Genomic DNA, 121896 nt, shown 5'->3' on the forward strand with positions numbered 1-121896 from the left:
GCTAGGCTGTTACTTTGACAGTGCGACTGGGTAGAGGAGTCTCATGTGCTTCTCTCTAGCCAACCTGAGTCTTAGCAGAAGGGAAGGCACGAAGGCAGAGGGGCAGGAAGTGGTGCTCATATCAGTGCTGCGCTAGCTTGCCTAGCAGGCGGAGTGCAGCTCTTCACTGCCAGCCCTCCAGGGAGCCAGGAGGGTAGTGTGGGACTCGGAGCACCTGGGAAGCGCAGGAAGCAGCAGAGGAGCTTCCTTCCCCCACCTTATGCAGTCATGATCAAGGTATGTGGCTTGTTTTTTGTTTCTTCCTGGGTCCTGAGGATGGATGTTAACCTTTGGGGGTTCTCTTTGGCTCGTTATTTTCTCCTTCCCCAAGGAAGACAAAAAGAGAAAAGTTAACATGTAAACTGCCTCTCAGCTTCTAGGTGATGGACTGGTTCTCTGCTGCTGTCTTGAACTTGTCTTTTCAACTGAACAGGCTGAGGGTGAGATCTGGAGCGCAGGGGGCTGTGGGGGGCACTTAGGAGAAGGCAGGAAGGAAGATGAAGAATAGAGGACGGGAGGAAAAAGCCCTGAACAAAGAGCTGGCTGTGAACTTGGAGCTGTGAAGTTCATCTAGTTGTAAAAGGGCAGCTAATGTGAGAGGCACAGAGTGTAGAGGACTTGGAGGTTTACCGATGAATGTTATCCTGACAGCTAGTGCAACAGGATGGCAGGTATCCAATGAGGAAAGCTAGACACTGCCTTTCCTTTCTGATGTACTCCGAGGTGAGCTGAGGCGGCCCACCTCCTGACACCAAAGATGCCTGCTCAGGCCAGTTTATCTGTCCTCCTCCCCTCCAACTTTTTTTCCCCTTCTTTTTCCTGGCACAGAGAAACTTATTCCCACTTTTCAGATATCTCTCTTGCCTTGGGCTACTACAACAGGTCTGTAAGGTAGCATGCTTCTGTGAACTGGTTCTCTGGCTGTTTTGCATCTGCCCACATCTATTCCAGCTCAAGGGAGACTGAGGTGTTCGCTCATTCAACACAAGAATATAAAGCTGGGGCAGCCTTGGGGCTGCAGGAAGTGTGTGCAGAGCTCAGGGTCTGAGCCGGCCCTGCCCTAAGAAGGACTATGGGCACCAGCTATCAGATCCTGATGCAGAGCCCAAGGGAGGCAGCTGAGCGATGTCACTAAAAATCTGATAGTTTCGTCATGTCACCAGTCCGTTTTAATCAGTGAAGGTGCACAGGATTAGAGTTCAGTCCAACTTGATTATGTCAAGATGATAGTGGAGTCCCTCCCTTTCCAGGTCACAGCTGGGAATGAAGAAGCCCAGTCATATTATGATGAGCAGGAGCTGGGCAGCCTAACGCTACTCGTCTTAGTTGGTTTCTGGGTCCTCGTCATTGTTGTCCCTGCTCAAGGACTTAATCCTAGGGTGCCAAATACAGTCTCCGCTTCTCAGCTCTGCCTCAAAATCTTTATGGGACCGAATGCCACTCAGCACCTGACATGCTTCAATATTTGCTTTTGTTCTGTTTTGTTTTGTTCTGTGGCTCCAAAGCACATGATTTAAGGTGTTCCTGGAAGTGATCTGCTCCTCTGTGGTGTTCCACAGGATTATGAGCTGATGAGGTCTCTATCTGGCTCTCATTTGAAATAGTTCAAGGGGGGCAACTTGTCTATAATATATGTTGCAAGGCCAACCTCTGCTTTTTCCTGTGCTTACCTTACTCTGTAAAAATGGTTGCATGTGTGGACCAAAGTATCAGCTCCTTCTTCGTGGAAGTTCTGGAAGCGCCACTTCACTATGTGCGATTCTGCCTATGGGGCTGTCTTGTCTTGTTATGTTTTTGCCATATGTTCAGCTTTCTTCTCTGGCCAAAACAAAGAGCGCTTGACCCTGATTGGTACTGAGCAATTGCGCTAACAAAAACCTGCTCTGCACCTCTCAGCACGTGTCAGGTCTGCTCTAGGGAGCATCCTCAGCAAGGCACATCATCAACCTGATGTAAACTTTGCTCCAGCAAAGGAACAGGAGAAGCTTCATACCTTTCCCTAAAATAGGCAAGAAATTCAGCTGAGCAGTGTCCCAAGTCACTTCCTGCAAAAACAGTCTGGATGTGAAAATATTCTCATCACAGCTTGTCTTTCTGACCTGCCCTTCTGCTCCAGGATGCTCATCCAGCCTTTGCAGCCCTGCCCTGGCGCAGCGCAGAGCTCCCGGTGCGGGAGCCCTGTGGCTGTAGCACTGCAGCCCCGCAACCTGTGACCCCTTGCAGCAGCCTGACGAGCACGAGGCGTGTGCAGGGGAAGGCCTGGGCAGAGCAGTTGGGCTCTTCCATTTGGTTTTGGAGCATTCCCTCGTTCCTGTGAGTCAGCTGGCATGCAGCCTGGTGCCTCGGGTACATGCGCTGCTTTCTGTCTGGAGGCTGGAGCTTCTCTGCAGAACGTACCCGTCAGCCCCTCCGAGCTCTTCTGCACGAAAAAGTTTAAAAAAAAAAAAAAAGTCAGGCAGGCTTGCAGAATTGATCATGCTAAAGCAGAAATAGCTTCGCAGTGGAGCCAAGGTCCTTTCAAGGCAGGAATCATTCATTTGGGAGATTTCAGCAGTGTTGGGCGTGTTAGAAACCTCAGCTATTTGTGAATTCACTGGGAGTCTAGCCCCAAACACTCAGTTCTCAAAAAATTATAAATGATCCCTTTGGAGTACACTTTATTTGCTTTCTAGCTTTCAGATATCTAAAAGCTGTGCTGCCAATGTTTATATATCCAACCACAGGAGGCAGAAAACGGGCCAAATTGCAACAGCACAGAGCTGGCCAGAATAGGAGCGCGCTACTCATGTCAGGGGGAACTGGATGATACGCTAGGTTTTCTGCCTGATTAGTTTTGCGGACTCCTCCCAGGAATTTTTCCTGGCTTCTCCGTCTTTTTCCCCTACTCCCCGCCAACCTGTGCTTCAGCTTAAAATCCGGGATGAGACCCTGCATGAATAGGGCACCGTTGCTGTGCCCTCTTGTGTTGGCACAGGAGCTCGTCCAAGAAATCACGTTGTCACAACTTTATTGCTTAGGCTGTCGTTTATTTTTTTTTTTTGCTGGCTCTTGTTTACATTAAAAGCTGGAGCAACGCTTTGGGTGTGAGTGGAGGTATTGGAATCGGACTCTTAGAACTGGTTTGCCTGGTGACGTGGATTGGTTTTGTGGTGGGGGAGGGACGAGGCTCTGTACAACGTGATTTTTTTTTTTTCCTTCCCTCAGACGAATGCGGAAAACAACATAGCCTAGGCTGAAGGGAAAAGCAGCCTGTGTGTAATAATATATGGCATGGCCTTTCCTTGTAGAAAAGGAGATAGATCTGTTTTACCTGTATGAAAAATTGGCACTGTTTTTTTTCCTGCATAGGGGTTGGGACTGCTGCCATCCTATGCACCAGTCCCACTTATTTGGCAGTAAGCTGCAGAGCCTTGCCTGGTACTGGGTATGAATCCACAGCAGAGGAGAGTTCTCCCACACACCGCCAGAGAACAGATTTATTGCCACATATCCGCACAAGGTGCTGAATTCATCTAGGTATTTTTTTAATGTCATATTTTAATTGCTCTTCTCAGGCAGCTAATAATAAATCACTCTTAAATTTGCAGTGGGGATTTGGGGGATAGGGACTGAAAGAGGGTTTATTCCTGTTATTGGAAACGGTCTTTATTTCTTTTTTTTTAATGAACTCTATCCTTTGGGTTGTATTAGATCTTTCAAAACCAGCGTGCCAGGAACCCTGTCTGCACGCTGAGCAGTCCCTGTGCAGGCTGCTACATCCCTAGCCAGCGCAATGCTGTGCGCTGGCTGGAGCCCTCGCCTAGTCCTGCCTGCACTAGAAATCGGGATGCAGTGGAGAATGAGAGATTTCCAGCAGCCTTTGCTGCAAAACCTCATACAGAGCTGAAGTGTAACGTGGCCACAGTAAGTGCGTAGGGGACTGGAGCTGAAGGGTAACAGGAAAGCTGGGTGTGAGGCAATTCGTTCTCCCTTTCAGTGCTGGAGCATTAACCTGGCCACAATCTGAATCTTAATGGAGTTCCAGTTCAGTTATGGAGTTTTATACATTTTGTGGTGTGTGTGTGTGGTTTTGTTTTGTTTTTTTTTTTTAGACTCCATAGAAAGCCTATATATTCTTTTTCCTGTTCTATAGGACTTACTAGAGGGGTATTACTGGGGTGCTGTTGGGAAGAGGGGAGGGGATCATAATTTCAATCCGATATAACATTATCGCCATAAATATTTGGGCATTACCATTATGCTAAAGCGAGAGTCAGCCGAGTTTGTCTTGTGCTGTATGCAGATGCAGTGACTGAGCTGCTCCCTGCCCCAAGGAGTTGTTGTCAGTCTCATCTGTTTCAGACTGCAAGGTGGCAGAAAAAAGCCACTTCTGGTCCATGGTTTTCAGCTTTCAGTGGACTTTCTCTGTATGCTGAGAACTGCACAGCTATGCAAGGTAATGGTTATTATTTTTAATCCAAGAGATCTGGAAGGTATTTAAACTGATATGCTTCAAGTCATAATTCAACCTCTCTCTGAGGAAAAAATTGCTTCCTGATCTTGATTTCTCTTTTTTCTGGAGATAGTCTCATAACCCCCTAATTGGGGAGATGATGCAGGTGGGAAGATAAAGCAATTTGCCTTGTTTCCTCATTATAGCTCCTACCAGGTATATTCAGCTGGACTGCCAGCAGTGTGGTACAGCATTGCTCTTCCTTTGAGTATAGTCCATTGCTCTTACAGAAAACCTGTATACATTGCCACATAAATAACTCTACAGTGAGAGTGGCCCTGAAAGCCTCCTTCTGAGGTGTTGGCACAGGACTTCTGGTCTAAGCAAGCTGTCCGCAATTTTTCAATGAGATTCCAGGACATGCACAAAGCTGTTGTTAGGCAGGTGTGGACTACAGGTTTTAATTCAGTAGCCACAGCAATTATTTCATCTTTAATTTGTAAGTGTATTGAGCTAGTTTCTCTGCTTGTTCTGTCTCCTTTTGGTGCAGTGAAATGTGGGGGTTCTTAGGGAGACCCCAAGATATTAGGCAGCGTAGAGCAAGGCAGAAAACAAGTGTGGCATAGAAGCTGAGGTAGTAAATGAAGTTTTGGGTGGAGAGAGTTGGTGACTGTCAAGTCATATGTTTGTGACAGTGTCCTCTAGTTTCTCCCAGCATGAAGCTGGGTATGTACCTCAAGGATTATTTTTGCACAGGGAGATACTTAAGGGGGGCAAAGGGAAACCTGGTTGTGCAGCAATACATTCAACTTTGCCTGCTTAACTCTCATCAGGAGTCAAGCAAAAAAAAAGTGTCAGGATGTTGTGGAGCTATCTTCAGATCTAAGAAAAGTGCCAAGAATGCGTATGTGCAGGAAAAGACTGAACGGGAAAAAGCACTAAGATGTTAATCCCAATAGATGGAGGCATAAATAAGCTATAACAAACATGGCTGTTACTTTTGCTTGGTGGTACAGTGGCATGCTAAACTGGTAAATTCTTTTCTTTGGACTCTGGAGGAAGGTAGTAACTCATGCATTTTTTTTTTGCCATCAGGACTAGCTACTTATTTCAAGTGGCACCTTGGATTCACGTGAAATAAATTTCTGAGACCTTGAGATTCCTGTGAGAGCCACAGGAGCTGCCAGTGCAGTCCTAGCAGACAACATAGTGACATGAGCCTGTCCAGCGTGGACAGCGTTTGCAGTATAACACTTGAGTAGAGGAGAGTCGTAGGATTGTGGCCTCACCTGAGTGTGAGGCTGGAGGCGGGTATTTGTGATGAGTTGTTATATCTGCTCCTCTACAGTAAGACACAGCATGGCTAGAAGGCAGAAAATTGTGTTTCCTGGTATCTGTGAGTACTATTGTTGTCTTGCCACATACAAGGTGCTTTGCACAGTGTTTTATAGGGACTATAGCACATTTCCTATGGTGCTTCAGTCAGAAGTGTGAGAGAGATCAGTGATGGATACAAGACTAGAGACTCTGCCTGGTGGCCGCTTCCTAGGTTTCAGGTGTTGTGGCTTGATCTTCCATGAGTCAAAAGCAGCTAGGACTAGTGGAGACTGAAAGCATCCTGAGGTTTGCTGCAGGAAGCATGCTGTCTTCTGGACAAGATTCAAGGGTGGTCTGGTTCACTAGTGAGAAACGGTACCAACAATGGTAAATAGGATGGAAATATTAGGTGGAAATTAATTAAATGATGTCATAGCTTGCCCAAATATTCTCTCTTCACTTCCAAGGCATAATTTGTCTGAAGGAAGAAGACCTAATGCATTATGTTCTCCCTTGGACATGTGATTCAAGACTGGTTTGTTAAAATGAATTGAGAGAAGGAATTCATGTTAGTGGAAACTGTTTTGTAGCAGAGTGACCAAACCAGCATCAAAACTCTGGTCAGAAGAAAAATGGGACTCTGTGTACAAAGTATTATGAGAAAGCTGTGGTCCTGCTGCCCTTTGCTTCTGAATAGCAAGACAGAAAGTGATTTTTCAGAAGCCTGGTGGGGGGGGGGAATATAAAGGGGTACTAAGATCAAGCAAAACAAAATCATCTATCTTGACACTTTCATCCAGGGAGTCTTGAAATATCACAAGAATCTGAAATCCACTGGGGGAAATGAGACTCTGAAATGACAGTGGTGTGCAGAAGCTGTTCTGAGTACTGGAGGAAGAGAGACAGTGAGAGCTAAAAATAAAACAAAAAACAAAGCAAGGGAAGATGCTACAGTAACTTAGCCCACTCTCCCTACTGTTTTTGTATAGGTGTGGGGGAGATGGCAGGCAGCAGCTGGCTGCTTCAGAAAGCCTATTTTTAAGTCTTGCAAATATTCAGAAGAAAGAAGACAACAAATTTAAAGTTAAACCAATAAATATTAGTGAAAAACCTCTAAAATATTTTCTTCTGATGAAGCTTTTCCCTCTCCCCTCTTTCTCTTCCCTTGCCTTCACTGCTCTGCTCCTACCAGAAAAGACCCAAATGACTCTTCCTACAGTGTTATTTTTCTGGATTTCTTGTTGGTTCTCAGTGTAGACAACAAATTGCTGAGTGTCCCCTTCCCCTGGGAGAAACCAATTAAGAGATCTGACCCTGAATGCATTCTTAATTGCAGGTTTCAGTCTAGGATGAAAGAGACCATGTTGTTATTTATTTAGCCAGTTAGGCAAAAGCACCAATACAGGCACCAGCTTGTAGTGTCAGTTCTGTGCAATGGTGACAGTTAGCTTTCTGAGAAAGAGTGGGCAGTGCAGAGCCCTTAAAGAAGAGGCAGCTGACACTCCTAGCTGCAAGCCTACCCCAGCTGTAGGAGGGTGATGCAAATGGAGGAAGATGCTTCATGCTTTTCATGTACCCACAATAGAGTTTCTCTTGCACCTGTTTCTCTTGCAACCTCTTTTCAGGCAGTTTGCTATTGTTTGCATACGTTCATCTCTGACGTACTCACAGTAGCTAATGAGATCTGTTCCCTGTGGTTCAGTAGAGCAGACTGTGAAGACTACTTCACCTGCAGAGTCCTCAGAAGCAACATGCTTTGGGCAAGCCTATTGTTGCTTGAAGAGGAAACATAACACATGGATCCTTTAATCCTTGAAAAGATGTTCTGAAGCGCACACAGTGTTGATGAGAGTTGGTAGACTTTCAGCCTAGGATAAAGAAGCCAAGAGAGGGGTTCTCCACCTCCCTAGGGAGTGATGTGTTGTTGGCTCCTGCATAACCATCTTCTGCCAGCATGTCTCATTCTTATTCTTCCCTCTCCATAAAATGAGGAGAGCTCATTTATGTCCATTTAGTATTTGGCCTTTCCCCATAGTCTGCCAATGAGGATTGTTAGGGCTAACATAGTGTAAATGCTTTTCCTCTGAGATATTTCTGCTGGTTTCCTATCAGCCAATAAATGGACATTGCTGACCTTGAACATATTTAAGTATTGCTGCAGAGATGAAAGATCCCAGTCCCATCACTGACTTCCTTCAAGAGCTGCTTCCTCTACAGAACACCCCTATTAACTATATATAATATGAGTGTCCTATTGAACAAGAAGAATAAAGATACTGGGATAGTTCCTCTGGATTAAAAAGCCCTCTACTGACAGTGGTGGAGATGGGTTATATTGTGTAACTCAACCACACTGAAGGATCTTCCCTCTCTTTCTTGTAGCTATCATCAGCAGTAAAGTACCATCATGGCATACAAATGGTACTTCCTGGCAATTGAGATATGGAAGAAGATACAGCTGATTTAAAAAAAAAAAAAAAAAGTCATGAAAGAGGGAGCCCCCTGGGAGAAGGGACTTGGTTTGGCTCTGGGCCTCTGTGTCAGAAGCAATGCTGGAAGCCCTTGTGCTGTGTAGGGTACCGGGACTGAGTGCTTGCTTATATTCAGGTTAGCTGAACTGTCACAGTCTACTTTTGTTGAGCTAGATCCTGTCTTATAGACCAGGTCATCTGGTAGACCAAAACCAGGTTTTGCCACCAGCATAGTGACAGTGTCATGGCTCCGCATCCATCCCTTCCAGGCAGGACAGGATTAATGAAGCTGGAGCTAGTTAGGGACTGGCACACCCAGAGCATTGGGGCATGGCAGGCCTACGAGGCTGAGCTTTCTAACCAGACGGGGGGTGGGTCTGAACTTCACGTTGGCCGAATCTGTTTTCAGGTCCGGCTCGGTAGAGGATGTCAAAGTTTATATACATATGCAAAGGTAACTGCTATCTTCTCTTCTGAAGTTATCCAAATCTGGGGGGGAGGAGGGGAAGGAAGGGTCAATCTCTCTCTTATAGAGAAAAGAGTGCCAAAGGCTACTCTGATATCAAATTCCTTAGGTAGGCTAACAGGATGTGATGCTAACAGCAACCCCATTGTACTCCAAGTTTGGTTAAAGGGTGAAACTCATAGGCAAAAGGCTCATGTCAGAGTCATACCCTGGAAGTCCTCAGTAGGGATGAGCAGTGCCTGTTACACTACTCGCCCAGGCACACGTGACCAGCGAATCGTGAACACTAGGTGAAAACACCAGGCCACAAGTGTGCTTTTCTAAGACTGTCTTTCTCTTTTGCCTTTTCAATAGCTGTATTTACCAGAGGGAGGGGGACAGGCATATAATATTTTTTCTTTCCTTCTTTTGTACCCTTGCTCATCTCTTTCCGTGTGTTGGAGCAGCTGTCTTGCAGGGTGGTGAGAAAGCATGCAGGTTAATATTGATCTTTTTTTTTTTTTTTTTTGGTAGTAATACAGCAAAGAGACATTTCTCTTCTTTTCACCTGAATTGCATCCCTTCCATCAAATAAACCAGTCACTGAGGAGCATCCTTAGGAGAGAAATCTTTACATTTGTAAATGAAAGCAGCCTTCCAAATAGGTATAGAATTTCTGATAAGGGATCCATGGAGACTCATAATCATTTTGCTATCTTTATTAGCACCTAAACAATGTGGGATTATGTGGGGAAGGAAGGGGGTGGGAAGCAGCTGATGAAATAAGCAATGTGCCCTACTTACAAAATAAACTTGTCCCAGTCGATACATTGAGGACCCATATGCTTTCTTTTGATTACCTTCTTCTGATCAGCCATGTTAATAAGGAAGCAAAACACTTAGAGCTGCAGCGAGCTGAGCCACATGGCAAATAGCAGGTAACAAATCACAGCAGAGCTGGTGCTGCAGTGAGCTGGTAACCCACACAGCACAGAGCTCAACAAATTGTTGCCCTGGGGCAACATCTATTGATTGCAAAACTGGCTTGGCACGCACGACAGTGTTCGTCTGCTCTCTCACACTGCCTTTCCTTTGCTCCAGTGCAGTGTTCTGCAGTAGGCACTTGACTCATTTTTCTAGCACTGAGCAAAATAAGAGTGCAGCTGGAGGAGGAGGGATAGAGGGTGGGAGGAAGAGCTTGTCTGAGGTACCATATGTGAGCAGAGGGGTGGCACTTCTGGGAGAAGCCCAGAAGGATCATTTACCTGGCCCCACGGCTTTTCTTATTCTTCCCAAAGTAAAAAGCCTTCTCAGGAAGGAGCTGTTCCTGCCAGATGTCTCCTGTTCCGTCCTGGCTGGCACAGTGGGCCATGCTGTGGCCTGCGGGGTATGAACAAGTGGGAGCAGGAGGGGGGCTGTGCTGCAGCCTGGAGCCCCCCAGAGTAGTCACTGGGCAGCTGCTGCCATTGTTCATGGCGTTCAGATATGGCCTTGAGGGCTTGTCTTTACTGTGCCAGGCTCCCAGTTGTGGACTGAAAAGGCTCAGTAGCTGGTGGCCCCTGGGGAAAAGGCCAGAAAATGTGATAGCGTTGCTCAAACATGGCAGGGATGTCTCGTCTAACCTGATTGCCTCATGCCCAACTAGAACAAGCATTGCACAACTTGCAAGGAAGTACTGCAGCAGAATTTTAGCTGGGGCCTTAGAAAGGTTCTGAAAGCACAGCCTGGCCCTGGGAGAAGGCTTCCTCACAGCAGAGGTGAACAGGTAGCCAAACGGTTAGTTCTACCGGTCTGGGACTTGGGAGCTTTACTACCAGCTTTGTGCTGGGCTGCTGAGTACCGTAGGTGAGCACTGTGGATGCCTTGAAGGCAAATATGTAATGTAAGAGTGACAGTACAGAAGACTTCCCCTTTGGAAAGGGGGCTGCGGAGCTTTAGAGAAAGGCTTGGCAGTGCTGTCAGCTATCACCCGAAAACCCTCCATATGGTAATCTGAGCTTCTTGTGGTCTCTATGCCTCAGGCAGAAGTCAGTTAGCCTGCTGCAGCCTTAGCTGATGGTGCTCTGTGCTTGCTCAGGTGGAGGGGGTGTTGGACATTGAACCGTGAATCTCTACTGCTTGAGCAATAGATAGGACCTAGGTCTGTCAGCTGGCTGTAATAGGACGATAATACTCTACTGCAAAACAACTGTGCAAGTCCCTCAGGCCGGCAGTGCTGCTTATTCCTTCCCCAGGGTCCTAGGGAGCAGGTGCAATAGCTACAGAAAGGACTCTGAGGACTGAGTAGTATGAAAACAGCTTGTGCAATGGTCAGCAGGCTTTGCTTTTGGTTGGCAACTTCTGCCTAGACCTGCATCAAATGCCAGCGTAGGGGAGGTGATTATTGCAAACGAGGAAGGGCTGGAAGAAGCATGCCTGACTTATCATTGGAAACGGACATGAGGAGAGAACCAGGCTGCACGCACATCAACCAAAATGGGAAACAGCTTTAACCCAGGTCTCTGTTGGCTACTTCCCATGGCACAGATCATTCCTTACCAGAACCTCTCTACCAACTGGTTCTCCACTGCAACTGGGTCTGCAGGAAGAAGAAATCCTCTCTGGCTGTACCTGTGATGGAAGCTGCAGTGCCCTCTGCTCTCCAGGGACAGTGTATCCTACAGTGGAGTATTGGCTTGCCTACTTAAAGCATGAGCCTCCCCTGCTCCTTATTTTTCTTTCCTTGGACATCTGTTCCTGGAGGGAAAACTGGCCCTTTGTTCCCAAACCTCTGTGAGGGCAGGCACAGAGTCTTTCTCAAATTATCTGCCAAATGTGGATTGCAGACAGTGACTGTTGCTCACAGAAGTGGATGTTTTATATATCTTTCAAGACCAGAAATGCTCCCTTCCACAAACTCCAGCAGAACATAGGCTATATGTTAACGTAATCGGCATCCTCTGTGTTCTCCACTGAGACCAAGTAGTTTGCTCATTCTCACCCAACTATGGCAAAAAAAATCCCACAACGCTATGAAGAAAACAAAAATATGAAATATTTAGTGAACTCTAGAAATGAATAATATAAACAGTGTAGTCTCCTTGTTAGAATACATTAAATGGTTCTTAAGTTTGTTGTGCTGTAGAGTACTATACTGAGATGCGAGCGAGATTGGCTGCCTGGGTAACGTGGAGAACTGAATGAACAGATCCCAAGACGAATGGAAGAGCTAATTGTTTCTTGGAGCTGTCATTTTAGATCTTTGCATATCCAAGAAGATAGCTTAGCAGTGTTCTTTAATATTAGTTTTTAAACGTAGAAGCTGAAAGATGGGGTTGAATTCCAGTTGCTTTGAGTTGGTGTAATGCCATTGGCTTCAACAGAAAATTTACAACAGCCACATATCAGCCCCATGGGCAGTTTGTTGTAAACGCAATGAGAAATGGAAGCCGGAGCAAGGTTTTCCAGCAAGATTCTAATTTTGTAGAAGATCTAATGGTGACAGAAAAGTAGAATATATGACTTATATTATGTGATTTGTTAAGTTTCTTGTGTGTTAAATGCATTAAGTGCCTTTGCCATGATGTCTGAGTTTAGGATCTACTTAAAAATCAAAAAAGTTGTCTGGGACCTTCACACCTTTGAAATAGGCAAGCTAGTCTCCCAAAAAGTCATGCAGTATTTGTTTCCAGACCTGAAATATTCCTATGAATTGGTCTTTAACTACTTTCCATATGTCAAAAGGGTTTTAGGATTGCTATTTATCTTAGTGTCTCCCTTGGAGCGCTGAGTGGATAGATTCATGATAGTGAAAGCACTGGACTTTATGGATAGATGTTGCAAGAAATGTTTCCTTTTTAGAGTATCTTTAAAATAATTTTCTTCAAATTAGAGAATGCGGAAGACTGTAAAAACCTTGAATATGTGTGTTGTAAATGTGTGTGTGAACATGAAAATAGATGTATATTAAAAAAATCGATTTAAAAATGAACAGTCTAGGAAACGTAAACTTTCAAATTCCTTTATCAAAGGTGCAATATTTTCAAGTTATCAACAAGGAGAAAATGAGCAAGCAGGCAGCTGCTCAGCCTTATCAAGGGGACTATTTTTTCGTCAAGGCATCTTTCTGTTCAGTCGCTTGCTGGACTTTTCAGGGGAATGAAGTGAAGGTGGGGATGAGTGGGGGAAGTCAGGGAGCTTCGGTGAGGACCAGAGAGTGCTGCCTGTTTTAGTTTATATAACTCTTTCCGCCTTACCCTTGCGACTGATTCCCTGCTAGGTGATAGCGATGTCTCTGGAGCTTTGAAAGCCAGTTTCCCATCAGAAGACATTCCTTACCGAGGCTGTTTTCCATTTCCACTCGATTAGACAGTATGGAAGTAATCACCTCTTTCACGGCGACCAGCCAGGCTTCCTGGGAGCCGGATGTTAGCGGCAAGTGAGTTTATCGAAAGTAAGTCCTCCTCTGAAGCACGCGTAATGGGAAGAAATATTGACTTTCACTTGCTTTCACAACTGACAGCCTGTAACAAACCAGTAAGTTTTCTTTGGTATAACACATGGTTGTTATTGGCATCTGCATGAGAAAAAGAAATCTGGCCAATAACCGCCTGTTCACCTCAAGTTAAATGATTTGCATCTAGTTTCAAGGTAAGTCTGTCCGTTTGTCTCATATCACTTTTGGTTTGCTTTATAATGCTTTTTCCCCAGCCTTAAAATCAAGAGTTAAACTCGTATGTGTATTGTTATGTGTAAAGAAAGAGGAATCTAATTTTTAAAATCCTTCAGACATCTAATTCCTACTTGAAGTTGCTGGGAGCCAGGTCCCTAAATATCTTTCAAAATCTGGAGCTGTGAACCAGATGGAGAATCAGCATTTGCAGAGTAATTTTACAAAGGAAGTGGAGCATCTTAGCAAAATGATTTCCTTTAGCAAATAGTTGCACAGTATGAAAGAAAGCAAAGCCAGCCTCTTGCATGTGGAAATTGTGCTTGCTCTTTCTCCTCGTGTCTCTTTTCTAGACCATTTGTTGCTGTAGACCCATCCAGTCAGCACCGTGGCATTACGCACAGAGCGTACCAGACCTGGTATCTGTTGGTCTCTCACCAGCACCATGGGGCAGGTCAGAGCGAATGCTTCCCTGTATCTCAGGAGGGGCTGAACCTTCTTTATCCTAAAGCAAGTGATTTTAATGCAGACGTGAACGTCATAAAAATGTTGAACAAGAACTATTAGTCTAAAAAAATTTGGCCCAAGATAATGTCAGAGGCTCTTACAAGCAGGCTGTTAACATGATATGCCAGGCTCATGTAATCAGCTGTTGTCCCACATAATCTAGCTGCCTGTCTGAGGTTATATGCAAATGCAGTGGCTGCAATTGTGGTCAATACCCCAGGAAAGGAGCAAGATAACCGCTCCGCTGCTGAAGTTTGAGTATCAAAGATCAGCGATATTTCTAGGGGGGAAAAATCAATCCTAGATCATCTTTTATGATAACAGTGCCACTGTAGATTCTAGCTGATTTATCAGGAATTAGTGACTATCTAGAACAAATCTCAAAAGCTTCCTTATCCAGGAACTTGGGAATATGTGCAATACGCAAATACGTCTGCAGTGTATAGGAATGAAAGGACACTTTCTGGGCAGGTGGAGCTAATCAGTTTAAAAAAGAAAACAAAACCAAACCTAGCTTCTCCTTAAAGATCAAACGACTGCTATATGGTGCTATTTCTCCTACAGCACCAACATCTTCAGCTCTACCATAGGAAGTCAGGGGAACTGATTCTCAGTGGCCATGCAGGAGATGGCTAAAGCTGGAGTGAAATGTTAACAAAGCACAGCAGAGCTTTTGTGTTCACTTTGCACAGTTACAAATAATTAGATGAAGTGCAATGAGACAATATCCCATTGTAGACAATCAGTAAAATAGGCACCTTCTTCCATTTGGCAGGCTTGAAGCTTCACCAGTGCCTAGTTTTTTTGGCTTTGGAGGAAGGAAGCTGAGCAGCAAGCGCTGGAGGGAGCGGTACCTTGCTAGGCAAAGCAGAATGAAGGGACCAGGACGGGGACCGGCTGAGTGCTGGTGGCCAGGGGACACAACTGCCCTACAGCCAGCCTCAGCAGGAAGTGAGTTTCTCTGATGTTCTTCCAATCTCTGTACATGTGTTGCTGGAGAAGGAGGCATTTTTTTTCCTTGATTTAATTGAAGCTGAAACGGGGGAAGGGAAGGAGTTACCAGAGAATTTGGCTTGAGCTGTAATTTATGAAACCCTGACAGCTGCGAAGATAAATATGTAAAAGTCGCTTATTTTTTGTGTAACTCTTTTTATATAAGTCTACACCACCACTACTGAATTAACATTGTTTCAGCTAAAAAAAAAAATAAATTGCATCTTATTGCTCTGATTCTCAGCTATATAAGGCCAGATCTCATTAGGAGCTGCAATTACAGCATGTCTAGCTAAGAGCAAAATTTGGCTCAGAAGCCTTTCACTTCTGCAACGCTCATTTTTCATTTGAGTATTCAAACAGAAAGTTGCTGCAAAACGTATTTTTGAAAATTAACTATAAACTACACACTATAGTAATTTTTCCAGTGGCAAGTGTTACACAGTGCATCTGCACTGTAATAGACTTTTTGCAATACCTAGATTTGTCATGTTATTGTCTATCAAGTCTTGTTAATGCTAATCTTGTTCCAGTGCTGACTCAGTTGATGAGTACAAATTTGTGATGTAGGCAGCCCTAATTCATGATCTTCTGGATTATACAGAGCATCCAGAACCTTCCTCAAAAGCCACTGTGCAATTCACTAAGACAGACGTGAAAGATCTTTTGGATTTAAGGTTGCAAGTTGTATAAATGCAAACTAGCGTTTATTATTTGGGCATTCAGTCTCAATTTTGGCTTTATCTAATACTTCTTCAATGAGCAGTGACCCACGCAGGAACTATTTTTTAACCTGTGCTCCTAAACAGCCTATTGTATCACATTAGGAAACCAAAAAAAGCAAAGCATATAGTATTAAGGACAATCTGAAAAATATTTTTCATTGTTTCTCTTCCCCTTTTCAGGCTTTCTGCTCCAGTAGTTCATACTCTATTCGTGCTATACTTCAGGTGACTTGAAAGCCTACCTGCGTTCTTCCATAATACTGCATCCCAGACGCTGTAAGCAAATAAACTGTTTTTGTGTAGCAATCTGTAAGCTACCCTGCAAGGAATGCTTCCTCATTTGCTGATAGACTTTCAGGGAGGCTCAGCAATGATTGAGCCAAGAGGCCAGGTAGCGGCAGAATAAGAAAATTTTTCTCATCTTACTTCATGCCTTGAGTAATAAAATCAAAGCAACCTAAGGAGCAGTCTATTGGCAATAGATTTTCCTTTCTGGCCATCAGCATTTTAAGACTGACTGATTCGGATGCTCTCTTGAGCCACCGTTGTCCTTGGTCCGTGTTTGTTTTATTTGGGAAGAAGAGTGAGCCATAAAGAAGCCAACTGTTGTAACCAGAGGGGAACGGCGATAGGTGCGGGGAAGGCAAGGGTCTGGGCAGGCAGGTGGGTAGCACGGGCAGATGCATGTCAACACAGCAGTCCTGGGATGGGACAGGGACATGCACAGAACAGGGTGGAGGACACTGGCTACCAGCTTCACGCTGAGCCCAGCCTTCTGCTGATTTGAAGCTGGCTAATATATATGTAGCAGCTTTTGACAAGTTTCCTGGGGCTTTTTCTTTCTCAAACTGGCAGAACTGGAGGATGTAGCAACCCTCACTGACCCAGTGATAACAGTGCACTGACCTGAGAGCTGTCAGCAATAGACCTGTCCTTCTGGAGCAGTTGGCACTGGGACTGGCTGCACGGGGGATGTCAGATGCCCGTTACGCCAAGGCGTAGCCAAGGGGAGGGAGAGCGTTTTATGTGGCCGGATTGTTTTGTCCTCTTGTTTAGTGACTGCTTTGTGGGTGAAGGCGTTGGGGATCCTTGGGTTTGTATGGCATCTCCCGGAGATGTCAGGCAAAAGTAGGTCCTCCTCCTCTATGAAGTGGTGCTACTCCTTCTAAAGTTACAGGTGAAGCCGCAGCTCCGGCCTCCGGGTCTGCATCACCAACCTAGAGTGGCTGCAGGCTGGCTTCCCCATGGGGTCTTAGGAGGCTGGATCTGTCCCTCCTGGGCAAAATCTTCTTTCCTAAAGAACAGCCAGCTCTCCTGACCTAAAGCAAAAGCTGGAGCCCAGGATATTTGCTTTTTCCTTTGCTTTTGTTTTCCAGCCATTTCCAGTGATTCTCTTGGGATTTAAAGGGTTTGCAGAGGTCTGATGTTCTTTCCCTTCCCCTCCAGTGTTTTGCAGGAACCTTCGTCTCTTTTCCTTTCTTCTGGTAAACAGCAATGCGCTCCCCCTGTGCTACTGGAGCTGCGTTTGCCGAGCTCCCTTTGTACGACGCGCTTGCTGTGACTCAGCGATCGGATCAGCCCTTTTGAAAACCGTCCCGTGCACACTGCTTTCAAGGTTCAAGGCCCCCCTGCTTTGCAGCAAGCCAGAATTTGCACCAGCTTACTTCTGCGTCGGTGGCTGCTTCCCTCCTGCCTCGTGCTCTTTGTGAATGAGCTGTTGGCAAGCGATCCTGACGGCTGCTGCTAAAGCCTTAATCTCTCTCTTTATGGAGCTGCAGAGGCTGCCTCTAGCGAGCGCTGCCTCAGGACCGTTGCTACGCCGTCGAAAGCTTGGTTCGTCGCAGGAGTGGAGCAAAGCCTGCAGAGGCAAGTTGACAAAACCAAATTTCACTGGGGCCGCTACCTGCAGAGCGACGCGTGGGCCACCCGCGGCAGTCTGGTGGCCCATGTGTAAGCACACCCCAGTCAGTGCCAGTCAGCATGCGAGTGCCGTTGGACTGATATCCAGGATAAGCTTATCCTGCACTCTGGCAGCCCCAGCGTGACACTTTTGATTAGGAAAAGCCAAGCCGTTTAGTCTGAAATCTTTGTCACACCTGTGTTACGCTGCAGATCGCAGGTTCCTGAGGTTGGCGCAAACTGCAGCCTGAAGCCTGGTGGAGGCTAGGAAGGAGCCTAGCGGTGCAGAAGAGCTGCTCTCTGCCCGTGTGCTCTGACCTGGGGAGGAGTTAGCCTCTGTTTGTTCAGTGCGGAGAAAAAAATTCAAAGCAGGCCAGGTCTGACCTACGTTTGATCCTTGCAACGCGCAAGTTCTTTGCTTCCTGCACTTTTTCTTGTGGTGACTTTTTGTTCTGAGGAACTAGGTAAAAACTGCTTTGAGGCATCGCTGTATGGTTTTTAGAGCAAAATTTTCCTTTCCGCAGGAAAGAAAAATTTGATGTTCGTTATTTAAGTTGCAGGAAATCCCAAAGCTGAATATAAAAAAAGAAAATGTGTTCTTGTGAAGTCTTCAAATATCGTAGGATTAAATCTCTCTTTAGGCTTTGACATTATAGATGGGATGATTGCCATTGCTACCTCATATGTGCCATGTGCTTCAGAAGAGGATGTTTCGCCAAAGTGTCTCTTGCCACCAATCGAAGCTCAGCGAGTGGGAAAGAAATGTGGTTTGCTTCAAAATTGACAAGGTGAGGGAAGGCCAAGGCACTGGTTTCTGAAATGTCAGGTGTTACGGCTGAGAAAAATGTGGATAATTTTCCTCCAGTATGTTGATCTCCACGCATGAGGGAGCTGAGAAGAGAAATTGGTTATTCAGAGGGCGAGGAGGGAGATCTGCAGAGCAACGTACAGTAGTCCAGTGCAGAGCTGTGCGACTGCTTCCCCACCTTGCTGTTTTCTCGATGAAGGAAGGCGTGGGTGAGAGGCAGGAGGACCTGGAAAAGCCCTTGCAGGGGTGAATAGGCAACCTGACCTGAAAAAAATGTTTACGTTTAACTAATGGGCAACTGAGGTTTGGAGACTGAGAGAGCTGCTCATGAGACATGAGTGACAACTAGCTCCCTTACACCTTTCCACCCCTGCTCCTAGCTGCCGCTTAGCCCCCAAGCTGCTTTAAGTCCTTAGCTGATAGAAATAAGGGTTTTAAGAGACCTAAAAAAAAAAAGCATAATCATGCACTAGAGCATACCAAGAGAGGAGTATGCAGCAGTGGTGCGAAGCTGTGACGCAGAGGGGAGCACGGGTGACTGCCCAAGGCCATGGGCCTCCTCCCGTATCGCTGTGACACTGCTGTTGCTGCATTTGATTTACTCCAACAGATTCACAGCACCTCTTACATGGCTCATAGCAGGGTAGTCACTGGCATGGCTTGCAGACAATATTGGGACTCTTCATGGGGGACTGTACCCAAGGGAATGAGCAGGCCTCTTGGCGCCCATTTTCCCCGATTCCCCCTGTGGGAAAGACACTCTGCGGTTGCTCTGTAATTATGTGGCTGAAGATATCTTTTATTTGCCTTTTCAATAAAAAAGGGAGAGGAGGAGGTGCAAGCGAAGATGGGGAGAAGTAGCTCTTCTGCCGTGGGCAGGCTGATAAGAAGCAGCTACCTCCGTGGGGGCAACAGCGGGTGTGCCTTCAGCTGGTGTGCTGCAATGCTTACCAATGTTTTTTGTTACAGCTGGCACAGCCCAGAGGGAAAGAAAAATAGCATGCACATAAACCAAGGCGGCTGTAAGCAGCGTCTTCAGAAGGCTCCTCAGTAGCAGGAGTTGGCCATAAAACCGAGCATAACCTATTTTACCTTGCTGGCTCCTGACACAGGCAAAATGTTATCAAGTCACAAATCATTTTCACTAGGGCACTTATGTGTTTTGACTGCTTTTTGTCAGCCTGCCCTGCTTGTCTTCCATTACTCGATTTAGCCAGCTAAACTCGTCGTCCGAGCAGCCATAAATACCTGGGGGCAGAAAGCAGCTTGACCTTATCAGTGAACCTGCCCCTCTCGTTTGAAAGATGCTGAGGTTACCAAGTCACATGTAGGAGACAACAAGCAAAGTCTGCTGAAGTAAAATATCATCTCCTGCCATGTTGCTCCTCCTACATGGTGAAATGAGGCAGGGAGGCAGTAGAAGTACAAGTGTGCAATCGTACAGTTCAAGATTGAGTTATAATGCAGAGAAGGCTGAATGAAGGTTACCCATGCAGCTTTGCTTCTGCCTTATGCTGACTTCTGAGAGCTTGCCTGCTACAGTTTTCATGTCCTTTCTGTGCATATATCTTTTCCTATGTTTTAAGAGAATCAAAACAAAACGAGGTGGGGGGAAAAGGGGGAAGGAACTGGAAATCGATAAACTTTCTTGTATGGCATCACATTTAACACCCACAGGAGGGTTGAGACCTTTTGATTAATTTTACTTGCTTTTATGGACTAGCAGAGCAGTAAACTATTGAGTACCGGGCACCGGAGGGCAGAGAGCCTTGGCTGGAGGGTTTTGGGGTGATTCTTAGGAATCTCTGCTTCTACTCCAGGTTCTAACTTGCTCTAGCAGGTCAGAGGGTCTTTCGCCTTAGATCCCTTTGAGGCTACCTGTGTCCCATGTCTGGTCCCAGGCAGCTCCTTTCCTTTCACCTCTTACTGCTTGTCCCATCCCAGGCTTTCTGTGCTTCTGGTTGCATGGACGGGACCCCCGAACGGTTCCTCTCACTTACACGTTGGTCTTGTTTAGTTTTCTTTTCCCTTGTAATATTTCATGCTTCTGAGCATCTGGGCTTGAATCTTACAAAGTGCCCTTCCTGTGTCCTGCTAAAGCATGAAGAGTCAGCACAATTTATTTGCTATTGAATAAAACTTGTCAGCAGCTTTTTCTCCTTTAACATGAAATGGCTGAATCTAACACAGGCGGTACTGCTGCTAAACTTTGTGCTATAAACTCTCCCAAGCCGTGATTTGTACTTGCAAAGTACCTCTCTCAGTCCCTCTCTAGCAGCTAGTACATGAACAAAGATTTATGAGCCTCCATCACCAAGACAGTTTGTAGAGTAGATGGTCTTACGACTAGATGTTGAAATTAACCCCTAGCAGTAATCATCCAACTAGAAACATCGCGTTATGGTTGCAAAGGAATAGCAAGTCAGAGTTTGAGCTGGTATCAGTCTCTGTAATCCCGCTGAAGGCAATAGGACCACACCGTTTCACACCACCCATGTATTTAGCCTTTATCTGGCATCTTGGGAACATATGCTTTGCTAAATTAGGAGAGAATATTTTTATTCTTTAATAGAAGCATGCTAACAATTCTGATTTATTTTAAGGATGTGTCTTAAAAGCATTAGAAGGGGCATGAAATAATAATGTATGTAGTATACCACTATGGAGACTGTCAGATGTTGTCATGCTACTGGCTTCATATTTAATACACGGGCTGCCAAGAGGCATCACTAATAGAATTTGCATTAATATACAAAGCCTCTTTAAAAATTAATTGGGCAAAGTAGAGCATCATGCGCGGAGACTCTCAAGCAGCAAAGGAACATTGAAGCAGTAGTGAAATAGCTGTCTCGAAGCTGCTTGGAAGACGGAGGGCAATAAAGACTGGAAATATTGCCCCAGCCGTCTCCCTCGTGCCCAGATGTTTGCAGCACGACTGGGATGTAGACAGAAACTGACAGCGCGAAGCATTGCCATGGAAAATTTCGAAGGAGATCGCGGATTTGGACTGGGCCCAGAGGCTGTTGTGCTACTGCCAAGGGCTGTTGTGTTGCAGCTGTAAGCTGGAAAAGCTGCAAAGAAATACAAGGAACCTGTTAAGTCACTAAAAGGAAAATGTGATCTTTTGTAATATTTTATTTCTACCTTTTAGAAATGCCATGCTGGGAGGTACCGGCATGCTTCAACTTATGCAGCGTGCCTAAGCGTGAGTCACACTGAAGGAAAATATGTTGCAGAAGATTTGCCTAGGTCAAAACGTACAACAGCGGCAGTGAGGCGTTACAGAGAGTTTAGCAAAAAAAGGTATGACAACCTCCACCCCCAGGCCAGTCCCCCTGTTTTTATATTCTTTCAGCAGCCTGCAAACACAAAGGCAGGATACCTACTCGGGATGCTACTTACTTGATTGATTTAATAAATGAGAAGCCAACATGCATCATCAGTGCACAAGTCCTGCGGTTTCTTTATGCAACGGAAATGGTTATGGATGCATTTCCCTATTCCGTATGGAGGAGAAAAAGCTAGCTTTTACTGCTTACCTTTTGCTGGAAGGTGAACAAAGCTCTCCAAGCTACCAGGGCGTTTCTGCGAATACTTGGGCAGGTCATGGCCTGCTGTCCTTTCCCCCTCTGGCTTTTTTGGGTCCTACGTCGGAGCTACAGTGTGGCCACCGAAAGGGGTCCAACCCCATTGCTTGCTGATGTCTGCGTTAGCGGAGTCGCAGAAAGCAGCTCCAGAAGGGTCTGGCAGCCCCTGGGCTGGCCAGGCACTGCTCAGATTTGTAAGAAGCTTTGTGATGGCTATAGGTAGTTTCTTTGTGAGGCTCGATCACGTCTTCAGTACAATAATTGCTTCTGCACTGTGAATATTTTGTTTGTAGGCTCTCATTGGTTTCTCTTATTGCTAGCTGTCCTCAGCTACCGCTTTACCACCAAGAACTGCCCCCTGGCTATAGATTTTTTTCCTCCCTTACTACCTTTCAGTGAATACTCGCTATCTTGTTGTTAAAATTATGAATAGTTCCCTGCCTTCTTATCTACTGTCACATTGAAGATATTTATAAGCTATGATCCATGTTCCTTTTGAGTCAAGGCAGTGCCATCGTTTCTATTGCAGTCACATATTTCTCAGTGTCTAATTTCAGGGTTCGTAACTCAGCAGGAGAAGCTCTGTCTGGGCTGGAATTTGGAAAGTGAAGTTTCAAACTGGGAGCAATTAAAAAATCAAATATATCTGTTAGCTGTTAAAATTACAGAAGAGCAAGGGAGATTAACTTTTTTTAGCCAAGATCTGGCTGCTTTTGGCAAGTCATTTTTTGTAAGTCAAATGAGTTTGAAGGAATGAGTCCTTTCTGCCTTTGGTGGAGCTGGTATCCCCTCAATATCTCTGTCTGCACAATGCCAACATGCAGCCAGGAAAAGAGAGCCTATCTTCAGCCGTGACAGTGCTCGTGGTGGGCAGCCAGTTCTGGAGTAAAATGCTGTAGGCCCAAATGTGGCAGAGGACTGTAAAAGCTGTCCCGTCTAGGACGAGTTTATCCAAATAAAGCCCTGGTCAGAAAGTGCAGGTACTTGTGCTTTGCATGGCTGGGGGCAGGGGAACACAAGGTACAGACCGCTAGGAATGCGTAGGAGGTTTCTTTCTTTCGTTTTGTTTTGTTTTGCTGTAGGAGGTTGTTAGTGTGAGACCTGATGTGTTTAATGAGTGCACTTTTCTGATTCGTCATTACAGATCTGCATTTATTCATATGATGGTCCGGGTTATCCTTTTCTCTCCGCTCCCCAAGATATTATATTATTAGAGACAGATGCTCAGACTGCTGGTAGCATCTGAGGCTTCACCACACTAATCAAACTCAGGGGACATGAGAGGGGGTGTGAGGCAGTGAGAAAACACCTACGCTTGTTTCTGGGGCACAATGAGGTATGTAAATTGAATGTTTTCTCATCAAGTGGGGGAACTCAAAGGGTTCCTTTGCTGTCCACATGTGTCAAGTGGCAGAAGAGAAAGGGAGGGTGGGAGGAGTCTGCCAAGGGATGCTAACTTCCATCCTATGAACTGGTGAATGGGACTTAATTAGAAGATATGAAGAAATTAAGGATATTGAGAGCTGGACTTCACCCTCTGTGAAACAATGAGGAAGAGAGTTGATCTCAACCCACCGCCAAAGACAGTCTCAAGCTTCAAGTGTTGGAGTACATCTGAGGAGTAAAGCAGGTCAAGAAGCTCTAACACCAAAGAAGATGTTGCTTTTATATTGGAATGGAAATACTGGTATTTTTTCCTTCCTTTTCTGCCTGCAGTGGTGTGCAGGGTAGGAATCCTGCTCTGGGCCCTACCTGGCCATGCTGCTGCCAGCTGGCCGGTGGGGTGCGGGGAGCCTGGCTGCCCTGGCCCGTGGCCCTGCCAGCAGCAGGCTAGGAACCTGCCAGGGCTTCCTGAGCATCGAAGAGCTTCTGGCAAAGCGGGAACAGTCGGGTTGCAGAGCGCTCAGGCTCCCCGAAGTCCCTGCTCTCAGTAACGTTGTGCTGCCTCTCAGGGTTGGAGCAGCCCTCTTCTCCGCAGCATCTCCCCCAGCTTGCTGGGGCTGGGTAGCCCTGACCCCCTGGATCATCGTTGTTAGCAGATGCTAGCGGGCTTTCCAGTGGCAAAGGAAAGTCATGTGTGAGCTGAAACCCATGTAATTCTTCCCTTTGAGTCAGTGTCTCTGTGGGAGCGTTCTCCAATATAACTCTGGTACTGTAAATACTAGAGATATTTACTTTCTGTTGCAGGGGAGTGAGATCCTTGGTACTGCAGCGTGATATTTATTTCCTTAGCTTGCCTTAGCCTTTATTGGCTCTAGGTTGTTGGCAGGGGTGGATAATAGTGGATTTCTGCTTATTTTCTCTAAGGTGCACTAGGTATCACCTGCACAAGCAGATGGCTTTGGAGGAGACTGTCTCCAAGGAGCACTGCTGACATTGGATGTGGCTGAAGTCACAGTGCAGAAATATTAGCAGCAAAATCACATTGCAGATGTTATCTTCAGCTCACCATCACTTTCCTCCCCCCAGAAATGCCTCTCTGATTAACGCTGGTAACATAAGAAATAGAGACTATAATACACAGATCTCATAAACGCAGCATTTGTCAAGTATAAACACTGCACTTGATGCATGTGTTGGTCCAAATGCTTTTGCAGTTATTTGCAAAGTGAAGGTCTGTAGTTCTTGTGGGCCAGCAAGGAGGTAGAGCGGGTTAAAGACAGCCAGGGAATTGTCATGGCTGAGGCTGTAAATTTCTCATTGCCTTTATTTATTTATTTATTTTTACACAAAAAATGCTCATCAAAATTTTTGCGTTTTCTATAACCATACATTTTCAGAGCTCGCTAAAAAATGTATAGATTCTTCAGAACCAAACTTATATTTTTTATCAAAACACAGATATTTCTATCGTCTTTCCCTCCCTTTCTGGTTTCCCATTAGAAACAAAGAATGCTTTAAGCATAAAATAAAAATGCTGCTAGGCTTTTCATTTTGGATGAAAAGGCCTTTCATTTCTTTTAAAGGATCAGCTTTAATTCTTATATGGAAGTGTAAGCCCAAAGTTTAGGCTGGCAGCCTGTTTTCGGACCTGTCGTCCTCATCCTGGTCTCCCTCCCGAGCTTTGTGGAGCGTTAACAGGATGCAAGGTAGTTGCAAAACAATGTCAAAGGTGTTAAAATGTTTATCATAAAAATACATCACTTTTCCACAGTAATGCCTTTAAATACCACAGAACTTTGGGAAACTAGAAGGTTAGCCCCCAAAGCCTGAGCGTGTTTTACTGGGACTCGAAGAAAAGGATCCTGCTGAAACGGTAGGATTTTCTTTCTTTTCAAAACTACTATTTTAGGAGAGGGAGTTAGGCAAAAAGCAATTCAATTGTCCACGTGATTAGATCGAAATCTAGTTTCTAAATCCCTCTAACGTGATTAAGGCCTTAAATGTTTCAAGTATTGTTGAAAAATATTATTGTTTCTATATAAGTATCTGAGCGTAATGTCCCCAGTGTAGTGCATTGAATAGATGCTCAAGTCTTATATGGGGGCATCCAAATAACTCAGCCTGTAGGGATCATTCAACCCTAGCAAAGACTTACGCGTGTATATGGGTGTGCGTATCTAAGCTTGGCAATTAAGTCAGGTGGCAGTTTGCGGCCAATCTTAGGAAGTGGTGTTTTCTTTTTACCTTTGTACAACGGATATTAGGCAAACACAGACTCTGATCTAACTCGGGTGCTTTGAGAGATGCTTGTTATCTTGGTTGCCCTTCGGACCAAACCTCTGCTCCAGGGAGGTGGAGCTCTGGCATGTAGATTATTACAGATATACAGCTCCATCTGTGATAAAGTTTTCATTATATCATGCGCTAGAAAGCGTGTTAACATGGAAGAACGTAGAGACGCGGGGGCGGACAAACGCGTGCGGCGTGCGTTTCCCTTTGGAAGGCAGCGCTGCAATTTCTAGCTGAAGTCGCTGCATTTCTGCGACTGGCCAAGTGCGGTTCCCACGCTCTGCCCTCTCGGCATCGCGCCCGAGCGCCGCCAACGCCTCTCCTCGGCTCGGCGCCCGCCGCGGCGCTGCTCTGCAGGGCTGCCCCTCCTCTTCTAGCCGGCCCCTATTACCGCTCCGCCTTTGGGGAGCAAGCTTAAAATCGGTGACTCCCCAAAAGCGAAAGACCCCGGGGCGCAGACCCGCACGGGCACCTGAGGTGTCTCCTGGGCCTTGCTCTCCTGTGGGTTGTCCCTGCCAAGCCTGCCCTCACTGCGCGTGCGTCCTCTGCGGGGTCAGCGAGCCCAGGCAGCGCTTGCAAGCGCCAGCAGGAGCCAATTCGGCGGGCAGAGGAAGAGCAGCAGCCGCCTGGTTACACACGGCCGGCCCCTTTTGCCCTCTTTCCGTCTGTTTTCCCACGCTTGTTTCTCCCCAAATCGCCTTGATCCCTTCCTTTCTCCACCTTTGGTACCTCCCTTAAGCACCCCATAATAAGTCTTGTGCAGTCCCATAAAGTGTCCTATACTCCTCGGCCTTAACTCCCCTCGGTCTGTACGGGGCTCTAGGGACCCCCATCGGCCAACTCGCCGCAAGGTGCCCCAGCCCCAGGGCTGGCGGTCCCCTGGCAGGGGCTGGTTCGGGTGCTTGTGCCTCTGCTGGGGTTGCTGGGGCTCCCCTGCCTGCTGCTGTGCCTCTGCACTCCTTCATGCTGGATAACCCAGCAGAGGGTTTTTCCTAGACTTTTACAACAAGCTGATAGCAGAGGCAGGGACAGAAGATGGAGCTCCTGATTCTTCCTTGAGAAGTGGAAAAAGCAATCACTAGGTGGGACAATAAAGCGGTATCTTTTGTTTGCAGACTCTGAAGGCCAGTGGGTCTGAATTCCCGTAAGCGTCACTGTGAGAGGTGGTATGCCCTCTGGGCATGGAGACAGGAAGAAGAATGAGGAAAGCAGTGATGAAACGTTACAGATATGTTGTGAAATTATCCCTTGTGGTCAAGGCAATGCAGTCTACTAGGCAACCCTCATTTCCAAGGATGCTAGCACTGTTGGAAGAGCTGGTGATGCATTTCCGTGATGAAGCTTAATATCGAGGTATTGTGTCACCTCTCAATGAGTTAACCGGGAGAAAAGGAGAAATTTTTCCACGTGCTGTCCAGCGTGGTCATATTCTAAGTTGATGAAGGTAAGAGAAGAGACGTTTGTTGAGTTCAGAGGGTGTTGGGTCAAGGCCAGTGGGAACCAGGTCATACAGAGCATCTGTAGATGGTACCTTCACATAAGGCTTTGTGTTGGTTTGTGTTGTTACATCCTGCTGACCTGATCTGGAGAAATGAACCCAACAGACTCCCACTATGATAACTTATGGAGTGGCCGACATCAGTCAATCATGCGTCTGACTTATTTAAGATTTGGAGTTACTGATATGTTTTCTGCTGGCCCATGCTTATATTTGTGTTTTGGCAGCGCAAGCACAAGTTATAAACCTGTCAGAGAGCCAAATCTTTGCATGAGTCCTGAAGCATTGAAAGGAACAGTTTTCTTTGAGACATTCCCGGTTGCATCTGCACGATAACAAGCCATCACAAGAGTCTGGCTAATTTATCTTTTCCCATGGAAAAATATGAGGATATATGATCTCGGTGTGTGATGATAGCAATGGAGGAGATATAGACAGAAATAGAGAATGCTCTTGAGGATAATTCCTAGCTGGCAGCTAAAAACTTGTCTGCTGAGCTCTCCTTTGGGTAACCAGAGAAGATAGGCTGTTAGCAAGAGGAAGTCAGAAACACACCACAGCACTGTGCCTGGTACGTCTTCCAGTGTGGGAACACCAACTGGCTGCCTGTTTTAGTGAAAGGGACAGCAAAAGAAGACGACGAACACAGGGGAGGAAGAGGCTGATGCAAAAGGAGAAACATGCGGAGCTGGAAGTGAGATAGCAGAAACGTCAAGAAGAGGGAAGAGTCTGTGAGTGCAGCTGTGCCTGAAACGGAGAAGAAAACCAGCGGGGTATCTGTCCCAGAAAGCGAAGGGAAACGGGAAGCTTGTGAGAGATGCAGCTTAGGAGGGGGAGAAAGATGGACCTGTGGATTTCAGCTGCTCTGAGGAGGCAGCAGTGGACAAAGGAGAAAGAAGAGCCAGAGGGAAGATAAAAACAGGTAGCAGCAATGGAAGAAGTGTGGTCTAGAGCAAAAATTACAGCAAAAATAGGTGACAGATACTATACTTTTTGCCATCCAGCCACGCTAGGAAATTCAGAAGCTTCATGGATGGTGTTTTACAGCCTTTAACTTGATCTGAGCCATCCAGATTATTCACAAGCCACTTGCAATGCTGGGACTGTGGGGGTTAGTTTTGGTAAGACTCTCTCACTTCTTATACTGCTTTCACATCTGTGATATTTATGGGTAGAAATAATTCAGTACCAATACAGTTGTGTCTGTCTTTAAGAAATCAAAGTTGTTGTGATGCCTGGGGCTGTGACAGAGCGAGCACTAGAGAAGTGCAGGCAGAAAGCTGCCGCTTCAGGGAGGCAAAGAAATCAGGTGTTAAATAAAGACTCCTGCTCTAGCACCACCCTTGCACCCAGCCCCTGGCTGCCACGCTCGCACTGAATCAGCACGCCCACCCGGCAGCCCCTCAGCTGTATTAATTAGCACTGCACCTGAACAATAAACACGGAGCGTCGTGTTGCGATAGCGATAAGCCAAGCCTGCCTGTTCGTCTCACGGCCGGCTGCCTAGCACCGAGCTTTCAGACACTGCCACAGTAACGGCTGGAAGTGGACTGCGAAAAACAGGAAAGCTCAAATCTCTCCGTGGAGAGACGGGAGGCCGTAAAGGCTCTCGCTGCATGCCGGCAAAGCAGAGCGAGCCGCAACGCAGAGCCGTCCCCCACCGGAGCAGAAGCAGCGAGCTCTCTGGAGGATTCCCGCGCCAACCTACTGCCTTTTAATGCTAGTCAATAAACATTAGATGAAATGGATGTTTCTTTGTCAATACATTTATCTGAACTTCAGTTACATTGGACACTAGCCGGGAACCATAAAATGCTTTGTGCTGGTTTATTAAAGAGATCCTTTAATTACCTTATTAAGAATTGACCACTCTTTCCCAGTACTTGAAAACCAGAAGAAAAAGAGATCATTTCTTCAGTCTGCCAGTGCAGTTCAATAATTTCTTGTGTCCTAGGAAGGAGTTGGCTTGGCATCACTAATGAGACACTCCAGCGTCAGGACACCTGGACACTCATCTAACTCTGACGGCATCTTTCCATCGCCCGTCTCCAGTCTGCAGACGCTGCCTAACCAGTATTGCTTTGTGAATGGGCTTTCGAGTAAAACAGATACGTGCTCGAAGGAAAGCCCATGCCTTGGCTCTGGAAGCGGACCTCTGAGCTGCTGTTTGGGGTGAGGCGAACCCATAGGGACCACGGCACACGCGGGGGGCGGCTTGCAAACCGGGGAATACTGCGGTGCTGCCTCCCAGCCCAACCAGCTCCGTTCAGATGGGCAGGCCTCTGCCAAAATTTTCGGGAGCTGTGGGCACGTCTTCACGCTGCTGCCTCCTGCCTTGGCTGGGGAGGAGACCTGTGGCAGCATCCCTAAATTAGCAGACTAGCTGCGAAATCCAGCTACAGGGAGCCAGATTTGCAAAGGTATTTAGATGCAGATTGTCGCCGAGGCGGATCTTTCAGAAGCAACAGTGAGCCTAACACCTATTGAAATCAGACTACTTCCACCCTCTTCCTTGCCCACCCACAGAAAGGCAGGCACAATCTGCTCTCCAGGCGGCGGCAGGATGGGATATTTTTCTCCTCCGTATGGCGAGGCTGCACCTGCAGGATTTTGTGGCTGCTGCTGAGGCTGAGGGCTGCCCCCAGGCCGTGGGAAGGTGGCAGACTTCTCGCCGGGAGCACCAGGGGTCTGCAGGCCCTTGAGGCAGGACTGGCATCTGGAGAGGTGAAGCACAAACCACCCCAACCCTGAGCCTGTGCTGCTTCATGCCAGGCTATGAAAGTGAACGGGGCCGTTCAGCTCTTTGAGAGGAGACGTAGTTTTCTTACTATGGTCAAATAGCAACTTTGTGAACGAAGCAGAAGCTGCAGAGAGGTTTGATGCTTTGCTTGGGCTTCACGAGACCTTTCTCTAGTGACTCAGACTCTTGTCCTTCACAAACTCAAACACACACACACGCAGACAGGATGTTCAGGCAATCTGCTCGTCATAAATCTGCCTTTTTGTTATTTGTTATTAATCCCACTAAGCCAAATGGTATAGATTTTACTGAGGGGAAAGCTGCTAATTGGTATCCAAGTAATGCAAACCAAGGGAGTCAGCGGGTGTGCTTGCTGGCTATGACCACCACCCTGCGACTGGAGACCATGTACCGTAGCCTGAACGAGACAACCCTTTTTACCCTGTTGTTTTGCAGCCCAGATGATTAAATCAACTCCTTTTTAATGGTCAAAACTTACATCAGCTCAGAGAACCCCCAGTGCATAACCCGCAAGCCCTGCCGTGGAGGCCATTGTCCACAACAGCGTGAAGGAGCAGGAGGAGCAGCAAGGAAGGGCTCTGCAGGGCATATTCAACAAGCTAGAGATGCTGCAAGACGCAGGAATGATTAGGAATGGCCTGGTTTAGGGGCTGCTGTCACCTGTTATTTTTCATGGAGTTCATCCACAAGAAGTATATTTTGTCATCTTAAGTATTACATGAGTTAAATACTGCCTTGGTGATTATCTTTTTCACTTCTTGCAAGCACCAGTCCAAGGAGATAGCACAGAAGGAAAGAAACGGGCTCATATCCACAAGCTGATTTAGACTGCACAGCCGCTGGTGACAGCAACTGATGCTTTTGCTCTCTGTGCAGCTCCGAGCACACCGGGGTTCTCCTCTAAAAAAAGAGGAGCCAGAAGCTACTGAAAGACCAGCGTTAGTTAACCGGCAGTAGCAGCAGGAGCCACCGAAGCAAAATCAGTGGAGCAGGATCTAAAAGCTGTACTAAATAACTCCTCAATAATAATAGATCTTGTTATCAACAGCTCTCAAGCTGCTTTGCAATGGAAACGTTGCCCTCATTTTACAGATGAGGAAATGCAAGCATTGAGAAAGGAAGTGATCGTTCATAGAGATGCATAGCAACCTCCGGAGGGGAAAAGAGTTGGATATCCAGGTCAGTGTGTTACCTGCAAGGCTACGTAGCCACCCTCCGAGCAAGTCTATATGGGAATAGGCCATGGGCTTTTGCGTGTGAAGGGCAAGCGTTTCTCGTGGGACCTTGCAGACCAGCGCTGGCTGCGGAGCCGGGCCAGGGGACATCGGGCGGCGCTGGGCCCTGCGGACGCGTGCTCGACACCGCACACGAGGGCTGGCTCTGCAGACAGGAGCCTGCCTAATGGGTTTTGTCTCCTCTAAACTGGTTCCTGCGTATACAGGAAAAGCTAAGCATGTTTTAAAGATCTGTTTTGCAGCAGGCCAATCTGTACAGCAGCGCTCAGGAAAAAAATGATGCCCATTATACGCATGTAGCAGCCTGACTCCATCCCTCCTTACTTGTCGTGGCATTTATCTCATTTAAAAAGCCAGCTTTTGTTCTAACTGACTTAGAGAGCGCGTCACACAGGGATTAGCATCACGGAGAAGACTCTCCTTGGTTTTTCTTCCAGAGCATGGCATGGGGTCCTGGCCAGCACCTGGCAAAAGTAAGCTTTTCCCTGTCTTACAGATGGGAAACAGAGGGTTTGCAAGCAGCAATAGATGGATCAGGCCTGTGTTTCCCATAATGACTACTTGGGTGCATGAAAAAAATCAAGTTGAAAATCCTGAATGTAGGGACCGAGTCTCAAGCCGGAGCCTTTAACCCTCATCTTACCCTTTTTATTTTTCCTGTTGAAGTCTGTAAATTGATTACAGCGGCGTTTACCTCATGCAGGGTAATGAGGGCTAATGAACTCCTCGTAAAGCACTGTGGCGTGATAAAACAAGAAACGCCGCGTCTGAGCCACGTGCCTTAGGGTTTCGGGGTTTAGGTCGGGGGACGAAGGAGAGGAAGCCAAAAGCTGTGACTACACAGGGGTTTTGACGAGTAGCAGGCGCGAGCTTTTGCAGCCCAAACCCTCCAGCGGCCCGCGCGTGGGTTCGTCGCGTGGCAGGGAGGTCGCGCGAGCAAAGTGCCGACGAGCGCCCCCCGGGGCGACGGCAGCGTGCCGGCCCCCGGCTGCGTGCGGGGCCCCTCCGGCCCCCTCAGACACAGCTGCTCTGAGTGAAACCTCTGACATTTTTTCAGCTCCCGAAGCAGCAAAATTTCCGCTGGCGCAGGAGTCCTCTCCCTCCCTTCGGTCCTTGGTACAATAAGCTTTTCAGCAGCAGAGGGCGGCAGAGATTGGAAGAAAAAACCGCTAGCGAAATCCTGCAGCAGCGGCAGAAGAAAAACTCCTCCTGTTCGCACGGGAAACCTGGCTGCTGGGGTGGGTTGGGTTGAGTTGGGCTGGGCTGGGTTGGGTTGGGTTGAATTGGGCTGGGTGGGTTGGGTTGGACTGGGTTGGGTTGGGTGGGTTGGGTGGGAGGGTGGGCGCGTGTCCCCACCAGACCCGCTGTGTCCCCGACTGCCGCTCGGCGGCAGGGACAGCCCAGAAACCACAGAAACGGGCCAGGGAAGGACTCACCTTGCACAGTGCGGATTCGCTTTGGCAGAGCGCGAGCTGGGAGCTATTGGGAGAAAGAGAAAGCGCAAATGTATTTCTGTCCTTTCGGCTAATGCTTTTGCATGAGGCGTTCGCTCCTGTTAGTTGGCTGGTAGGAGGAAAAACATAGTGGTTAAATATTTGCGAGGAGTAGGAAAAGCAATTCAAAATGACATATGAGCCCCCAGGTCCTACTTTGGGATGTGAGAAAAATAGAGCATGCAAAATGCAGCGCTCTTCCCGCACGGCCGGGGGACGAGCCTGGTGGAGGAGGCTTCGCTTGACTGCCCGACCCCAATTCGGGTGAGTGGTGTGTCGGCAAAGGCCCCTTCCCCTCCCTCGGCGCAGCCGCTGGCGAGGTGATGCACCTGCAGTCCCCGCGGGGAGACCTTCGCTGCCCTGACGCCAGAGGAAGCATCCTTCTACCCTCAGATGTTACCTGCTGGTTTCTCTCTTCATTCCTTGCTCTCCTCTTGCCTGTTCCACAACGAGTAAAGCACCTGGGCTGTAAAACCAGCCAAGGGAGAACATGAGCCTCATCCCTTCTCAGGGGTCTGCCTGGATAAATCCTGGCTGTGCTTTCCTGGCTGCTCAGAGATCAATGTCCAGTAGCAAAAACCCAGCCGAGGTGGTGCCAGGAAGCTCAGTGATGCCTCCTGAGATGGGACGCTGATCTTGGGCAGATTGGGAGCTGGGGGCCAAATCCTCGCAGCGCTATAAACTACGCAGCACCAGAGGACACCACTGAATCCCACTTCTCCTGCCGCTGCCGCGCATTGCTTTCTGGGGGCGTCTACTGCTAAACAGTCCAATTTTACTAAAGCCAACAGAAAGCAAAGTGAGGGCCCTGGGCAGAAATTACCCCCCATCTCCACTCCACGAGCTGCTTGTCACCTAACACATGAGGGTGTTTCCTCATAAAGAAAATCACCTTTACAGGTGGGGAAAGCTTCTTGTTGGAATGTAATGTCTCCCAAGCACAGGATTATTCGGGCTGCCATCATTCCTACCTGATTACAATTATTATTATTAATTATAATCATTATGAATTGTTATTATTAGAAGCTCCAGTGGAGGGAAGGCACCAACCATTGCTTTTCTTTGGAGTTAACTCCTTGCTGAAGCAAAGCTGTCTGCTGAGGAATTGCAGGTATATATTTGGCCTACATTTGAAGGATTAAACAGTCTAAAATATCCACTGGATTGCTGACGCCTTTGGCACGGTCTCTTGCCTGTTCAGATGTGACTTTGAATTGTGCCTTTCACTTGTGATTTTTTTTTTTTTTTGGCTTAGTTTATTGCTTCTAGGCAAATTTCTGACTGTTGTCAGTACCCCAGGCAGAAAATCTAGTGAAAAAGTACTGATGTCTCAGCTGCTGCAGCAGAAGCCTTTTTAAATTATGAAATACATTTTTCACGACAAAAGGAAGGGGTGCAGCATGTCTCGCCTCGCTGCCTTGTGAAGGTGATGTATACTTTGCTTCCTAGCGCCTCTGTCATGCAAGATTCACAAGTTATCCCTAGAGATGGGCCATTACACAAGAAGTGAGCTCAGTATCATCTTTACCACAGTTTCTTACTGCAACTGAGATTCTGACCGAAAATGCTGGTGATTGCTATGTTTATGCTGGAGACAGCAGTGTTGGAGATTTTCTTAGATGTAGTCTGCATCTGCTACTAAACTGGGCCCCTTAGGTGCCGAGTGTGAGATAAGTGATCAGCTCTGCTAGCTGGGGAGGCTGTAGCACGTGGGGTTGGACAATGCCTAAAGGCATCTTAGAAATTTCTTAGAAGATGTAGGCTAGGTTTTTGGCTTTAGGAAGCAAGGAAGGATCTTGCTTTAGACCTCTTGCAGCACGTGTAGGCAATATAACCCTACACCAAGACTCCTGAAGTACCAAACTGGGCCAGAAACAGTGCAGCCCATCAAGGCAGCGTTACGCGCAAACCCCTTCTTCTGCCAAGAGCTCATTTGTACCTTGGAATGAGCCGAGGCTTTCCTGCATGCCGGAGACCGTCACAAACACTCACTACAAACAGTCAGTATGTAACATGCAGCCTTGCAGTTGAGACGGTTAATGGGGATGGGTCAGAGAAGTCATGAGCAATTGTTTTTCTTCCCTGACTGCATAAGCATGCAAATATAGTCCGGTAAACAGAACTGACCAAAACTCTCAGGATTATATTTTCTTGATGAAAACTATTCCTGGAAATTCTGAAAAGTCGATTGGAACTGGGACAATCGAGATGAATTTTTTTTGCTTTTTTTTCCTTTAGGGCTTGAAGAAAGATGGGCAGTTTTGAAGTTTTGACTACAAACTTTGTCAAAATCATATTTAAGAGGGAAAAGTTTCAACATGTTTCCAATGTTTCCCCAACAGGTGTAGCTGTGAATGCTCAAGGCTCATTTTAAAACTGGTTTCTGTAAACAAAGCAGCATATTTCTCTGAAATTCATTTTCATTGAATATTTTTTGTATTCAGGAAAAATTCTCTCTCAAAATTGTTCACAGAAAGCAAACTACACAGGGTTAGGAATCTGGCCTTGGTGAATTCATTAAAAAGAATGCAAATCAGTGTTTTGAAAGTGGTGCCTTTAAATACAAAGAAAGAGGCTTGATTGTCAGAAGGTGGATATTCCCTGTTTACTGAGAATCTGAAATCTATTCTACCAGGTAGGCTTTAAGAGTCAGTGAGTGATTAAAAGAAACCCTTAAACTAACAGGCAGGTAAGGGAAAAACCCAGTGGTCTGCATTTAACAGTGATTTCAAAGGCAGCTGGGAGAGGGAAGGCTGTGCACCTTTATAAGTGAGATCCCCTCAGTAGTGGTGGGTGTGGTGGAGGAGGGTGGCTCTGCAGAGACAAGACCTTGTCTCAGGAGAAATAAGGTATTGTGGAGTGGGACTAAAAGGAAGAGAGGGGATAAAAGTAGTGATGAAATTTTTTTTTCAGCTATTAAGTAATGGTTGTATTTTTTTTTTCTTCTATAATAGAGGCTAGGTCATTCTGGACTGTTGACAGATGTACTTGGAATTAATAGGCAATTTGGAGTTACTTTTGACTCATGTGAGTGTTTCTGGTTCTCTTTCTGTAATGATTATGCAGCTCAGGAGCAACTCCCTGTAGCAGGCCAGGCTTCCTTTGTCCACTTCAGTCACCAGATAGAGTTGTATTATGCAAAACAAGTAGGTTCCTACTTCTATTGTCTGTTTTTCATCTTTCTACAACTCTCTCATCTCTTAATTTTGAAGCACCTGAACTCTGTTTTTATTGTAAGTGGCTTGGTATAGGCTGCAGTAGGTGGACAGACACACCTACTAAACTGTTTAAGTTCTGTGTAGACGTGCTACAGGGCAATAGCTGTCTGGTAGTGCAAGCCCTCATGGTAGTTAGAGAGGCTGTTGTCATTCTGTGCTTTCAGTAAGATCAGATTCAGCAGTACTCTCTGGTATCTTACTTTACTGCTCAGTGGCTCTGACTTTCTTTTTTTTTCCGGAGGGTCTGCAAAGCTTAGAAGGAGAAAGCAGCATGGCTTAGCCTTGCCTTAATCAAAATCATTGGGGAAGGGAGGAAGAAGGGACATGACTCCTTACTTGAAGGTGAGGAAACGCTCCTTTCTTTCGCCCTTTAAAGCCAATTCAATTCCTGTTGCTGGAAGTCTTTCTATCTGTTTTTGTGAATAAGATGGCCCTTGGAGTTATGGAAACGGAGTTGTAGCAATAGTGGGGCTAAATTAAGTTCCCTGGTGGCTTAATCTCAAACACGTTGTAAGCTGGCCTGTTTAGCAGCTGTTCAAAGGTCCTAGGCCATAAATATGTTTACCTCTACTGTGTTTACACAAACTCGGGAATTCAACTTTGTCTCCTGCTTTGCCTTAGTATAAGGGAATAGAGTGCTGTGACTAGAACAATACTGGTGTTGCAAACAGGTTCTAAAAAATAAACCTGTTGTGAATGATGTCTGTATTATGAATGGGAAGCAGTGAGAAAACACATGCTTGCATCTTGGTTCTGAAGCATGTATGTCATGAGATGATAGGGTAGATTAGAAATATGAAAAATGCCTGTCCTGTATGTAGGAAGCTTGTCCTCTCATATCTGTCCACAGATTATTTAACATATTGTCAAATGTATCTTATACCTGGTTATTATTGAAGCTGTATTAATGTCATCATCCCAAAGCTGTTTTCTTTACCATATACATGATTTAGAAGAAAAATATGATGATGTAAATATCTCCACAGTGATAGTGGAGGTAAGCCCTAACTAATTTCATGTGTTCTGGAATTGATCTTGGAATAGTGCAAAATGTCTTATTGGAAATTGGGGGATGAGGACTATAATTACCCATATATGGGTACTATAATCCCATAACTATGTTATGGGATGGAGTGACAAGTGAATGACTTCATTTGGGTGTCAGACAAATACTAGTACCTCAAGTTAGCTGCTATTGAAAGAATCCTTGAAAGCTTCAGAGGTAACTGAGTTTTAAAGGCAAATAGCAAAATTAAAGCTGGATTACAGCCTGGCTGTGAGGCAGAAGTGTTACACAACTCATCTGGCCTTAGCCTATCCGGATATGTAAAGTCTGTTTTTCCTTTTCTTCTTGGTGTTCTTGTCCTCTGTCCACTTAGCTTCTCTGCATTGGTTTTCCAATTTGAATATTTATATATTTTACTTGTGCTACCCCTGTTTCAGGAGACTGAAAATAACAGCTGCCATCTGTTTGAACTCCCACCTGAGAGTTTTCCTTATTCTTGGTATGTTTTCTGAGTATCTTGATATTCTTTAACATAGCCCATCAAATCATAGTTCAGCTTTTCTAGTCCGTTAGCAGGGATTTCCCCTCCCATGCGCATATTGCTCCCAGCTCTTTGCCATCAGCAGAAGGAAGGCTACTGAGTAATTTTGAGCCCTGAAACTTTACCCCCGGCTCTCTTCGTGACGCTTGCTTTCTCATCCCTGAAAACTTTCTGTTGCATCACCATTTCATGCAGCAGACTCTCCTAGCCTCCTTGTGGTGTACAATGAGGGAGCCTCTGAACCATACTCCTCTATGTACTTGAGGATGACAGCATTGAAAGGTACTTCTCTACTCCAACCAAACCCCTCAGCTTGTTCTTCTAGTATCTGCCTGTCACAATGACCTCAAGCTCCCTGAAATGGAAAAGCGTTCTTAATGTCTTTCCCAGATTCTTTATCCATCTGAGCAGCTTCCTCATCCTACCTATTACTTAGCCTTGTAAACTAGGAGTCATTGATTTGGATTTCTCTTGGTCAATGTCCAGGTTTCCTGAGGTCTACTAATAATGGCATTGTCCGCTGGGGAAGTGCAAGTAACTCTCAAGTGACTACTGAAGCAGTAGTGCATGTTGTTAGGGTCCTTGCAAGGGAAAGGCAAGATAAATAATTGAGAAGATCACTCCCAGGCAGGAAAACTGAAGGTGTGCTCAGTTTATTGAATGTGGACACTGTAGGCTGACCAGCAAGTTGAGGAGAAGATATGAGAAAGGCAAATATTGGGCCCTCACAACTTTAAGGAGTAAGTAGTCTTTTAAAGCTGTCGTAAGGCAAGCATGCTTCTAAATATAGGCCATTTCCTATGTTGATAGATGCTGGCTTTCCTGCCACTTTTTTAATCATGTGGCAGTCCTGGTTCTTGCTTGATCTCGGGGACCATCCTAGCAGAAGAATAAGTTGTCTTGCAGAGACTATGAAACACAAGCAACCGCTTTCCTTTGAAAAGCAGGTCTGGGAGGAGAAATAATCACTTCATAGTGAATAATGTTAGGCAGATGCATGAGTGAATCTAATTATGTTGCAGGCAAAAGGAGACCTAAAGCCAAATGTCACCTTTTGAAGGCAAAATAAAAACTGACGATTTACAATGGGTGTAGGGGGGAAAATGTTCATTGCTATGCTCATACATGTTAGCTGAGCTTGCCATTTTGGAAAGAAAATGTTGAAATGGTGTGCATGTGCCCATGTATTGAGACTTATAATAGGAATAATATTTATTTTTCCCTTTTTTGCAGATCCTATCTTGAATTTACTGTTCTTTATTGTGTCCAAATTATGGTGTCCCTTCCCATATAGGCTTTCTAAGAGGGATTTTTGGGCACTGTCAGGCTTTACCGTTCAACTTGAGCGGTTACATGCAGCTCCTGAGTTTGACAACTAGAGATATTTCATCAGCACTGAATGAACCCCACTCTGAGTAGTGGTTAAACAGACCCTAGAAGCTTATGGCTGTGCTGAGTTGTACTGTCCCAAGTCTCTCAAGTCCATGTAGATTTAAGACTAGACTGAATCAAAACTCTTCTGATATCACTATCCTTGGCTAGACCTGGTTACTGAGGACAGTAGGGCTAAAGCACAGTACTTATGTTTAAACAATTTCAAAATAAATGCTCTTGCTGAACTTATTGTTTTCCTGCCCTTCTTGTCACGGCAGGCTGGCAGAAATGTTGCCTGTATTTTAAGTATGTGCCTCTGTGGGGAGGGGATTCATGTTTTGTTTTCTTTCTTCTCTCAGCACCTTCCCAAAAGTCATTTTGTTGGATATGCAGACCAATTGCATCTGTGACAAAGCTTTCAGTGAGATTATCTATACTTCTAGCAAAGCAAGGAAGATCCAAAACATGGTCGTCCTTTTCAGTAGGGTGATAGAGAATAGTCAGTTTTGAGCAAAGTCTTTAAGCTCACTTGTTCTATCAGCAATACAGTTATTCCACCTTTCCATTTGATCGTGCTCTGTAAGAGGATGGCTTCATAATTTAGATGGCAACTGTTAATCACTGTATGTCTTTCATAGTACCCACATACTAAGTGCAGAGTTCTGTTAGTCATACAGCTCAGTAGACAGCTACAATAATCCAGTTATCTGATCTCTTAACTGCTATTGCCAGACAATTTTTGGACCTGAAGTAAAGGCTGCAGGGATCCCCATGCACCTCTTGCAAAGCAAGGCAAATGTTTCAGTGCTTCAGAATGAAGGGCCCTGTCAACTTCAATTCTTAGTCAGTCCATAGGAAATCCTGCTGGCAGGAGGAATTAAGGGGCATTATGTTGTGATCTGCAATTTAGTGGTAGGGTTCTTACACAGCATTTATTTGATGCGAAGTACTTTGCACACAGTGTTCTTTTTGGTGATGACTATTATTCACCCTGATAAATCAACAAATTGCCTGGTGTAAGCAGAAGTCACTTTGGAAAAGAAACTGGCTACTCAACACTCATTCATCTTCCCTACCTTATTTCTAAAATTCTCCATTGGAGCTACTTTAGGCTACCATGTAACTGAACCACCTCCAAAGCAGGTGGCATGAGCAAAATGCAGCTGAAGTTGTATTGGCCTTGGGACTCCCTGCTTTCGCAGAGACTTGGAAATTTGGGAGACTGCTTGAACAAGGACAGAATTTCTGTAGCCTTGAAATCTTATGAACCATCATGCATCGGTCTTGTTCATATCCTCAGCAGTTAGAAGTGAGGTCACTCAGTTGGTAAGATCCTAATGCTGAGACAGACTTTGAAAGCCCTGAATAGTAATATAACCCTTCAACATATGCAAAAAGCATTAAACTAGCCTAAAAAGTTTCATGGGCTTAGAACTTCATGAGTCAGGGAGTCCTCTATAATATATATATTTTTTTTTGGGGGGGGGGGGGGGAACTGCTGAAGAAAGAATTTTGCACAACTCTTGCTAAATGAGGAATCAAGCAGCAGCTCCCCTTCAAGAGGGACAGTAGACAGCTCTAGCCCTGCCAGGCTCAATTGTTGTGAAGTGACATAAGGCAAGCAGTGCCTTAGACAGAAAAGCCCTATGTTATTGAGGGCCTAAAATAGTTGTAAATAACTGAAGTACAGTTGCTGAATAAAGCATATGTTTTTTTTCTCTTGCACAATACCAGCTGTCTTCACAACAGCACATGACTGAGCTGCTAACCTCGTGTCACATGCAGTGATACTTCATCTCACCTCTTCTGTCACTTGGCATTGCTGCAGAAAGCCAGCCGTATGCTGAGGGTGCTGAGATTAGCACTAAGAACCCCCCGAGGAAGTCATACTGTTATTCTGCTTTAACTGGGATGCTTCTTTCTAGTAATAAACACTTTATTGATTTCTTCATAAATGAACATATAGCTTTACCTGTGTACATCTTCTGCCCTTTCTCACATACGAATTTAAGAAGCTAGAACCCTAAAGGGTTTAACACCACCGACTAATACTGAAGGCAAAACAAGCACACTATTTCTTACTGTATGCCACACTGACATAACATGCCACACTGACATAACATGCCACACTGACATAACATGCCACACTGACATAACATGCCACACTGACATAACATGCCACACTGACATAACATGCCACACTGACATAACATATGTGCCTTGCTTTAAGTGTATAAAGGCCATGTGATGTTTTCTTTCGGTTCTTTAAGGCTTGCATGAATTCCTAAGTGCTTAGCTTATAATTGGTCTTTAAGCATGTAAGTAGCTCATGTCAGTTGTCAAAGTTGGCACCTAATGACACTATTCCATGCTGCAGCTTGTGAGGTGTAAATTGGCACACCAAGGTCCACCAGAATGTCTGGGTTTATCACTTTGATGTTTGGGAAGCTGGATAACTTCAAGCATAGCTGCTCCCCTCCTGGGGAAGGCACTATAAAAACCAACTTCAAAGTTCATTCTACTTCTCTAGTGCTGGTGAGCACGAATTCTCCATGAAGATATGTGGGGATGACAGTGGCCATGTGAAGAGGTTTTTTTGTTTGTTTGTTTGTTTTATGAAGACACTTCCCATCACTGCCTAAATCTGGTGGCTTGAGGACTGAATCAGGCTCATGACTGCACTTGTGATATCTTCCCTGGCACACTGTTCACCTGAGTGTGATTCAGCTACCATCTTAGGGCTGTGTTCCTCTGTATACAGAGGAATATTCCAGTGTAAATTTGGCTTTGCTTTTTGTTTGGTTGGGTTTTTTTGCCTTGCAGGGCCTTTTTTCCTCCTAACAATTCCAGTACCATTCCATTTTGATGATGGAATTGATCATAATTTATCAAAAATATCTGACATATCACATACCTGACATAACACTGTAATGTGCCTGAGAAAAATGGAAGAGATGGACACTGACTCTCTCACTCTTCCTCAAATAGCAGTCTGTCTTGGGCTGGTTTTTTTTTTTTTGTTTGTTTGTTTTCTGGACCTCACTACCTTCTGAATGGCACACTGAAGATGTAGGCCTTTAGGCATCTCTAAATTCACATGTGTGGGCTGTTCTTGATATAGGACCTAACACAACAAGGAGAGCCCCCCAAATTGCTTCCCAAACCTGGAACCATCTTATCTGCTTTGGTTCCATCCCCATAGATGTTGTTCAAAGATGGGGTAGTAGCCCATGGGACAACTCCGCCTTGGGCAGCCTGCTATGTAGAAGGATAACGCAGGTCCAGGGAGCACTCTTTTTCACTCCCTGCTCTCCTCTATTCAGCTGTTTGGACACAACTGAGGGACAACTTTTTTCTCCTCCCCCTTTCTTTGTGGGACATATGAAGGCTATGTGGGAGTTTGTGACTTGCTCTGGCCAAGATGAAAAGGCACAAAGATGATGTTCATAAGCATTTCCCAGGGGAACAGAAAATAGTTTTCCCCACGCTCTCCTTTCCCAATACCCTTTTCAAAGGCAACTTGCCAACAAGATTAATCCTACTCCTACTGATCCAAGCTGATGTGAGGCAGGCCCTTCTGCTGGCAGGATTAGCTTGTTCCTTTTGCATTCAACTTCTTTTCCTTACAGATACCATGAGGAACATGGTCAGCAGGAAATGGTCCTTCCTTTAACACAACACTACTTACCCACGTGTGGAGCACTTACTCAGTACTTGCACAGGGGAGAACTGAGCAGCTGGCTCTCACGGTAGAGAATTCTCCTGGTTAATCTCCACAACATGGCTCTGCCTGAAACAGTTTTGCTTACAAAATGAGTCAAGACTCTCTGACTGTGCAGCTTGACTTCTTTTAATGGCTGTTGTTTAGCAAATTGACCCCATGTCTCCTACTTTCAAAGACAGTGTTAAAGCTAGTCATAGAAGAGGAGCAGAATGTATATGAGAAAGAAACAGTTGTAAATAAAACTTTTTGTTATTTACAATCATCTGCAGCCAAGCAGAAGTATGACACTAACAGGTGAAGATACTACACGGATGTTAATACTAAGACAGCTAATATATTGAAATGGTATCCTATTTGCCTTTAAAGTCTGTCTTTATACTGGAACATTAAAATGTTAAAAATACAACAAGGTGTTTACTTTGAGAAAAACATCCTAATAAAGATACACAACCACGGTCTTCCAAATAGTATGTTCAGTAATGGTAGTTGGAAATACAAATAGTATCTTACTGGACATATCCACTCCACTCCACGTTTGTATAGATGCAGTATTTAGCAGGTATTCTTCTACGTGCAGCTTGACTTAAAGTCATTGGGCCTTTAAAGTTGCTTGCAGTGTCATGCAGACACCTTCTTTAAGAAGGTGAAGGGGGCAGTCTTTCCCCAAGACACCTCCATCAAGAGCACTTCTGCTCTTATGCCTAGGAAAATCCAGAAATGGAAATGCTGTGTCGCACATCAACGATGGCAACACTTGGCCTGCACAATCCTTACTATGAGTGGTGATAAACCAGAGGGGAAAAAAAATTCAGCTTGAAGTTCAGATTATGCAGACTTTGACTTTCAATTAAAAAAAAAAAAGATAATAACTTGAAAACAAATTTTCAGAGGTAGTTGTACTCGTGAACCAGACAGTTGTTAATCTTATAGCATAAAATAAATTTAAAGAGCATGTATTATCATATAGGACACTGACTTAACTTGCAGTATTTGTCTATGCTGGTGCCTTTTCTCTAAGGGACACAAAACATCAATCAGTGAACTGTACTGCTAGAAAACTACTTCTATCGTGTGCAAGTAGTAATTAGCTGGAGTCCTGAAACACAAGGGATTTTATCCCTTCTGCATTAGCTAACTAGATTCTTCTCACAATCTACGTAAATATCTTTTTTCTTTTTTTTTAAAAAAAGTTTCCAAGGATAATCGGGCAGAGTTCCACAGGCTACTTGTGCATTGCATAATATTATTTAATATCATTTTGCATTACTTTCCCGGTTCTTCAATAATGTGAAGTTCTCCTATCCTAAGAAAGGATAGATTGAATGTTAAATTCACATCTCTACGTTCTTTGCTTCTTTAAATATTGCTTATGGCATTCCTTCCCACTTGTTTCCTCTAAGCTAAACATTCCCAGTATTTTCAGTCTTCTGTCTGCCCAAAGCTTGTTACTTGTTATTCGTTTTTTGAAGCTCTATGTCAAGCTCACTTCTGTGTTGTCAGCTGTTTTGTAGACTCAGTGGAATTCTAGAGGAACGTTTCATACTTCCTACAGTGAACTTCTGGTTCCTTTTCTTCCTGTCAAATTAAGGCAGGCTGCTCGGTTCACTTCCCAAGACCACAAATGCCTTCCCCTAAAGATCTCCTTTTATAGTCAGGAACGACATCCATTGACTTCATTCCTTTCAGAGGGCAAGCATTGATTTGGATTAGCTGTGGATGTAGCTCTGACTGCATGAATGGACATTCAGAGAACGTGTGAGTGTTTTTCAAGAGGTTCTGCGCAATCATTATGCTTCAACAGTGCAGTCAAGGAATGCACCAGTAGTGAATGAGGAGAAAGGTTTGTGCATTCTTGCAAGCGTATGAGAATATGAAAACAGGTCACTGGACATCAGTAGTCCTGGTAGTAATAAGACCTTATTCTTCTCTCGCCTCTGGTGCGGATAATCAAGAACACCTGTGTCTTACTGGATTTCTGAAATAGTGTGTTCATATTTTTATATTTTAATACCCTTTTGGCAGAAAGGGTGAGGATAACGCATCTTCTAGGGAGGAGTCTTATCTTAGGACCAAAAATAGCCTCATAAAGCTGTAGCTTTACGGAGAAAAAAGATTTCTGTGCCACAGCAGTAGGCATTCCATAAAGTACACTGAGCCAGCACCAAGATTTCAGAATCTCAAGAGGATAAATCTTTTTCAGGACTAAGGCCTTACCAAAAGACTGTGTTTAGTAACATAATTCACAGAGGAAAAGCCCGCTACAATTTTATATCATAATTGAAATGCCTTTACTAAGGGCTGCATGATTCCTTTCTTATAAAGGAGTAGCTCTTTTTGATCTTTGTACCCCCGAAGCATGTGTTGAAGTAGCTTCTTCTAGCTGGCGTGCTTTTTCCATAAAATTCCTCTTAAAGGGTGTCATGAAGTCTTCAGAGTCCTCATCAAAAGCCAAACGCTCATGGAGCAATTCTCGCTTTCTTACTGGCTCCTCTGTTGTGTCTTCAGTAGTCCAAATCTAGAAAATAAAGATATTCTAATTAACTCAGAACTAAACATTAGTCATGTACAGCCATATTCCAGCAATTCTTCCTAGCCTGAGATATAGAAGAAAACTCATGCATCTTCCTAGCAGATGATAACACAACAATTTGCATACATACAGTGCGTTGTCTTGTTGTGGCTTCTGATCAGCTCAGTTCAGGACTAAGTGGGAAAGAAGACCCAAAGCTGATAGCTAAGAATGACTGTTCAATCAGGCCCAAGATCCCCAGAGTCATTAATTAGTAATTAACTGTAGAGTCACTGGCAGTGTAGGCTTGGTCCCCTAAGACTACAGCAGAAACTAACACAAGTAGGAGTTAGGGAAATGGTAAACAAACCCCAAACAAAACTTCCCGGTCAGCAATGGCATTTTTTTCTTCTTTTTTTTTTTTTTTCCTCAGAAGTACTTCTCTGTGATCTTCTGTTTATTTTTCTCAGTTATGTGAGAAAAATAATTAATGAGTCCCTGATACGAGAATTCTACTTCCTAGACTTTCAGTGCTGGGAGTATATATTTAGTATACATCACAGCTGTGAACATCTATTTCAGAACAGTAAATTCTTAGTGCACTGTATGAATGTAAAAAATGAAAATGTAGTTGCATTTGTACTTTACTGTGGATCTATTTTACTTTAATCCTATTTCAAATCCTGTTAAGAGCTTGATTTCAATTATATATAAATACATATATATATGTATTTATATACACACACACACACATAAATAAAACCTATGTTATTTATACATAGGAACATTTTAGTTTACTGTTGTTCTGTGGTGATCTCTCTAGCCTATGTCACATCATCTATTAGCTAGTTAAATTGTGAGGTCATTTCATCAGTATGCTTTGGTTTTTGATCTTCAGCAACGTTTTGTGCTTGTAGATTATCATGCACAAAGGAAAACAAAATTAACAAAAAATTGTAACTAGCTAGAAAATAGAAAGAACTCCTGTCCTGGACTGAATCATGGTAGGAACCAGCTCCACTTGTCAAGAAGTTCAGAAAGAAGATGCTCCTATGTTTCTGCTAGAGAAGCAATAGCTAGAGAAGAAAGGAAACAATCTAGAATAAATTTACTGGAATTAAGAATTTGCAGCAGGGTGCACAGTTCAGTAAAACTGTAAAGCTGTTCTCTTTTTCTTTCCCCTTCGCACCCCCCCCCCCAATTTTATTGGGCTGTCGACTCTTATAACCAGCTGTTCAGAAACTTCTAAATTATTTTAAACTACACACTCGCATGTGGTGAGAAGCTGGATGCTGGGCTAATACACTTTAACACTGGGCCAAATTCTCTGTTTGTCTATTGTTCCAGCTTCATTTAATTAACTTTAGCCAAACTCCACACATTGACCCGCAGAGAACGTGATCTACTGTCTACCTTTAAATTAACATGAAACAGTGCTTATGTTTTGCTACTGTACATACTTTTCTGGGTTTGAACGTGATGTCAACTTTCTTAGTAGCACCACTGGCTATCAAAGAATGCAGATAAATAACACTGTCCTTAAAGGATTGTGTCTCCTCTTCAAAAATGGATTTTTTCACAACTGGCAGAGACTCCTGTGAAGGCTGGAACAGGAGGAGGTATCAGTTATACAAATATGTAGCGCTCAGAAACAAGGCAGACATCTTACATCCTCTAGTACACAGCTTTCTAAAGAGATGGTAAGATGACTATTGATTTTCTGAATAGAATCTGCTTATTCTTTTACAAGTTAATAAATATTTATCAGAAATTGTGAGAAAAGCATTTTAAAAAGCAGAGGTGGCTCTCCTTCTTGGACAATATACATATAAAACATTATCTGCTCTTTAAGACTTGCCAGACAATCACCTAACAGATCCTATCTTGTGCAGGGTGATGGATAAATAAGCACATAAGGTCATTTCCCCTCCCCGCCTCCCATCTCAATCTATGAAAATGCCTACGAACCCCTGATGAATTCAAAGACCCTTCAAAAGGGAGAAACCAGCATTTGGATACTATGACACATTTACCACACCATCAAGGCTAGGATTACGGAAGAAAAATCAGTTTTTGCAATTTTGTCTGCATAGCTTTTTTCTCTCTAAATAGTATCCTGCATCTGATTAACAACTAGCGCTGGTAAATCAGGAAGACCTAATTCACGGTAATGTAACCACAGTGCAACCACTGAGGCTGATGTTAGCATGGGAACTAGAGAAATGGTAGGGTGTTCAAGGCTCCAGGAGGATGCAGAAAATGCATCCAGAAGTAGAACAGCCAAACAGCATCAGTGTAGGATTTGAGAAATAAGACTCAGGTCAACAATGAGGTGGCGGGAAGGATATGAGAGGTACTGGGAAATGAGAAGTCAGCAAGCCTGATATTATCTCAATTAGTTTAACAAGCAGAAGAAACAGAGAAACCCTTCTACTGACTTAAAGGGCCTTAGGTTGGTCTTATCCTATGAAGAAATAGGTACTTCCTTTAAGAAGTTACAGCTACTGGTAGTTCATTGCTTACAACATAATAGGTGGTTGATCATAAACTTCAGGAGGAAAGGGAAAAGAAGAGGAAGGATTCTTCTGTGTCCTGTCAGTGGTATAGGAAAATTCTTAAGTGGGAGGAGGGAAGACACAAAATTCATATAATTACTAAGTCATTGTTTTTAACTGATGAACAAGTCTTAGGATTGCCAAGAACAAGAAAGGTACTGGCTTCTGAAAATGCTACCTTTAAGTGTTTTACAGCTTTATGGAGACTTGGATAGCAGGTAAATGAAAGAAAAATAAATAAATAAAAATGCTAATAACTATTAGTAAATACAGTAATTAGTCCCTTGTCACCACCCCTCATACCTCTTTTTTCACAGTTTCTACCTCTACAGGCTTCAGTTTAGAAGGTGACTTTGGCTTGGCCATCTTCTTCCCTTTCTTTCCTTTCTCTGCTGCCTTTTTTTCTGGTACTTTTGGCAAATGATCCAGTTTATTTTGAAGCAGATCAATTATTCTAGAATCTGCAAATGCTTTTGCAATATCAACAACACTTTCTCCTGCAGTTTAAAAATAAATACCTGTATAAGCCACGAAAATAAACCTTGGCAGTTATAACTGGATAATGACACTACTGTCAAGTGAATTTAATTACAGCTCTATTTCGTTAACCATTCAGTGTGCCAGGAGCCTGGCTGACATTGGTGTGAGGCTGGGCAGTCATCAGCACTGCTCGCAGAAACAAGCACTTGCAGAAACGAGCCTTGAAACAATACGCTGTGGGCATTCTTGGAATGGCTGCTTTGCTTTTAATGTCCGGGTATTTGCAGCTTAATATACTCGTCCTGCAGGTTGAGAGCTGACAGAATTTAACACTAGAAAACAGCAAGCACACTACAAGATGAGGAATTTGGACCAGGTTATTGCATGTATCTACCTCTCCTAGTGCTTGCTCTGTGGCTGGCAAGAAGTGAAAAGAAAGCCCCAAAACTTAAATGGGGCTGAACACTATCAATGTCAAATAAGGAAAAACCCTCTTGCATCTCATGAGATGAGGCCTCACGGCTGTAAAGTAGCTGCAAAATTAAACTGCTATCAGGTGTACAGAATTTACATGGTAACAGATGTGCAGAATACACAGCCCTTCTACAGTGTTTCAGCTACTGTGCATTTTGGGAAGGAAAGTCTCATTATGTAGCAATGTTTAATACATTATAGCAAGAGCTTGAAATGTGATAAATGTTAATTATTTAAACTACTCTTAAAATACTGGGAAGAATACTAAATGGTGTTCAAAAATTAAAAAAAAAAATAATGCATTGTGTGGAGTTTTCCCCACCACAGAAAAAGGCTTGAATTCTTCGGCTATGCAGACAGATGATGTTGGATGGAAAAGGTCTGGCCGTCCAAACCGCTTAGGAGCCAGCCACAGACATAGGAGTCACTCTCAGCAGGTCTATGAAAGAAAAGGTCTTTTGAAAATCACCCACTTCAGTGCATCAGTGGGAAGGACTGAGTTGCTCAGCTCTTTGTTTTGTTTTGTTTTTAAAACCTAAAGCAAAGTTCAAGATTAAGGCAACTTTTTAACACCTATTAAACAAGACTTTAATCTTCCATTGTAATTTAGGCAGGCTGACATGAATGCAGCTTTTAGTCTACTACTTGGAATCAGCTCTGGGGCCACAATTATTAACGGCAGCCTGCATCTTAAAGCTAAATGCTGTTCCTGAAGACTCTCCTCTCACTCCACCCCTTCTGCTTGGACTGAGGCCTATATATAAACTCCTGCAGAGGGGAACCGTCCACTGGCTGGCCCTGATTGCCATTACAGCACTGTGCTAGGCAAAATGCGTATGGGGAAAGGACTGCCACTGTGTTCCCCCCCACACACACTGAGTTTCCATTAAGGGGGAGCAGGATTGTATCAATTCTTTGTATGCAAATTTATGCCAGCTGGCTGAAGTGCCTGGTCACTATTCTTGTTTAATTAAATTCATTCTGCTGAGGGCAAATCTAAGGTATGTCATCTCCCTGACATGTCTGCAGATTGTAGCTAATGAAAATTCCCCATTACCATCACATATGAAAGGTTAGAAAAAGAAGGAAAAAAAAAAAAAAGTAGATTCATGATGTACCTCTCCCTCTATTGCTGTAGGAAGGTAACACTTCTATAGCAATTCTGACTAAATCGCTTTCATTCTCAGGAATAATATTTACATGCTAAGCAGAAAGAAAAATTTCTAACTGATGCTGCCTATGCATACAAAATAAGTGATTTAAGTGGGTGGCAAAATGGACACTGGCCACAACATAAATCTAATTTTCCATCAAATAAGGTTAACAACTTGCTAGATTTTTTTTTCATTAAAGCCGCTTATAACTTTGTATACATATTGTGAGGTACAACAGCTTTGTCAGGGATCTTTTCAGCCACAATCTTGGGGTATTTTGTTTTTCATTCTGCAATGCAATTAATCACTGTTCCTTTATTTTCTAAAGGCACAAAAAATAAGGAAGTTCACTATTTAGAATAGTGATTCTGTGCTGTAGAAAGCTAAGTGAACTTAATTCTTCATCCTGATCGCAATCATAAATTCAGAACGCTTCTCAAAGTGTTCCAAAGTGCTCCAAGAACTTAAACTTTCATTTTACAAAATATGTATATACATAACTAAAGAAGTCACTTTATGAAACATGGATATTTACCATTTCTGTTTGTCAGTTGGACATTAGCACCTGCATCGATTAAAAACTGCACTATATCCAATCTACAGATCTCAATGGCTCTCATTAGCGGGGTTGAATTGCCAGTTGCAAGTGCATCCACTGCTCCTCCAGCCTTCACTATCAGTTCAGCAATATCTAGTTGTCCTGCGTGGCATGCATGATGGAGAGGAGTCCACATGAAATTGTCCATTGCATTTACATCAGCCCTACGAAAGAACAAGAGGAGTTATGGCATGTGAACCGATGAAGCCAGCTACTAGACACTAACTTCTGCAACTCCAAGTACAATCAGTTAACTGCATACTGTAATGACATATTCAATGCAAATGAGTGTTTTCATACTGCTACTACTACTACTTTGAAACTGTTCTAGTATCTGATACAGCTTGTCATGGAATATTAGTGCTAGCAGCTTGCACCAGTGGTGATCTTACACATTACTCTGTCCCTCTCTGAGCGCACGGGGTGGTCCTCTGCCGGAGGTTTTCACAGGGACAGAGAAAAACAGGCTTCGAAAGAACTTAGTCCTTCTCTAAAACACTGCTAGTGTTTGTGCTCAAGTTTCATTTAGAATAAATGTGGCATTTCGGCTTCTACAACTATCTTCTCTTCCTCAGTATCAAGGTTCTGAATCTTCAGGAGAACAAGAAGAGGGGATAAAGTAGATTGCTACTTACTTCCCACACTATTGTCATTTACCTTCTTTTCTGAGCTGGCTCAGTTGCCTTAAGGTCCACCGAGATCAACAATTGGCTTCCTGTTCTTGGCTTCGTTTTACTGCCTCTTTTTTTCCCAGTATGCCATTCAAATGAGGAGGAAACGGCCCTACAGGAGTGCCTTTCATGAAATGGTAGGGCTCTACTTTCCTGTCACTCATCTGCTCTAGGGGGTCACACTGCAATAAGAGCAGTTGCTTTTGATGAGGAAAGATGGGATCTGAGAAGTGGAAGAGGAGCTTAAGTTGTAGACACAAATAGTAACAGGTGGGATGAGATGAAGCAGGTAACAGCAAAAGGCAGATTAAGGAATCCAAAAAAGAAAGGTGGTGGGCCAAGAACAGGTGCTCCTTTCTCTAAAACTCATGGCAAAATTGCCCGCTATCTAATTTTAAAAAGGGATTGGATTGGGGCCTAAAATAGAGACGATTTAAGAAAAAGATCACAGAAAATCTGAGGATTTGAATTTTTTTAAGGTACTATGCCACAAAATTAGGCTAGATTTGTTTCTACTCCCAGGCTAGTGTTTTCATGTATTGCATGCTCTGTAAGGGTTAGTCATGGTGTCATCTGCAGTACGCTGCCTTCAGCTGAAGTTCAGGGAGAAAGCATTATCAACTTTTTAGCAAGGGGAAGCCTTGGGAACTTTTGGGTTCACGGCATGCAAAAGCAAAGCTTGGGAAGCAAGAGCCACTAGTATCTTCTACAGGTAATACAAGACTAGAAAGACATGGTTCCCCTATGTCTTTGACCAAACCATAGTCCATGACCGTACCTAGGTCTGCCGTCTCTGACATGGGCCATGCATGGTTCAGAAGAGACCAAAAGCTCAACAGGGGATTTCCCCAATACTCGAGTGCAATGAAGTACTTTCTGTTGTACCCAGGACTGCCTAGAAGTCCTGAAGTGAATTAGGGTCACTGTTCCATTTACCCTAGGGACTGAGGCCTGATGTCTTCCCATAAGAAATGGAGTGAGGTGAAAGAAACATGGTGAAATAACCTGCTGCCAGGGATAGCATTTCTGCTCTTCCTGTCAAATGGTTTATGTTTAACACTATATCCAAAGAATGAATTCATCTGCTCATCTTTTCTTGCTTACATTTTTAATCTTTTTCAAAGTCCAAACTTTGGTAAGATCTTATAGCAGAAATCCGACAAACCTACCAGTGCTTTTTTAATCTTTGTCACCTTTCAGGTGCTTAGCTACCGTGATTTATTTGCATGCAGTTGTCATTCTGCTATATTTCTCCTCATTAAAATAAGTGGTTCCAGTTATTCCACTTTCTCCCTCTTCCCCTCACCTTGCCCCATGCCTGTACTGATCCTCTCCGTCTGTCCCTGAATCCTTTCAGCTAACTTCATTCTATTAGAAGCAAACTGGTCAAAGGTAACAGGGAAAACACCATATAGATTTAAAAATTCTTGAGCGTTCGCTCCTGGTCAAACATCAGTGAATTTGCCTTTAGTCCAAATTTAATTTATTTCTGAGTCTTTCTAGAACAAGATAAAAAGTAGATACCACCAATTTGTTTAAACTGCAGCACTTTCTATAGCTTTAGATAAATGTTGTTTTGTATTTGGTATGGATTTGTAATACTGGACTGAAAAGACCATACTGAAAAAAGAATTTAGATTCCTATAGCAAACAGAAAATGTCTGAAAGTCTACACTGTTGAAAGATGCAAAGCGAAACACTGTACTGATAACTTTCCTCTCCATTTTCTGATTTTTGTCAATTTAAAATCTCAATTAACGCTATTTTTAAACTTAATTACTACATTGTGATTCCAATGCAATCTAGTAAGGTTTGATGAACTCAGTGGAGATTAATTTGCCAGACAGCTCTTGTATCCTTCTTTAGAAGACCCGAATATACAAGTTTACACAACTTTATGTTGTCACCATGAATGACAGTGAAATTGCCAGGGTGCATAAACTTCCATATGCTGTTGAGTCTCTGCGAGAATTGGAGCTAAGACTAAAGCCGCTAACACTCAGAAATTAACATTAAAATGAATTCTGCTTATAGGGAGAGAATATAGCTAATGTCAATATCATTGTTTTTGAAAAATGTTCATTTAAGCGTTTATCTGAATGACTGCAGGACTATAACAGTCTGATCATAAAAGAGAACAGATTACACTATTACACAAGTATGACTGAATTTTTCTTAAATTGCTTTCATTTTTAAGCTATTAAGATTTTTTCACAAGTGTGTCTGTAGGGTGCAAACGGCTGAAGCACTTCTAAAGCGGGGAACAGGTAACTAGCTGCATGCACTTCCAGTGTAAATCCTGCTGCCTCAGCCTGCTGAGCTGTAGAGGAAAGTGATTCTGTATGGCTTATACCCTTAAAACAATTGCATGAAAAGGCCTTGCCATGTGAAACAGGGAAGTCTAAGATTACCTTGATGATTTCAGGCAAGTCACTTTAGCCAGATTTTCCAAAATTCACTCAATTTAATTTTGAGAGTTAAGTTCTGAGGGTGCACTATTTGAGACATACTGGATGCGAGCTAAGTGCATTGCCAGCAGATTGGATTTGCAGGTACTCTGCATCAAATTGAAAAGTCTACAGCTGAGACAACAAAAATGTCAGACCTGGGGAAATTACCTGTTAGGTGCTTCTACTTCCCTATTACTAAAATGGGAAAAATAATAAATAAACCCTCTGTAATGAGAGATCGTTTGCAACTAACTTTAATATTAAAGCATTATGCAAATAACAATGAATTTCTCCAAAATCTAGTCTGCTGCATCCAATTGGTTATTGGAAGATTACGCTTGTGAAAACCCTCTCAAAGTAGCAATTAAAAAAACCTGGAAATGATCTTACCCCTTTTCCAGAAGATACTTCACAATACCTATGTTCCCACTCGCACATGCTGCCGTTAAAGGTGTTTTGTAATATTTATCTCTTACATCTACGGGCACGCCCTCCTCAAATGCTTTCTTGAGAGACAGAATGTCTCCTGCTCTGACAAGGTCGTTAATATTCATGTACATTTTCCTTGGTTCATCTATATACCATGCACGGTCATCATGCACAGGATGGGCAGATGGGTGATATCGGTTAAAACGGTTGCTATCTGCAATGCTCTGAAAAGCCTCAATCATGTACACAGGGTAGCCATCTTCTCTACGTGGACACGTGCTCTCTGGAATGATGCATATCGGCACTGGGACTGTGACACCTTTCTTGCCCTTTACTTTCTTCCCTTTCTTCTTTTTGGGTCCAAAAGATGTTATGAGATAGGCTTTTTGCAAGTATTTTGAGCCTTTAAAAAATTCTTCAATGTTGATTCCTGCAGCGAGAGATATTTCATGCTTTTCGGCAATGGTTTCTATTTGTTCAGCATCTACAAAGGCACACCGTTCCTGAATAACTGATATAAAATCATCTTTAGCTACTGTTCCATCTCCCTGGTTGACTACCTCAAACGCCTCACGGAGGGCAGCCTGATGTTCCAAGGACCAGTCATATAACTTCAATGCCCAGCAGGGATTGTCATCCTTCGCTTCAGGCTTAGAACGTTTAGCAAAGATTTTTTCAATTTTACGCAGTTCTTTTGTTGCTGCTTTAAAACCACCTTCCTTGGCAATTAGTCTTGGGGTCTTTGTTAATAAGTTCTTCCATGTAGGGTCACAGCCTAAAAATATAGACACAATTCATTTAATGTAAGAGCCTTGTACAGTACCTGCAGCTAATTAGCACAGATTTACAACTTTATACTCTCTTACCAATAAAGAGAGCTGGTAATAGAACCACATCAGCAAAATGGACTGGAATGTTAGCTATATGTCCATATTTGTTTTGTAAAGAGAGGGTCATCAGGTAACCCATGCTCTGCTTGTCTGTCCATTCATGGACAGACACGAATATGGCAAGGCAGAAGTTCAGTGAAGATTTTAAGGTTTTCTTAAAGTGGTTAACAAGGCTAAGAAGAACTGAACTAAGATTAAAATGTCACCCACTGTTCTATACCCTAACCTTACAGTGTGGTGCTGGACCACTAGTTAAATGTTTGAACCACAAGAACAGAACATAGGGTTTTGCGTGGTCCTGTAGAAATAAAGCTTGAAGTGACATGACAGATTTGTTGAAGTTAGAAAATGATCAGAATGTCTTCGGAGTACATTTTATCACTCATGGAAGCTAAGATTTCCTCCTGATGATATTGAGATCAAATTGTTTAAATGATCAGCAAACCAAAAATTAATTTTCTATTGGAAGTTTCAGTGCAATATTTCTAAAACAACTGTAAATACAATCACTTAATCCGGTCCAATTCTAAACTATACAAAGCCATGATGTTTCTACTGCTTTGAGAAACTGCTTACCTTGTCTTTGCATCAGTGGAAAAAATGTCACGATAGCTTATGTTAGACACCTCTTAACGAGAATTAAATTCATTACATGATACCCCAGAGAGTCAAACCCTTCATAGATGCCAAAATGAAATCTTTTCTTTAGTAAGAATAGAGTATAGATGATAGTTGTAAAGTAATTCATTTTTAAAGTACCTCTTTGTCCTATAAACTTGCAGCAATCTGCAAACCCTCCCTCCGCAGCATAATGAAGTGGTGTGTTCCCATTCATAGCAATCAGACCCACGTCTCCATTATAAGCTGAAAGTACCCTCAGAATCTGGGAAAAAGAAGACAGTTCCATCAAAAATCTGGCTGCTATTTCTTAGAATGGGGGAAGGGTGAGAGTGTTTACAAAAAAATGAAATAGCACATATTCCCTGTTTACCCAGTGAACGTCTCTTGCACGCTCAGCTTATCAATCCATATATAACATTTGTTTGCTGTAATGCTGTGTTTACTTAGCTCAGGAACAGAAGCCTTCTTTAGTTGTAGAGGTCAAGGACAATCTTTAGTCTTACCGGCAGGCACTTACTAGGCACTTACCAGTCTTACTGCAGGGCACTGTTTTTAAAGTAACCCTGACATTATACACCTAATCAAAACTGCATAATTTTATATACTTCAAAGGCAGTATTTGGGGTAGGTGGCAGGAAGGAGCTGCCTACCTGCAGGCATTTGCGTGTGTTCTTCTTATAACAGGAAACTCGCATCCATGCTACACAGTTGTTACATGCCACGCTTTGAGAGAAACTAGTTCTCCAAAGCAACTGCCCACATTAGACAGCCAGACAAGCAAACACAAGCTCATAGGTACCTTAGCAAGAAAGTCTCAGCAATTTTTTGAGAAATGTTGTCATTTCTGAATTCCCTTTGACACTTCAAAAGAAGGCTGCTCTTGACTACTGATTATTATATTTCAGTCAGCTGAGATATAGGGCTTAGAGAAAGCTTGGTTTGGCTTTCCAGCAATGCTTTAACCCTACTAATGACGATACCTCAAAAAAGCCTCCTTTGGCTGCAAAGTGTGCAGCACTGTGTCTTTCAAGGTCAAATACATTAACATCTCCTCCTCTCTCAAGTATACCACGCACCACCTCCAGAACACCTTCTCTTGCTGCTTCCATTAAGGCTGTGCGACCTGTAGCCTGCAAGGTAGCAAGAAAATAATTTAACATTTAAATCATACGCTAATTCAGGTCGGAAGGGAGCTCTGGAACAACGTGATCCAATTGTTGCAAGTGGCTTAAAACCGGAGGCCTCCTTTTAGGCGTTATTGAAAAAAAGGAGATGAGTCTTAACAGTTTCAAATTTGCAGGCCAATTTTAAGAACCTAGTCCTGTTGCTGCTGAAACGTGAGTGGTCAGACCCTAGCGACTAAAAGATATAAGTAACCTGAGTCACTTGAATAGTCCCATGAACATCAGTTTCTTGTTTGAAGGAACTCCTTATTTTGTGTGTATGCTTTCATGCATTTTTACAAGTTTTAACGCAAAATATCACCTCTGTCATGAAAGTATATAAGTAACTATGGCTGGAGAAGTGCTACTGGGGAATTTCACTACTGTCCTATCTGTAAGGAAAAGTTTGCGTTCTAATACGTTCATACTTGTTTTTCTAGATAGCAGTGTATATTCTAGACGGCAGTATATATCTTCTTTATAATAGGTGACTTTGGTACATTTGGTGACTTTCCCGTGAACAGAGCGCATCTCAGATGGGGGATAGCCTAGTTACAACCTGTTGGTCCCCAGCAATGCTTAGAATACCTTATTCACTACTGTACAAAGGGGCAAAGGGAGCACACACATGGGCAGGAAGCAGACAGTGGGCCCTGGATGTTGTTCTGCTGGACCATATTTTGTTCCCTAGTGGTTTTTCTCCGGGCCTAGCAAACCATTCCCATTATGTGACCAGGCATGTGCCCGTCTTACTACAAAAAATGGAGGATATACTCATCATATTTCAAGTACACAAAGTGCATGAAGGGGGTACGTACATCAAAGGATGTGACAAGGATGTCCACATCTTGGGCAGGTGAAATGCTTTGGTATAGCTATAAGACAGGCAGGATACTCCAAATCTAGGGCCAAAGCCATGGGTAGCCCAAATTAACACAAATCAGCACCACTCCACTGAAATATAGTGAACTACAGCTCTTAAGAAGCTGGCCCAGCTGTTTTTATAAAATATTTGCACTTTGACCTACAAAAGTCTAAATTAGGATACATAATTCAAGCAGAACGCTTAATACCTTCCTTCTCCCTCCTCCCCAAAGGTAAGGATGATAAAGAGGAAGGAAATAGACATAGCCAAAGAATTAAGCACTTGCTACTGTTGTTATTATTTAAATGTGAGGATTTACCGTCATATATTCTAGTGGTCTGGTAACTATTCTGTATATACATTCTTAGAAACAAAATATACATAGAAACATTCATACTGGGTTTACTGCATTGGGATCTGCTCCTCTTTCCAAAAAATTCAGGCATATTTCTTTAATCCCCTGGGCTTGCTCACAGGCTTGTAGAAATACAGGCTTCCCCTCAGTAGTGCTGTTGTTAACATCTGCACCATATTCTAAGGCAATCCGCATGCAGCGGCAGTGCCGCCTTGTAGGTGAAATGCTGTAAAACAGAATACCTGCAAAGAAAAACAGAAGGGATTACAGAGCAACATTAAATGGTAAGGAAGGTTATTTAGGCAGTAAGCTTCACGTCTGAATGGACAAACCCCTTCAACAGAGGCCCATTAACTTCTCTTAGGGTAACACATGCAATGTAATTTCTGGTTAAGGCCTCTTAACTCAGGGAGAAAACCAGTATTCGATATTAGCGACAGTTCATGGAAGGAACATGATTCTTAATCACAAGGTACCTATTCAGGTACGCACTGGAGGGAGCTATGATTAAAAGGCTCAGACTGTTCAGGGGGAATAAATGTCATTCCCACCAAAGCTGTTATGGCAAATAGCTTGCACTGAGCTGTAAGGATTACCCCCAACCATGGTTCCTCACGAGAGACTGAGCCCTAAGGTCTTCAGTATCAAGGCACAAGTCTCAGCCGCCGGAACCAAAGAAATATTACTGTAATAACAGCCCCTTATCCTTTATAAAAACTAACTCGAGTTACTAGAACTGGCCATAACATACATAGTACGTATGTGCCACAGTAAGAAATAAGGAATCATTTAATGATATTTCTGGTTTGTAAGGTTCTTTTTTACTTACTTCTTCCTTCATTATCAACAACAGTCATGTCTGCTTGAGCTTTTACTAGTAAGTCCAAAACCAAGTCATGTCCTAGCTCAGCTGCCTTCATCGCTGGAGTACATCCCATTTTGTCTTGGACATCTGGATGAGCTCCGTGTTCTAGCAGGAAGCTGCACATGTCCATGTCATTTTTAATGCAGGCCAAGTGAAGGGCACTGTATCCATCCACAGGCTCTGTGAAACTAATGAGACCTGGAATGCCAAGCTTGATCAGCTTTTCTATTTGCTTCTTGTCTTTCTGGTGAACACACTGGAGAAGTTTGTAGATCTGCAGGTTTTGAAGTCTTTTATCTACCAATAACATCCTGAAATAACAAAATTGGCTTCTTCCAAGGAAATAATTTCTGCATGGAAAAAAAACCCACATAAACACAGAGGTGAGAGTATTCTTACGTGCCAGGAGGAATAGGAATCAAAGGCATTCAAGGCCATGAAAATATGCCCTTTGACAGAATATTGAGCTTTTTGAGTGAATTTTTTCTCATTTAATATATTAGAACATATAGACAATATACAGCAACACTCTGCAAATTATTCTTTCTCATCATGTAACTGTTCTGAAGAAGTTTCATTCAAGGTGAAAATTAAGTTAAGAAGCTAGAGGGTAACTTTTCTATTCAAGGAACTTATAACCTACAGTTATACCTGGAAGCCTAAGGGGAGCTTGATCATCTGCCATGTTAGTACTCCAAATGGAAAAAAAAAAAAACCTCAACAGTCACAGTGTCATCTGCACTTGCTAAAGTATCAAATTCATTCTTGCATTGCCTCTTCAATACCTGCACACCTTCCTTTACTGCAGCTGATGCGTGAACTTTCTGCTGGGCTATCTATATAGAAGGGTAAATTATGTTTTTCTGCAATAAGTTTCTTGCGGGGAAAAGATGCACAAAATGGGGCACTGGCACAGAAGAAGGCTCCTCTGGGTGATGCAACAGTTGCTTCCAGAGAAAAATATAGTGCAAGATACCAGTTTGCATTTGCCTTGGTTATGATTATATTAGGCTTTTATCCTCCTTTACCTATTCCCATTTATAACAAGAGCTGCAATTAAACTGAAGGGGATAAGAAGCCCAGCTTGATCATCCTTTGTAGGCTTCACTCACAGAAGGATGAGGAAACCACTCTTCTCCCCTACCACGTTCTAGTAGTAAATCCAAAGGAACAAGAAGGGAAGGGGCCCTCCCTCAATTAATAAATGCTGTAACATGACTGATATTAAAAAAGGAGTTGCAGTCCTCCAGATGAAAACTGCATCTTTATTCAGAACTGTGTAAAGATGTTTTCTGGACTGCATATGCTGCTAAAGGGCCAAGCAAGGGTCACGCATTATAAGGACCATTTCTGCACTAGGTTAGGTGGATAGAAAGCTTTCTATTAGCTTCAGCAAGCCTTTGATCAGCCTGTGCTCCAAACACCGCATTTACAGGACACAAGACAGAAACTGTAGAGGAACACAGGCCTGATGGGGCAATACAATTTTTTTTTTTTTTGACTAGCAACATAGACTGCAAATGCAAATAGGGCGATTTAGCAATGTGACTGGCTACTGCTGAGTGATTTGTAGATGTCCAAGTAGAGGTGAGGTTTTAAGAGAGATGTGCAGAAGGATGCATAATCCTAACAGACTTTTGCAGGCAACACTCTCCATTCTTAAAAGGAAGCACAGAAGAAAACTGCAGGAAAAATGCAGAAAACAAAGACTATGCATGTTAGGAATGGCCTGAGAAATGTGATTTTTGTACCACAGGTACAACAGGTCAGTTGCTGTTCCTGTAACTACTATCTTTTAATTTTTTGAAAGTTTGTGGATAGCCTATCTTTGGAGCAGCAGAGACAGTGGTCAGGTTTACCACTGACAGACTTCTAAAAACTGCCCTTCTGTGTTTTTCCTGCTAAATAAGCTGTTTAGCACTTTCCCCATGTAGCCTGGCTATGCTGCCTAAAGATGCCTGCAGCCCTCTGAGTCAGGTTGTATTTGCAAAACAACTCTGTTACGCCATCTGACACATCTGACTGCAGCTCACAGCTCCTCTCCAGAAACAGAGTTAAAATAGCGGAGATGTTTCACAACAGGAACAAGGAAAGGGTAGGAAGAGCTGTACAACGCCTGGAGCTACTTATAAGGTGGCCTTTTGGCTTTGCAAAAACATTAGAAAACGTTCACGTTCAGAAAAACTGTTTTTTTATTGTAATAGCTTCGACCAGCTCTAGGCCATATTTTATTTGAATGACATTATTTTTAGAAGTTGCTCACTTTTACAAGTGTTGCCGTGGGCACTGCTTAAATGCTAAATTCTCTTCTATGTAGGTCTTATGCAACCCTCATTCTGACTGTAAACAAAGTATATTCTTACAATACATGACTAAATCATTAAGCAGCAATGATTTATATCTGTCACCTGTGGCTTGCTCACTCTCATTCAGACATGTTGTGCATCTTGTGGTATATTGTCCTATGAAAGAGAATAAATGCAGAGATTGTTTCTATTGACAAAAGTTACAACTACAGCAGCGTTCTAGCCCTCACCTTGAGGCTTCAGAAATAGGGCTATTTCTGGGTACTGCTCTGGTAGTAGGGACCCTAGAGTACCCTGTGGTGTCTACCTTTTAGAGCCTGACACCCTAGGAAGTGAACAAAGCTTCAATACAGGACGTTATCCCTGGGATCTGAGCAGTGTCAGAAGTCGTGTAAACTCTGTAGGTCTGTGGCTTAGAGCAGCAAGAAGGTTCTACAAGGAAGGCTCTTAAAGTACTTGTGCCACCGAAATTTAGGAGAGACGTTTTTAAGATACTTAGATGTCTGAGCTGACAAGCTTCAGCTGTTACGTACTCTTGTTCTCTGTTTCCCACCACCCCACAGCAGTAAGGAACTTGGGTTCATTTCCAAAAATGGGATCCCTTCTTCTCACTGTTAATCATTATTTGCACACACGTGGCACATGGGGATCTCAGGATCCCATAGTAGGCACTACTTAAAACATAAACAGCACCTAATAGCTTCTATCTAGCATATTCTGTGTCTGCCCAACAAGAGTCCTTCCTGCAGCCCAGGAGCTTCACTCCTTAAGGAGGACTGGGCATAACCACAGTTCTGGTCCATCCTTTCTGAAACGAAAAAGCAGAACAATGCCTCTGCTCAACTTGTGCCCTGGCCAACGTCACTGGTTCGACAGTAGGAGAGGAGCCTGCCCCACTGTGCCAGTGGCACCCTAAAGAGCTCTGGGGGGCTCTTTCACAATCTGGCTTGCTGCTTCTGAGACTGCCTCAGAGAACATAAGCCAGGCCCTCACGCAGCCAGCACAACCTGCACAGCTCTAAGGAAGTCAATACTCATTTATTTACAGTGGCTGAAGATCCGTCAAGTTGCTATGTTTGAGGATTTTTCCAATATTTCTTAGTACTTTCTTTACATACATGGATTTTGTGCATTTTTCAGGGACCCATTTAGGAACAAAACTTGCCTTTTCTTCCCTTCTTTCTCCTGCATGAAGCTGCAAACACTGAAGAAACTACATTCTTCATGGTTATGGGTTAGTAAAGCTACAGCAGCATTGCAGCTGAGAAAAATTTGTTAGTAACATTCAATGGAGGTAAAAATGGGCATAATATTTAATGCGTGTGGATTTGGGTTTATTTTATGGGATTTTATGAATCCTTAGGCTTCAAAACAGCGTTAGTGCTACATCTCATACAAACATTACCCTGAAACTCTGAAGTACAAGTATCTGGAATTAGCATGTCCCAGAGTGCTGCTTCCAGTCCGTAAGATGACCTCCCCTACAAAGGAAGTCTGAAACTGAAGTGCATCTTATACACAGAAGCAACTAGTAGTTGTAAGCAAACACCCACCATCACTGATGCTCCTGTTAGTGTCAGTGTCAGTAGCAGTGACAGAGCAAAGAGGCAGGAGCGCAAGGGACACAGGCAGGGGCAGGGACAGCAGCAGCTTTGAGAGGCAGTAGAAGAATCAGCAGCAGTGGCAAAAAAGACAGGTGCGCGCTGCACATGTTAGAAGCCGCAGAATATGGTTAAAAAACAACAAACCATGCAACATTCATGCAGTGCTCCTCCATGTATGTCTAATGATCATTTTTTAAGTACATGATTAAGTATTATTTGTTCCCTAGAACCATTGCCTCGCTCAGGACACGGGATTCACAGCACACCTTTAATGAGCAGATAGTCATTATCATACATTTTCCTTTTTGCTCACAGGGTAACATATTACACTCCATTCCAATTTTAGTCCTAATTAATACAGAATGAACTTTTTCTGGTGTTGAGAGGGTTCTCATGGTATTATTTGAATACTTCACACACAATAACAAAATTATCTCCACAAACAGAAGTGAAGATTATTTTCATCACACAATGGAGAAGTATGTTGTTATTCCATTTTACCCACCAGTGAGACTCCCTACCAGGTTTAAAGTCTTTGCTTCAAAGCAATGAGAGCAACAATTTACATGAAAACCACGGTAACATTTTAACTGTGACAAACAGTTCATAATTTCTTTGTAGTATTTCTTGAAAGTCACTGGATTGAGTTTTATGAGAAGTTTCTGCAAAAACTGAATCAAAGTGAGACAACTGATGTAGGAAATTCTACCGAGAGTCAGGTAAAGGGACAAGCAAGTGAAACAGGCTTCCATGAATGAAAATATAATTACAGCATCTTGCTGACCTTCATTAAGTAAATATTATCAACCATATTTATTTCATAGAATTTTTAGCATTTCACCTGTAACAGATCTTCTAATGGAAAATGAGTCATTGTTAACATAGCTTTGAGACAGGCATACTCTGGGGAGGACTTCATGAAGCTATAGCCATAAATCCTAAGCCTGTAACATCTGCTTAGCAACCACTTTGTTTATCTGTTGACAAACACCAGCAGAGTCACTTCCTTTATTCTGCCAGCTTGGGTCACAGTTTGGGTTGAGAGCATAAAAGCCATTTTAATTTCAGATTAATCCTTTCTCCAGTATACCTAATATTAGGAAAATCCTTTTAATCAGATTCTTGTTTTCTCACAAAGCTTTCCAAGCTCTGGTCGAGTTACTTTGATAGAGGGGGAAGAGTGAGGTCGCCCACTGACTTTCCGTGGAAGTCTGGTGCCTGGCAGAGCTGGAAGGCTCTCCCAGGCCTCCTCAGCAGGTCAATATCTTTCTTTTTTTTAAGAGTTGATCACTGTCAGAGAAAGTTCTGCTCCCTTTAAAACAGTTAACATGCAACCCTACAGCCACCTATATAAGTGCTTTGTCAGCATCAGAGAGGGAGTGTCATAGACTTCCATGGAAAAGCAGCAGATGCTAATATAAATACAGGCAATATGCCATGATGATATACGACAATGATGTATGACATTAGAGAAAAACTTCCTTTCCCTTTACTCAGTTTTTTCATGTTGTGGATATGTTTCCCTTCCAAAGTCAGAATGCCTTCTGTTGCTTTTACTGGGTCTTGTACAACAAAATAAAAAATATATAATTTGAAAATGAAACCCTAAAAAGAGAGAATCATCAGGAAAATTCAAGTGTTACCATGGAAAGCACTTATGACTCTCTTTTTTAAGGAGTTCTCAACGTTTTTCAGGTTCAACATTTCAAGCTGAAAATGCCCCTTTAATTATCACTATTCACGCACTCGTAAACAAAATTTTCACGTTTTATCTTTTGTGAGGGAAAATAGCTTAGCACTTTCTAGTTTAAATCTATTTGCATACTGGCCATAGAGTTAAGCACGAGCCCTGTATTCTAGTATAAAGGAAACCAATATGGTAACAGTACCGCCCTTTATTTATAGCTTTATAAAAATAATTGCACTGGCTATTTTGGCTGCCAATTCCCTGTGCCTAATGTTTAATGGGAGCGAGGCAGCAAAATCCTCCCAAACGGGATCCCTCTATAATGAACAGTCTATGACGCTGGGTTTTCTCTTCAGGGCCCTCGGTGTTGCGTTCACTCTCAGGAAACGGGCAGGCCTTGGGCTGAGACGTAGCGCAGCGCTGAGGCACGGCCGCTTCCCTCGGCCTGCTCTTGTCCACCCTTCTACGAAGCTCAGTCTCACGCGGAGGTTTCCTCCCAGACACAGCCCCCTGGGAAACCCAGCCCAGTCCTGAGCGCTGTAAAGAGGGCCCTGAGGCTAAGGCTGAATCTGCAGGCAGGACGTGCCGTCTTTCGTCCTCAGTTCACATTGCAACTTCTGCTCGCTTTAACAGTCATCCAAAAACTCATGCGATGAGAGCCCATGGTGGCTGCTGTGCCTCAGGGAGGGCTGGCAGCCCCGAGGACCAGCCAGCCCCTTCCAGTTAGGTGTATGAGCAACACCTGCTGGGCACTGGGGCTGGGGGAGGCGGGCAGGCCCTGGGCCAGGCTGGAGAGGGGAGGTTGCTCCTCGGCTAGTGGGGCGGTGTGGGCACCCTGCAAGCCCCTGTGGGGTGCCGCTGCGGCCCCGGGGCTGCCTAGGAGGTGCCACGTGCGAAGGAAAGGACGTGCACCTGGTTCCCCAGCGGTTAAAGCGCTGAGGGCCCCGAGGAGCCAGGTAAGGAATGAAGCTGATGGCAGTCGATCGCAACTAGAGGAGCTGGGGGGGCCCGTAGAGGAGACCGGCTCTAACGGCAGAGAAGCTGCTCCAAAAGGAACAGCGGGAGGAGCTGGTGCTGAACCGCCCCCGGGCTGCGCTTAGCTGCTGAGGGCTTGGCCCGCTGCCCATACAGGAGGACAAGCGGGTGACTTCCAGTCTGTCCCCAGCCGAGACAGGGGCTAGGGGCGATGTCCGCCAAGAGCACGCCTTTCCAACAGCCACGGGCGTACAGCGCCGCTCCCTTCCGCAAGGGCCGGGACCACCCGCAGCCTCCCACCCGCGCGTTGCCTCCGGCGCCGCCGAGAGGCCCAGGCCGCCTCCCGCCACCGCTCTGCCCCCAGCGGGCCGCCTCCCGCAGCACCAAAGGCGGCGGCCGCCCAGCAGCCCCCCGCTCCCCGGCCACTCACCTGCGGCCGCCCCGCGCCCGCCAACAGCCGCCCGCCGCCTCCCCTAGCAACGGCGCGCCGGCGGCGGTTGGCCGTTGGCCGTTGGCGGTGAGGCGGGAGCTCCCCTCGCAGCGCCCGGCGGCGGCGCGGGGGGGGGGGGGGGAGGGGGGGAAGGGCAGCGGAGCAAGGACGGCTTTGAGCCTTTTTTGCTCCCAAATTAGCGGGGCAAAAAGGCTCAAAGCTAGTTAAGAGGGTTGGAGCAGGCGTCCTTCGAAACATCCTGCCGCCCAGAAGACGGGTGGCAAAAGCTGGCGCGTCCCAAGCTGTCTGCGCTTCTCCCCGTTGCGTTTAGCGTGGCGTCTCGCGGCGCGTCGTGCTCGGTAATACCCTGGCGGCGTGGTGGCAGGTTCTTGCAGTGAGGCTGCTTGTCTTGTAGCTCGCCGAGACAGGCTGCTGAATTGTTCGCGAAACACCTCTAGCGTTAAGAAGTTCAAGGGCCACCTCTTTTCTCTAGGTGAAACGCCTGTGGCCGGAGAAGTGGCGGCGCACAGCTGGATGCCTGCCCGATAGCAAAGGAAGCCTGCTGTTCGAGGCAGGAGACTGTATGGTGAGTCACAACAACAGATAACATCGTTCCAACATGAAACATTCCATGAATTTTCCTAGACGGAATACCATTTGTACAGCAGGCGTTTCATGCTAGCACTTTCTTAGGTGAGTTGGCTGGATTATTAGCCTCGCACCATGTTGCCTTGGATGGTCACTTTGCTCTCTGGAAAATATAGGGTCCATGCCCTTCTCCTTCTCCTCGTCACACCTAACGTTGCACAGCAGTAGATGTTTTCTTGCTTAATTTATAATAATAATTCACTTTTTGGTTCTGCCGTTGGCACAGGCAAGGAGGCACAAGTGGCTCAGCCTAAGACGCAGGTGAATGCTCCTTCTCTTCACTTTGTAGATTAGCACAAGTTAAATGCACATTAGAAAAGCTGGCATACGTATTTTGAGATTTTGGCCCAATGCTAAAATAACTGAAGAAGCTGCCAGAAGCGCCTGCATCACTTCTCTCTAGATTATGGCAACTCTGCGATCAGACTGTAGGAAGTGTGGGGACCTGGTGTTTCATCCCAAGTGCAGATGTGTGTATGAGTGTGTTTGTCTTTGAGAGGGATGCTTAGATTTTTACACTTGATTTATTTTCTCACCCTGCTTTTCTTTCTGTGAGCTTTTTGAGGGTGATAATGAGGACTCCAGACAGAAAACATCCTTTCTTTTTCACCAGCAGAACATCATACTGGATATTTCAGAGCATTGCGGCCTCAGGAGCAGAGGGTCTCTGCCTTGCCAGCTGCTGCTCTGCTATTAGGGTACTGCAACAGCTCTAAAAGAAGATCAAAATCCCATAGGAAAAAAATCACAGTATTCCCTGCCTTGAGAAATAAATAAACTCACCAGAGAAAATGACTCAAAGACCTGTAGCTTCAAGCTGTTGGGCTCTTTTTGGCAGACAGTTCAGTTTTGGAGGAGTACCAATGAATACAAAGGGGAGGGGTGTGTTTAATTAAAAACAAACAAACAAAAAAAAAGACTGCACTAAGGAAAACAGGTGCAAACTGCCCACCCAGCACCTTGAATATATCATAGAGCCTTGTAGCTGGGGATTACCGCTCCCAGAACTGAAGAGTACAGCCCCTGGAAAAAATGTCACAAGATAAATTAAGACACAACTGCTCACAGGTGCAAACAAAGCTGTCTGTGTGCTGCCTGGGTCTTAATCTGAGGGGTAGTGCTGTCCTGAGTTTGTCTAATTCATGGTATAAATTCAGATGGCCCGGAGACAGCTTTTTCCTGGATGGTCTAAGCACGTAGCCTCCCTTCCCACACAAGGCTATCTCTACTGCCCCCAGCCAGGAAGCAGTAATGTCTGCTCCTAGGACAAACCGAGAGGTGCTCCACTGGTTTCATGGTTACGTGGATGAATACAGTTCATGGAGCCCATAGCAGATAACTATGTTTTACCCACCATATCTGAGCTTAATAAGATGATCAGGAGTAAAGCATTTTCTAACCAGGACCATTCAACAGAACATTAATTAATAAGGAGGATATTTGTTTCCCCCCTTGTTTTACAGACTCTTATTGGTTCTGCAATGTATGCCTCATCTTATTATGCTGGGCAAAGCCTCCATTACCGATATGCTCATCTTATGGCACCAGGCTGATCTAATTACCCATGAAAAGATTTCACTACTTAACAGCTGCTTCGGAGTGTTTCAAATATAAATACCGTTAAGTGTTTTGTTTGGTGCTAGCATAAGGTGCCAGACTGACAGCACTAGACAGTTCCTGTATGGGAAAAAGTGAAAAATACAGCTATCGTTCTCAGTATAACTTGCTGTATTTGTATTGTGCTGCCTTATCTATTGATGTAAAAGCGCAAGGATGCTAAAAAAGCCCCACATCCCACCTCTGGAAGGAGCCTGCGTACTCTTAGGTACCTTATGTGCTTATTGTCACTTGAGAGTCCTGTTGACCTCAGGGGGAGCTGGACTAGACGGTAGCATGAGTTCAGCTGGAAAGTGTGCTTGGGGATTGCATTGTGTCTTTTTACTTAAGCTTTTTACTGCCCAAGTAATTATTAGTATTGCTCATCTCTTTGGATTCTGATGCTACTGCAAAAATGCCGCTGTATGGTGCACTATACCAAAATCTCTGTTCATTCAGTTTTGCCAGCATGGAAGAATGATACAAGCATACACATTTGGCTAATTGTGAAAGTCATTTGGACTGTGACAGTGAGTCACACGGAAGCTTGAGATCACACCCGGGCAGCAAATACAGTATTCGTATTGCTAAGTTTCAATAAAACTCTAACCTACCTATCCATAACACTACAGCTGGGGATGAAGCACTTCCAAAGCTGCTCAGAGGGTGTACGCAGAACTGCCGCTGATGCCCGAGGGAGCGCTGCCCATGAGCATGGAGGTATTGCTCTCCTGCCTTCTGTAGCCAGCTGGCAGCGCATGCTGGGGAATTGCCATGAGGGCATTTCTCAAACTGCTCCCTCTTAGTTTAGAAGAAACATCTTGTCCTGGAAGGGACGATGAACTTCTGGAGTTGAACTTAGCCTTATGCAGCAGCACAACCACCTCAAAACTGTGCCAATAGATAATACCCTGCTACGCCTTGTGCTATGTTTGTATTTCCTGGGCTCCCCTGTGTTTATTTTTTGATGACACTGTATGAAGGCATTAATATCCCTCGGATGGGTGCACAACTGACTAAGCTATTGATTTAACTAAACTTCTTTTAATTCTTCTTTGTTCTCTATTTTTGTAATTACTTACTGTCAAAAGCAAAACAAAAAAGACCCTGAGCCCTGCTCATTCTTTCTGGTGATTAATATGGGTGCTTAGGAATAAGGCCTTGCACAGAAGAGCAAGTCCATGAAATAACTGACGTAAGTGCTTACTAAGAAGACCCTGCAATGGCTGGAATGTACCTCCTAGCAGCTCTGTAAGATCCATGTGCATACCTGTGCATGACCACACTGCTAGTAGAGTGCTCTGTAACCCATAGTGGCATCATGGCTGTTGAAGTACGATCTTAGGTCCCTGATACTGTGTCCATAGCAAAGAGACTTGTAAGGAGAGCTGTGTCTCTTTTGTGGTTGTTTTCAAGGGAAAGATTAGATTTCTCCAAACTTTCAGGAGGGCTTATAAAAGAAGACTAAGCTAAAATACCTACCAAGAAGTTCACTCTTGGTTGCAATCTGAGATTAATGTTATATAGAAAAGTACAATCCCTGCTTAAGTGGGTGCAGGAAAGCATCTATATAGCAGGTTAGCTGAATATTGAGAGGGAGTGCCTCAGATTTAATTGTACTGTTGATATTTTTTTCCTTTCACCACCTAAGTCTTTCATAAAACACTCTTAACTGTTGCTTATTTGGGATATTTTAAAATACAGACTTCTTGCAAGTGTCTGTACTTTAACTTGACTGGAGGTAAAGCTGATTGCTGGGTTACTGGGTAAGGGAGAGAGAGGCATCCCTTACACAACAGCATGGCAGATATGCAAAGGACTGTGGGGCAGTTCAGCGGTTGCTAACTTCCTAGCACCCACCCCAAGGATGGCTCCCTAGATACTGCATGGCCCAGGATGAGAGTTGGGAACACTAGAGTTGGATGAATTTTCCAGTGATAAATAGGGCAGGAGTTCAGCAAATGAGAAGACAGCTGAGGGGGACCTCAGGGAGTTTGTCATAACTTAGCATGCTTAACAACATTTGTCCTAAAAAAGTACCTGTTACTAATCCTGCAACTTCCATACCCTTCAAGATCTGTGGAGGAGGGAGTGCACCACCCCTTTCATCACCATTTCTTGCGAGAGTCTCTCTTCTTTTAAGCTCAGGGACAGTCATTCCCTCTGCTTTCTCTTAGGTGTCCATGTTTGCTTGCCTACGTTTGCTTGTATGCCTTGCAGCCCACATGACAAAGTGGAAGCATTCTGTGTGGTTTTCAGTGGGAACGCATCAGGCCTGTTAATAATTGAAGCTCTGACTCTTCGGATCAGTTCTTTATCTGTCGATCACAGTATTAAATGGGAGAGGGAAGAGGAAAGATAATCTTCTTGTAGCTATTTAGCAGTTAGCTTCCACACTGACAGGCTAGATAACAATGACAATAAAAACGGCCTTCGTTTGTCCAATCTGCTCTCATTCTGCCTGCTACTGTAACCCTATGAGTGCTAATAAGCACTGCAAGCTCTTAGTTTTCAAGACTAATCAAGAGCAATAAATGTTCTGGAGTGTTGCTCATCTAATGTTACATGAGGCTAATGAAATATTGATCACATGCTTAACCACGGAAGGCAGAAATAAAGGAGACATTTTCAGTTGAAAATATTTCATGTCGCCTGTATCTGGAAGGCGGCTCTTCTGAAGGAGCTAGCTCTCAGCAACACTGAGTGTTGCTGCAGCTTTTAGAAATGCAGATGGCAGGAGAAACATATATGGAAAGGACTATTATCCCTGAGGTGGAGATTGGAATGATCACATGTAGCCTGAGCCTGATAGAGAGACGTTTGGATTTCAAAGCTGCTTGTTGAGTTAGGCGCTACTTACTGCACAGAAGGGCAATCTGCACAGAGAACGTTTAAGAGCATGAAACCAACTCTTCCAAAGCAATGTAAGGACTGCTGAAATCCCTAAGGTCAAGTCAGGGGAGTTCCTATACACGAAATCGATTGGTTCAGTTAGAATAAGCCTTGCTCCTCTTTCCTTGCTTGGCCTTGCTCACTCGTGGTTAAATGAGGAGAGCAGACGATAATCATCTGATAATCCTGCTGTTGACTGGCAGTGGAATGGGAGGGAGGCCTCGCTTATCCTCTAATCTACGCCAGCTACAGGGATGGGTCCAGCATTTGGGAAAGGAACCGAAATGTTCCACAAGCTAAAAAAAGGTACAGTAAACAGGTTGTTCCACTGCAAAGTGCTATCAGGAGAGGAAGTGGAAGAGTCAGTCTGTTCACACATCTCACCGATGTTCCTGACTCAGGCTGTCAAATTAACCACCAGGATAAACAGAAACTTCTTTCAGTCGCATAGATTTTATTGGAAAGTACTGCATCATCAAAACTGAAACACTTCATTAAAAAAAAAAAGAAAATTGTACAAATCTCAGTAGTTAAATACATTAGGAAAGACTTCCCAAGGATAGGATAAAACTTCTGATTCAGATCAAAAAATTAATTAGGTCAACTTATACCAGAGCCTTTGATTTGATACAGGAGGCCTGGCACAGGGAAGCTAGTGATTCATGCTTCTGCCTGGTATCCACAAGAGTCTCCACAGTGGAACTGCCAGCTATTCTGGGATCTCCTGCTCCCAGAGTTCTTGGGTTTTGTGCTATGCCACAACCAAGCCAAATTTAAAACTGTGTGTACGTGTAAACCAGAAATCTTTTCCGCAACAGTTACTAAGAGACTACTAATGAAGCCAGTGCACTCAATTACTCACATAGGCATATGTTACCAAAGTTTTCCAATTTGTGCTAATAGATATTTTTTCCCATCGGATCCTAAGCCCTATAATATCAGGAAAAACAGAGCTCCTAATATGCTTTTTAAGCTACACGTTGTTCCTGCATGACACTGATTATCTGTCACCTTGGTGTTTGTTTCTTTGACTACATTTTAGATTAATGCATTGATTAATCCACACATTAGATTTAGGATTGAATATTCCTTTGTACATGGAACGTGCTACTTCTTTTTCGAAGTCCATAACACATTGGCTTTGTTACAGATTTATGTGTAACATCTGAAAAAGTACTGAAATGTAGTTAGCCATTTCCATTGGTAAGAACACTGCAACATTTGATACTTCCTAACTCTGCAGGTGTTTGACTCCATTGAAAGTATTCAATGAGTATTGCTCATTCCTAACTTTTCTGTTAACCTCTTTCCTTCATCCCTAAAAAATTACTATTCAGATTCCTAAAAATAAGGTATTTTATCTCTGCCCTAATGAATTCAGGTGGGCAGTTGCCCTACAGGATGTGCTCCATTTTGTCTTTATCATATCTCTAACACAGTAACTTGGTACTGCAGTAGAAAAAGCTGCAATACCTAAAGCAGCCCTATTTTTTTTCCACTTGGGAGAAATACAGTTACCTAGACAAATTTATTAGTTTTACATGAGGTCCTAGATGTGTTTCACTACAAAAAAGTCACAGTTCTGACTAAGATACCCTCCAAAGTCTGGGTGAGTTAACTGGTGTCATTATACTGATTTTTTGGGGGCCATTAAGTCAAGCCCTGACTTTAACAGTTTAAAAAGTGACCCAGCCTGAGTCACTGAACAGTACCAATGTCAGCTATGCGAGTTTTACATTACTCAGTGCATAAGATAAAACGGAATCCATCACAACAGTAGGGAACAAAGCACATACAAACACCAGTAGTTTTTCTTTTAGCTTTGCAACCATATATCGTGCCTTGGGTGCAGGAGACGTTAAAGCATGTACCATAGCATCTACAACTTCATTGCCATTAGTGCTCCCTTCCTTGAGAATGTTGTTGAAAAAGTTTGCCCGCTCTTGAACATATTCTTTATTGTAAACTTCCTTTTCCTCTTCGCTGAGTTCATTCCAAATCTCTTCTGCACTGACTGGTGGCTGAATTTTTGTAGAACGTGCATAATTTCCTGGCTGAATAATGCAGACCTAAAAGCAAGATGTAAAAGTTATCAAAATGCAATCAGTCACTCTGAATTTGATTAAATAATAAAAACAGTGAAACAGGTCAAAAACTTTCCGTAGATAGGCTTCTCCCAGAAAACGCTGTTTCATTGAAATTTTAACCTTGAGAACTTCACTGAAATCAAATATATTCCAAGGAAACACGTAAGATTTCAGAGGTGCTTCATTCTGGCTTCCCCATTTCAATCTGATGCTGACGTTCTTGTTTTGACTACTCAGCGTACTTTCACAGAATGCAATATTGCATCTTTGACTTTATAGAATGCTTAATAGTATAAATGTTTTGACAGTACTGAGACAAAGCATTTCAATATGTTTCCAAAGTGGAATACTTTGGATTTTTCACTCAGTGGCAAATCTTGCAATTGGTAACATTTTGCCCCAACTTGGGACAAAGAAGATGCCAAAGAATTAGGAATTCCTGGGGAACAGAAGCACCATTTTCCCCAAGTAGGTGTATTTAGAAGGAAATAGGTGGTAGCAACCAGTACAGAGAGGGCCAGGAATCCTGTTCCAGTTCCCACTGAAATCATTAGCAAATCTCCATAGATTTTTGTGCATGTAGACTTAAATCCAAAATATACAAATCCTTTGTTGCTCAGCTTAGGTGTTCTTTGCATGCATTGTTGCTGCTGTTCTGTTAACCTCTGAGATTTTTGGAGATTTTTAGAGCAGGCTTAGCACTTGCAGTATGTGTGTGTTTCCTGGAATATTTGAGTTAACAGCATGTTGACTGTTTGCTGATATACCACATTAAAACTCCATGGCCTTTAACAGCTGGCTGCAGTAAAGACTAAGGACTACAACACAAGATGAAGAAAAATGGTGCTTAGCTGCGTAAGGGACTTGGGGATCTGACAGACATCCTCGGGAGTCTGTGGCAATTTAAAACCCTAGTGTCCTCAATCTACCATCCAGTCCGTCTACCAAAGGCTACCACCTGTGTATCAATACTGGGCATGTGCTTGCCTCTCCACCTTCAAAGCAATCAGGGGATTGGGCTAATCTGCTGAACCGTACACTGGAGTGGTTAAGGTGCAAGCACTATATGCAGAGAGTGCGAATGGATACGGATAACCTCCAGCAGAGACTCATGGTGCACAGCCAGGTGTGTGTTACGTTGCCTTAGCTAGGTTTGTCACAGGACACCTTTCAGAGCCTTCGCTTTGGGTGCTATTTTCAAGTGTTTATTTTTTATCAAACTAACACCACGATTAAACTTAACACAGATTTATTCTAAACAAGGGGTTTTTGAAAACTTCATAATTTTGGAGCTTTTTGGAGTCCGCTGGCAGAGAGAGAGAGATTGTCGTTCTTCCCCTTTCCCTATTTATTGTAGCCTTTTAATGGAAGGCACGTACTTGGCTTCCTGTAGGCAGCCAGCTTGCCTGGCCAGAGTTCAGGGGTATGGAGTCATTGCTCCATCTGTTCCTTGCCACCTCTGGGCGACTATCTCCTCAAAGGAGAAAGGAAATGTTAGAGCAGAGGAGGGGAGCGTGGAGAAGAGGGAACATGTATTCTGCTGGCCCTCTGCAGGGTAGGTTCTGAGGCAAAGGCCAACCACCGTCTACCACACAGTCAAAGACAGAAAAGTAATTCTTGTGACTATTTTGGAAATTGTCATCAGTTTGGCTCACTATGTGGTGTGCTAGGGTTATTCTGGGGGTGGGGGAACAGTAAAAATCCTGAGAAGACCCGAGTAGTTAACCTCTAAGTAACAGAGTAAGCTCTTCCATGCATTTGAGATTATCCTCTACTAATCGGTTCAAGTCCTCATCATGCTGTGTGGTATTATGATGTATAAAATCACTTGCATTTTATAGCCTTTTATATTCTCCAGAAGGGGCAGTTAATAGATGCATAGCTGTAATTTTTTCCAATGCAAAGCTCATGAACAATGCTGTAAATCTGCATATGTAGACAGTATACCAAAGTAAATCGTCTAGGGAAAAAATTTATAGTGTTTCAGGAGCATTTCAGCAGCAGAGTGACTCCCAAGAAAAAAGCCTAGTGAAGCTACTTAGGGATCTAAGCTTCAGGCTTGACTATCAGTGTTGCTTAGTTAGAGCACTAAAAGCACTCTTAGAGCTTCTTAGGTTAAGAGAGTAAAAACATAATTACTCTGTATGAATACTGTCTCTTTCAATGTAGCTGTTCCCAGCAAAAAGAAGGAGTCTTTAACTACTAGTGTGACGAGACGAGAGGCAGAACTCCTTCTCAAGACACAGCACTCACACCTGGGCTTTCTGATCCCAGCAGCTACCCCAGAGAAAGGAAGTTTTGGTTAGATTTTGCTGTTACAAGCTCTTCTCAGAGCATGGTATTGCACAGCCAGGCCTGCCTCACAAAGCTTGGTCAATGTAGAGGATGTAGAGAAAGGGTGGAAGTTGCAGTGGCTGGCACAAAGACGAGAAAGCGTGCTTTCCCACAGCGTCTCAGATCCGCAAGCACTACGTAGGCCCTCTGTCTCCCATGATTTTCAACCCTTTTAATAGCACACAGAGAAACCACCACTTTCCAAGGGGAGGCTGCATCCACAGATTCAGGCAAGCAGCTCTGCTCTTCATCTTTTTTAATTGGATAATTGGAGCTTATTTGCACAAGATTAGATACCATTTTCCATAAGCTTGCTCTGGTTCCTTTGGCCAAAATTTCCATCCCCACACCATTGTCCAATATTTAGACAAGCTGCTTACTTCCTTCCCCACAAGAAGAAGATGCATTTCAGCTCTGTGGGAAGTTTCAGGAGTGAAACTCACCCCTTTCTCCTAGAAGAATGTTTGAAATACCAGCAAGTTTCACACAATAGCCGCTTATTTACACCACTTACCAGGACACCAAACTTCTTCATTTCCAGTCTTAGAGCATCACAAAATTTTTCAATAGCTGCCTTGGTCATAGAATAAATGCCATTTCCCAGAGTAAAATAGGCAATAATGCTGGACATGAAAACAATGCGTCCTGGAAAGAAAACAGTGCCAAGAACATAACTTTTCACTCTCGGTGCTTACTCTCACATAGAGTTGATTTATCTGAGTCTTCTGAACTGCTAATAATGTGTCAGCTAGCATGATGCCATTTTACTGTGTAACGTGCCAAAGCTGAGCTGTGTAAGTGTAAAGTTGCAGCATAATAGTGCACTCAGCTCGGTAAGGCAGGGAGAACAGAACTTCTTGCAAAAAGCTTCCTTCCTTCTATTGACAGAGGCTGGACAAGAAAAAGTGTAACCCGTTCTCAGCTTCCTTCTTACTCCTTCTGAGGCAATCCACTCAGGTGACAGAGGATGAAAGAGATAAAAACAAACAGTCCCCTAAAACCTTTGGATTGAAAAATAACACTAGACTATGCTAGTAATAGTAGATGAGAAGGCAAGGGAGAGAAGCATGAGATGATTTTCCTTGTGACAGGTATATGACTACTAATACCATTTTTTCTGCCATAATGATGTCTCTGCACTGAGTTCTTGCTTACAACTGTGCATATAAAGTCAAAAACCATCATTACAGTTAAAAGCCTCACCAGAGAAAGGTGACTTGACAAAAGGGGGGCAGCCTTACTCTGTCTTGCTGTGATTTCCCTCATCTTTGCTGCTATTTTTCTTTTATAACTTTTGCCAAGGGCATGCGTGCACTGAATATGGGCGATTTCTGATTTGAGACACTGGACTCTGGTCCGTATCTGTTGTTTACTTGTAACCTTCCATCAAATAATCATACTATAGAATGAGAAATGTGTGAATGTGGCTCTGTAAACAGTAGAGGTAAGAGAGAAGAAGCCTCGTAACTAACAATTCCGAGAATGTGGTTCCATTGCTATTGCCTAACCCCAAATCTGTCCAAATGGTATAAGCTTTTGGGATATCAAAAGGGTATCATGGCAATGCAGTGAAATCCATCATTCTGAATTAGGTTGCCTGACTTCTTATACAGTGTATGGGAAAAGTCAGATACATAAAAATGGGAATGCAACTACCAGCTTGCTGATCAAGTTGCTACCTCAGCTGGCCAGCCCTAGGAGTTATGGGGAAATGTTACTGTCCTCAGGGAGCTGGATGCTTAACTCTAGGCTGGAGGGAAATACTGCCCTTTACACTGCCCTTTAATAATCTTGAAGCTTTTACTGGAACAGGTGCTCATCTTAAAATGGTAGTAAGACCTTTCCTTCAGAACACAGCTACTGGATAAGTGATGGTAGGACGACCTCTTCCTCCTTTATCCAGTAGCTAACTGATATAGGACGTTCAACCAGGATATGGGACACACAATTTAATTTCTCTCTTGGCCTAAGGTATTGAAACCCAGCTTTCCCAGGAGAATGCTCAACATCCACAATTCTAGCTTTTCGTTTGAAGAGGTCTCTTGCCTCAGAAGCATGGGCTTTAGCTATCCTGGCTGTTCCTGCAGGGACAACGTGAAGGACGCAAGACAACCTAGAATTCCTCCTAGAAGGGCCTGGCCTCCTCTCCCACAAAGATAGGCGGGATTTGAAGATGGAGTTTGGGCTGCTAAAAAAGGCAGTATGGACAGCCAGTGCTGCATCTCAGGACTGAGATGCAGAGTGCTCCTTCAAGGTAAGAAACTATGTAGATGAAGCCATTCAGACCCACATCTTCCAAGGGTTTACACGTGTGCTTAACATCATACACATAAGCAGTCCCTTTGGCTTCAAAGTAACCCCTTGTAATTCGTAAATTGAGACAGATGCCTCTGGTGGATCAGCATCATAGAGTTTTAGCAGCAGGTAAATCATCATAGAAGAAAAGTGATGTCTCCCATGTAATAGCCATACATCACATCTGTTGTTTTTCACCGAGTATATATAAATAGTATGTTCTTTCAGAGAAACGCATCGATCTGGCAGTATTTGAAAAGTTTCTTTTTTCCTTGCATCAAAAAATCAGTTGAAGGCAACCAAGCAGATAGCCAAAAAGGGGATGCTTTTATCTTACCAACACTTTGTGTAACAGTGACATCTGGGGATTCCACATGAAACCTAGCTCTTACCGTGCTTGATGCTGTATACACAACATTAGAACAAATACTTGCCTTAAAGAGCTTAGCACCTAAATAGACAAGTTAAGCAAAGGGGGGAGAAAGGAAAATGTTGTCTTTTTTTTCCCAAATCTAGATGGACAAAGGTAAGGAAAAAACTGCAGAGCAATTAAGAGACATTGCAATGCTGGAGAGAACTACCTGAACCATTTGTTCTCATCAGGATAAAGCCCATGCTATGGCGCTCCATGCAAATGCATTTATTCTGTTTGATACCCATGCAGCTCTGTATGACACTTTTACATACTTGAAGTTGCCTGCCCAAGGTCATGGGATCTTTCTAGATCTGCAACTGGAAGCTGGATGTCTCTAATTTCCCTCTTCAGGATCATCCTTCCCCTCCCAATTCCTGAACAGTAAAATAGTAAAGCCTAAGTAACGAAGTTAAGCCAGGAGTTTATTGGATCTTTGTGTTTCCTGGTTGTCAGGGCTTACAGTCTTGTCTGGCGTTAATAACCTGCTGTATTTTTCATCTCTTTTTCAAATCAAAAACGGAGATAATTCATTGTTTCTAAATACAATACCTTTGGGAGGGGAAAAATAAGGACAGATTCTTTTTTTTTTTTTTCCCTTATGAGTTTGCTGTTTTTTCAGGATCGAGTTGCTCTTTCAGGGCACACAGCAGGAAGCTGTCATTTCAGCTCAAGGAGAGTCAGTTAAGGCTTCTTTTATAGATGCTACATTACCCTGATTATAGTAAGCTAATTATTCTACAACTCTAAATAACAGTGGATTAGCATTACCCTTGTATTTCCTTAGAAGAGGAAGAAATGCTAGTGTTGTTCTGATGCTCCCAAGGAGATTCACATCTGCAAATTTTTCATATTTCTCCATAGACAGCCACCCTGTCTCACCAAATGTTGATATTCCTGCATTATTCACAAGCCCCCAGAAACCTAAAAGAGAAACATAACTTAACAGGCATCGTTCACTGAAAAATGACCACCATCAGGCAACCAAACAACACTAGTGATCGGAACCTTTGGAAACAACTTTTTAGTTGCACTATCTCTTTGTCTTTTCTACTTAAAAAGCAGGCATATTTTGCTTAATGAAGAAATGTAATTGTGGCCATTATCTGGACTATGTAAGTCTCAGGGTTACCTAGTAATCACTCACTTTATAGTCATATTAAGTTATTTATGAATAACATGATATGGGAGACTACTTCTTACTGCCAATGTAGTGTACCATGATATTTTAATTATATTAATCCCACAGTGTGCTATGAACAGCTTTGTGAAAATTATATTAAGCAGGCTAAAGGGTAAGGATAATATTTTCAAAGTGCCTGACCAATTTAGGAGCTTAAGTCTTGGCTGCTTTTCTAAATTTAGAGTTTCAATTCCTCCTGGAATTGCCAGAATCAGGTAGCTGGGCACAAGATCCAGGTACCGTGCAGTAGGTACCCCTGGCCAAGTAAGGTCAGTGGCTACAGTAATTCTCTAGGTTTTTTACTCATAGCCAGGTCTATTCCTCATACAACAAAGTGACCTGGCACTAAGGATCCCAGCCCCCTGAAATTCAGTAAGATTTCAGTGTTTGTGAGTAGATCTTTATGGACAGGTATACTTAGTCTCGCACAACTTAGGCCCTTTAGCTCAAAGCCACAGGTACATACATTATGTGTACGATGCAATGAAAGTGGGATTTAAATAGACAAAAAGAAACAAAGTGCTTTCATTGAATGTCTCATTTGCATAGCAAAGCACTAAATCCCAGAAATTTACCCACATGGAATTTAAATAAATCTACCCTCCAAAGAGAATAAATCATTATTCAGTATTCTGTCACAGAGCATTCCTAGTTGCTGGACCTTTAACCAGATGCACACTGACTGCTGTCCTGGTAATTGCATTGTTTCCTGTGTACTTACCTTTTTTTTTGTTTTTTTCCACAGCCTGAGATGCTAATAGACATAGAAGAGGAAGATTTAGAATTTTCCTGTATTTCCTTCTTCCCCTTACCATTGCCCTGTTGTTACAGGCCATACCATCAGTCTACAGCTTTATTTCCCCTTCTTAAAATGGGACTAACGATATAAGACCTCCTTGTAAAATGTTTCAGGATCAATGGATAAAAAATCATCTGTAAGAGTTAATTACCAATATTTTTGTACTTAAACGTGATCTGATCTACAGATGGACTGAGTAGCTGCGTATCCTATCTGCTTCTATTTAGGCTGGAGGTCTTCGTACTCAGATTTATTTTTTATGTTTTCTTTATTTTCAAGAACCTAACCCTAATACGACACAAACCAAAGCCTGGCATCACTGCTAAAGCTGTTCCCTGCTATTCTGAGCCCTACATCTTCTAATAAATAAGAAGCCATTTTGCTTCTGCAATTGCATCCTGCACAGCATAGGAAGAACAGTTGTTCCAGATACCACTGACTTCATTAGGACATCTGAAATATGGCCATTAGGACTTCTCAAATACAACCATTAAACTTTTCAGGCAATTGATTATTTTCTTCCTCTTTCTCTAAACTATATAATGCAGAATTTAGCTTGCAAGCCATATGTTTTCTTTTCAGTGTCTTGCCAGCTTTCCCTGGTGCACTTCAAAGGCTCAAGGTGATGAGACTAAGATGTGTGTATAAACAGGCAGAGTTCACAGAATAATGGTTCCTTCTTTCTGTTGCATAGCCAAACTAAAAAGTCAAGAGGAAAAAATGGCTTGAGTTAAAATGAAACTTTCCTCTTTTGAGGAGAGTCTTCTGAGAAGATTAAGTAACACATAAACAGAGGTTTTGGTCAGGGTCAACTCAAAACATTGTATTTGCCCATATTGTTTCTCAGCAGAACGTTTTGGCATTTCCAAACATGAAATGTTCTGACATTTTTCACAAGTTTTCCTACCACTTCTTTCAGCTGAAACAATTTGCAAAACTCTATCCAAATAATGAACAGTTCATTATTGCCAAATGCCACTTTTTCAAAAAGTGTACTACCTCCTGAGAAACAACCTGCCCAGCTATGCACTTTGGGTACTTGAATTAACTTTGGTCCTCCTTTCCTGAAATGTATTCAGTAAAAAAGTTAATGGTGTAAACCTGCACACAAAATATACTGTGTATTTGTTTATACAAATGCAGCTAAGGTAGCACAAACCTGAGAAATTTAGTCCTCAGTAGACAGAAATCCAATGGAAACTCTACAGCGTCAACAGGTGACTCGCCTCCTCTTACTTGTTCCCAGGGTGCCTAATTCTGTACTGGGATTCACAAGCACTACACATGTATACGTTATGCTTTTGCTGAATCCTGCAGAAGGGGAAGGGAGTCCAGGGGGCAGTTTTCAGTGTAGAATCAGGCATGGTTTCAAAACTAGGGTTCAGCTAAATGCAAGAGTATTTCCTGTTTTCATCTTGACAATAGGATCCCTGAGGGAAATCCAGGAAAGTCTACAATATAGAAATATAATGGCTATAAAAAGCTGAAGGAAGATCCATGTATCTAGTGAAGGACTTATGGTCTTGGTGCCATGACACTAGACAGAGCTAGAGCTGGATGTGAATATAGTGTCCTATCCAGAGTCAGTTAATTAACCAACCCCAAGAAGGACAAGGACCAAGTTAGAATTGAACTGCCATCCCATTTCCTCAAGAGTGTCCCTGTACAGACACATTAGGAAAAAGCAGCTGATGTTTGATTTGGAAGGAAAAAATAACTCGGGTTGTCAGAACTCACTCCAAGCAGTTTAGGAGGAGGGGTGTTAGACTACGTACAGAGGAGACACAGAATTTATAAACTGGAAAGCAAAACTGGACGTCAAAGAGATTTTCACTAATGTCTCTGTTGGGAAAACGGATTCTGAGGACAAAGATTAGGAGATAACAGCAGGGGATCTAAAGAATCACTTTAGGAAACCTAACTTGAGATTAGTGAGGCTTTCAGGAGAAGAAAACTGCCTCTCACATACTGTCAGATAATTTCTCCTCCAGGACATGTTGGCCAAAAGACAGAGATATAAACTCAGATTCCAAAATCTATATTTAGGTCCTAAAGATGCCAGGACAAGGCGAGTTTGGCTTAGTTATCTAATCGCTATGGCACAGTGAGAAGGTGTCGGGAGTGCTGTGTTTTATCCATGAGATTTGTTTGTAAAATTTATATTGAATAGTCTGCTTAAAGCAGAGATGGTCCTGGGCACCCAGAAGTATCAGAGCACAGTATTCTTCCATCCTAGATGAGTTTCCTAGCCACCAGGCAACGGCTGAGTGAGGCTTCTTGGACTCATTCTCCCAATCACCAGGAACTTCTGTGCAGTGAGTTAAGTTGGTGGGAAAGGGAGAGGGAGAGCCTGGCTCCTGCATCCAGCTGAGTCTCCAAGTCGGTGGTAAGGTTTTCTCATTTGGGACTTCAGGCAAAAACTGCATGCGGCCTGTTCAATTTGGGTCTGGGTCAAAGCAACTAAAATCCACCAAAGAACACGATTCAGGAGGAATGTAATCTCTCTGAGCCTCTGTTCATTGAGCTTCTGGTTTGGAGAAGCTTCCATTACAGATTATACGCTCTTCTGGACAGATACTCTCTTACTTTGTCCATTTACCATGTCTAGAACAAGAGAGTATGTGATGCTGACTGGGGCCAATAGGCTATATGGAAATAAAAGTAGAAACGAGAGCGTTATAGAGAAGGTTTGAGAGGAGGTAAATAGTGTATAGCGACAAAAAACTCTTGTGAGAAAATATGTATTTTCATCAGCTATAAAAAAGAGTTTAAAAAGGACAAAATTGGTTTCTCAGTCAGATAAGACAATTTTGAAGAAAGCATATCTGCCAATGTTTGACATTCAAAAATTAATACTTATGTCAGATGCACAGTCCATGGGAAAGATGATACTGTAATTATAAAGGACAAATACTTAATCTTTACAAGGATTTACTTTGAGCTATTTAAACATGGAGTACAAAAGGTGAGTGTTGTTTAACTGCTTTCTCACTGTTTAGGTACATCTGCCAAGATTGTAGTTTGGAATGAACACGCTTACTATTAAACCCCGAGATTGCTGACGTTATTTCTTTTTAACTGTTTTGGGGAAGATAAGAGGTGTTTTAGTGATCTGAATTTAGAGGGTCAGCATGCTGACATATACTTGAAATCTTTGGTACCTGAGTAACACTGAAAATAGTAAAATGGGACAAAGAGAAGAGAGGAAACAATCCCTAAAGCAAATGCCTAGTAATTCCAAATGATACGGGGCCTCTTCCTCAATTTCTGTAGGACCTCACTAAATAAAACTGCCTTATATTGAGAGAGCGAGAGGGGTAGGGGGAACAGACAGAGACAGAGCTGTTCAACAGTACTTAAAAAGGAAGTACAGGATACTTCTATTAAGTATTTTAAAGGTGGTTGTTTTCATAGCTTTTTAAGTAAGATAATCTATGATCTACTACTCGGATCTGTCAACATGGCCCATTGAATTCCTACATCAGTTTGACTTGTTTATGCACAAACAAAAGCAAATTTTCTAGATTTCTAATGTTTATTTAAAACACTACTGGACTCATCAGCTGCTGTTTCTTCTCCCTATTACAAATGTCCAACATATACGTGATTTTCAGTTTGGTTAGTCTCATGTTGTAGGTGCTGGATGTTGCACTTGTATGATCCACTAGCGCAAATGTCCTAAGGTTTCACTATGTAGAGTTCCTTAATGGGGGGATATCAAGTCACATTCTTCACTGCCCACCCTTTGAGAACCTTTGGGCAGCAGATAAGATGTTTTTTACAGTCACCCATCTTTATGACTTTCTAGGTACTGGCAGAACATAAATGCAATTACAGATGGTTCAGATTTTTTTTTCCTCATGAAAAAGTTTTATTAAAAACAATATTTTAAAAAAGTTACAGTTACTCTCGTTAACAAATAAAATGGTTAATTTGACAGTTAAACTTAAGCTGAATTTTTAAATTGAAACTATCTTTATGAAGTTAAAATACTAAAGAAAATAACACATCGATTTTCAGAGGTGCCAAGAGCATGTACCTCCTACAGAAGTCTTTTGCTTAGGGATGCTACATAAGTAGAGTATCCTCCCAGTTTTCTTACATTTGCAAAATATTTATGCCCCTATATTTTGTGAATTATGAAGAACACTTGCTGCATTCACTCCATTAAAATCAGGTATTAAAATAACTCATTTGCTCCTTTTTATTTAATCAACTTAGGAGGAAGATTACTTGATAATTGGAATTTTTGCCCAATGGCATATATTCTCTCTGGGTCTATAAAACTACTTCTTTTCTGTCTTTGCAGTGTTCCCTCCAAATGCTGTAGTTGAGCTGAACAACAATATGAAAAGGTCTCATAAAATGAGTGCTAAACACATGTCCACTGTTGTGTTATGGGTGGGTGGGCCTGATTTAAAACCCAGGAAAATAATTAACTGGCTGTGCACACAGTAGGTACGGGGGTCTACATTTTAACACCAGCTGTGCTTGAGTGTCTTCCCTGGCCCCTGCCAGCAAACCCTTATGTTTTTCGCTTGATTTGCCTTGATCTAAAGGCCTGTCCACATGACTGCAGATGAGCTTGTGCTGAACTGTGGATTCACAGTCTAAATGACAGTGTGAGCATGACCGTTGCACAATCTACCAGAATCTACAGGATAAAATAGTTTATCTGTAAGCCCGAGTTCGAGGTGACTCAGTCCCTGTGCCCTGTCGAGCCTGTAAGGGGTTCTGTGAGTCACTGACGTTGTCTCTACAGCTTGGGAAAGAAACTAAGAGATGAAGGCACTCACTGCCTCTTAATCAGCTGAGGTCAGGATCAACCATAAATACATGCACTTAATGAGCGGTGCCTAGGCTTTCGCTTACTTCATGTCTTCTTGTCTCACCCTCCCTCCCAATGTGTTAATGAACTGGGCAGGCAAAGGCCTTGTGCTTCCTTCTCGTTCTGCATGCTTTATTCTGTGCTTGTATTCTCTGTGTGACCAGGAACTATTTGTCCGTAATGCTGAAGGAATCTTACTTCTGGATAACGAGTAAATGTGCTCTGAGCCAAACATGTGGCTCAGTATTCCAATAGGTGACTCTTGCCCTGTGGGCTGAAGTAGAAGGCATGTAAACAGTGTATATTTGGCCCTATTTATCCACAGCATGTTGCATGTTCTCAAGTGATAACCCATGATTTAGGCTGTCTACAATTATTTTGCATGCTAAAAATCCATCCCAGGCTTACAGAAGAGGTTGAGGCTGGCAGGTGCTTTCATCCCCCTCTCACCAGTCCGTCTAGTGGCCTGTGGCACTCCATGAGCCACCGCCGGAGCCTGTCACCGTGCCGCAGTTGGCACAAAACCAAGGAGGCAGAGTGCTCCAGAGGAGACTGGCCTGAATCAAGCGCTGGGAAATACTATGGCTGGGGGCAGGGAGGGGGCTCGGGGAACTCGGTCCATCCCAGGTCCCAGGACGAGACTGCTGCAGGCACGCCGTAGCTTGAGGAAGTTTGCCTCGTTTTCCGGTGTCCCATCCGGTATGCCAATGAGGAGAGCAAAGGCTCCGCTCCGTTCCCCTGAGTATGTGCTCCACAGCGCAGGGTGTATAATCGACAGATTTCCTGGAATACAGCCCTTCCGTGGGCCAGCTTAAACGCCCCCAAGTTGCACAGAGAAGCAGCTGGTGGTGTGCTATGGCACGGGAGCCGCCCGCTCTGGCTTTCCTGCGCGCCTTCGCTTTGACAAGTCATGCCTACAAGCGCCCCCTCTTCCCCACCACCTCCTGTGCCTGCACGTTTCTGGCTCCTGTTTTCCCTGCTGTTTCCTCCCGTCATTCCCCTGCGGAAGGCTTCCACGGGAGTCCTTACAGCCACGGACCACCTCTCCCCATGCACACCTGACGCTCACCCGCGACTTACCGAAGCGCAGCCCCGCGGCTTTCCATGCCAATCATTTTTGGCTACCGCCTGCCCGCTTTCGCGCACCGCTCAGCCAAATACCCGTGCGTCTCTCTCTTCTGCTGTGAAGCACCATTGCTACTGACAGTAGGAACCGGCAGCGCGAATAACGGCGCCCCCTGAAAGCGGGCAAGAGCCGTGCCAGCTCACCGCCCCGGGGCGGGCCGCCAGCCGTTAGCCCGGCGCGGGGGGCGCGCGCGCCGCCCCAACGGCTCCCAACGGCCGCCCGCGGCCCGCGCCCCGCCCCGCCCCGCTCACCTCGCTCGGGCAGGTTGCGGAGCACCAGCTCCTTGGCGGCCAGCACGTCGCGGGCGCGGGTGACATCGAGCCGCAGGACGCGCAGGCGGCCGGCGCCGGCGGCGGCCTCCCGCTGCAGCCGCCGCGCCCCCTCGCCGCCGGGGCAGAGGCAGCCGGCGAAGACGGTGAAGCCCAGGCGGTGGAGGCGGAGCGCCAGCAGGTGCCCGAAGCCGCTGTCGCAGCCCGTGATGAGCACGGCCCGGCCGGCCGGCTCCAGCGCCGCCGCCCCGCGCCGCCGCAGCGGCGGCAGCAGCAGCAGCAGCAGCGGCAGCAGCGGCAGCAGCAGCAGGAGAGGGGCCGCGGCCCACATGCTGCCCGCCCCGCCGCCGCCGCCGCGCCGTGTGGGGGCGGGCGGCGGCCGTGCGCGCCCTGCCCCGGCCGCCGCCTCCTGCCGGCAGCGGCGGCCGCCAGGCGCCGCCCTGGCCCTGGCGCTGGCCCTGGCGCTGGCCCTGGCGCTCGCCGCCGCACACCCGGGCGGGGGCACCCTGCTCCTCGCTGCCTGTTTTGGCCGAACGCTCCCCAGGTAGCTGGAGCGCTGGGCCACGCCGTGGTACCGGTCCCTGGAGCCTCGTAGCACCCGGGTGGCGCATGCAGCGTGGAGTACTGCAGGTGGTAAACGGGAGGGTCCCACCTGCGACGCGCGGTGGCCCTTCTGGCTGTACTGGCGCGGATCCAAAGTGAGCTGCGTTGTGCCAAAATTCAGGCAGTGCTTAAGGTACCGTGTGCAGTCCAGCCTTTCCGCTAACTTTTTTTTTTTTTTTTGGTGAAGTCTCATCGGTGCAAAAGGCTTGGCTTGTAGAGCATGATAGGAAAGCATCACGAGTATTTCCACATCTGTTAAATGAGGCTTTCCAATGCAGCTTCGTTATTACGTTATAGTTGGCCTTTTAAATTGATGCAGTTCGTTATGGCTGGAGCAAGTTCTGGGTTCAGGATGTTATATCAGGGGTTCCTACCGACACTCCCTGGTGGAGGAAAATGTCTCTGTTCCTCGTAGGCTAAAATGACAGTTACACATCGCTGAACAAAGATCTCTGAGTGCTAAGATTACAGAATAAATTTGATTAGGCCATATTTTCTCTGGCCTTTCATCGGAGAAACTCTCCAAGTAGCTCTTGGAAGGGCAAGTATGTCAGATCTGCCTCCTCTGAGTAAAATGAAATGCTTGAGCGAACCAGATGCCTTTATTAATTGTGTTTTAAAAACGGCCTGTGAAACATACAAAGGAGCCAGATTCGTTCATCGACATATACGGCAACAGAGGAAGCAGCAGAACTTAAGTGTTTGACTAATTTGTATCACTGAAACCGCAGCCTGCCTTCTTCACACTTAATAGTTTGTCTTAAGTATCACCTGTATCTTGTGGTAGAGGTGTTTTAGAATTGGTGGGGTCCTGCCACAAAAGAGTTCCCGTGAATAGCATTTCTCCAAGGGATGAGCTGTGCTTTATGTTTGTCTTGGGGTCCCCTTGCAACAACACAGAGCGTTGAATGAAGTTCAAGGGAGGAAGGGAACGGTCATTGTTTAAATATCTTTTCTATGGGCCTAAGGGTTCATGTGCCTTTACTTCGGTCAGCCACTGATCTGCCTAGATTTTCCTTGGCTCTAAATTGCTCAGTGTTCTCTCTTCTGCACTGTTCAGGTCTCTTGTAGGCATTGCATAATAGAAGTTAAAGTCTCAAGTGGCTTAGAAAAGGAGGTTATGCTTGCTGGTGAAGTAGCAAGTGGAACAGTTAAATCCAAAGAAAGATATCCAGATACCTGTCGGGAGTGGGACTGATTTGATCATTCTCCGTCATGCTGGGAGATACTGCCCTGTTGGGCCTTGAAAAGATCACTGAGAATCTTCTGCATCCACATGAGTCACAAAGCATTGTCTTTACATTTTAAAAATACTATGCAACCCTCAAAACCATGAGAGTCGATAACAGTCTGTCCTCCAGCCAACTTCCCTGTCTGGTTCCCTCCAGCATAAAAAGATGGGGAGGTATTCCAGACTCACCTCCTCCATGCCTCCTACCCAGCTCTCCTCTGCGTCTGCCAGAGTCTCTAGTCTCTCAGCTTTCTTGTCCCTTTAATAACACAAAGTTCGCAGGCGGTGTCAAAACCACCTTCCCTAAGAATGAAAGGTGACCTAGCCTCTGAATCCCATGCTGTCTCTATGCCAAATAAACTTCAAAAGATATTACAAATGTGGCACACAAATGGGGCACGCTCCCATCTGAGAGCAGAAACAGTATGTTGTCAGAGCAACAGAATAATTTAGCCTGAAAGTTATGGACTGGAACTGTAAAAATTTATCCTGCAGTTAGAAACAACTTCATATTAGCTAGTCCAGTAAATAAGGCCACTTAGATTTGCCATGCAGATTATTTGCAGCAGAATTTCTGTATTTGCTGGGACATTTTTCTTCTGGATTTGTATTAGTCTATTCCTAAGTCAGCATACATACATGTGCATACACAAACAGATGTGCATACATGTTTATGTACACACACACACACACACACACATATGTATATTCAGACTGAATTATGGCTCTATGTTTTGCCCAGTACCCGAAACTACATTTTCTTCTTCAGAACTAATTTTAGATAAAAACTCTTATGTTTTTTATCTCCAGCTTATCTCTACCTCATAGGTAATTCAAGCCGGTTGTGGCTTTCCTGTAGCAAGTTTAAGCAAAGGACTGGATTTCAAAGAAAAAAGAGAAGAAATGGAAGGTGCATGAAGACTGGTATTGATGAGGATCTGAAGAAGTCTGCATCTAGGACATGCCCAGATGTCTTCCACTCTTCCTGAGAGCGCTTTTCTGGAAAACAGGAACCTGTGAAGCTTATGCTGAAGGCTTTCCTACAGGTCACACAATGTATTTCGTAGTGTGAAATAGCAAGTTGGTACAGTTAAAAAACTGAAGACTGAGATTTCCAGAGGTGTCAAAATTTGTTCTTGGTTTAGATAAATGGTTAGATATTCAGAAGTGGTGCATTCCTGATGATCACACTGGCTGCAGTTTTTCTGCCTGCAGTTCTTCCGCACCTTGGAAAATAGGACTATTTCCACAAGTGCCCAACTGTGGATTAAGGCATTTAAGATTAGGCCCCTTTTGGGAAAACGTTGGTCAGTTCTTATTGGCTCTGTTAGTTATTGCTCTGAAGCAAACTAGATGGCTAGCAATGATGCTATAACCTTTTTTTGTTGAACAGGGAAGTGTTGCCATGTTGTCCTCACCCTCAAAACACGGAGTGCGTTTCTAAAGGACTCGCAATTTGTTCTCAAGCTGCGGTTAGAAAGGAACACGAAGGAGAGCTGGAATAGACTGTGCTCCTCCAGTGTGCCCCAGGCTTCCAGTTTGATCTTCAGAGAAAAAAGATCTGCTGTTTACCTAGTTCCCGAGAAAAGGCCCAGTGGCTGTGGGGAGCTGAGGTTGCTACAAGAAATGTTAATAATATGTGCAGATCTCTATCCAGCATAGCTCTGGTAGAAATCAAGGTGCAAGAGAGGGGAAGGAGGGGTGTAGCTTTTCCCTGCCCTTAATACCCTTCTTAGCTTTTTGTCTCCTCATGTCAACTCACCTGTGTTTGTTTTACCCATTCTCTTGTGCCTATTCCCTCAGCCCCTCATCTCTCTACCCCTCCTATCAGTCTCATTGCAAATTGGAGCGGTCTCAAGATTTGCCACCTGTCATACTCAGTGGTACCCACTTTCAGAGATGGTAGGAGGAGCAATGAACAATATTTCATGTCTTTCTTACAGCCTCAACTCTCCAGTGTTGTGTATAAATCATTATTATTGTTACTTTCTGAAGCAGAGGTAAAACTTTTATCCCCTTTCGGTAATTGAAAAGCCAGTCTTGGTCTCACAGGAATCACATTTGATGTGAAGCGTCTATTTTTCACAGTTTCAGAAAATGCTTGGAATGTGACTGACTGCCTCCTAAAGCCTCCAATAAGCAAGCAAATCTAGAAAACAATACATGGAGATCCCCTTATTGCTCTTTAGTTTAACATTCCTATGCTTTTGAAGCCAGCTCATGATTTCAGGGGTGTGGAGTTCTGATTTCTGAACCGTAGGATCTGGCTGTGTTACACTCACTTCATCATGAAAGTGGGTCTTTTCTTTGCTCTGCGTTGTGTCTTATCTGCTCAGACTCCAGACCTTTTAGCCTGCCTCTTTGCTATTGTGCAGTGAATATCATAGCATGCTGCTGACCTTAACTGGAACCTTTTGATACTTTTACAGTAAGAATGATGCCTATCTAGCAGAAAGAAATATTAAACTTATCTTGACCAGCCCATGTAGGTAGACGTTTAGCAAAATGCATTCCTGCCTTCTAATGCTAAAAGAAATGACACTGCTTGCTACAACTATCCAAAAAGCTGAAACTGAGTCTGCCTCTGCAGGCAAGCATTTCAGGATTGGGAAAACTAGCTTTCCAGGAAGAAAATTAAAATAATGCGTTTTTGGTGCAGTTAGACAGCCAAAGACATTCTGAACAGAAATACTTGCAGTTTTTAGAGCTGGCAAGCTGTGCGTCCTAGTTCACGACTCAGCCAGTGAATGTTCTGCTGCAGTGTGAAAGGAAGAGAGCCAACTGAAGGCTCTCGTTGCACATAATTAGATAGGAGCAGTTGCATGTGGGCTGTGCATGGGGAATATCAAGTCTTTGAAGCCTGAGCAGGATGTCTGGTTCGGTATAATGTGATGAGCTGTATTAAAATCTCATTGCACATTTTTAAAAACCCTAGAATTGGTTGACAAAATAGATTTCGGATGCCACATGTATTGCTCAGTGTGACAAAAAAGGGAGATGGCTTCCTTTTTAAAGGGCAAGGCAGGAATATCTCTACCCGTGAACAATTTCTCAAATACCTGTCACTGGATACAATGTCCAGTGTATTCTAGAGACAAAGTCTTCAATTGTCAGAAGTGATTTTATTAAGTCTCTAGGATTAAGTCCTTTTTGACAGAATTGGAGTGTAGTAGCAAACAAAGAAAGGGAGAGAGGATGGAATTTCTGTTAGAAGCAGGGAAATCTGCCTTCTCCTCTAACCTGAAGTGACTGATCCTCTTAACACTGAAACACCCCTAGCTCAGGAGCGGATGTGTCATGATTCAGCTGGTGTACAGTTGTGTCTGGACAGTGTGGGAAATGAACAGACTGCCTACACCATTCCCGTTATGTTCCAGAAACAAGCATTTTTTAGATACTGTTTTGTCTCATTTCTAATCTGCAAGACAAGTGTTAGATGATCCTGACTTGAAAATACTACCACAAAATGACCAGAAGGCAGTAAACATGCTTAGAGTACTTCTCCAAACAGACTAATACTCATTTCCATCATGGAAGGATTACCGTAGTGCAGCAAATTGAGAGCTTCAAGTGAAGATGGAGGATAAGGATGAGGTGAGATCAAGTTTCCTTCTCTTCCTGGTGACCAGTGTTAGAAAGTGGCTGAAATCAAAGTGTTTTTCTCCACATCTTTTCATCTTAACTGCATAAAGTGCACATAGTTAGATTCATTAAACAGCTTCAAACCTGAGGATTACTGAAAAGGAGGAACAAAGTTATAAGATTAGGGTTTATCTATTGGTGGAAGTTAATTCAACTGGAGATGGAGTATGAATGTGAACATGAACATAGTAACTCTTCCAGAATATCTCCATATGATGAAAAAGCTTTATGCTGTTGTACTGCTGGGAAATTCCAGTGGTATCAGAGCAAGCACAAAATTGGTTCAATGGTGATAAATGGATCCCGGCACAAGTGTAAGCAGATTTTAAAAGAATTTCACCCAAACCCAAAATATCCCACTCCAAATTTGCCCCAAATGAACTTTGAGTAATTTTGGTTAAGATTACGTAGTAAGGGTCTGAAAAAGCAGAGGACACATTTACATTGATTTCACAGATGCAAAGCCTCGCAGTGCAAGAGGTAGGAAAGTGAAGTCTGACTCAAGCTACAGTATGCTACAAGAAGATAGCTAAGAAATTCCAAAACCCTTCCCTACTTTCCAAGGGTGTAGCACATCCACCTCAAGGACAGAGCATTCATGAAAGCCCCAGGACCCAGGGGTCCAGTAGCATTTTTTAAGTGATATCTAATTTTATCACATCTGAACTGGAGCCAAAACTTTCTGAAGTCAATACAAAGATTTCCATTATCGCTGAATGCCTGATTGCACTCTGTCAAGGCAGTGAAAGAATAGGAACAGCCTATAGGCCATACAATGACATAAGCAACAGACTTTTAGCTTTTTGTGTAAGTATGTTGAGCTTGTGCTTTCTGACCTTAGTATTCCATTGCCTCAATGGCACCTATAGATTTGCCTGTTAAGCTGTTATTTTTAAGGAAAATCTGTCCCACCAACCGTGTTACAAGGTGAATAACTTCATCATCTCTGTTCCTTTAAAAACTTCCAAAGCCAGGGACCTGAAGGTTAGCAGTTACTTTGGATCAGCAGAGCAGAATATTGACAGTACTATGTTACTTGTAGTTGGGAGTTATTTCCAGGAAAATGCATGTGCCAGACATTGCTCGCAGAGGAGGCAGAGGGGTGCTGAGGGCACGCTCTGCACAGAGTTTAAGTATTCAGATAATACCATGCAGATGTGCCAGCCCTCACTTGCCCCACAGGATCAGGTAGGTGAGAAGCAGGAGGGACAAGCTGAGAAGCAAGAAAATGCCATGGAGAAATCAGACAGGCTGTGATATTTTAGAGGTATGGCTGGAAAGTGACATCCCTGAAAACATCTGGAGTGGGATGCCATGAAGGAGGCAGACAGCCCAGCATGTGGCACATAATTGGCCAGTTAGTCCAAAGTAAAGGAATCTAGACACCTATTTCTACGAGAAAAAAACATGGGAAGAGCTCTGCAGCCCTGTATTGCGTATCGTTTGCCTCTCCTTAGTAAAGTGCTGCCTAGTAGTGAGGGCACAAGGATCCCCCCCGCCCCAAGAAGAGTTCTTACAGGGCTATGCAACTTCCTTAATTTGCATGGTGGCCCATAACTTGTCCTAAAGTGATTCTCAGAAACCTGCAGAAATCAAGGCTGCTGCTTCCAGCACAAAGGATGGGAAAACCCCTGTAGTGCATGTGAACAAACAGCAAAGAAGCTGGAGTCAGTGAAGAGAACTAGCTGAATTTAGCATACCACAGAGCTGGAAATCTAGTTGTTGGTATTAGAATAACAATATTTTATTTGGTTTCTGGCCATGGCCAGGATTGAGATGTCATTGTTATGGGCATGTGTGACACAGAGCAGGAGATGGGTCTCTGTTCTGAAGAGCTGATCAGGCAAGATGGGTAACGCATGGGTAAGGAAATGAAGGACAAGTGGCCTAAGGCCACACAACAAATCAGAGGCAGAGTCTGACAGAAAAATCCACTCTGCTTGCTCACAAGTCCGGGTTGCCCTATGTGCAGGACAAGCTCATTATCTTTCCAAAAAAGATGGAATTAGAGAAAGGTTAGCATTTTTTAAAAATTGAAATCAACTCTGTGGTAGAGTTGGAGGTGTGCAGTAGAAGGAGAAGTATCCTAGATAGCGGAGGGGGCTTGTAATGGACAAAACAGAGATACCAGAGTTTGTGCAGAGAACGGTCCAGGAGTTACCAGCTGCAACTCACCCACCTGCATGTGGTCCCGCCTTACTGATGCCATGCAGAAAGAATTAATAGGTCTGCTTTTCTCCTAGAAAGTAAACACCCTCCAAGAATAAGGCTTGGCTTGTCTGATACGTTTCAGTCTCCACCTGCCAAGAGCACTATCAGACATGCAGTTCATGGATCTTTAAGCAACTGCATGGGATTACCTTCTGGCCCTTCAATAAGCGAAAGAGCATGTCAGGCCAATTTCTGGGCTCGCAAGGGGGGACGTGGTTGGCAGGACCAGGTCTTAGTATAAAATAGGTTCTTAAATGTTACACTTCAGGGCAATTTCTAACCCCTTCTCCTTCCTCTCTCAAGTAGTCCTACTTTTATGGGAAAACGCAGGACGCATTTTTCAGAAGCTATGACTATCTACCCATAATCCTCAGCTGAGCAGTTTTCCTGACTCGGTGATCTTTTCCTCTTGTAACTGTTGCATCACTGGTAAGAAATTGTAGCTTCACTACCATAAAAATAGGGAGGCTTATTTTTGCAGCCTATGTAATGTGGAGATCGTTGGGACTGGCACCCTCCCGAGCATAATATACTGAAATGTCAGTCTGCTCCTGGGTGAAGCTTAGATCCTTCCCAGCTTGCCTTCTCCCCTCCTTTGCAGCGTCTGCATGCCTTACCTTCATCTCTTGGCATGCAGGCGCCTGAAGTAGTAGAGGGAAGTGCTTGTTAATGCTGCAAAACTGAAAATAGATGTATTTTAAAACATAAAGGGCTGTTTTTGCTTAGGTCTTTGTGCTTTGCCCTTGCCATCATGCAAAGGCCTACCTTTTGAATGGGCCCCAGATGAAAAGGAGAGGCTATGGAGCAGTGCAGTGAATGTTCAAGGCCTAACAACAGCAATTCGGTTTTCAGTTCCTGCTCAGTGCTGCTCTAAACCAGGACAGTTTTTATGCAACACCTCATGCAGAGGTAAGAGCATAACTTGGATTTGCACTTGGATTTGGAAGTTTTGATTTAATGTTTTAATGATAAGCTTTGCATTTGTATTTTGACTGTTCTCTTCCTCTGACATTTGTTTTTGATTTCTAGCACATCTGCACGGCTACCAGAAGAAAGGGAAATAGCAATCTGATTCAAATCAAACACTGTATCGCAGAGCTGCTCAGTTCTGTGATGATGTTTCTACCTCTGAACCCAAATTCCTTCATACTAGAGCCCATTCACATTGCTCTGACAGGGCAAGTGGTTGTCTGCATGGTCATGCTTTAAGGTCAGTGCGAATGAAAGTGTTGCAATGTGCTCAGTTAGCAGTGGTAATGTTTCAAAGCAGAGTTCTTATTCTGGTTGCTGAAGAACGTCTTGTTTCTAAAAGCTACATGTCATGTGCAGGCTGTTTCATAAAATGCCAGCATGCGTAGCTGAGTGTTGACATACAAGAGAAAAAACTTCTTCACTGTGAGGGTGACAGAGCATTGGAACAGGTTGCCCAGAGAGGTAGTGGAGTCTCCTTCGCTGGAGATACTCAAAACCCGTCTGGATGTGATCCTGGGCAATATGCTCTAGGTGACCCTGCTTGAGCAGGGAGGTTGGACTAGATGATCTCCAGAGGTCCCTTCCAACCTAAACGATTCTGTGATTCTGTGAAGAGAAGCTGTCTTCCAGACATCGACTTCTCTGCCTAGTAGCAGCAGTGTGACAGGAGTTTACCTGAATTTGTTCAGCTCTTTCTTTTTAATCAATAATAGGGTTTTCTCTTCTTTCATGAAATAGCTTCTGGTAAGAATTTATTTCCCTAAGAGAAACAGGAAGGACCATATTTGAAAAATTCTGAAAATGATATAAAAAAACTGCTATGAATTTTAACTGTATGTTCTATCTACTTTCCAAAGCATTTAATTTCCCCTCTTGAACTGACATTTAACATCAAAGGGGAAGAGGCTGGCAAAATCTGGCTGATTAAATCAGACTCAAGTTTTGGGAGTACAGCCTCAGAATCAAGTCCCTAATCTTGCAGAGATTTAATCGTAGGCATGTGAGTAATGTAAATAGGTTCTTTTCCCTTGTAGCGCCTGCACAGAATTTGGGAGCAGCAGAGTTGGCAGAGGCCAACAGAGAGAGCCATATATGGCTTCTTGAACTGCCTTTGTGCAGCTTTGTGCCTCATGTAATTTAAAATATGCAAGGACCGGTTTTAAATTACATCACAGAGTTTTGTCAGCATGGACGTGGGCAAAGGTGGTGCCACTGTATGCTCAGCCTGCTCTCCTTGTTCTCTCCTAACAAGCCCTTTGCTTCCTGTATGGTGCAATTGTAACAAACGTGGTTCTGGCCCCTTTGGAGACTGTCTTTCACTAGGGGTGTGCTAGGCAGAATCAATGGATAATTCAAAGGTGCACCTAAGTGGCCTGGATCTTGTAGCAAACACAGAAGATTTAAGCACCAACATAAAAGCCAGCATCTGCTTAAATAACGTCCAGAATAAAGGTAAATTTAAGAATGCTAACTTTTTGAAGTCAAAAGGCATTCCTAAGGTTCATGAGGTTAATCCTGCACCTAAGTGCTTTGTTGGACTGGAAGCTAAGAAAAAAAAAATGCCTTAATATTGCACAACAGGATTTTTAGATACTTTGCTGGTCTCGGTCTCAGTTCACGCTTTATTTTGTTGTTCCATAAAATCATGCATTAGCAGTAGGATTTATAACATGCCTGTTCCTTGGAGTCTCTTATTGCCAACTCCTTTTCTTTTTTAACAGGTGAATTTATATACAAATGTAGCATGGAATCATTTGTAAGCGACCAATATGTACAATAACATTTCTTATTCTGGCACAGTTGTGATAGAAATCCAGAAACAAGAAACTCTGCAATGCCAGAGTTCTTAGAATGCTTTCTTCATTTGATTTCCTTCTAGCCTAAGTTTCATAACAGTTACATTCAGTTTTCAGTAATACAGTGGCTGATGAATATTGAACAAAGTCTGTATACATTTCTTGATTTTACTTTTACAGATCCCGTTTGTAGAGAGACTCTTTTTCACGGTGCCCTTCTCTGTGCCCTCTGTTCCATTCTCTTATGCCTCCCAGGTTGTTCTGAGGGACAAGTGACGGCATGAGACAGGAGGAGAACGATTACATTTTGCAAGGAATTTGTACAGAGGAAATCGACAGGTGGATGCTCCCTGGGACCGCTTACAACTTCTTCGAAGAATAATTAGCTGGCAGGAGAGCTGTGGTAGCTGAATTTCCTACCCTGTTCTGAATGCATAAGATAAATGTAGTCCAGGATAAACAGTGTGCTTTGAAGTCTTTTTGCTGTTCTGGAGAAATGGTTTGTGTGGAGAGAATGGGGGAGTTAGCTATAGGAGTTGCAGAAAGAAAGCCCAATTGGTGAAGTCCGTCCAGGGCTTGGAAGCAAGCAACAAGCAGTGACAGAGACAGGGAAATCCCCTTCAAGCAGAATGAAGCATGAATGGGAGTTAGGTGCTGGGGCAGGCAGCCCCAGATGCCAGGGTCATTCAGATGACTCTGTTCAAATGACAGATGAGTAATTTGACTGGCAACCAAGTGGAGTAGAGGTGAGTGACTACCAGTGTGGAGAACGAAGCCCCAAATGGCCTGTCTTGGCCAGCTGTGTTGAGCATTAGGCACCTACTGAGGGAAGGGTTCCCATTTGCTGCAGCAGCTCAACAGGTGTAAACAGTCCATATGATAAAGCAGCATCAGTCAGCATCAGCTGGAGAGCTGTGTTTAGGTTAAATGCTTGTGTTGCAGTTTACTAAAGGACTTCCTGATGGTGGAGGAAAGTTTGGACAGAACATCAGCAGAGGCTCTACCATCAGTGGGAAAGATCGTCTACTCCAGCCCCTCAGGAGAGGGTGGCTCCTTTTGAGCCTTGCCTCTGTGAGGTTATTACCTCCGTGTGTTGGACCCCATCATAAGTGTGTGATCTTTATTGATAACCCTGCTTCCTCCTAGGCTATTGCTACAGGTAATCTTAAAGTTGAGCTCTGAAATACAGGGTTTAATAGCTTTACTGGTTTGAACTGATCTGAATAGAGTTGGCCTAGAAGTGAGTTTAGTCTAGGTTTCCAGAGCTGTCAGTACTCTGACTTTGAGAAGTATGAAAATAAAATGCAAAGAAAGTGGCTAAAAGAGAGAGATGTCAATAGTAGTTCAGAGTAGACTAGGTGGTATCTCATCAGTTCATTTCCTCTCTGAAAGAAAGGAATAACAAGGCTGAAAAATTTGCTGGAGGCATTATGTTACTGATATTAATTAAGCTAAGGGAGGTTTGAGAAAGATCTAACAAAACCAGTTAAAAAAGCATCACAGTAGCAAAAGAACTGTGCAGGAGATGTACCTGGGTAACAAAAAAATGATTTATGCTTTTCAGTCTTACATGGGTATCAACACTTAGTGTTTCCTGGTATTTGCATGCTTAAAATACTGAGTGAAAACATGCACTTGTCTTGCTTGATTTTGTTTTTTTGTGATGTATCTGTACTCAGGAACTAACAAAGCATTTAAGCATATGCGTAACATTAGATGTGCGACTCATCTGCTCTATATCCTCAGATATCTCTCACTCTTGCAATTAAATATGTGCTAAAGTGGTCTATTGGACCAGAGCCCAGGAGTACGATGTGCAGGTTTGAGCTCATCAGTACAAGAGTGATGCTAACAAGCAGGTCTAGAATTATAGACCTGTCATCTTAGCTTCAGTTCCTGGAAAAATACTAGAACAAATAACCAAACAAACTGTTTGTGAGCACTTAGAAGAAAACAAGGGGGTGAGTAACAGGCAGCATGGATTTGTTGAGATCTAAGAGTTTCAAGCCATCTAATTTCCTTCTATGATAAGGTAATAGGCCTTGACACATTGGTTGACTTTCTGGAACTGTTTCATTTGCACTCGTATTACGAGTATGGCATAGATGAAAACGCTCCCTCTTGGGTCCAAAGCTGGTCAGGAAACTGATAGCAGTTTGCTCTCAAGATAGAAGGATGTATTTGAGGAGTGTTCTGGCAGGTTCATTGTGGATGTCTTGCATTTCCATGTGTGATCTTGCTGATAAAGAGAGGGTATGCAATTTAAATTTGCAGCTGACACCATGTTGGAAGAGGCTGTGGATACTTTGGAATTCAGTGTAACCTTAACGAGCTACAGATGCAGGCTTTTGGGGTTTTTTTTTTTTTGGTTGCAATTTAGCTGGAACAGAGTGGTTTCTCCACTGAGTACAGAATTATATACTACAATAAACACTTAATACAGATCGTTATTTAGAAAAAACAGTTATTACAGGATGAGGAAACAATTGCATGGGTAGCAGATTTATCACTAAAAATCAAAGATCTTGATGGCTCGCAAGCTGGTCATGAGGAAACAATGCCATGCTGTTGCAGAAAATGCATATCAAATATATGAGCAGTGCTATAATCCTTGCAGTTTATTCTGTGCTAGTCAGCAAGAGCACAGCATTGACTTTTGGCCACTGTGCTTCAACCATTGTTCATCTCAGTCTTGAGAATGGAACAGAAAGAAGCAAGACTGATCACAGGTCTAGAAGGCATGATTTGTGAGAAAAGATTGAGTGAGTTAAACAAATATCCTCAGGAGAGGGAGCCTGAGGGGGGAGATGAAATCTCTTCCAAAAACATGATCAGCTATGGAAAAGGAAAAAGGGAATGATTTGGTCTTCATGAGCCTGGCAAATAAGACAAGAAGCAGTGGGTTAACCTGCTTCAAGAGAATATCAGCACACTGTATTTTTAATAAGTAGCCTATTTCTAAGGGAGTGTGGAGAACTAGAACAGATTCCCTGGGAGGGGTGCATCTCTGACACTTTGAAATCAAGTGAGACAGGAATAACTATATATAGCGGTCCTTCCTTACGTAGATGCATGGACTAAATGACCTCTTGAAATCTCCTCTAGATTTCTGGTTCTATTAGGGTTAACTTAACCTGGATTTATGCTGGCAGATTAGTGTAATTTAACAAAGCCAGTGCCAATAATCTGGTATTGGTGGAAGGAGACTCTCTCTCTTCAGCAGTACATCTAGAGATATCTAAAAGTTCTCCAGCTTGGCACTGAAAAGCACTAAATGGAAAGACAGAGAGGAGTATAGTAGGGGAGTGTACAAGGCAACTAGTAAGTCAGAAGGTCTAACTTGAAACTCACTTTTTGATGAGTTAACTAAAAGTTGTTGGTTGCTTTCATAACACTTTGCCTCAGCCTCTAAACAGTGCTGGTTTCAGGGGCTGATAACGGAAACTAATCCAGAGTAGGCTTCTCACAGCTCTCCTAAACAGTAGGAGAAGACAGTCTTACATAATGCAGACAAGTAGATGACGACACAGGTATTTTCATCATCTAATGGTCCACTGAATGCTAATAGTTTTGAATGACTATATCCTTATGAATTGTGTTGCTAGACTTTTGGCTTTCCTTTCATCGAGGCCTCTTCCCTAGAGTCTGCTTAATCTTTTGCATCATCTTTTTCTCCTGTAGTTAACTTGTGTATTCTCAAGCTTCCTCTTTATTTTTACTTGAAGGTAATTTCTAGCTCTCAGCTATCTGCATGTAACAGCTCCATTACATGTAGAAGTGGGAAACAGGGTATGCAGTGTTTTACTTCACATGTGATACTGTAATCATTTTGATTGCATTCTTCTTGAAAGCTCTGTTCCTGTTACCTGCATGAATCCGGAGCTCTCTTCATCTAGTCACTTACTTATTTTTAACAGAAGAGAGATTTAAATCTGCGAGAAGGACATTTTAAGTCAGCCACTTCTTGCTTCATTTATTTATCTGTCATAAAGCACTTCCTACTCTTCCGGCTAAGAAAAATGTCGTCTTGCATTGAGGAAGAAGAGTATCGCAAATATGGAAGAACCAAGATAATGAACTCTGCTCAGCTTCTGCACTCTCTTTATGGACAAATTCCCAAGACAACCGTTCCCTCCAAGTCTCCTCACAAGGAGAACTGATTAAGTGACAGAATGACGCACATCTGATGAGCTTGACCTCAGTTTTCTGAAATCCAAACACAGCCAGACTTTTGACAAGGTTCAGGTCTGCATGTAAGCCTTGAGTGAGATGTTCAATCTCAGGCATTGTAAGATGATGGGTCAGCAGTTACCCAACGTCTATCTGGAACCTAAATGGCTCTTAGGACACTCGGTTACAATTCCAAACCCTTCAGGTTTCTCTTTGTCCCTGTGTCAAACTCCACTAGGCTCCTACCAGTTTAACTGTGTTGTTGGTACAGAGGGTCAGATGTTCACATCAGTTGTTCCTTTTGCCATTGCAAGGAGCCTGCTGAAGTTAACAATGCAGTCCACACAGGATCAGAGCCTTAATGTCTTATTATTATTACCCCCTGCCTACCCCTCTTTAGAAGAGAAGGCAAGGACTTCCTCGGAGACCTCTAGTCTTGAAACAAAGAAACAGCCATAGCAGTGAATATTTAAGACTTTGATCCACATTTGATGTTTGCTATTCCAGTGTGATCCATCATAGTATTACTGTTATGCAAATTCTAGTAGCTCTATAGAAGCATATAACTTATTTCAATATTAGTGAATTATATAGAACAGAAGCAAACACTGATATTCCTGTGGTGAGAAGCTGCAATGAGAAGCAGTTTTTTGGACCCTGCCCCGAGTGTAAGGTGACCTGTGATACTGTGCGGCGCAAAGTGGGTCTAAATGGCACAATGGAAAGAGAAGGTTTTTTGTTTATTTAAAAACAAGCCAACGAACTAAAACTTAAGAACAGAAACACATTTCGTACAGTTGTAGCCCATGCTACTCGGAGCTGATAAAAGGACATTGCCTGTAGTTGGTGTTTGCTATTTTGTTTCCCTAGGAAATGCCAAAATACATTAGACACCTTGTCGCAGACTAATCTTGTGACTGTACGTTTCAGAGTTCCTGTGTTCTGGAACACAGTATCTGGGTTGCTTGGACAGATGCTGCCTGTGGCACTTGCTGTTAACAACGATGTGTGTCTGCTCAGAGATGGGAATCTATAAATGGCACAACTTCTCTTGGTGCTGAGGTCCTGGGGATAGGCCTTCAGAGCGGGGTGTCTCCTTGAGTGCCGCAGCAGAGAGGGCCATTCTGCGAGGAATGCTGTTTTTAGTATTACTGTATCAATTTAGAGATTCTCTCAGCTTATTTCAAAACCAGTTTTAAGCCTTTTAAATTAGCTTTATACTGATAAACCAATAGGATTTTTTTTAACATGCTTTTAGCACTCTACATGTAGAGAGATGAAAGCAAAACTTAAGGCAATCTTTCTCTACCTAAATTCATGCTGAATATAATGAGTTGTAAGAAAGACCTGTGGCTCCCTAGAACATATGCTATATCTTGTGACATGACGCCAACAGTATCATAAATGGCATGGTATGAAATAGCAAATAGAACTACTCTATGGCAAACACCGGCAAAGCTGCTGTGGCACCACTGAGCTTACTGTTGTGAGCTCTGTGGAGCTGATGCTGTCCCACCCTGTCCCCAGTTGTGCCTTCTCTCTCCTTATCTGGCTGCTTTTATACCTTTCGTGGATTCTTCAGCATCTAGTTAATGAATTCTCAAAGCAGGGGCTGCTTGTAAGTCATTTGCTCAAGGAAATGCTGTGAGAGAAGTGCAAAATCTAACTGTGTGAGATCTGCCAAGCTTTAGAGAGGGACTGTCTCCAGTGCAGGTGAGAACATGCGTGGCTCCATTTGTAGGCCTGGTGCAAGTGGTTCCTTGGAGCATTGTGCCTGTGCAGTTAGTTGGCTGATAGTGAGCCCGTCCTACGTGTCCTGAGACCTGTCTTCTCCGTATCACATGTCTGCTGAATCCAGCACAACCAGGACACATCACTGCACGTGGCCGAGGGAGTCACTTGTGGAAGCTGCTGGATATCTAGGTATTGGGAACTCCACTAGATAGCTGCCCTAAGGACTGGCGTGGCTATCCACAACTAAGGACAGGGCTATAACACCGCAGAGCCAGCAGCCTGACAGCAGCTGGGGGAAAAACAGCTGAGGTTCTGGCCCACTCTGAGTGTCACATGGACAGTCAGCTACAGGCATGAGCAAGCAGCTCAGGGGAGGAAGAGTCAGTGAACGTGGAGACAAGAGAGGTACCCTGTTACTATAGGAGACCAGAGGGCTTGGATATACCTGAAGATTTCACTGTTATGTGTGTTCTTTAAAAGAATACAGCTCTAAAATGACATTGGGAACTTTATATGTAATAACTAGGTATCTGAGCCAGGTCTTGAGGAGCAGAAGTCCCTTCCAGTTCTAAGCTGCAGGTAAACTCGGTGCAGTAGCTGAAATGCAAAGTCCTTAAGCATTAACTGCTGCACTTCAAGTCAAGCAGAAGGGCAGGCAGGAAAGCCTCTCCCAGTGAATACGCATCCTGCACCTTGGGCAGCAACTCGGTGCTCAAATGGCACTGCTGCACATACGGAGGTCTGGAAGAGATAAGGGAGTGGCCAGAGAGGATAACAGGGTGCTGGCGTGAAACTGGGCTCGTCTTATGAGCCTGGACCACTGAGTGTGCCATGGTAGCTGACTCTAGGAGCGTGGTAGTTAGTATTGCTACAAATAGTCCAGATCCTGGTGTAGTACTTCACTTTTTTTGTTGCAGAAGTGGGACATGCAGACAGTGCTAACCAGGGCTTACGAGTTGTAAGCTAAATATAAAGTGACTTGATCGTGGCAAGCACATAAGAGGGTTCAGTAAATGTTTATAATTGATTAAATGATTAACAAGAATTGCAAATCACATTACACTAATCATTCTTATATTGCTTTCCTGCACTCTCCTCCCTCATTCTCTTCCCCTGAGTGTTTTTCCTTGAATACAGTAAACGCACAGTCACATTTCTGAAACACTTCCTAGGCAGTCACTGTGGAGGTGAATAATACCTGCACACTGGGATTTAGCTTCAGTGGAGCTATCGATGTGACCAACCACTGCACAGGAGGGAAAATCCCTAGAGGAGCCTGAAAAAATGGAGAGAGATTGCTAGTGTGAAAATCTGACGAGTGTTTAATCTAGTGGGGTGCTGTCTTACACCATACTTCTTAACAGGCACACAGACACCTTGGATATCTAGGGAGGAATATGATCAGGTTTTAGATTCATTATTAAAATACTTTGGAGTGGTGGAAAAAAATTTTTTTGGATGGCTTGTTTGTTCGTTTCTTTGGGTTTTGTTGTTGTTCGTGTGACCAGGATCCCTCTGTTCCTCCACCACCACTGACATTTTTGGTTCTGTTGGGAAGTAATCTTAAGATGTTGCTCAAGAGAAACTGTTACATTTAAAGGCCCGTTCTGTGCTCTCTTAAAGGCAAGCAAGCAGGAGCTTTATATAGAGGTCGGGGAGAAAGTGCAGGTCTTGGGTGAGCAGTTGTTTCTGTTTCAAGGTATAGAACAGAAGGTTTCATTGCTGTAGATTTATAACCCAATTAAAATTTTCAAGTGGTTCAGAAAGTGATCTATTTTGAAGAGTATTTGGATTCTTTTTTCCCTGAAAAATGTCATGCCAATCTGTAATATGTTTGTGGATTTTTGAAAATCTGATTTTAATGGCAAAAAGTTTGGAATTGGGGGGGGGGGGGAGGAGGAGGGGGCTTCCAAAAAGATAAAGGCAAAATCTTTTGGATTAATCTTGTTAAGGTTTGTAAGATCAAGTTACTTTGTTATACGTTATTGATGAAATGTTCAAGGCTATTTCAAGGATTTCAGTCCCTAGTTTCTACTAAAATTAAAAGCAGCCAGGCATTCAGATCCCCTAGCCAGCTTTAGGAATCTCAATCTGTAACTTCAGTGTTAGTTTGATGTAGCTAATTTGGGTTAAACACATTTCTAAGAGCAGTTATACTATAATTTTATCTCATGGCAGTATTGCCTTATGGTCATAATTTTATGCTTGTGTGTAGCAGTTCTTTGTATCCCAATGGACCAGAAAGCTCTGCAAACAAATGTAGGTTATCTTAAAGTCTTCAGGCAAGCAAAACTTCCTTTGGAGGCTCTGGGAGTTTTGTTCACGCATGGTCTCTAGAATCAGACCATGACCGCTCTTGCGTGTACAAACAGGTGGTATCACTTTGGGGGCAGAACAGTAGCCACTTAACAGCCCACACAAGTCCTACACAGTAGTTTGACAGAGAAAATGATGAAGGTTATCAACTGAAATTGCACACAGAGGTTATGTGGCAGAATGTGATCACTCACCATGTGAGTGGAACTTTCTGTCAAAGCAGACTTTCAGCTCAAAACTGGGTTCTGGCTTTCCTGGAAAATTCTGCAGAATAGGCAGTATTATCATGATTAATATAATGGGTTACTTGCCGAATATGAAAAGGCTGAAAACCCAGACTTCTCATTCAGGAACGAATGAATAACTTTAGCATGTCTTCTCCTGATGCTTTGACATTCTGTAATTAATATTTTCTTTCGGTCTCATTTGATATTAAGCTGATTTAATGTCTCATAGAAACTGTTTTGAAAGGGTTCATTTTTTTTTCCTCTCTGGACCCAGCTCCCTGGGTGGGTACATCTCATATCACTTGGACAGTTCTGAGTTGTTGCTTTAGATAATGAAAAGCAAGTCGTAGCATTTTTCTTCTCAGCAGAGTTCTTCCTTTATTTCATTTCACCTCAGATGGTTTTGCCCTCTGTATGTTTGTATCGCAGCGTGTAGAGCACAGCCTTGTGCTGTACAACCCAGAAATTCAGTGTTCTCTTCCTTGCAGATTAGTCTTGCAAGTAAGATAGAGACCTGTTTCACAGTTTTTTTGTTGTCCTGCAGTTGGAGTCACCATTCATAATTATCCCCGGCCAGGAACTCGTCACTGTTGATCCCAGCTATTTTCCTTCCTGTAGCTTCTTTTGATTGTGGCATTGCAATATTAACAAGTATTGCTCCATGGTTTTCTTTTCCTGCTGAAACACATTTGGACAGCTTTAGCTCTTCGTACTAATGAATCATTTCATCTGACTTCATTCAGATTATCATTTTATTGCGTTACCTTCCTCATTATATCTGCAGTACATCACTGCTACTACAACAGCCATTGTAGTCTGAGGCAGAATAGACTTGCATGATTTTTATTTCCACCCGCACCTTCAACCTAGCATCTAAAGCAAGCTTTATGGGCCCTGATCCAAAACTCACCAACATCAATCCAAAGATGCTACTGAGATCTAGACACTTGAAGGTACAGTTTTAGGTAGAGAACAGGAATCCCTCCCACTGAGCAAGAAAAGATCAAACCAACCAGTGGGGACACTTGGGGATTAATCTTATTCATTATCTTACCCCTTCCCATACTGTTCCTCCTCCTCCTCTTCCTCCCCACCCCCCCCCCCAAAAAAAAAAAAGAAAAGCCTGGATCAGTAAATAGGGTGAATCATATCAAGCTCTAGGTGCTTTGACTCAGGCAGGGATGTCAAGGAATATATCATTTCTCTTGATTCTGCAGCTATGTGCTGGAGGAAATGTAGTGCAAGAGCTATCAGAGCCTGAAGCAGAGATAATGCAGGAACAGGGAAGAGATGATCCAGCAGCAAACAGGCTGCAGGATATTTAGGGATTTTATACTGCAAAAAAGCAACTACCATGCCTTTTAAATTCCAGCGGGATGCTGGAGAGCAGCTAATATTCTGCCTCCTCACTGGAGGCGGGCTGGCCAGTTTCGTGCTTGCTACCAATCTGTCTGCTCTGACTGCAGAGCTCGGAGGAAGATTAGCTTGTCTGTCCTTACTCCACCTAGCAGCAGGCTCTAAAGCACTGGCTGTGTTGCCTTGCAGGGAGAGCCATTTACCTTTGCTCTCGCAGGGATGTTGGTGGCTGTGCTCGCAGGGCAGAGCTGAGCTCCAAGTAAATACCCCACACTGAAGCTAGTGACAGACCCCGAAAATTTTCGATGTGTTTTTTTGTTAATTATTTAATGTACACTTGGGTCTCATCATTTTATCTGACATAACAGTGGAGCATGTTCATGTATATGCAAGTCTTGACATCTGTGGTTTTACAGCTATTTAGGATAGTGTTTACCATATAAGGGAACACAAGCCAAATTTGGCCTGCGGTGCGTGGCTGTGCCTCAGGGCTGGCTCTGCAGGGCCAGATCAGTGCAGAAAGGAGGTAGCCATCCGGCATTGGCATGCTGGAGTGGACAGGAGGCTGCTCCCAGGCCATGTTTTCCCGGCCCTTCCCAGCCCCCTTCCTACTGGCTGAGCCACCATTTCTTATCCCAACAGATGGGAGACTGGTGTTGCAGGGGATGCTGGTGAGCTGTTAGGTGCCTGTAGCTAAGCCATGAGCATGCTGTCTCACCTCTCAGTTTTTGGACTTCACCAGGCACGTGAGTAACTGCAGACCTGTCTTCAGAAAAGTCAGTGCCCAGTTCAGTGGGCGAAAGAGGACTGCGACACAGAAGGCTGCAAACAGAAAAGCGTCACTGTTTACCTTGTGCTAGGGGGTCAGTGGTTAACGTTAATCTGCGCAAGAGAGTAAACGTCTCTAGTGCTGCCTCTATGGGCTTGGGATTCTCAGAGCAAAGAAAGGACAGAGGTCCTGTTCCAGCTCTTGCTTCTGCCCCAGGCCCTGTCGTCCAGGCACTTGGAAGTGCACCAGGACCGAGGGTAGGGCAGCTCACCACCTCAAGACTCAACCATCTCCAGATGGTTTGAGTGAGCTCTGTACCCTTCAAATGGGAGCTAGGTAATGACAGCCAGCAGTGGGAAGGTAGCAGGGTGGCTACAAAAGCTCCCCACACTGGTTGTCTGGGGACCTGGTATAATACGGATGGGGGTATGGAAGGAAATGGTAAAGGAGGTGGTGATTCAGGAACTGGGAGATAGGTTTCTCGGTTATTTACTCCACCTGTTTTTGTGATGCATGCTGTATCAAATGCATTTGAAATGCATTAACCACTTTTCCCCTATTGCATGAAGCAGAGCTTAGCTGCCTGCTCTTCCAGCTTTGCGTAGCTCTCTTTGCTCAGAAAGGAAGGTGTGTGGGAGCTCTACAGCCAGAGACGTTGTTCTTAGGCTCTTAGAAGCCCTATCTCAGATGTGGCAGGTCTTATATAGGAAATCTATCATGAAAATAAATGCCATTTGTAATGTAAAAATGTATAATGTAAATAAGTAACTATAAGTGAATAGCATATGTAAATAAAAAGATTAAAGTCCCACTGCAATTAGCAGGTTATTTATATTCAGGAAATCCTTCTTTCCTTCAAACAGCTAGCACTGACAACAAACCTCTTTCTTCTGCGGTAGTGTTTGTAGACTCAGTTGTATGGAAAACGAGCCAGGCGGAGGAGTCCTCCCTTTGGATAAAGGGCTGGTGCTGCCAGCTGCTGACAGGTAGTTTGCAACAGGACCTGTGGGTTTTTTCCATGCCAGGAGGAGAGATTCTGGGTCAACCCCAGGACAGTGAGGGCTGTGCAGAACTGTTTCTGCCCATATTCGCTCTGGGCTACCCAGGTATTTCTAAGTACAAGACCACCCTGTCTAGTCTAGGAAAACATCTGTTTACAGTATGTTAGTTAACACTTCTGAACATGTTTTAAGCTGGCTATAGCCAACTCTAGTGAGGAGTGGGCCATGAAGAAGTGCTTTGTTTTCAGAGGTGTTAAGGCCTGTATGACATGTTAAAAATAGTTTTTAAAACCATGTTAATGAAGAGGCTTATAAGGTGTTTCCCTCCCTCATCTCGATGATGTCTGACAAATGCAACATATTCAATTGCACTTGACAGCTACAAGTTGCTTCCTACCTGAAGCCTTGAAAACTTTCTTCCATTTGTAAGAGGCTTTTCTCTCGGGTGACCTGTTTGTGTGCAATTCCTGTTCTTCCCATATCAGGATTGACGGCTTCTTCATCGTCCCATACATGCCTGCCAAATTAACAGGATATGAGCTAAGTTAACTTTAACAGTTCATTTTTGAATTATGTTTCTCTGAGGACATAACGGGAGCAGATGAAATATTGCCACTTACAACTACTTTTTAATTAAAACCTGAATGTACTGCGCTATATGGCAGCCACCTAGTCTGACAAAGAATTAAAAGGGGAAGTCATATTTTGCAAGAATTACAGCACTATAAGTAGAGCTGACTGAAAGACAGTATTCCTTCCTCCACAGTTAGAAATTTATTACAATGTTTCATTGGGATTTTGAATTTTTTTTACTGGTTGTTTGAAGTTCTTATGAAACTTTTGAAAATGTTTCTTTCAGTTATACCAAGAGGCCACACAGAATAAGTAAGAGAAAACCCTACTGTATGAACAATCTAATGCACCTCAAAAGGCTCAGCAACACACAGTGATGTGAGATTTACTTGTAGAAGGTCAAATCAATTTTATGATCAGGCAAACATTAGCAAATTACTTTTCTTAGAATCAAAGCAAACGAAATATTTTCCAAGAAACACTTTTCAGGACAAATCAAATGGCACTTATTAGGAAAAAAAAAATCACTCTGTAGGACTTGTTCTATTTAAGGCACTTATTCCCTTCATAATGGTAAGCTGTTGCATCCAAACATCATGCAGGGACAAATTCAGCTATCGTTTAAAAGTCTTCTATTCTGTAGGGCAAATGAGTCATAACTGGGGCCTGTTTGTCTGTAAAATAATGTATAATCTTTGAGAGGTGGTTCTAATCTGCTTGCTTGCCTACCTTTAAAATAGGATGTCACAGGCTTCTGGCCCATAAGAAAAGCATTGTCTGCTCAAGGGGCAATATTTGCTTTAAACCTGCTGGGTGCTCAAAGTTGTCTCCAGATGGTGCACAATGGGGAAAGGGAAAAGGGTGACTGCTGTCTAAAGGCTTGAGAAAGAAGACATCTGCCTTGCTTCAAGGACAGAGAGAGCTGGAATAAGCCTTTGAAGAAAGTATTTTCTTAGTGTCCTAGTGAGAGCCCAAGGAGCACTCCAGGTGGCTTTTCCTGGCTAGGAATTGACCTCCTCTGTGCTGTGTTTGGTGAAAGCTGTAAAGACCTCCGCAGGCTGGTGCCGGAGGCGCTCTGCTCCCCTTGTCAGTCCAGGCTCTGCAAAAAGTGACTCAGATTGAACTGCTTTGCTTCAAGTCTGTGCTGCAGTTTAAGTCTTGATGTCATTCTCATATATCAGCATTTTCCATTAATAGAAGTGCAGTGCCAGATGTACTGTAACTCCACCAGGGCTAAAAGCGGTCCATGGCACATCCCTCCCCTCTGGGAGGTGGCAGAAAAGTCTTGTTCTCTCTGCTTGAGCACTCTGCCTCTCTGCTTCTCAGAAAACCGAGATAAGACTTGAAGTCTTATTTTACCTGCTTCTGTGTTTTAGCTGCAGAGTCAGTTGCAGTGTGTTGCTTTGTGTCATAGTGTGACCCTGTGTGACTGACACAGGCGGACACGACCTGTGCTCCAGAGCTGGGGCTATGAATAAAAATATCTGCTAGAGAGGTCTGAAGAGAAACACAGAGAGCAAGTGAAGGAAAGAAGCCTTCTGCTTGTCACTCCAGCGCCCAAAACTTTGGGGACTTTACTTTTGTTGCACTCTGATATTGGTCACTTCTTAAAAGGATGTCATTTATTTTCATATTTCTGCCTGTTCCCTCCCACCACCACCCTGGACCTTATATAAATAACTCTGAAGTTTGCTGTTCCTGAATGAAACTGGGGTAGGGAAGAAGGGAATGCTTCCTGCCTTTACAGTTTGCATACATGTTGAATTAGTCAACACTAAGCGTATAGTTACTGGAACTGGAATTTTCCATCAGTGTTTACTCATTGTAAAATGTGGCCTCCGTAAATTGAAAGCAGGATGGAAATTCAAATCTCTAATGAGCTCTAATAGCTTTCCCAATTCTATGCGAGTCTCGCATAGCAAGAGAAGAGAGAAAATGCTTTTTTTATATATGTAAATATGAAACCACAAAGGTGACCAGAGGCAAGGAGTGGAAGGCACGTAACCTGAAATGAGTTTTAGGTTGATGACAACTCAATTTGACCACTTAAAATGGGCTGGGGGTGGGAAAGGCTATAATGGAGGACAGGCCCCTGCGTTTTTACAGTTAAAGGGTGATTCAATTACAAAATGGCATTTGGGGGCTAGAAAAATCAAAACTTTCAGGGCTATTTTTCTGGCATGAATGCAAAGCTTAAGCAGACTTGAACGATGTGTATGTCATGTTTTCACCTATAGGACAGGGGAGTTCTGCATTTAATGATTGCAGCAGGCAAAATGGAACTTAAATGTGAAAATTAAGAAATATGGGGGAGAGGCTCATGTTCTAATTCTCCTTCCTCTATATTAAGAGCCTTCAGAAGTGCATAAGCACCACTTAGGTGTAGCGCAGTTAGTCATACAGGCATAAATGAGTCTGTTTCAACCCCTGGAGATAGCCCTCTGGTGTGACGTGCTTTTGCACAGGAGGAAATACAATTATTCATGACTGAAAATAAGCGTTCATTATTCATCAGTCCATTGTTCTAAAGAGTTTAACCCATCCAGTTTGGGGTTAGACACAAATGCCACCTCACCTAGCTATTCAACAGGATTATTTCACCTATTGAATAACAACCAATCAAAGTGAAGAGACTTCAGACAGCTCATAGGCTTCAACCAGTTTGACCAAACCAGGGCAGTGAATATTTTTGAATAATAAACACAGTCCCAGAAACTAGGGCAAACCGCTCGAGAACAGAAGGAAGGCTCTGATGTTTGGACAGTTTCTTCATAACAAAGTGTTTGGCTACTGTAACAAAGCATCAAGCCTAGGAGGTTTTCTCCATAAGCACGTATGATTCAAAAAAACTTTAAAAGGGGTTGATTTCAGCCTCTAGTGGGAAGCTGTTGCCTGGTCTAAATTGGTGCAATTCTCTTGAAGACAATGTTCCTAAGTCACCTTACCCAGGCTGACAATTTGGCCTGGTACCATATACTGTGCCTCTCAGGCATTTCCTCCCAGAGCCTCACCAGGGAACTGGAGGAACAATTTAATGCTGCCAGCAAGGTTCCTGGGCTGAGCTGACTGCAGGCCAGGCCAACCCCACCATGCCACAGCAAGGAGACTTCAGAAAAGCAGTTTGGTCATGCCTGTCTTTTCTTGGTGAAAATGCCACAGCAATTCCTCTGTTACCTGGGAGTTTCCAATACACTAAGTGTCAGGAAAACAATTTACCAGCTGGGCAGAAAAAATTTCAAGGAAGTAGATTCTTAAATAACAAGTAAAAAATAAGTAGTTCTGTAACAGAATATATATATATACATACACACATATAATTTTATACATCAAGGAAGTATTTAACATTTTAAAAAGTATTTAATTTTTATATACCATTTGATCTTGCTACATTATTAAAACTAAATCTGTATCCATATTTCTTAGAACTATTTAGAAGGTTTCCAACTGAAGACATTGTAATATGGTAAGCTGGAGTTCCATGTAGCTTCCCCCCCCCCCACCCCGTTGGTTTCCTTTCCCTATCAAGACTGTCCTCCTCTGGTAAATTTTCCTGGAGGCTTGAGATAAGGAGTGAGAAAAAGAATGGACACACACTCCAGATATTCTTTCTGACAAACTGAATTATTTATAAGGGAAAAATAAAACTGTAGAACTCGTTTGGCTCTAATCTTGGTATTTTTCCAATATTTGTGTATTGGGGAACTGTCCAACTCTGGTTAACAAGAGACAATGCTCTATTTCTAAACTGGTGCAAAGTTGAGCCCTAGTTTTGGACGCTTTTACATTGGCATAAAGGTTATGTTACATCTGTGCATATTTCCAATGACTTACAGAATCAGCGATTAGTATGTGAGTGCTGAATAAACAGTTTCGCAGATAACTTTGTCTTTATTTTATCTTGCACCTCTAACCCTACCACCACCACTGGAAATGGCAAGCAAAAGCAAGTCTCCCACAAGAGTACAGATAAGAGTGTAAGGTTAAGGAATTGCATGAAAACATATGGATCACTTGTTTTATGTGCTATATGTAATGAATATAGATGTCTCTTTTTTTAAAAAAAAAAAAAAAAAAAATTGTTAGTCTTGTGTGGTTTAACGATTGAAGCTTGGAAATGAAACACTTCCCTGGGTTTTGTTGTAAAATCAGCTTACATATGGGAATGAAATTCATGGGAGCAAAGTTGAGGCCAAATGAGGGGGGTATTGCTTCAGAATACTGGCGGGGGCTTGTGGAAGAATTTAGGAGCTCATATAACATGAGTAACCAAATACTTATGAAGCTTTTTCTTCCCTCTCCTTGTTTTTTTTTTTTTTTTTAAAGAAATGATCCACTTTGTTCCTGCCATCTGCAAACTTAAGATTCAGAAAACAGGCTGGGGCAGCATATGGCTCTTGTACTCTCTTCTCTTTCAGTAATATATACATATGGCTGCTATTAGTTGTGAACATGGCAACATATTCTGCATGCATACAAATAGAAGACCTACTTTTAAAATATAGCCGACCAATATGCATTTTTTAATTATTGTTGAAATATCTTGGTTTGCAAACAGAATTCCTCAGTCCAGCAGTGATAAAATAATAAGCAAGTAACTGACGTGCACAGCAGGACTCCCAGCTACCTGCTAAATCTTACAACAAACTAAGCTCGCTCTTCACGGCTCAGCTCCCATTTCCACATGGCTGCCTTGCTGTTTTGTTCTTTTGAAATCTGATAAAGTTCTCCGGCCTGTAAAACGCAGGTTGGACTTGCTGACCGTGTTGATCCCTGCCAGGAGCAGAACCTGTGGCCGCGCGGAGCCGTGAGGGCTCTGCCTGCACCGGCGTGCCCAGCACCCTGCAGTGGCAGGAGCAGGGGCGGCCAAGGGACGTGCTGGAGGGTTTGGTGTTTCGGAAGTGTGCCGGGGGCTGCGGGACCTCTCCGTCTGCGCGGGTGTCAGAGGAGGGCTCGGCGGCAGCAGGCTGCTTGGTGGTAGCAGCAGTGTGACACAGGGGACGGAGGCTTCTAACACCAACTGGCTCTGCCCACTGGTGATGAGCAAGAGATGGGCATGCAGGAGGAGGAGTGTTGCTGCAGCTTTTATGAGTTGTATAACTCTTTAATCACAGTTTTTATATGTATGGCCAGGGTCCTTGGCTCTCAGCAGAGGAGTCATCTGTCTAAGCAAAAGACTTTTCAAAAGCCTTTCAGGGAATTACAAGCTGGCTTCCCATGGAAAACGCATAGTGTGTAGGTGCATAGCTTCTTGTGGGGGAAACTGTACACTGTATATAGATGATGCATAGATTCTTATTTAAAAAATAAAAGCTTTGAATAGGAAGTGCCCCTTCGTCCTAAAATAGTTCCTTCCCAGCCTATAGCATCAGAATGAGATCTGTTTTCTCTGTCTAGGTTGTTATGTAGGCCTGATTGTGGCTGTATCAAAGTGCTTCTCTAGTACTGATAAATCCCAAGAGAAATGAAGGCATTGGAGTTGCAGGCCAATTTTTCAAAGACGTTTTTGCATAACCCATATTAAAGGCATAAAGGCGTAGCTACAAATATTAACCATTTGACTCATAACTCCAAGCATAGTCATTTGCAGCTTAGAAAATGGCCTGATTTATCCGAGGTGGCCTGAGTTCTTGTAGCTGAGCTAAGTTAAATAATGCAGTACTCTTTAAAATTGCATGAGTATATAATTTCATTTGCCTTATTCGTTCATAATTCCTATTGCCTGGTAGTTTATTGCAGTCAGTGATTATCACATTTGATTGATCTCTCTCTGATATGAGTGAGACTGGCAGGTTGTTGTGACTCCTCCTTCCCTCTGAGTTTAGGAATTAGTGTTTGGCGTGGCCGTTTATCTTAAGGTAAGTCTAGCACAGAAAAGTGAGTGAGGAACGGTTAGCTTCTAATAAAATAATTTGATCTACAGGGCTGCCATCCTCAGAAAGCAAAAATAAATAAATAAATTTCCTACAGTGTTTCTGTAGCGCAGTGTGGTCGTTTCTGCTCTCAGTCACAAGAGTGGCTCCATGAACTAAGCTAATGACTAACCAAAAGCAGACAGATGCTGAAGGAGAGGTGCAAGGCAAATGAAAGTACTAGGAGAGCCTCCATTGCTGCTATCAACTGCAAAACAGAGCAGCAAGACCAGCTGCTCCTTCAGAAGAGGTGGAGATAGTCCAAGAGCATACGGGACTGGTGAAAAGCCTTGATGCTTCAGTGCTCCGTGTTGCTCTGCCAGCATCTTGGGATGCAGCCTTGAACAAGCCACTGCAGCTGTATACTCCGTCCCTTTCCCAGAATTAGCTATGCTTGCTGCTGCTGGTGTTGCTGCCCTCATAGCTCTGCTTGCAAAAGAGATCGCCTGAATGTCCCTTGACACACAGAAGGAAAAAATCAGCTGGATTAACTCAATCCACCCATTTAAATAGATTAAACGTACCAGATGATTTTTTTGTGTGGATTGACTTAGGAAGTGATCATAAAAGCCACTCTGCTGGCAGCCTCAGGAGGATGAGAACAGGTGGCCAAGGATGACAGGCCAGTATCTCTGACCAGGATAGCTGTGTGCACAGTCAGCTCTCTCTAGGTCCTTTAGGAGTCTCGGAACTAATTTCTGAGAGCAAGTACTTCTGCTGATCTGAAACACCATTGTGAAGTGCAGGGTGAGAAAGCGTCTTTCAGATAATGAGGCCTAAGATAACATGGGCATTAACTTTATTAATTTGTATCACTTATCTCTCTACTTGTGTGAGGAAGGTATTATCATCTCTATTTAGCAGATAAGGGACAGGGAGAAGCTCATAAAGTACCAAAGAATTCCAGATGGCTCATATCTTAGTGGAGATGAAAGCATAAGAAATGAAATCCTGGCCCTATGAAAGTCAGCAGGACTTCTACAACTAACTTCAGCGTAGCAGATATGAATTAACAGAGGGAGGCTGTACTGTGCAGCCAGAGGCATTGCTCACACTGAATGTCATCTCTCCTGCAGAAATCTGAGACGTTGCAGAGGAATAGTACAAAACAAGGAAAGAGAAAGTAGACAGAAGCAACCATGATGAGCAATGGTCAGTAGCACAGTAAACTGTGAGGAGAGGGGAGAGAAAGGGAGCTGAGGAAAATGCAGCCGGGTAGTGGGAAAACAACTCTGAGTGGTCCCTGGAATAAGGGTAGAAAGGAGGAGTTGTATGTCCCCAGAATGTTGTGCCAGCTGAAGAAAGCCTTGGTTCAAATAATCTACAGCAAGAGTAGGCTGGGATTGGATGTGAAACAGCAGTTTCTCCATTCTCCAGCAGTTTAAGTCAAGGACTCTAGATCAGTGCAGGCTGGCAGGGCAGGTGCACTGGAGAGCCTTGTGGGCCTTGCTCTTCTTGCAAAGCCAAAGGCAGCCAACCTTTGGGCATGATGTGGTAAATACTGATATCGCATAGCCCTGTCTGTTGTGCTTCGTCTGTAATTAGCTGAAGCCCAAGGTACTATGGCAATTGTGGCTAAGGCAATTTAATCAGACTAGAGCTTTGGTGGTGTGAACTCCTCTCAGGTCAGCTTAGGTTCTCAGTCTGTTGGGTCCAGTCCGTCTCCACTTTTTTTTCTTCCTTCCCGTGTACCACCCTCACCGCAGTCAATATTGACAGTCACAAAGCAAATGCCAACATTTCTAGGCAACGTGCCCAAAGAGCAACATGGCACAGCAATTTCTCAAGCAGCTGGATCCCAGAGCGCTTGGACATGACGCGAAGAACTTGCACAGTATCTGATGGTATAAGCTGAGATCCTGGAGGTGAGCGATTAAGACTTCTCTCCCCCTTTTTCCTCCTGGTCACAGAACACTTGACCATCTGATCTAAATGCACCTAAAGTTAAGAAGCCAGAAAAAAAACAAAACTCCTTATGGACAAGATTAAGCTATAATAAAGCCTATGTTACAATTTGAGGGGTGAGGGGTTGACTTACATTTATCTGAATGTTAAGATGTCTTTGCACCTAGTAACATTATACTCATTCATCCTGCTACCACAAAATAAAGTTGCTAGTATACCTGAAAATTGAGATCTATAGGCCTGCAGCTAGGATAACAAATATATGATGTTAATCATCACAAGCCTTTTAATTCTGTGTGCCTTATGTCATTGTGGAAGGCATTTAAGATGCATTTCAAAAGCTATGTTTGTATCAAACAAATGTCTTTTTATTTACATTAGCAAAGTTACAGTAGTAAAAATTTCACAAAAGCAGCCATGAATGTTCCTTTCTTTGGAAACCAAACCTTGCATACACACAAATTGTGCAAAAGAAATTTTTACAAAGAGAAAGTTTTTCACCGTCAGTCAGCTGACAGCAAGTGTTCACATTTAACCAACCCATGCCACAGTATTATTGCAAATTTTGCAGAACAAATACCAGCACTCACTCAAAACCATTAACAAGGAAATCCAAGAAAATTGTTGTGATGTTTTCTTTTTCTTTTTCTTTTTTTCTTTTCTTTTTTTTTTTTTGCTGACACAGTGCTTTGATCTGCCATGCAACTGGGTCAGTGTGTGGGAAATACATTTTAATATCCACAGCTGTGATGTGAATATTGTGCAAGGGATCCTAAATATAAAACATCGCAGATCACTGAGTAGAGGACTCTCCAAGGGGGTGGGGGATGAACCAAAAACTTGACTTGCGAGAGAATGTATTTCACTAGCACAGTGACCAAAGTAATCCAAAGCTGAAAAAAACAGATGTCACTGGGCCAGATCCTCATTGAGTTAAAACAGCACAGGCCTGCTGCAATCACCTGCTTGCATGGAGCTCTGCTACCTAAGAAGAGCTCTGGTGTCGGCTTCTAGAGAGGGAGCGTGCTGGTACCCGGCCTGGTGAACTACTAGGCTTTGTCCGCACACACACACAAGTAGCTGGATGCCTCTGAAGAGAAAAGCCATGGGAGATAACCTGTCCCATGGGCTCACCAATAGCTAGAGTGGTGTTAGGGCCAGAATAAGTGGGAATGGGCTAGTGTTTCCTACTGTGTCTCTGGACAGGTGTCTGTGTAGTAGAGAAGGTTCATGGTGTGTACTTTGATTTCTAAAAGTCCTTCCTGTACAGAGCCTGGGAGCACAGAGAAATCTTTCAGTTCTGGGCAGCAATACCAAGGATCTCCTCCTTGCATCCAGCTGACCAAGCAGCTGATGAGCAACGGGGTGCTCTAGAAGACCTTGGCTCAGTGTGAGTGGACAGAGAGCCTGCCCTGGGGAGACCTCAAGGGTAGCCTAGCCAAAGAGAAACCATAGAAGGAAGGACAAAGAAGACAGAGACAGATAAGCAGGGGTAAGAAGGAGGAAGTTTGGGGAAGTGGGAAGAGAGCGTCACTGTTCAGCCATGCCTTAGTTGGGATATATTGCAGAGGAGGGGGTTGGACTCTTCTCCAGGAACTTCACTGCCCTGCTGGCAGTGAGGTTACAGCCCTCCCATGCATGGGTTACACCCCTCTCAAACACCAGGCTGAGGAGGTGCCCCAGCATGTGCCCTATGAGACGCTCTGAACTGGGGCTGAAATTCCTGTCCCTCCCAAGAGGGATCAAATTAGAGCTGTGAAGACGGAGATTCCTGGACAGCAGCATTAATTCAGCTAGGATGTAGGCCAGTCCACCCATTAGCCCTTCATCTTGCATCTAGAAAGACCTGGGGAGATTCCCAAGCAGAGGTGCTTGAAGAAATTCACCTCAGGAGGCCACTTGCCTCACATGATGCCTAAGGTGAGGTCTGCAGGTTGTTCTCAGTCTGGTATGCCGGCAAAAATGACAGCAGTGAGGCTCAGAGAAAAAGTCACAACCTGTCAGTTAAACCTCTGACCTGGCTGTTTGTTAATCAATCCCACAGCAGGCAAGGAACCAAGAGGAAGCTCAATTTTTTTTTTTCATCCAGAAGGCGTTAAAAATCAGACATGTTATTTCTTCCCAGGTCACTGTCCGAGTCTCTGCTCCCCCTTGTTCATTCCTGTGTTCTCTCCCCATGATGAGTCAAGCCCTCTGTGCTTTGGTGGGACCCTCTCCTGCTCGTTTCTTGGCCTACCTCACCTTTCTCCAGAGACTGAGGTCTACTGGGGCCTTCCACAGCCCCCAGAGCAGGATCTTTTCCCTGGAAAAAGCAAAATGTTTGTTTTGCGCAACAAAAAGCAAGGCAGTTAGTGTGCTTATAGCACATTTCCTAAAGCATTCATGCCTTCCTAGTTTGCTGGTGAACTCTAATGCTCTCAGTCCTGTGCATTTTGATTTCTACTGTAGGCACGATCCACAAGCTTGCCCTAAAAATTACCTTTCAGGGATACGTGGCTTTCTATGAAGTTTTTCATCATCTTCTGATACTCGTCGTCAGTCATGTGGAGCTGTGCTGTCTCGATGCTTGGAGAGCACTCTTCCTTTGTAGTCTTCCATTCCTTCTGAGGAGGCCAGTGCGCAGCAGACACTTTAAAACCGGCTTTATCCAGGTTCCTTGCAAACATCCTGCCAATGGAGCTGTTGGACACGAGGATTACAATCGCCCTCCCTTTTACATCAATGTTCCTCTCCATAATTCCAAAGAAGAAGAAGATAGTGAAGCAGGTCAGAAATGCAATGGAAATGCATACGAAGGCGTAAAGGAGGCAAGAGAGGGTCATTGCGAGTAGTAAGTCTATGGCCAGCAGGAAGACCTGTCGGAAGAAGAACACCATCGTTTGAAGAGTGACCCTCCTCCTCGCTCACAAGCGAGCTGAGAAATCTGCGAGGAGTCACAGCGTGCAACCGCACTATTATAAAGCCAGGCAGCGTTGTGAAACATGCAGAGGCAAGTCAGAATCCCACAGGGAGGATGAATCATTATCTGGGATATAACAACAACGGAGGTTTCCAAACCACATACATTTTGGGAGAGTGCTGCTCAAGGTGTTTGTCTTGGCTTTGCTGTGCATTTGATACTCCACTGGGCTGAAATTTAAGAATTTATTTTGTAAGAGCATTTACTCATGTCTTTTTTTAGGGCCAGTTATAAACACAGGTTATTTTAAAATTTTTAGGGGATTTCTTAAAATAATGTGCGCTAGGCATTGAGAAATCCACATGCATTGCTACAGAGTAGAAATAATCCCCATATCTGCTTGGCATGCAATATTCTTAAATTTACCACTCTTGATAGCATTGCAAAGCAGGCAATTTCAGCGAATGGGGTAAAGAGCCCAAGAGAACACAGACCTTGAAATTCTGCGCCATGCCACCAGCTTTTGTTTTGCTGTAAAATATACTGTGCGGGGAACATTGTGCTTCCTATTTGCAGGGACTTTGTCAGCCTGAACATTTTGGAAACAGGGCATTCATGTCGGAGACGAGAGAAATAAGCTGAGCAGGAACTTTTCCTATTGAGGACAGAGCTCTTGAGGAGCTTACTGCTCTTTCTCGTGCCGGCGGCGTGGCAGGCAGACCCGCGCCGCAGAGAGGGCTGTGTTTATAACCGCCTGGAGGAATACCCTTTCCGCACAGGACCTAGCGGGGCTCCGCACTGCAGCTGTAGCCTCTGCAGAACTGGAAAGAGCCTGGCAGCCTTAAGAGCAAGACTGGAAAAAGTAAATCCTCCAGCTTCAAGGTCCAGCTAACCTCTAACAGTGGGTCGGAAGGCAGCTTCCTATATATGCTGGTGGTTTCCTAACTGCCAGCTCGTTCTCTGCTCTCTGAAGCAGCCAGTGCTGGAGATGAGATCCTTGCCTCCTCTTACTGTGTGATGTGAGGTGGAGAAGGTTGTTGCTGATCACCATTAAAGCCCCAGTGTCAGAGAAACTGCTTTTTAAATAGGAGATCTCTCTCTTTTTTTTTTTTTTTTTTTTTTGTTAATTGTGGCTAGATGTAGAAGGTATCTCCCAGAAGGCTGATCTTTCCCTTCCCCAAAGGAAAGCAGGCAGCCGTACGCAACGCAGCGTCCTACACAGCAGGTTTCTCCACGGGGCAGGACCCGGCACGCAAAGGGCCTGTCTCGGGAGCGGGACGGCAGGCGTACGAGGAGCCCTGCAGCGGGCAGCCGCGCCGGGGCAGCGCAGGGCGTTGCTGCGGTCCGGCTGACGAAGGCGGCACGCTGGTGCCCTGCTCGGCTTGCGACACGGCCTCTTCTGCGCTGAGGCACGTTGCGCTGCAGGCGGGCGACGTCTTTATGTCCCGTTCCACCTGGAAAGGCTTGGGAGGTGTGGGGCACGCTGTCAACACAAGCCACACTGGTTTTTCTGGTGCTTCTTGTTTGTCCCCTGTGTTAACCGGCAAGTCTCTGTCTCCCAGGCTGGCAGCGCAGCTGATACGTGTCCCAGCGACCCACCTCGGGGTGCTTCTGGGCTGGGTTTGCTGGCTGCACGAGAGCACACGTATAAACGTACAGAGCTTTTCTAAAGTGGACAAGGGGATGCAAAGATCCAGTTTGCCTTTAATTAGGCATGTGTTTCATAAGCAGTGAAAGACAGCAGGGCTGTGGGTGTGCATGGAGGGGTCATCTTGCTCACTGAGCGCTGCTCAAATTTTCATACCTTTCATGTCAGAAGTCCAGACCTGCAAACTCTGAATGACAGAAGAGCACTAGATGCACAGTTTATTTTGCAGAAAGTGGGTACCATCACTATTTCTGGCAGAGGAGCTGTGCATGTAAATGCCCATGCTCTGTGTTGAGCTTGTAGGAGGAGGCACTCTCCGAGCCGAGAAGTGTGCAAGGTGCCTCCTTGTAGGTGAAGAAAGCAGAAACTTTTGGCATAGGTGCGCACTGCCATGGTTGGGCCAGGCAGGCTGCCTGCAGCACTGGAGGGTGAGTGCCCGCTCTCGCAGCAGGACTAGCAGGAGCGGGCAGCTGCACCGACACTGTCGTGTGGGGCCGGGGCCTGGCTGCGGTGCAGCGCACCGGCTTGGAGTGTAAGCAGGGCAAGTTCCTGTCTGCACTTCTGCATGCTGATACCCACCAGCTCCTCGAGTCGGCAGCCTGAGCCTTGCATACCCAGGCAGTCTCAGCTATAACGAGCTTATAGTCACCTTTGCGGCCAGAAAAAAAAAGAAAGAAAGAAAGAAAAGAAAAAAAACTGCTTCTGCAAGCATCTGCAAGAAATGAATTTGCACCTCGACCGTGCTAGCTTTAATGAATGAATATTAAAAGCCTCCATGCTCTTTAATGTTGGAGCTGCAAAGTCAGCCTAAAAGGCAGGAAGGGGAGCTCTGTGCCACAGGAGAAACAAACTTTAATCTTCCTTATCTGGGCATCAGACATTTCACATTCATCTGCCAGTGATGCAGGTTTGAGGATTTCCCCGCTGCATATCAAAACAGATTAATTTTGGGAACCAAAGTTACATGTTTGGCTATAGGAAGAATTTATTCT

The 121896-nt window shown here is 43.9% G+C and overlaps 3 protein-coding genes and 2 long non-coding RNA genes across 9 annotated transcripts; 2 read left to right on the forward strand and 3 right to left on the reverse strand.

The window, feature by feature from the left end:
• The first annotated feature begins 35321 nt into the window (after window positions 1–35321).
• On the forward strand, window positions 35322–85050 carry LOC138066879 (uncharacterized). 2 transcript variants are annotated; one of them, XR_011140500.1, is made up of 4 exons: window positions 35322–35379; window positions 65967–66059; window positions 77118–77284; window positions 79666–85050. It is a non-coding gene; the product is annotated as an uncharacterized lncRNA (long non-coding RNA). The 2 variants fall into 2 exon arrangements; XR_011140501.1 differs by lacking the exon at window positions 35322–35379 and adding an exon at window positions 65651–65832.
• Window positions 41243–65541, reverse strand: ANKEF1 (ankyrin repeat and EF-hand domain containing 1). Its single transcript, XM_068940275.1, has 10 exons — window positions 65474–65541; window positions 58437–58822; window positions 57650–57849; window positions 56205–56354; window positions 55363–55486; window positions 53675–54488; window positions 50101–50327; window positions 47761–47954; window positions 46363–46506; window positions 41243–44908 (listed from the first exon to the last, which is right to left on the reverse strand). Exons 2-10 carry the CDS (start codon window positions 58780–58782, stop codon window positions 44708–44710), a joined length of 2400 nt encoding a protein of 799 aa, XP_068796376.1. The 5' UTR covers window positions 58783–58822; window positions 65474–65541; the 3' UTR covers window positions 41243–44707.
• On the reverse strand, window positions 71044–86300 carry LOC104143469 (D-beta-hydroxybutyrate dehydrogenase, mitochondrial). The gene is made up of 4 exons (XM_068940276.1): window positions 85925–86300; window positions 78509–78661; window positions 75545–75675; window positions 71044–72678 (listed from the first exon to the last, which is right to left on the reverse strand). Exons 1-4 carry the CDS (start codon window positions 86271–86273, stop codon window positions 72331–72333), a joined length of 981 nt encoding a protein of 326 aa, XP_068796377.1. The 5' UTR covers window positions 86274–86300; the 3' UTR covers window positions 71044–72330.
• Window positions 86301–88586: 2286 nt separating this feature from the next.
• Window positions 88587–94839, forward strand: LOC138066880 (uncharacterized). The gene is made up of 3 exons (XR_011140502.1): window positions 88587–88822; window positions 94356–94538; window positions 94659–94839. It is a non-coding gene; the product is annotated as an uncharacterized lncRNA (long non-coding RNA).
• A 9492-nt stretch (window positions 94840–104331) lies between these two features.
• Window positions 104332–119273, reverse strand: LOC138066878 (uncharacterized). Of its 4 annotated transcripts, XM_068940279.1 has the most exons (5): window positions 119231–119270; window positions 118837–119036; window positions 108368–108487; window positions 106919–107022; window positions 104332–105519 (listed from the first exon to the last, which is right to left on the reverse strand). In XM_068940279.1, exons 2-4 carry the CDS (start codon window positions 119021–119023, stop codon window positions 106922–106924), a joined length of 408 nt encoding a protein of 135 aa, XP_068796380.1. In that variant the 5' UTR covers window positions 119024–119036; window positions 119231–119270; the 3' UTR covers window positions 104332–105519; window positions 106919–106921. The 4 variants fall into 4 exon arrangements, 3 of the variants coding, with proteins under 3 accessions (XP_068796380.1, XP_068796378.1, XP_068796379.1); XM_068940277.1 differs by having other exon boundaries at window positions 118837–119273; XM_068940278.1 differs by having other exon boundaries at window positions 104332–105522; window positions 118837–119273.
• Between the last annotated feature and the right edge of the window lie 2623 nt (window positions 119274–121896).

The sequence above is a fragment of the Struthio camelus genome, chromosome 3, assembly GCF_040807025.1.
Source record: "Struthio camelus isolate bStrCam1 chromosome 3, bStrCam1.hap1, whole genome shotgun sequence".
Taxonomy (NCBI): domain Eukaryota; kingdom Metazoa; phylum Chordata; class Aves; order Struthioniformes; family Struthionidae; genus Struthio; species Struthio camelus.

Coding starts and splice junctions, on each gene's coding strand:
- LOC104143469 (XM_068940276.1), bottom strand. CDS start 86,273: ATGTGGGCCGCGGCCCCTCTCCTGCTGCTGCTGCCGCTGCTGCCGCTG. Junction 78,662..85,924: donor CCGCAACCTGCCCGAGCGAG/GTGAGCGGGGCG, acceptor TTTCTCTTTTAG/GTTTCTGGGGGCTTGTGAAT. Junction 72,679..75,544: donor TGAAGAAGTTTGGTGTCCTG/GTAAGTGGTGTA, acceptor TCTTGCTTTTAG/GTCTGCATTATTCAGCCAGG.
- ANKEF1 (XM_068940275.1), bottom strand. CDS start 58,782: ATGTTATTGGTAGATAAAAGACTTCAAAACCTGCAGATCTACAAACTT. Junction 47,955..50,100: donor CCAACTGACAAACAGAAATG/GTAAATATCCAT, acceptor TTTAAACTGCAG/GAGAAAGTGTTGTTGATATT. Junction 44,909..46,362: donor TCACGTTCAAACCCAGAAAA/GTATGTACAGTA, acceptor TTTATTTTCTAG/ATTTGGACTACTGAAGACAC.
- LOC138066878 (XM_068940277.1), bottom strand. CDS start 119,233: ATGGTGTTCTTCTTCCGACAGGTCTTCCTGCTGGCCATAGACTTACTA. Junction 108,488..118,836: donor AAGCCACGTATCCCTGAAAG/GTAATTTTTAGG, acceptor TTAATTTGGCAG/GCATGTATGGGACGATGAAG. Junction 107,023..108,367: donor GAAAGTTTTCAAGGCTTCAG/GTAGGAAGCAAC, acceptor TTCTGTTTGCAG/CCTTCTGTGTCGCAGTCCTC.